Below are 121,896 nucleotides of genomic sequence, written 5' to 3' on the forward strand. Positions count from 1 at the left end.
TTAGAAGAGGTAAATGCAAAGGAGGTAACAGCACAGTATGATACACACCACCTTAGATGCACATTAGGAAGTCTGAGGAGAAATGCTTTACACCACTTGGAGAGATCTGAGGAAGCTTCCTGAAAGATGATGATATTTAAGCCAGTTCTTGAAAGATGAGCAACAATTTGCCAGAGGAAAAATGAGATGGAAGGACATTTCAGGCAAAGACTGTAGCATGTGCCAAGACAGGAAAGATGTCAAAAAATTGTGTAATTGGAGATTCTGTGGGGAGGAGGCATGAGTTATGGAGTCATGGCGAATGATAGATGATAGTAGTGGGCTACACGAGGGCAGACTATGCAGGGGAGTTTTTACTTCATAATAAGAAAAGGAAATTGAGACTTTGAGCGAAGGGGTGCTGTCAAGTGTAGAAGGTTTCAAATAAGAACTTCAATATGTCAACTAGCAGAATTATGGAGGACAAAGAGATTGTCTAGAGAAGATGAAAGGAGAAACTGCTGACGAAAGGACACAGGTGTCGGTAATAATGAAAGTTTGGATGCATCAAGTCATTAATTCCTTTCTCTATGAAAAGAATAAGATGTTTTGGATGTTGTTATAAGAGAATGATGTTCATCCTTTATTCTTTTGTAATAAAAATAGTATTCTAGAGAATACAAGACTTAAGCTTCGCTTCTTGAAGTTTTGTGGCAAATCTTAATGACGAAAAAGTAAGTACATTTGTGGTTTGAGTCAATTTCACAAATGACTAAAGATTTCTTTGTTTTAATCTCTTCTGTTATACAGCAGGAATTGTCTTTTAGAAACCTGTAACATCATAAAAAGAAATAGTAGCCATCCTTTCGATTATTTAAAGAATCCTTCAATCATTTATACCTTTGTGCTATAAAATCTTTGAGGACAAGAAGACTTTTTTCTTTTCTTTTGCTGAGGAAGATTGTCACTGAACTAACATCTGTGCCAATCTTCCTCTATTTTGTTTGTGGGACACTGCCACAGCATGACCTGATAAGTGGTGTGTAGGTCAGCACCCGAGATCTGAACAGGCAAACCCCAGTCTGCTGAAACAGAGTGCATGAACCTAACTACTACACCTCCGGGCCTGCCCCAGAATACATTTTTCTTATTGGGGCTACAGTCAAGGTCAAATGTGTTTCTGTCTATTTAAAGTTTTCTGAGTAATGTTTTAAAAGGTATTTTGATGATATACATTTTTCTCATTAACTACTACCCATATAGAAGAAATTACTCATTTTGAATAGGCAATTTGATTTTGAACATAAAATTTTAGAATTAACGTCATACTAGAGACAACATCCCCATTCAGTAGAGGAGGAATCTGAGGGCCAGAATTTGCTTTTCCTGAATTACGTTGCTAATTTGATATCAGGACTGAAACTAAAAGCCAAGTGTTAGAACTCTTGGTGCAATTCTTTTTGCTTTTTCCATTTCCACAAAAATGGTCAGCAGGAACTTTCTTTATGATTATTACTGCATCGTCTGAAATGCATAAGAATGATTTTCATGTTACTGTATCCTGGTTATTTGAAAATTAGCAAAACACATAAATGTATATGCCCATTATCTTTTTGCTACATTATTTGAAAACCAGAATGCCCATTTTTCTTTCCATAAAAATGATTTTTCTTTACTGAAAGGCAGCCATTTAATGTCACTTATTGGTGAATTTAAGTTTCTTTAATTTCTTGGTATTGTGATTTCTGTGTCCAAGTTGATTAATTCTACTGTTTTTTTGAGTAGAATTCTATTGTTAAGTTTAATAATAGGAGAATTTTTCGTCTGGAGTTAGTTGTTTCAAAAATTTATCAAATTACCTTAGCAGCTCTATATTCTGTACAGTATTTTCAGAATATCCTTTAGCTTGATGTATTTATAAAAGTGTTGTTTTTTGGCAACTGAAGCCTCTTCTGATTGTTTTAGAAGAGGATCATTTAGATGTAATGCATATCAATTAATAAATTGCTTGGCTAATGATTATATAATAAGATGCATAAAAAGGCTAAGGACTTTGCAAAGTAATACTTGACTTCACTGTGGTGTTGGTGAGATCTGAAAATTGACTTGAGCAGAAAGAAGCCAATGAATTCCAAGGAGGTCACCTTATATTGTTTATGTCAGGGAAATTCCAAAATGCATATGTAGACCCTATCCATCTTCAAAAAAATATGCATTATAACTAAAGTTTCCCACTGAGAATAAATGTTTGGTTTTGACCTGACATAACTCCAAGGGATCCTGAAAAAAAATGTTAATATAAATTCTCAATCTCTGCATTGTTAAAACTTCCTGTGCAAATAGGAGTTCATAAAATGCATTTAAGTAACAAAATATGTAACATTTATTAACTAGCAAGAAATTTGGTGGTGGCATTAATTACATTGAGAGGAGCTGAGATTAAAATGTTTACAGCCAAGGGAATTAACTGAAATTGACAACCACTGTAGATGCTACTGTTACTGTTATTGAACCTGCAAGTTGGAGCGTATGGACTTGATCCTTTGCACACACAAAAGTTCACAAAAACTGCTTTTAATAGCCTTTATTCTGTAGTACTGTTGGTGTATCATACACTAGGTTGTTATAAAATTCATGTGAACTTTTATGTATACAAATGTCAGATCAAGTACAGGTTTCATTAATTATGTGTATTTTAAACTTCCAACAATAAAGAAAAACAGAAGCCAAGAAATTAAATGCAATAAAAAATGAAATATTTATTCTTTTGGCTCAATAATGACGTAGCTCACCATTCTTTTTAGTAATAGCAATTTCCTGCATGCAGCTCATCAAGACACTACAAGTAGATAGTTTTGTAAAAGGAATTAATGTTAAACTTTCGGTTTGTGCAAAAAACAAGAATTTATATCATGTTAGGTAATTGCACAACTTTGCCACTTTGTTCATGGCTGAAAAGGACAAAGCCCGTGTTTTATCTCTGATAGCTTTAGTGCAGCAGGAATTAAAAAAATAAGACTAGTCTGCATAAGCAAATACTACAAAAGTTGAGTTTTAAAAAAAAACCTTCCATGAATAAAGGGTTATATAGAGGCAACCACAGTTGGTAGAAAATGGTCTAGGTTTGAATTTTTGACCAATGTATCTCCTATGGGAATGGTAGAAAATATATTATAGCAAAGAAATCCACAAAACCCATTGTCTAACTTTTATTTTAGGAAATTATCCATTGAAAAGTATTATGGATTCAAAAGTTTGGAGTTTTGATTGAAAATAAAAAGCAAAAGCATAAAGTAAAATAAATTGGCATGTCATCAACCTGAAAATAATTTTCTTATGTACAAAATGCAACAAATAAAATTGATCATATTTTTACATTATGTATAGTTAAGTTTTGGACATATTTTCAGGAGAATATGGAGTATAGGCTTTGACAATAGGCATTACGCAGTGTGTTTCCTTGAAATCTAGAGAGACACCATATGACACTCAAGTCAAATTAAAAATACAAAAGTAAAGGTGCTTTTAAATAACTGCAAGCTATTTTGCTTGACATACTAGACATAGAGCTGGTTGAATTCACTCTATCACCAACATGTGACTTCTTCTAACCAAGACCTGTGAAGAATAGATTGAGTAAAATAGAGCAGCATAGGCAATATTAACATGCATTAGTGATAGTCTTCAAACTATTTATGTTTAATGAATGGTACAGGATACATCCCTGTTGGAAGCTCGCAAAAGACACATATACTGTGGTACATATTTGATTTAATAGAACTTGTTTATCAGGCCATATATATATTTATATATATATAAACACACATATATATATATATAAATCTCTATATATATTTGCCCAAACATGCACCACAGGGTAAAATAACTATTTACATAACAGAGGGTGTTTAATTGACATTGAATGTCAGCTTTGCTGAGGGCAGAAGGTGGCAAAGCAATATTGCAGCAGAAAGGGAACAACGATTCTAAGGTGATCTTTTAGATATAATTTTCTAGAACAGATTTATTGGATTACCTTTTTTGGAAAGCATTTAACCAAAACTACATATAACGCTCTGGAACTTAGAATAAAATTTGCACTTGCTGAAACAGAATACATTGCATAAAAATAATCCTTTAAAAATTAGAGGAGACTTACAGGCACATAACTCTTCAGATATAAACAAACATAACAGACTAAAATACTCTGAAAATTAAAGTAGCCTAGAAAATGAAAGTATCCCAAATTGTTGACATTAGAATTTTTTCTGGTTTTGATCAAGAATTTCATCTCTTGGGCAAAACACATTTGTCTAATTATTTGTAGAGTAGGAACATGGGGCTCTTAAATACTTTTTTCTCAACTTAAACCTCATTTACAAAAATAGTGACATAGTATTATGAATAAACTACGAATTAGGGACCAGGGAAATCCACTAGAACAAATTTTGTAAAAATATGGCAGATGTGGAAGTTAAAAATAGAGTGGATGCAAGTACTGTACTAAAGGTGTTTGGTGTAGTTATAACGATCACTTTGCACAACTATCCTACAGTTTAGGTAACCATTGAGTTTCTCCTCAGCAGTGTCAGCTGGTAATGAAAACAGCAACCTCTTGTCCATATTGATACCCTGACTCACAGAGTTGTAGTGACGGAGAGGTCACTGTCTTGTTATAGGCACTGACCATGAGTATGTGTTGAAACAGTCAGTTTGGCATAGACCTCCCCTGGGAGTCCAGTTGACACATAGACTTTACCTTCATAGGCTGTAAACAATTGATCACAAAGATAATTCTTTGTTTCTTTTTACTTTTGATTCTCCCTGACTTCTTTCCCTTTGCTTTCTTTTTCTGCTTTGTCTTTCTCAAACTTCTCTTTGTCTGGCTTTGTTACACTGTCATAGGAAGGAGGAGAGGTGGTAGAGGAACTTCCATCTGTTTTTTCTGGAGTGGAGTTCCCATTCAATTTGTCAATAATCATGTCATCTTTTATAGGTAAGTCAATCCTCCCTTTGATTTCCTCTGTCTTGCATTTATTTAATACTTTTTTTAACCTTTGCCTTAAAAGATAACATCTGAAATTACGCTGAATGATAGCAGCAGACACCTCCTCTTGTTTGCGTTTCAAAGTGGTTGTGATGGGCTCATAGGAGACTTTGGAGGGGTTTGATGCCATGAACCGATCTTCCATCTGTATTCGAAGGGCATCCATCTCTCCACTCTCACCCAAAACACGCTTTGTAAAGGCAAATAAAATGTCAAGGCAATGGATCCGGTCCCCACTGACCATGGGCAGGTCCATGGCAATGAGCTGGACTTTGTTTGGTTTTGCTATGAGAAGAGGAGGATCCAGGGCAGCTGCAAAATCAGAGAGCTTGGAGAACTCTATAAACTGAGTGGCATCAGGATCAAACTTCTCCCAAACCTCGTAGAACATCTCAAAGTCATCCTCACTCAGGGGCTCTGCACTTTCCTCAGTAGCAACACTGAAGTTCTCCAGAATGACGGCGATGTACATGTTCACCACAACCAGAAATGATATGATGATGTAACTGACAAAAAAGAAAATCCCAACAGATGGGTTCCCACAGTCTCCCTTAACTGAGCTTCCAGGGTGAATTGCGTCAGGGTCACAATCGGGTGGTGCACTGTTGAGAATAGGTGCTAGCAATCCATCCCAGCCAGCAGAGGTGGTAATTTGGAACAGGCAGATCATGCTGTTGCCGAAAGTTTCGAAGTTGAACATGTCATCAATTCCAGCTTCCTTTTTAACATACGCAAAGTTGGACATTCCAAAGATGGCGTAGATGAACATGACCAGGAAGAGCAGGAGGCCGATGTTAAACAACGCAGGAAGGGACATCATCAGAGCAAAGAGCAGCGTGCGGATCCCCTTAGCTCCTTTGATGAGACGTAGGATTCGGCCAATCCTGGCAAGACGGATCACTCGGAACAGGGTCGGAGACACAAAATATTTCTCTATCATCTCAGCCAGAAACATACCTATGGAAAAATACAGAAAACAGCTAAACAGTGCTTTTCTTTGCAAGGTCTATGAAAACAACAAATTTGTTATGAATATAAACCTTTAATAAATATTTGGATCCACCCCTTAATATTAGCAATTAAAGATTACAAAGTTATTTAATAATTGTATAATGTCATAAATCAATATAGATTTTCACAAAATCCAACAAATTAAATAATCTCACATAATGGTGTAACAATTTGAGATTATGTATACTCAGTTACTATGAATAGTTATCTTAATTACAAGGATTATTTCTGAAATCTCCAAATACATTGTTTTCTATTTTTGAACACTGACCTTCTTCAGTTAGAGGAAAATGAACAAGAATGGTAAACTCTAGATCTACAAACCTTATGATTCTCAATCTAATTTCCATGTTACACAGCTGTCAGAACTTGGGGAGCTTTTTCTTACAACGGCACTTCTCTGTAATTAAACCATTCTTACCTACAATGGAGAGAATCACTACCACAAAATCAAAGATGTTCCAGCCTATGGTGAAGTAGTAACATCTGAGGGAGATAAACTTCAGCACAAATTCTCCAGTGAACAAGATAATGAACACAAGGTTGATCCAGTACAAAACTTGAGTCATATACTTGCTCTGGTCATCAGTTTCCACCATCATGGTGACCATGTTGAGGCAGATGAGGATCATGATGCCAATATCAAAGACTTGTCTGGTTACAAAATCAAAGACCATACCTTGGAATTTGTTCTAGAAAAACAGAGAGGAGAAAGGAGGTTAATATGCGTATTTCATAAATAATGTCCCAGGAAAACTTCAGACGAAGTCCTTTGACCTATGGCCGTGCACCCTTCTCACATTATCCTAGACAATTCGGTGTGTTCCATTTCTCTGCATGTTAAAAAAAGAGAAAGAAATGAAAAGTCATATGACAAGAATGAAACATAATTGGTTTATATAGGTCCCATAGGAAGGCAAAACTGAATAGGACATAAATTGATAAATTGGTGGCAACTGGCTGCTAATATGCATGGACTTTGCTTGATTTTAATATCTATGATAATTTTCACAAAAAATAATGGCAACTAATAATGAAGATTTACAAAGTAGGTTAATACAGACAGACTTTTAGATGGATGAATTCCCCTATTCATTTATCAATACTTAAGGAATTTTGATTTATATCTTCCATCTCTTTCTCTCTCAAAATATGTCAGCCATCTTCCATTTAATTCTACCTCTTCTAACTATTCTGTTTAAATCACCTTCAGTAAAACAGGTTTATGCCATTTTGTGTACCCTGTCTTTCCTCCTCCCTCCCATTCCCTACCCAACTTCAACTACTCTGAAAAATGTGGTAAAGTGAGGGCCGGCCCAATGGCCAAGTGGTTAAGTTCATGCACTCTGCTTCACCAGCCCAGGGTTTTGCCAGTTCAGATGCTGGCTACAATATGTAGCTCTGTACTGGGGGACTTTGAGGAGAAGGAACAAAAAAAAGATTGGCAACAGATATTAGTTCAGGTGCCAATCTTAAAAAAATATATATATATATATGTATGATAAAGTGAAGTCATTTATGATTCACGAGATTTTGTCAAGTCCCAGTTCTGGCAATCACAGGCTTTGTAACTTTGGGTATGATATTCACCTTCTTTGGGCCTCAGTTTCCTTATTCCTTACCCATCTAAGAGGATAGATGACTTAGAGTACATAATCTACCATTGTAATGTCTTTCCGTTATAATGAAGCTCTACAGAGTATGCATTCTGAATAAGTCTTTTTCTTTTTTGCGTATTTGGTGAAACAAATTACTTTGATGACAGCTTTTTCCTTTCTAAAAAGATTAAGAATATTTTCTAGTCATAAAAATAGAGAGAACAAACAGCATAGAGGGAGGCCATGGGAGTAAGATGGGAAGTCTGGAAAACTCCATCTATTTAAAAGGACAAGAGGGTGCCATTTAGCAAGACCAGAGGAGCAGGAACTGGGTTCACTGTTGGTGGCAGTAGGTGGCAGCAGGAGCATGAAGCATGCAGTTATTGGGAACCCTGAGTTGGAAATTTTCAACTGACAAACTGTAAAGAACATTGCCTCTTTTTAAAGAATTTAGTAATTCTTATTGCAAGTAGCAGTTGTGAACTGTGTCACACATATGAGCTTTACAATTATGGCATATTATATCTTGGTGACATCACCCAATATGTTCTGATCCAGGGCACTGCCCAATTTCAATATATGCAAATAGGACTTTGGAATGTTAAATAAAATAAGTAATTCTTACTCTTGGCCGAGGTATGGGTTTCTGAGGTTTCTTGGACCCGAGTTTCTTCATTGCGTTGTAATATTTTTTCTGTTCCTCTGTCATAAAGATGTCTTGACCTCCAAAGTAAAGACATAGTATAAAACTGGTTACAACCTAGACATGTGTTATGACAGCACTTGTACAAAAATATTCGAGTCTTTCCTTTAATGCTTTCTTAAGTTTTAAATGGATATTATCCTGCTTCATATAGATTTATTCTGCTTTTCCCATTTATGGGGAATTCTGAGTACTTTAATATCATGTAAAACCCATAATCACATAAAACTCTGATTAGTACAGGATCCTAATTTGATTATATTATGCTTAGAGGGAGGCTCAGGGGTCTCATATATTTTCATGAAAGAAAACAATGTTTTCTTAATCCACTTCACTGTTGACAGTTTTACTTCCTTATTCAACAATTTTTGAGCACTTCTGTGTGCTAGACAATGTACCTGATATCAGAGTTGCATAGATATACGACACAGTGTTTTATGCAAAAACAAAAAATGCACTGCAGAGATAACAATAGATTCCGAGACTCAGAAATGGGCTTGATATAGTAGCGTACCCTTAAACTAGACCTTAAAGGATGAGTCAGTGTTTGCTAGGTAAAGCATTCCAGGAAGAGAAAATATCCTACGTAAAGTCATGGAGGTAAGAGAGCATGACTTTTTCAGAAAAGGGCAGAAAATCCATGTAGCTGTGTGTGTGGCAAGTGATGGTGTTGATGGTGGGTGGGTGGTGACTGAGGAGTAAGGAAGTAGATTTAGAAAATGTGGTGTGAGACAAGAGGAAGCTGGAAAACTCAGTGGAGATTAGTTCCTGAAAGGCTCTGTAAGCAAGGAGAAAGCATTGGAGGGCCACTGGATGTTTTGAAGCAATGGTCACATTTTTGGGTCAGAAAGACACTGTAGCAGATCTGCAGAGGATGAACCTGGAGAAAAACCACTGACTAGAGGCCGGAATCCTCTGAGCTGAACTGACCACATAGCGAATGGAAGAAAATACAAAAATGATCTAAGTCTGTCATGACTCCGAGTATCCTGGTTATTTGGATGTATAACAGACAGAACCTCAGAATGGAGAAATGTGAGAGCTGAGGAATACTTATCTTCTTTTTCTGTTGGTTGAAGTTATCTATGATGACACCAATGAATAGATTCAGAGTGAAGAATGACCCAAAGATGATAAAGATGACAAAGTATAAATACATATACAGATTTTCTTCATATACAGGCTGAAGTTTAACCTAAATAACATTGAAAATATTAAATAATATTTTAAAACACAATAAATACTTAAACTAAATGAACATTTCGTGTGTTGTTAGTTAATATAGAGCTATTTTTGCCTTGCTCTGAGATATTGTTCTGAAAAACAATTCTGTTTTCAAATTACTATGATCTAGTAATGAAAGTTTCCATTTTTATGATTGTTCTTGAATCTGTTTTCCCATTGTGGCTTACCTGTGCATATTCTTTAGAGTAAATAACAGCAGTATAAGCAAGGCAAAGATTTTGAACTTATTATTAGTCTTATTATAAATTTTTTGCAAAATTTTCAATTTGGGTTTGGAAATTCTGGCTCTTGGAGATATGGCTTTAATAACAGAACATCAACTTCTAAGAGGAAAATTCAGAATGAACAGATATGTTCTGAAGAATTATTTTTATTCCTATTTTCAAAATTGAGTTTCCCTGAAACTTGCTTGCTTCTTTCATGATATTTCTGGAAGCTGCTTCACAGACTCTGGTTGATCATTCTTTCCAAGGACAAGTCATTTCCCCACTGAGCAGTTTTCCCAACCTTAAGAATCTCATTTACTGGACCAATCTGATATCTTCTGATCCATAAAGTTAGATATCCTTTCATATTAGATATATATTTTATAATAGGCATATGTTAACCAAATTATCATTTATATCAAAGTGTATTGGCTTAAAAAAGATCATTTCTATATGCAATTGTAAATGTTCTGATTGCATCTAATATAAAATTCTGAGCCTTTCAGTTGCATTATCACAATGTTCACTATGGAAAATCTAGTAGCTATAAATAATATCAGTGATACTTACATCTCGTGAGTCAACAGCTGCATACATAATATCCATCCAGCCTTTAAATGTGGCCTGTAACAACATATATTTGAATTCTGCATAAAAGCCTAATCCAAGAGTATGCATTTTACCACATGAAAATCTGATAGTGTTATTACAAATAACTTTTTGTACACTATTATGAAATTTTCTATAAAGACACTCAAATGAATTGAAAGAAGAAATGAAACCGAAATAAAGCTAAGTCTTACGTAGAGTCTGGAACTCGTTCTCTTTGTTTTTCTTGGAAGGTATTCTATTTTTTTCTCCACTAAGGTTTAACTAGATGCTTGATTCATGAAACTCCCATTTCAGTCTCAAATCCCTTTCATACCAAAAGGTAAGCTCTATGATTCAAACCTATGGTGTGTTTAAACACAACTCAATCATTTTCATTAACTAATTATCAATTAGTTAATATACTTTCCATTAAGTCAAAATTATTAAACATCACACATTTTGAAATCCACGGTGTAAGATTTGCCTATCCACACATAGTAGAACCGTACTCCTTAGATGTTGGTAAAATTAATTATCCGGCTAATAATCATACATTTAATTCATCACTACAATATATACATTGTTATTTTAATACATAAAATTGCTCCTTTGACAATGATTGCTACAAAAAACTAAAAATGGTAATAGCACAATAGCGCTCAATAATACGACAAGAAAAAACAGGAAGCAGAAATATAAAATCACTTAAAACATACTAAAAGCTGAACACTGGGGAAAACACATTATAAAATAACTGCAAAACATCTTCTTTACAGTCAAGTCAAGCTAATAGTATAGGTGTTAACATCAACTCCTTTTGTAGTGTCAGATATGAATCATTCAAGCAAAGAACATCAGATAAATGATCTTACTTGAAACATTATGAAAACATTTTCAAAACTCATACAGTAGCCACTTACCACTTGAAGCAATGCGAGATAGCCAGCACCAACATTATCAAAGTTTACTTTCACGTTTTTCCACCGAGCTTGCTTGCCAAGAGCCTGACAATCACTCAAATTGTTGACTTCTTTAACTTCAAACATGTTACCCGTTGTTGTGTTAACACAGTGGTAGAACTTGCCAGCAAACAAATTCACACCCATGATGCTAAAGATCAGCCAGAAGATGAGACAAACCAACAGCACATTCATAATAGAGGGAATGGCTCCCACAAGAGCATTCACAACCACCTGGAAGAGGAAAGGAGGACAAGGCAGCTTACAAATTGTTAAACTGGGAACCATTCCTTTCATTTAGTTAACAGTAAAATGGGTGTGAAAAGAGATAAATAAAAATTTAGGTGGACAGGTTGTTTCTTCTGATATTTTCTAGGACATATTTGATAAGGGAAAACAAACAGTGACACAACTAAAGAGCTAAAGGATTTAAGGAAAGCAAAATGTGCCAAAGCACGAAAAGAAATAAACAAAAACCTGATACAGTAAGATGGAGTCAGAAAATGTATGCTGGGGAAAAAAGAAAAAAAAAGATGCATTAAATATCAACAGAAGAAATTCATCATTCAGCAAAACATTTTAATTTTCAGTGGTGTTAATGAATGATAAATGATTTGAAAAACATCGTTAAACAAACCCTTCACAAAGTATTAATAATGCCTTAAATTTGTATCCTCAGATGAAGTTAACTTTTCATGAGTATGAAGAATAGGATTAGGAATTTACATGGTCCATTTTTTTCCCCCATTGGTAAAATCAAATTTAAAGAAAGTATATTAAATTAGGAAATGAGGTGGAATTTATCCCTGGACATGAAAATACAGAATACGTCTGCATCATTTTATTCCAAATCTCTTAAATGTTCACTTTGGGGCACATGTTACTTCACCAACCAAGGCTGACCTATTTCATGAAGGAGAAATTCAGTCACCTTCTCTCTAATTAAATGCAGAAGAGATTAAGATGTATTTTGAAATCTCTAGAGAAGCCAACAGTATCTTTTTAAATCTAATTTAATCTGGTTCATATTGGACTATTTTGTTAAGCACTTATATTAAATTAAACTATTGTTTTATTTGAAAATATTGTAAACATTATTTTAGAAATGAACACCAAAGAATTTTAAAATGACATCAAAACCTGAAATTCAAAATTATAAAAATTTCATACGCTGCTTGAATTTTTGTTTAGAAGTCATACATATTATACCTACCAGACTTTTTGGCTACTAAAATTTGTTTAAAATGACCTTCCCAGTTTTCTTATCATCAAATAAATGCATGATACATTTTACCATATTTTATAGCTGGAATGTTACTTCTGCCATATAACTGAATTAAAGCGTGAATCTTGAAGTCAAGTCTGAGTGTTTTTATTGCCCAATCTACCTCCTGACATAAAGGGTTTATGGCCTAGAAAAAATTCAATATCCATGTACATTTGCAAGCTGGATTAAACAAAGCTGGCCTTTGTGTTAAATAGTATTTTGAGGGGGTGTGGCCAGGGGGTGTGTATCCATATAGTTGCATACTTTTTATTTAGATGCATAAAATATACACTTAGGAAGAGAGTTGGAGGAGAAAATACAAGGACTATGGAAAAAGTGAACCTTATTCAGAATGCTCACTTCAAAGGGAGTCCATACAACAAACCCTACAGGTTACCCGTGATGCTTCATTAATTATCCTCACCCCCTACTTTGGTTGCTTAGGATATATAGATTTTGTCAGAGGCTACAATTCAGTGTTGTTTTCTTGTACAACTATTTTTATTACTGATATTAACTGAAGAAATAAAGCACACAAAAACTATTTTAACTTTCATTCATTGTCAGTATTTTTGGAGGAATCCGACTACCTGTGTAGAGGAAGGAAAACCCCTCCTAGGATAAATGTCAGTAGTAAATAGTCACTTTAAAGTGTATAAGCAATGAAAGGAAATAAATGGCAGCACACAATTTTTGGATGTTGTGGAAACATCCTTGAACTCTCATCACATCTGGATTCTAGTCCTAGCTCTGCCACAATTTCTGAGGGCCTGTTGAAATAAATCTCAGTTTCAAGAGACTGGGCTTAGTGATCTCCAGGATTCCTGCTCTGAAATTCTACAGTCTATGAAATAAATATAAGAAGAGTGTGGCACCCCTCTGTATCTAAATCATTACCTACATTTTGTCATAAATCATCAGAGAACTTTCATTCTTCTTACCCTCATGCCTTCAAAGCGGGATAAAGCTCTTAGAGGTCTTAGAGCTCTTAGTGTCCTTAGGGATTTGATGGCGCCAAGTTCTGAGTACCCAAGAGCATTGGCTGCCAAGCTGACCAAAGAAACCTACAAAAGGAAAAAATATTAATTGGCCCACCAAGAAATAAACTGTTGACTCAAGGCATAGCACAGGGTGTCTGTTCTTTAGTGCCAACCAAATAAAACTTCGGACATGTCTGGGCAGCCTCCATCTTCCACATGGTGGGGTCATCTCACATTTCCAGCCTCATCTCCTACTATTGCTTTTCTTATCAGTGAAACTGGAGTCCTTGTCAATTTTTAATAAACATTTGTAAACCCCTCCAGGTAGATATTTCACCCCATGAAGCCCTTTTCGACCTGTGTGTATACCACTGATGATTCAGGACATGGTTCAAAAGCCATCTTTCATTTCATTAGAAATCGTGTTTCTCTCTTGAATTTACGTAGTATCTTGGTTATGCATATTGGAGGCATTTACCATGTAATAGAATCAATTGGTTTAATATCTTCTCTCCCCTTCTGGGTCACATAAGCTTTTTACGGACTAGGATGAAACATGCTTCTCTTAGTGTGCCTAAAACTGTCTAGTTGAATATGCTTTAGTCAATATGTGTTGGATAAATAAATAAGGGGAAAATTTTACCTGGGGAAACATTTTATCAGACCACGTTGTAGTTTCATAGTAACAATGAAATTTTTATCTAAACTATTGAATTCATGATTTATAATACAGTACCTCTCATTCAGAGTGATAATACATCTTTCTGATATTTACACATATGCTAAATTTTACTTAAATGTATGAAAGATTAAAGAGGATATGCCCTTTTTTGGGAGGAAGTCACTTTTATTTGCTTTGATTTTCCTTCAATATATTAACATTTGTTGAAAATTTCCTCTATGTTAGGTTCTGCTCTAAGGGACTTACATGTATAAATCTTAAAAAGTGGGTATTATTAGTATTACCTTTTCTCTGGTGAGGAAGTTGAGTCCCCTCCCCTCCTTTCAAAAAACAAAAAAGATGCACAGGTAATAACAGGTGGAGTTGGGGCTTGAACACAAGTGTTCTGACTTCAAAACCATATCCTAACATTTTGGATCCACTATCAAAAATTCTTTCCTCATCGGAACCACAAAACACAGAAAATGATTTGAGTGACTATCTTCTCAATTCTTGCAAGGATTGTAGGGAACTTAGTGCTTTCCTTGATGCATAGGAGAGAAGTTAATTCATTACATCCACTGGATGGCTTAAGGGCTTTAGGGCTTAATTTTTTGTGAAAAGGGCTATTGAAAATGGATCAAACTGAACCCTCCCAACAATCTTGTAAGATGGGAGGAAAACAATGATCTGCCCCAAAACACGTGGTATAAAGGGTGATACCAAAACCAGAACCTAGGCTTTAAAGGCAAACAGAGCCACGGTCGCCTCAAAGTTTAATTTAGTATACATCTCACAGAATTGACCAGAAAAATAAATGACTTGAATTTAAGCATGACTCACGCAGGATAATTTATTGAGCTGTTCATTTCCGTCTAGTGTTCGCTGCTACAGAAAGCTGGTGAGATGGGTCAGGTTATTAGAGGATGTTCAGGCTTCTGTGCTCTGTGCTCCTTTGCCTCAGGAGGCCTTAACAGCTTCTTTATGTTTCTGAAGCTGCTTTCTGAAGATTTGCCTCATCTTCCCAACCAAGCCCTTTATTTGAGACCTGGGCATTTTAAAGGGAAGTGGATGCAAATTTCTCAAGACCCTGAAGTAAAGAAGCTTATGCTTTGAAAGTAAAAGAAAGGTAATGTCCAGACCTAGGGGGCGCTGGAAGGATAGGAAGTTGTGGGTTCAAGCATGAGAGGCACCACTCACACATAACCATCCCACACTCGGTGGCTCTGCATGTGCTAGAGAAGCGGGGCGTTGGTGAGCTGCCCTGCTTTTAATGGAGCTCATATAATTTTGTGTAGGGCAAAACTCACTTTCATGAGTTGACTAATGTGAAGAACAATCTGCTTTAAAGGTGAATTTGAAATAAATAATTTTAAAGATTTGCAATATAGTTAAAATGTGAAGATAACGTTCTACATTGGTAGGGTGCTGTACAATTCATATTGGTGTTTTTCACTCATTATCTCTGTCTCAGAGTGGTCAGATGACTAGTCCAAGAAAAGGGAGAAAGGAAAAACACATAACTGGAATTTAGGTTTTCTGTTTTCTAGTCCAGTGTGTTTTCCATCTCAGTAAACTTGTCCCCAACCTTTCAGTACACAACGTTTTAATCCTCATTTCTTTTGTGCTAAACACAAAAGGGACTCTTGCCAATATGTGCAAAGTGTAAGAGAAGCCCTTTGCCAAAAACTGAATTTTCAGTACAAATTTACATGACTCTAGGTACCTCACTCCACAGCAAATATATGGAACTGTCTGTGCCAGAGGTTTAGGAGGTGGTTCAGTTGTCATCCATGCCTTTCCACATCCCTATTGCAGCTGAGACTGAGAAAGAAAGGAATAATGCAGGGAGGGAACTGATGATTCTGAAGAAGACCCTGGGAGTGCTGTGATTGCTTAATGAACCAAGTGACATGAGTTACTTCCCTTAAAAATGGCTCAAAAGGGGCTGGTCCAGTGGCATAGTGGTTAAGTTCATGCGTTCCGCTTTCCCGGCCCAGGTTTCACGGGCATGTATCCCTGGCATGAACCTACACACCACTCATCAAGCCACATGGTGGAGGCATCCCAGAAACAAAATAGAGGAGGATTGACACAGATGTTAGCTCAGTGACAATCTTCCGCAAGCAAAAAGAGGAAGATTGGCAACAGATATTAGCTCAGGGCCAATCTTCCTCACCAAAGAAAAAGGGCTAAAGATAATTTCTTTGAATTTAATATAAACAGTTAAAAGATAAAAACCATACAATCACCTCTATACACTCGGATGATACGTTTCAATTCAAAAGCCTGCATAATTTTTGATGGCAAACTCTAGAGGCTTTCCCAGCAAAACCAGAAATAAAAGAATATGCTCACTACCAATGTTATCATTTAACACTTTCTGGAAAAAGAAATAAGAGCTATAAGAATTAGGGAAGTGGAAGAAGTCATTATTCGCTATTGTTGACCTCAAAAAACCCAAAGGGATAAAGTGAAAAACTGTTATAAATAATTATATAATTGTTTTAGGTGCTAACATATGTTTTCATATTAATTTTTTAAAAAGTTTGTGTAAGAGTCTTTTGGAACTACACCAACTCTAAAACACTAACATGGAAAAAATATAAGTATGAGTAGAATCTAAAATATGATTGTTTCAAGAAGAAGAGCAATCAGAGAGGACAAATCCCACCTGATACTAAACCATTTCTAAATCTGCAATTATTAAAACTGTCTTGTTAGCAGACAAAGAAATGAATGAGAAACAATAAAGTCCAAAATAGACCCAAGACTTATCGAGATTTAGCATGTAGATAGTAGTAGGATTTTAAATGAGAGGTGAGAAAAACAAGTGAGAAACCATTTTGAGGAAAATAATATCGGAGCCTCACCTCACAACTTACACGGAAATAAGCTCCAGATTGATCAAAAATTAAAACATAAAATGAAAATGAATGAAGATACAAATAAAATGCAACCTATAAAATTGGGAAAAAACATGAGAAAATGTTTTAATAATCTTGGAGTGTAATGGTCTTCAGAAGCATTAGAAGAACCACGAAGGAAAAAAGACTGCTAAAGTTGACTGAATCAACGTGAAAAGTTTCTACATGACGAAAGAACAAAATCAAGAGACTAAAGCCCAAAGAGGAAAAATAGTCATACCACATGTGACAAAATAACTTCCTTAATATGAAAAGACCTGCTACAAATCAGTAACAAAATTGTCATTAACCAAATAGAACATCATACAGATTCTCTCTAAACTTTCCCTTTAATCTGTCTGTTGGAACATCGTATTTATTAACACTCCCTAGTGAAACTAGAAGGAAAGCAAAGGAATACAAACAAAGAGAATACGAGAAGAGATAGCAAGGAGGAGAGTTAAAAAATGATCCTGGACTATGGAGAGCACAGGAATGATTACTTTCTCAGCGGAGCAGAAGCAGCAGAAATCCAAGTGCCTGCAGAAGCGAGCAAATTGTTGCAATGACCTCTCAAAAGGCACTGGACCTGGAGACACCAAGTGCCTCTAAAAGGGGGGGTGGGTTACAGATGGCACTAAAAACAGAATTGATTGAAAGTCTCTGTACAGGAAAGCTAGACACTTTTGAGTTTCTTCATCAACTCCTCTGCAGCCCTGCAGGAGAGCACAATGGAATAACACACCTTCACAGTTTATAGAGTAAAATCTATATCTGCTACAGAGGTCAGAAGGTAGAAACAATAATCCACATTGTGGCTGGTTTCCCTCTGAGACCACAAAGCCTCTACAACACATCATGCAATTGCGGGTTTTCCTTTAACAGAACCATAGAGTTTAAAAAGCATGTAGACTAACTCAATATTTCTTGGAGCATCCGCACCTGGAGCTTCAGATTTCTAGATGCACACATCCTCACTTCCATCCCATAACAGTCCTATTTCCTATCTGCTAGGCAACTTCTGAAAACGGGCTCAGGTAGTGGTGAGGGCCAGGCACAGAGCTGCCATGGAAGTGGTGGCAAAGGGCTCTTGGTGAAGATGGGAGGTCGGGGATACTGGAGACGGCAGGATTTGGTCCTCTGGGATGGGTAAGGTTTACGGTAGGAAAGGAGTGAAGGATATCCAGTGTCTGTGAGAAGTAAAGAGCAGTTCCTATGCAATGTCAGCCAGGAATGAGAGTCCATTTTTACATAAGGAGAGTTTGTAACTCAAGGGCTGCCTCTTTGCCTTTGACATTCCTTCTACTTCTATCTTAGGCTTTTACAGCTTATTTGTCTTTAATTTTGTGCATGATTGGAAAATTTAAAATGCTCCAAATTTCCATAAAAGCAAACATCTCAGTCATTATGGTATTGCCCATGGCAGTGGGAAGCTGGAGATAATAGAGGCCACAGGTTCCACAGGAATTTCATGTAAATATCCAAACACCATTGTCTTTTAAAAATGAGGACTTTGAATCAGATGATTTCCAAGTTTACTTCCTCGTCTGAAATTCTACAATTCAGTAATTTCAAGATGATTAAAGCAAAATAACACTATATGTTATTCATGCTGAAAAGACAAATCACAGTATTTTTCTTAATGGATGTGTCATCCTTAATCAAACACACCCCTGGGAAAATACTTGAAGTGCTGGTCTGATTGATAGTGAGCATGATTACTACTGTTTATAGGGTATATAATTATGAATCAATCCTCAGGTTTAATTTTTTTTTGGAAAGATAGGAATTATTTTTGACATTTTTGTATAACGAATGTGTGTTATATAGTCCTCTAACAGCTAAGTAACTACTCTGTGCCTTAATTTCCTCATCTACAAAATTGGGATCATAACAGTAGATGCCTCGGTGGTTTTGTGAAGGTTAAATGAATTAAGACAAAGGTTAGTTGTTGTTAATATTAAATATGAGCACCCTTATTATCTGTCTTGACTGTCACTATTTGGAATCCTGGCTGATGAGTTGGTATGGTCTCCCATGAGAAGGCATTTAAGAAGAGAAAGAGCCATGTGGATCTTTGTAAAGGAGATATTTGTCGAGGTCTCCTTGGAGGCAGGGAGACCATTTAGTAAGCCATTGCTTGATCCAGTTAGTCATAGTGGTGTTGGTGTGGTGCTGAATAGGAGGGTCCAGAACCCCGATTCACTTATTAGTTGATAAAAATGGAGGAGAATTTGTGACTGATTGGTTGTGAGGGGTGAAAGAGGAGAGGCCAAAGATGACATTTGGCTTAGCTTCATACATATACCACCACCAGACAAAACAGGGAATTCAGGAAGAAATGCATGATTGGAGGGGAAAGATAATGAATGTACTCAGACAGGAGGAGTATCAGTAAGTATTACCTAGGAAGCAATTAGAAATGTGGGTTGGGGTTTAAGGAAAGACCAGAATTAAAGACTAAAAGTCTCTTTGTGCTAAAAGTCATAACTTTTTCAAGAAGGGAACATAGAATTTTATGCTGTTAAATTAATAGGATTATCTTCTAAAATCTGGCCAGTGAGAAATTTTTCTTATTACTAAATTGATAACGCTACAAGAGAATTAAATCCTTCCAAGAAAAGAACAAAGTGAATCATTCCTATTAGGAGGCATTTACAGGAAAAACCAAAGCACATACGATACTTTTTAAGTGGAAGTATGTCTGAAGAGAGATCAGAAATTGAGATGAAATGACAAATAGTTTAAAGTTATTCTGTTCCTTTATCCCAAAGTTCTTTTTTTTTTCTAAAGATTTTATTTTTTCCTTTTTCTCCCCAAAGCCCCCCGGTACATAGTTGTATATTCTTCGCTGTGGGTTCTTCTAGTTGTGGCATGTGGGATGCTGCCTCTAAGTGGAAGTATGTCTGAAGAGAGATCAGAAATTGAGATGAAATGACAAACAGTTTAAAGTTATTCTGTTACTTTATCCCAAAGTTCTTTTTTTTTTTAAAAAAAAAAAAAGATTTTATTTTTTCCTTTTTCTCCCCAAAGCCCCCCGGTACATAGTTGTATACTCTTCGTTGTGGGTTCTTCTAGTTGTGGCATGTGGGATGCTGCCTCAGCGTGGTTTGGTGAGCAGTGCTATGTCTGCGCCCACGATTCAAACTAACAAAACACTGGGCTGCCTGCAGCGGAGCGCGCGAACTTAACCACTCGGCCACGGGGCCAGCCCCTATCCCAAAGTTCTTTTAATTTAATCTGATTCTCTCCACAAGAGCTCCAACTGAAATTCAAGGCAAGTGTGTACATATTAGCACAGCATCTCACTGTATTCATTCACCACCATCGAAGGCAACCACCTTTGGACTGTAATGTGGGAACTCTGACTGGGGCAACACAGTATTTCAAACAGGTCTGTGCACTGTTGCAAAATGTGGAGCAAAGAGCAGGTTAGGTAGAGCTAGCTCTGCCGCCTACTAGCTATAGGACGTCTCTAAACCTCATTTCCTCAGTAGCAAAATAGAGATAATAATAAGACTTAGATCACAGGATGCTTAAGAGGATGAGTAAATAATTTATAATTAAAAAGAGATATTGAGAATAAGGTTTATAAAGCAGGGATTAAGAGCATAGTTAACAGAGCCAGATTGCTTGGGTGCAAAATCCAGTTTATAGCCACTTAGCTGTTGTAACTTGGGCAAGTAACTTAACCTTTCTTTGCCTTAGTTTCCCCATCTGCATAATGAGAATAATTATAGTTTCTAACTCATAGAGTTTTGAAGATTAAATGAGTTAACATATATAAAGTGCTTTCAGTAGCAACTGTGCAGAGTAAACATTAAGTCAGGGTTATTAATTTTCATTATTATTATGTAAGGCTTTTAATTAGTGCCACTCCCACAGTAAGTGCTTAGGAAGTGCTAGGCATCTTATTGTGCTATTACCAATACTAATAACAGGCCTAGCTTCATTATTAAGGATGCCAATGTGTCAAGAATAAATGTCAAGAACTAAGGCAGGAACCACTAGATTCTAGAGGCTGCTGCCAATTGGAAATACATGTATGAATCACCTCATATTTTGTTCACCTCAACAGAGCGGCTGATGAGGATTCTAAGGGGCCCTTGAACAAACATAAAAAGTTTCTGATCAGCAAACATCAAGCATCTCACTTCAACCACATCAGCAACTTGTGCCGTCTATAAAGTGGGAATCACTTGTGGGCAATAAATATTTCACAATGGTTCAATCTTTTATTCAGTGTTTTGAACACATCAGCACCTTAGCATAATTTGGAATCAAATTTGAAGTTGTCATGATAATATGACATTTCCTGGGGATGACATATTTGCAAAAATTAATAAGGACAAGAAATTTGAATTATTTTTAATGAATTATGATCACGTATTTAGTTCATTGTGTGGCCAACAATGGCATTTATAATATAGCTGCTACAGTTATAGTGTAGGGTAATTTGGTTTTTATATGAAGACAGTATCTTTTTGACCTTTGGATGGAAAAACCAATAACCATACAGAATCAGAAAAATTAGTCCATGTAGTGTAATATTCTGGCAGACAAAGGCACAGATTAAGTTGTCCTACTTGATTCCAACCTGAATTATCACACTTTTCTCTATCTCTTCATCTTGATTCCTTCCTCAAATTTTCTAATATTTCCAGTACTTTATCCCCATCACTTCCCTGAGACATCTCTTATTCATGACACCAGTGACTTCCTTTTTCCAAATATAAGTGTCATTTCTCAGTACTCATGTCACTTGACCTCCTTGCAGCCTGTGATGAAATTGATTATGTCTGCTTTGGAAAAATTCAACTCCCTTCTCTGGGTTTCTGTGACACCATGCATATTCTGTTTTCCTTTTTCTTCTAACTGCTACTTCTCAATGTAATTTACTGGCTCCTTCTCTTTTGCCCAACTTCTAAATGTTGACATGTCCCCAGAGTTTGGCCTGGGCTCCTTTGTCAACTTGCATTGTCTGCCTAGGTAAGCTGATCTGCTCATGAGCCAGGAGGTTCATGGCTTCAAATGACATCTATATTCTGATGACTCCTAAATTCATAATCAGATCCTGGCATCTCTCCAGAGCTCAAGACTCCTGTAAAATTCAACATCTACTCTTGAATGTCCAATAGGCATCTCAAACTTAGTTCATCCCTCTCCCACTACCATCTGCTTGCCCTGTTAAACCTGCTCTTCTGATCTTCCCCATTCCAGTTAATGGCTTCATCCTCTATCCATTTGTTCACGTTGAAAGAAAATCTATTTGTTGAATCCTCTCTTTTCTTCACACCACACACATCCAGTCTGTCAGTAAGTCTCATTAAATTGATCTAAGACACAGTCATCTCTTTCCTAGAATATTAACACAGCTTTCTAATTTATCTTCCCGCTTCCACTCTTTGTCGTCCCTTCCCCAAGCCACGCATGATCATTTTAAAACAGTAGATCAGATCCCTGCTCAGCCACCCCCCGCAAGCTTCCCATTGTAACTATAACCAATATACAATAAATTACATAATATGTACAATATATAATAAATTACCGTAAAACATGAACTTCTTACCAGGCCTCTAGGAAGCTTTCTGAACTCAGTTTCTGTCCCCCTCACCCATGTTTTATCACACACATGCACAACAGTTTTCTTTCTGTCTCTTGAGTGTTCTCAGCGCATACTCACTTTAGGGCCTTCAGATTGTTCTTTTCTATTCCCTCAGGTCTTTGAATGACTGGCCCATTGTTATAGATTGAATGTTTATGTCCCCCCAAAATTCATTTGTTGAAACTTAATCGCGAATATGATAGTATTTGGAGGTGTGGGAGGTGATTAGGTCATGAGGGCAGAGCCTTCATGAATGAGATTAGTGCCCTTATAACAGAGAACCCTGAGAACTCTCTTGTCCGTTCCTCCATGTGAGGACGCAGTGAGAAGAAGGCCATCTATAAGCCAGGAAAGTGGCTATCAACAGACACCGAATCTGCTGGCATCTTGACGTCCCAGCTTCCAGAACTGTGAGAAATAAATTTCTGTTGTTTATAAGTCACTTAATCTACGGTATTCTGTTAGCGCAGCCCAAACGGACTGACACCCTTTCTCATCATTTACCACCCCAAAAACACATTCCCTAGACACTAGCTAATACTCTCTTCCTGCTCCCTACCCTGCAGTCATTCTCTAGCCCATTACCCTGTTTTATTTCATAGCAGTAATCACCATCTGCCTTTATTTTATTTTCAGATTTCATTTGTTTACCTCTTTACTGTCTGTTCCAATCTCCCATAGAGTGTAAACCATAACAGAGCCTGATCTGCCTTGTTCATATCTCCTTTGGCTACAATAGCATGTGACCCTTGTTAGGTGCTCAAAATATTTACTGAATAAATGATTGAATGTTAGGAGGTTGGACAGATAATCCACTACAATCTACTTTTACTTTCAGGTAGAGAATTGAAGAGATTACATTTTTTCCCTAGATAAATTTCTCGAGGTTTCAAAGCATACTTCTAGTTTGAAGTCTTCACCTCTACCTCTATTATTTTTTTAAGCTTTCTGTGGCTGTTTAGTTTGTTACATCAATATACCTGATGGACTGTGAAGCCCTTTGAAGTATGTTTTACTTGTACTTTCAAAAACTGTTTTAACTCTACGTTTACTTTAGCTTAGTGTACCCAGTGGTCTGAGAACAAGTTGTTTTCTGAAGTTACATTAATTTATGTATTTCAGCCCCTGCAGTGAGAAAAAGAAGAAAATAGACCCATTTAAAATAACATAACTTGCCCAAAGGTAGAAAGCTTTAAGTACCCAGTTCCAATCTACTAATTTAGGGAAGTAATTTTTGGGCACTATTCTTTGTCATTAATTTACTCATTTTGACATTATTCAATAGATACCTAAGCATGTATATTAGATGTCTAAAGATAGAAACATGAAACAAAACCCCAGCTCTTGAGAGATTTTTGCATCATATTTGTACCTCCTATATGGGGGAAATACACAGAAATACTTAAAGTACAATGCAGCAAGTACTTCAATGAATGTACATTTTTCAGTAAATGTACATATTTCAGTAAATTTCAGAGTTTTCTGGAGAAGTTCTATCGCATTTGTAAATGTTCTTCATCATGACAAAATCTTTTTGAACCCGAGAAGATTCTTAAATGTATTTAGTGTTCCATCCTTCCAAAGAGGAGCTGGAGATTATAAATGCTAGGCCCCAAGGACAGTCTGAAAATATCATATAATATTGGTAGCAGTTAGATAGGAAGTCTATGAGGTAAAGGAGAGTTGATTTGAGAATCGGGAAATGTGGATACTAATCTCAGCTTTGGTACTAGGTAGTTGTGCTATCTTAGGACAATTCTTTAAACTGAGGCTTCAGTTTAGAATAAACTGTTCAGAAAACTCTCTAGAATAAAGGCTAGATATTCTTTAAGGTGCATTCCAGTTGCAGAATGTCAGAATATTAAATTTCTCTTTATAGATAGCTTTTCAGGACAATATTGAGATTTATCTCTATTATTCATTAAAGACGAACCATAGAAATTGGAAGTCATTTCTGGTCCATTAAAAGCCACTTGGCAGCATATTTCTTCTCAACTCAAAGTGGGTAACACATTTTGGTTATAGAATAATGAGAACGTATGTGTGGGAGAAGGGGGAGTAGAATTTAGATAGGCCCACACTTGTCAAAAATGATTAAAAGAATGAATGCACACATAGGGCAATCATTGATTCATAGTGGCAACTATGAGAGCTAAAAATAAAGTGATTTATGATTGCTAGGAAACAGTAGAGAGGGTACTTAAAGTACCTGACTTTGTTGGGAGGCTGTGAAACCTTGTGCAATGGAATATCACAGAAGACAAAGAACCAGATGACTGTCATTTTGCCCCAGTGCCTCTCCATGGCTTGGAATAAAACAGCATGCTTCGAGTCAGACAGACCTCCTTATTGGCAGCGTTCCTATGACTGCTCACTCCAGGGTAATCACATTCAGAGCAGGCCTCCTACATCTAACTCTTTGCATGGTAAATATCTGATTAGCTGCTGGGATATCTAACTACTGATTTAAGAATGGAAATGCACTTTATTGTCTCTGTGGCTATATGGTTGAATCAGGTGGAAGGAAAACAGTAAATAGGTTGTTTTAACATTATTTAGTAATGCACTCTAGTAAGGGATTGAAGTACAATTCTCACAATTCCTGGCCCCAAATTTGTCTTGTTTTTACCTCCTGGAGATGTTTTCTTTAAATTGAACTGTTAATAAGCTAAGTGCTTAGATCTGTCAATTCACAGATTTTTAGCTATTCCTTACCTTGAAGTTCTTAACTTTCAGAAAAAGAAGAGCTGTCTGCTTGTGGCATAGAACAACTCTCTCTGTGTTTTCCCTTACCACTGTCCACATTTTTAGGGATCCTACTACTATTTTCCATGAGACTTTCCTCATTTTTGCATTTATTGTAGTTTTTAAAAAGATAGTTGCATAAGTATGTCAGCTTAGTGAAACTAAGTTCTCAAAAGTCAAGATTTTAATCATAGAAATGCATGAAAAGTCAAACTTGCCTTTTAAAAAAACAATTTCATAAAAATCACTCAGAATACTTACATCAACGATCAAGAAATCTAGCCAGCACCAGGCATTAGTGAAATATGTTTGAAATCCATAAGCTACCCATTTGAGAAGCATTTCCAGAATGAATATATAAGTGAAGACCTTGTCAGCATATTCTAGCATGGTTTTGATAGTCTTTCGCTGTTCAATGTATATATCTTCAAAAGCCTGTGAATCAAGAATACTTTTATTTTACTTGCATGGCTTGCCTCCCCTAAATAATTGATAAAATTTCTTAGTATAATACTGGGCACAAAACAATAATTGGATAAATATTGGCTAATATCAGACAAACAGCAAACATCAGACAAAATCTAAAAACTAAAACTAACAGAAAATGTTGGCAAGGAAATATCAATATCTTTACTGACTTGATGTATGCTTCCTTCTCTGCCCTTTCACCTCAAAATCTCTATCTCAATTACTGCTACAAACACATGCTTTTAAAAAGTAATATGAGCTCAGAAAATAATGAAATTTCTGTTAACGAGGGATAGACTTCGTCTATTCCAACATTACTCCCCTGAATGATCTGGTTTATTTTGGAAGAATAAATTGATTAGACATAAAGAAAATGAAATATACTTTTAGTCCATAAATGCTAATTTGATTATTAGGGAGAAGTGGATGGTGTTTGACATGGAAGGTAACGCAGTTACAGAATGTCTGTAAATGGCTGTATCAGTGAGGAAAACATCTGTTAGATAAACACCAGATGAGAAATGCCATCTGGCTGTTCATGGTTCTGATTTATTTTGTACTGAATTTTGCATAGTTCAGTCCTGGGTGCCAAGCTCTGCAAGGCACAGATATACTTCCACCTTTACTTCTTAAACTCAGTGTACATTTCTTTAGGAGAATAAGCTATTTCACTAGAACCTGATTCTTGCCAAGATGCATTTCACTTACCAAAGCACCGCTACTGAGAAGAATCATGAAGACAATGAAAGTCTCAAACCAGTTGTGTTCAACAATGCTGTAGCAGGTTTTCCGAAGATTCCACCAGACCTTTCCTTTGCCTTCTTCTATACTTACTTGACAGAAGGGAAACTTTTTAATACATCCTGAAAGATAACATTAAATATAATAAATTAGAAAACTATATTGAGGTCCTAAATAGGAAAAAATAAACTTTTTGCTCCCTCTCCATCCCAGTCTCAAATCACCCTTTTACAGGGTAAGTAGCTACTTCATTCCCTAGTTATCTTCAGCATCCCTCCTGCGTAATGAATCATTCTCAGACTTAGACATTCAGCCAGCTGCCTAGAATTCAAGGAATTACTTTACCAAGAGTTTCTTGAGTATAAATGGTTTCATTCTTTAACACTAGTCAGGATCTCTCTTTGCCTTAAGGCCATTGATGGAAGTAGGGTCCAAGAACACCTCGTAGGTTTGGGGAAGAATTACATGTTCAAATTATCTCTTCATTTTGTGATGTGATCTTGGATTTTTACTCCCTTCTTTTCATGCGCAGAAAATCCCCCTGTCTTCCTAGGTATCAGCCATTGTCAGTTTTCTCAAGCTCATTTATTTTCAGCCTCAGTGCTTTTCTTACTCACACCTATGACTCATCTTGTCAGTCAGTGTCTCTATTCCTTTGTCCTCCCCCTCTGAGCTTTCATGTTATTTCTAACTTCCATCCACTCTTCTGCTCTGACTCTCTGAGCTACTATTCATCGGATTAAACCCAATCACAATGAATCTGCAAATCTTTATTAATTTGTGTGCAAGACACTGTACCGGTCACTGAGAACAACTCCTGTTCTCCCTGCCAAGGATCTACAACACATCTGCATCCCCAAACAGCTCTGGCCGCAGCACAAATTAATCACATTTGAAACTGTAAGGGCTGGGGTGTAATTATTGCAGCATCTATAAATCAAATCACAACATTGCCAGTGAGGTCTGAGGCGATTGCTATATCAATGAGGTGACATTCCAGCATGCCATTTATCTCACAGGGTTAATGTCTCCACATGCTAGAGGATGAAAAAAAAAAAAGACACATCAAATCATCTTAATTGTCCAGGCACAGTCACTGCCATAGTATAATCCAGAAATAAAGATAAATAACTTCTTGGAAGAAACAGGAAAACAAAGATGAACATGCCTTCACCATTTCTTTGAAATATTTCCTCCAAAGGAGGTCTGTTCAGTCTCTGTAAGGAAAGAGGGGAGATTGAACTTAACCATATTAGAGCTTGTTTACCTTCAGTAAAACAAGCTTCTGGTTTAAGGTCTTCCTCAGGCTCAATTTCAGCTGGGTCACCTTCTCGGGGTGGAGCAACATCAACTGTGCTTCCTTCAGATGAGCTGGTTGCATTTAATTTCTGGAAACAAAATCCCATTGCAAAGATATGATTTTTCTCCCCTTTCATTCAGCTAATTTGAAAACGTTCTGTCATAGTGTGAAAAAATGGTAGTGATAGCATTTGACTCTAATAACATTACTGATAATTATTTACTAATAATTTAACATAATTAAAGTCCTCCTATTCAAAACAATGTAACTACTGACCTGATTTAGACAAAAAAAAGGTTAGACAGTCTTCAATATAGGTGATTTGGAAAGGATGAATTATACTGATTAACTTGTTTTATGATCTCCATTTGTATATAGACGCCATATGAAAATCATCAAACACAGTAATACTCAGGCCAAATCAAGAATAGTCTGATAAAAGTTTGGTTTGCTGACATCCACTACTGATTGTATTAATTAAAATGCGTCAAATCAAACTGTAATTTCCACCTCTTCCGATGGAAATTTTCAGAGGGCAAAGAACATTACCAGTTGTCTCTAACTACTGTCCATGTTTCTGTAATTTTAGAAAGGAAGAGCAGCACATTAACATTAGTCACAGTCATTATATTTCAAATTTGAGCTATATTTTTCTCTGGCTTACATAATTTTCTTCTTACTTTACTAGCAGAAAAATGATGGATCTCTCTCTTTTTTTGAACTGTTTAAATGAATTCAATACTTGGCAAAGAATTCTAAATGAAATAGAAATTTCTTCATAAATAGCATTGTCCAGAATCTGTATAGACTTTTATTAGGAGCACATTCTGAATTCAATATGTGATCCGGCTGTGAATTTTTCCTTTAAATAGTAAATCATTGTGACATGCTACAGCCACTTTATTGTTAGAAGAATAAATATCTAATAAGTACTCTGAAATCACTTGGGGAGGAATTATGGAGGTGCAATGTTTTATGAAAACGGATGCAAACACATGACATACAGCACAACCTAGGCGAAGTGAAGCTTTTAGAATGAAAGAACAATACATGGACATGTTAATGGTTTCAAAGCCCCCATTAACTTTAGTAGCTAAGTGGTAGTGTCACTCTGCCCCAGCTTTCTGAAAGAGTTAATGTGTTATTGAAAAATGCCTAAATGACTTTCTAAACATAAGTCATAACTGGAGGAAATTTGGCTCAAAACTCTTGATTTATTGAAATCATAATGTAAATGTAGTATAATATTTTATAATGTGAACTAACTGAAGAGTAATATCCAGATGATACTTTCTGTAGTGTTACTTTGAGGGTGAGGTTAAACATGTCCAACTAAATATATTGTGAAAATTACTTTAAGTCAAAATATAATTCTATAGTAAAGGATCTCATAGTCTGGAGTATGCTAAAGAGAGAAGTTAGGCCATCATTTGATGGTTCTTATGATCCTTTTAGTGCAAGAATTTTTACCATTAAATTCCTCTAGTTTTTGGAGAGGTGTAAGGCCAAGACATATTTTTTTCTCCCAAGATTTTTCGTCTTCTTACAGCCAGGATATCTTTATTCTTTTAAGAAAATTTCAGGAAGCTATTGTTGGATTGAATTGCAGCAGCTTCTGGTATAATGAAGAAAATATTGGATAATTCTTTGGACCCAGAAACTAACTCTTCTCTTCTGATTTCACTGGTGGTTTATGGGTTGGACACTGACATTTAATAAGTGGCAGCAATGATATCCACTGCATAAATAAAACCATTAAGAAATCTGATTATTTTAAGGTTAGTTGTAAAAAGTTCCATGTTTCTTCTTCTTCCTCTTGACCAATCCAACCTCAATAATTTCTTCTGAGCCTAGTCATGGTCCGCCTGCTTCATGAAGCCTTTCTTTCTTGCATGATTCCTCCACACTAAATAATTTTATAGAACATTTAGTCCATTATCCTTGTTTGCTTTGATCAAATATTCTCATAAATATATATAAATTATATAGTACATAAAATTATATCTATGTACAAACTATATATTTATGTACATATACATATATACCAAAAATGTACACACACACAGATATATGTGTGTTATATATATATATATATATATATATATATATACACCAAAAGGTCAGAGTACAGAATAGACACTAAACAGTTATGATTTTATGAAGAGTGAATAAATGTGTGACTGAATGCATTTTTGTATTACTCTTATAGAGAGAATTGTAGTGTTTAAGTAATTTCATCTCTCCATTTTGACATATAACTCAATCACGGCTTTGACAGAAGTCTATTTAATTGTATAAGAAAATGTATTTTCGTAATGAATAGGAATTATTTAATTAATAACATTTAAGTGATAAAAATGTGATGTTTCCAAAGTTTTTCTCTAAAATATTGGAAGGTGTTCAATAAAGAAATCTGAGAGAAGAAAGTAATAAGCATATTTGCATATACACACAAATACAGCTACAGTCGTGCACCACACAATGACATTTCCATCAAGGATGGACCGTATACATGATAGTGGTCCCATAAGATTAGTGCCATACAGCCTCAGTGCATAGTAGGCTGTACATCTAGGTTTGTGTAAGTATACTCAACGATGTTCACACGATGACGAAATCGCCTGATGCATTTCTCAGAACTTATCCTCATCATTAAGCCACACATGACTGTATACCTTTCCATTTGAAATTTTAGAAAATATACTTATCCTTCACTTATTTTACCACTGTTAACATAATTATAAGATGTTCAATTTTTCGCATAATTGTCTGCCATATGTTCTACAAGAGTCTTATATTTAAATACAAATACTTATTTAAAGCAAACCCTTCACAGCACAAGCAATAGTAGCTGCTAATCTGAATGACAGTCGAATCTACTGTTTACCAAGTATTGACCTCTGAGTGTGTTTTTGTTATTGGTGCTGTCTTTAGATTATAAACATTTACAAATTTGGTTAACATGTTGGGACATAAATAATTTCAATTTTCTAAATGGCTATGGAGGTTATACATTCCCACATCATGAAGTAGAGAAGGCCAGTAATGAGTCTGGCTCTATCTGCCCGACATTATGAGGCATAACGTGTCTTTTGAAAATGGACGAGAAAAAAATTCTGCACGCATCCTGCTCTTCTCAAATGAGCAGAATCTATTTCAATGGAGATTACTTCACTGTTATCCAGGAGTTCTTCTGATTACAAGGATAAGCTCTTTAAACTTACACTCTAGAAAGCTCCTTAAGGAATGTTCAGACAGAGACTTGTAGACCCTCATGCACCAAAGCTTAAAAGATAGTTGGTAGGCTAGCGTTCATTTCACTAAAAGCGTTTTGTGGGAGGCTCCTTTCCCTATGGAGGGTGACATAAAGTTAATTCATCCTCAGTCGGGGAATCAGGTTTATTCATGTTGTCATCTTCATAGGGCACATTTTTGTCATAGGAAAGTACATAATTTTATTCTATGAAGTTATGAAAATATTATAGCAACTACATAAAATTTCAAAAGTTGTGAATTTACCTATTGAGTTAAATTAAATTTAGACTGTGTTCTTATTAAGTTACAACAACTTACCAATTATGATATACTGCCTGACATGCTTTAGGCACTGGATACATAAAGAATTTTACTGCTGAAATTTTAAATCATTAATTTATATCCTAGAAAACTACTTAAGCATTTAAAAAATTCTATCCACTAATATAATAGTATCTACATAATCTTAACATTTTCTGATTAAGTTCAATACTTCAGCATTCATACTCTGGTAGAAGGTAGTTTGTGATATGTTCTATCAAAGCCATAACATAATGACTTCAAATATATTTAAAAGCATATAACTGATTTAAAAGCAAGTGACTGATGATAAATACAGAGAATAACTTACTTTATATTGCCATAGCTGTGGTACTACAGTGATATAAAAAAAGCAAAGAAATCTGAAATGAAATTTTCCATTATGAGGAACTTGATGGCTATACTAAATAACTAAAATTAAAACTTGTTCAGAAGTAGTTAGAAAAGTATAATTAGGTATATACGCATAACAATAGAAAGCTTCTATATAAAACTGTATAGTACAAGTTCAAACTTGTTTTCTTGTACTAGTTTCTCCCTAGTCCTCCAATATTTTACGGCAGTTAACATCAGATTCTTCCATCCCTTGTAGAAACTACTAAGTCTACAGAGGGATGATGGCTTATGCTCTACAGATGCACACTGGAAAGCAAGTTTTAAGATGCAACATTCTCCAGGCCTAATTCAGCCACAGAAAACATGCCTGGCTGCAGCAGAAGCCCGGCGCAGTGCTGTGGAAGCCGCACGCTGATCCAAGAACCATGTGCTCAGAGACATGGTACCTGAATATCAGATTTTCAAGAAGGTTAACTGCAAATACCACTCTTAAGAAATGACAGAATCAGCACCCAAAAAGGCCATGAGACCTTTTTTTTCCCTTAATAAGGTGAACTTCTATAGAAATTCCCCCTTATGATGAATATTGCTCTTGATTTTTATCCAATTAAATAATGAAATTTAACTTTCAGTGATAGAAGAGAATGTTAGCAACTGGCCTACTTCCACTGAAATGCGCTCACATTTCATTTATTTTCAATCAGCTATTGTGTTTGACTCTCACAAATTACTGTGTGATTCAAGAGGTAAAAATAAAAGATTCAGCCATTACAGATTACCTTTAAAATCTAGCCATTTCTCTCAAAACTTCTGAGTTTTGTCTTACAAGTACAAGAGGAAAATCTTTTGGTCACACAAACTATCAGGGCCTTAGTCTGATCTTTTGGATATGCATATCCATATCTTGACTTATGATATTTGACTTGAAGAACAGATAGCCACACCATAAGGCCATTGGGTTCCTTATCCAAGGCAGAAAGAATAAGACAAAAACCAATAGCTCTTTTTTTCTGGACCAATTATGGAATAGCTAAAAATACAAACCACTTCTATTCAGTTTTCCCTCGACATATTTTAAATATACACCACCCCTGGCGCTCCTTTTATTTTAAAATAGCCTTAATAAGAACATACATATGAAACTGAAAATAGTTATGTGGTAGTTGAAGAGTAAGGTAAAGGGGCATCAAGAAGGCAAAAGAAAAAGCTGGTTGATCTTGAGAAGATTACAAAAATTTCCATTTGAACTAGCTTTAATTAAGTTTTGTTTCAGCAGAAGTACATTAAAGCACCAAAACAGTTCTCTAAGGGTCAATATGGGTTTAAAGTGGCTATTCACACACCCGTCTGAGCCTCTGGAAGAGTTGCCTCACATTCAGTTTCACAAAGAGCATTTAGAAGGCTGAGAGCATAACGGAAATTGGGAGCTACAGGCATATTCTCCCACTGCTCTCCAGATTATGAAAACAGAGCACAGTGCCTTTTCCAGAAGAGCACGTGCTTGGGACCTTAGTCAAGCATCTGTTTTCAAAGTTTCCATAAGGGCTTTGAGAAGAAGGGAATCCTGTTATAAACAGGGTGTGAAAGATAATTTTCCAGTACCATTTAATTCTATTCTGTTTGTGAAGAAAAAATAAATCAGATTTTCTTCAATGACTAATAATGATTTACTCCTAAAGCTAAAACGTCATTGCTAAGTAAAAATTACATAAATCACTAGGGGCTGTATGTTTTTCTATTTTTCATTAATAATTTTATTTCTGAATTTGTTGCCTTCTACAACTAATTCTTAGTTATCAGAAAGAAGAAAAGAGACCTAGAGACAACCTCACACTCCAGATTTTTTTTCACCAAAACCTTTGAAAACTGCCAACACTCATGAACTTTTTGCTTCATAATTTCCCTTCCAGAACCCTCACTCCAGCTGAGATTCCAGTAAGCAATGATATCAACAGGAGAAAGCTGAGTCAAGAGAGTAAACTTAAGATTTTAGTTAGTCCACAAACCTACAATAATAATTTTGGGAGATGCCCTTTACTCCTCATAAAGCTATAATTTATAATTAATAATCAAAAGTAGGAAAATTTCCAAGTCTCCTTTTTGCCTGCTCAGTTTTGGGAACATTTAGGGAGAAATTAATGTAGCTCAAGGAAATAAAAAAAAAAATGGGTACACTGGGTCAATAACTTAATGATCATGATGCAGTGAACTTTTCCTATCCCATATCATGATGCTTTCCTTCTGTTAATTACCTTACAGTGATCACTTACGGTTTTGCAGACACATGACTTAACAACTTTCTTAAACTACATGAAAATCCAAGATATGTGGTGCCCAAATGCATACAGACTATGGCCCTTCATATCCAAAAACTCATGATCACCTACTCTTTTTTTTTAACAGAGCCTTTCCCAAAAAACATGAAAGCAGACTTTCCATGTGAAGAACATGAATTGGATGGGTTGAAAATTACATTCATAGATCTGAATATAATGATCTGAAAATGGCAGCACTATCAAAAAAAACCCTGTAAGGGTCCTTTTGGTAATACAATTTACTTATAAGGGCTGAATCAACAACAACAAAAGTTGTGGTTTTATTTTAATGAAATAAAAGCAGAGAAATAAAAGAAAATGCATGCTCTCAAATTCTTGGCTATATTGAATTTTAAACATTCCTATCATGTTTTAAAATAGATATAAATCCTACAGAGCATGCAATTGTTGCTTTTAAAAGTCTAAAAGACTAAACTGGAAACTCATTAACAGAATCAAATGTGATGTGGGACTGCCCGTCTCGCCTGACCATGCTGTGATGTGTCACACGATTCAGCAGAGAGCAGCTGGGCACGTCTAGCACTTCCTTGCATGGCAGGGGAAGGGACGTAGCTGAGTAGCATGCAGGCCAGTCAAAATTCACTTAGAAAGTGATTGTACGTGGACAACTTGCTTGGGTAACCTGGGTAAAAGTGGTGGCCCGAGCCTCTGGCTGGTTAAAAAACACCAGAGCTGCATTCTTGATGGCTCCAGCTTGATTTTACCCCTGTGAGAAGTAAGAATGGCAAGCAGTGAAGGTTACAGTACGATATTGCTAGACTGTGCTTTGGATTTCAACTTCACATATGATTCTCAAGAACATTTCTTCTATTTCTTTCACCTGGGAAGACATTGAAACCTTTTAAGAACTTAATTGTAAAAGTCCACAGTTGTATAAAAATTTAAAGAAGTCATGATGATGTGAACTTTAAAAATATATTTAAAAATATAAAAAGAAACAAAATTCTACATTACATCTTGTCACAAGATCTGTATCATTCCAAGTTTTTTCAAAATAAAAGATCACTATTGTGAAAGCTATGCCTTCAATTCTCTTACATTTTTTCATGCAAAGCTTGATATTTGTTTCCACACCAGACTGCTTATGTTAGTGGTCCGTATATATGGTTATAATAGATACATATAAAAATATATACAGTATATAATATATAACAACAATTCATATTTTTACCTCCAAAAACTTCTAAAGATCATTTCTCCCCAACCATAACATAGCCAGATATACTTTATTATGAAAATGCATGGAAGGAGTAGAGTAACTAAAGTTTTCAAATACTACCTAAATCAGTGATTAATTTACTGCTTCTTCTTAAAGCAGAAATGTACTGTAATTTTTTTCCTTTTTCTTTTTTTTTTAAATTGAGGAATGTATCACTCTTTTGGGTTCAGCTCATGTTATTTCTCACTTTGTCAGCAAAGAGAAAGATATTCTGTGCTCTCCGAAGCAACACTCAATGTTCTTTTCTATTTGTGGTCAAAAAACTAAGAAGCATGAACCAAAATGTCATTTTATGGATATGTTATTTTTACCTTGTGTATGTACATGTGTGTATGTGCAATAGCTATTAAAAAAGATTAACCCAGGCAACATGAACACACATCTGAAATGTGACCTGTATTCAAAACCAGTAGTTTCAACAAATTTCAGATCAAAACTGAACTTTGCTGGAATTTATCTAAATGTATTCTGTAATGTTAGAACACACTGACTTTTGTTGTTATTTTTAAAATTAGTGTACATTTTTTTTTTAATATTGGCACCTGAGCTAACAATTGTGGCCAATCTTTTTTTATGTGTGTGTGCTTTATCTCCCCAAATCCCCCCTGGTACGTAGCTGTATATCTTCGTTGTAGATCCTTCTAGCTGTGGCATGTGGGACGCTGCCTCAACGTGGCCTGACAAGCGGTTCCATGTCCGCACCCAGGATCCGAACCAGCGAAACCCTGGGCTGCCGCAGCAGAGCATGTGAACTTAACCACTTGGCCACGGGGCCAGCCCCCAAAACCAGTGTACTTTTAATCTTTGTGTGAGCGTACATGAGAATTGCCCTATTACTCTTTCAGGGATTTTTTGGTATTAATTTTGAAAATCATCCACATAAAATTTATTACTGAATTTGATTTTACTGTGCAAAATAATTTGAAATTTTATCCTAGCTTTATATAAAAAAGAATTTAATTTTATATTTACTTTGATGTATTTTCCCACCAATACATCTGTACGTTTTAAACAATTTCATTACATTCTGTCATTGGATTCCATGTATCCAAAATTAGCTTGGAAGAGGACAGAATGGTTATTTAAAATCATCCTATAAGGAATTTTCATTGAGATAATAAAATGTTTTCTAGGTCTTGATAATGAGGAAGACGTTGTATCTCATTACAAATTTATGATTATTTAGCCACTTAAAAGACATGACAAAAAGGTAGTATTCTTCTAAGCAGTCATTTGAAGTACCTGTGGACATTATAGAGTTTTTGAAGTATTCTGGAAACTAACTGTTTGGTAGAAAGTAAGATATTTAATGCCCATAGATCCAATGTGATGAAACCTGCGATGTGAATGTAACAAACGTTTCTCTGCCTCTTTGCTTTTCTACCTCTTCTCAACCACAAGTTAGTCTTGTCCCTAGTGTTCCCTTATTTTTTCTTTATAGTTACTTCTTTGGTGAGCTTCTCTATCTTCAAGGAATCAGATAATTATAAATCTGCATTATCAAAGCTATTTTTAAACCCTGACCTCTCACCCAGCCTCTGGTTCCCAACACTGTCCCTTCTAATTCAGCGTATCACAAATGAATCCTCTTCTTCCCACATACACCTGGTACCCTTCCTACGCAGGCCATTTCAGACAGTGGCATTGCCATCGTTCCAATTTCCCAGATTCTTTACCAGATTTGTCAAATTACCAGTTAGTCTCAGTTCCCATACTTATCACCCTAGCCGAGAATTTCCTCACCTCATTGCTATCAAATGATTGTTACCACATTCTCCAGGAGAACCCCCCTTATCCCTCAGTCTAAACTGTTTTGCTCACTGATATCAAATAAATTTTCCTAAAACCTCACTCTCCTATTTCCTCTCCCCTGTTTCAGCAAAGACAGATAGCTCCTTCTTCACTATGCAGCCAATTCCAAACTCTGACTTCCTTCAGAGACTTTATAATCTGAAACTACCTTACACACCCAAACACATTTCCCACTATCCTCTCAACCAATACCTTATTCATGCTGCTTGTGCCCCTGTAGTGCCTTAATAGCAAGCCCATTCTCAACTCTGGCTTTCCTTTCACAGTTTTCTGCTTTGGTTTCTGTTCATATATTTGACCCAAACTTGGAGGCCTATTTCAATGTTATCTCTTCCATTTAGCAACTTGTTATGTTCTTGCTGTTCTCAATACCTATATCCTTATATTCAGTCCTGCAGGATCAAACTTTTTAATAGGTCATTAATGATTTCGTGAGTTAGTGTTAGCTTCCTCAAAGATGTTGCGATTTCCCTGAAGGGGTTCTGTTATGGAGCTCCCCATTAACTCTTCCTACCCTTTGTACCCAGCAGGGCGCGGAGTTCACAAAAAGGGCTCAATAAATGCTCGTTCATTAATTGATGTTTTTTCTTAAATAAACCTACGTCAGATGATATGGGAAATAAAATTAGAATTGAATTCTTATTTTACCAGACTGAGCAATATACAAATTAGAATTGAATTTACTAAGCAGACTCTGAGTGGAATTCTGAGAAAGACTATTATACCTCATATTGTATGTATTTCTTTTTCAAAATATTTTCAAATTTGCTGTTACAATATATCTCAGCAGCTCTGAAATGCCTGGAAAAAGGGATCAGTAGGCTATGAGTTGTGACACTGTCAGCTACTTGTTACTTATACAAATTCCATTGATGTAGTTATTAAAAACATTTCCAAAATATGCTCACAAAATCAGACATTATTGGTCTGATTTCTATGGTGTCAATATTATACCCTCAAGCTAACACATGTCTTTTATAACTCCATGCTAGCCTTACTTCTTACTGGTATATTAGAAGTCCAAAAGTAAATAATAGTAAAAACTTTTACTGCTGTTCTCCACAATACAGAACTGCAGAATTAATACCATTAAGCTACTATTATGGGATCCTGTGAATTATTTTAATCATGCAGTAGGAACAATTTCCCTTGTTCTTTCTTTTCTTTTAAACAATAAGCAATATGACAGTAAGAGCAACTTTTCATTCTACAGTCTAGGTGTAATCCTAAAGTGGAGCTTTTCTAAGTAATTCTTAGTATTCTCAAGTTAATCTGTAAGACCGTGCAGATTTGCTCATCCTTGCCTGGGCAAATGTAACCAGTGCTGCTTGTACTTCCCTGATATGTCTAACACTTTCATGAATGAATAACACTCTATCATAGTCAATAAAACTTTCAGAGGTGAACAAAAACTACACAAAACTTGCACATTAAAAGAATCATAGCAAAATCTAATCTATTACAGACGGTAAGGAGAGGATACTTTCACAATGATCAATGAATACGGTTCATTGATTTGTCTAAAGAGCATAACGTAGTATAGAATAGAATGTATTAAATAACATCTCTTTTTTGGAAGGCCATATATTTTAACCAGATTTTAAAATTGTCAGGAAGATGAATATACTAATCATTTGAACGATGATTTCCTATAAAAGCTGGAATTTCTATAAATAGATTTCCCAATAAAGAATACCTCATAATTTTCCCACATTACCATATATATGATTTACAATATACTTTTTAATAATATAAACACAATAAAAATACTAAATAATCGTAGTGCATGGTTTTTATCGGAAATGCAACAAAAACCTTAAAAGCATTCTTACCTCTTTGCTTTCTTCCAGTTCTGACTCACTGCTGAACTCTTCAGTATTTAAGTTTTCAAAGTCAGACTCTCCAACAGCAATTGGCACTGTTACAGTGAGGCTGGGGTTGTTTATGAATGACATGTAATCATTTTCATCGATTACATATTTTTCAACACTGCTTCCGGTACCTACACCACTGGTGGTTCCATTCCCATCTTTAAGATAATTAAGCTCTTTGCTTATTTCAATTCCAGTATTATTGGACATGCAGCTGTCTATTTTGTTGCCTTCATGGACTTCTATAACTTTTGGCTTTCTTAAAAAGGTTTTTCGGAAACATTCCCGTATATTATTTTTCACATAATCGATTCCCTTTTGCATCCTTCCTACTGCAATCTGGAGATTGTTCATTTCATTATCATCGTCAGTAGCAGCAAGGTTGTCTGAGCTAAATGAACTCAACAATAAGGCCAGAAAGAGGTTCAGAACCTGGAAGAAGAAAAGAAAACGTGTACCCAAACATTAAAGTACACACAAAAATAACAGTTTAAACAGAGAACTTATAGATCTCTGCTAAAATTAATTCAACAAATACTTCTTGAATGCTTGCTATATTTCAGACACCATGTCTTAATCACACACTATTTAAAGGATCAAGTATCTTCTGCCTGCTGTGAGGGCAAAATGGTAAAACAAGCACCTTTTCTTTCCTCCCGAGAAGGACAACAGGAAACGAGAGCTTCTAAGATTTAAACTGTATCTACTCAGGGCTGCTAGTGAAAAGTTAAATCCCATTTTTATGGTTTTGGCGAAGGAGAAAAAAAAGATATTTTCATATTAGTCATTTTACCAATTTGTCTTGGGAATCTTTAGGTTCATGTGTGTAAATAATGAATTTACTTATTTAATAGCCTGGTGATATGTGTAAAACCAATATACTTGAAATATAAATTTCTTTGTCTAATGGCCACTTTTATAACAGCAGAAACTTGTAAGTGCAAATTATATAATGTTTAACACATTTTCCATCAATGTGCTTTGAAATTTTTGTGTCCAAATTGTTCAACAGATGGAGAAAACTCTAAAATTATTCCAGGGTTTAGGGTAGACCCATATAATGTAAAAGACTTTTCTCTTTCCTTTCTTTGTGCAGAAAATATGAGGAAATCTTAACTCTCAGAGTATCATTGGGATACAAGGGGAACAAATTACCCAATTAACTGATAAAATATGATTGATACAGGAATAATTCATTATAGCTGATGAAAAAGGAAATTTATTTATACGAATCTTTTTAGTCTGAAATGTAGTTACTGAGATTCAAAAATGTTACTTGGAAGGAAGACACTTGCAAAGCAAGAACCCCAGTTTGTTTCCTTATTTCTGTATCAGATTTTGTTCGGAATCTAGAACTTCCTAATTTACTATTCTGAAAAAAATTGCATGTCAATAGGTATCCCACAAACATTCTTTTAAGCATTCTCATTTGAATTTTACCTCTCAAAGGAAGGGTCTGGTATGATAGCATAAAGAAATGGTTTGTCCACACATGACTGAGAAATTTAAGCATTAAAACATATAAATATACAAGTTATGCTTTTACATTGATGCTTTTAACTCAGAGCTAAAAATAAGTCTTTTGAATTTGGTCAATGTCCATACATATGAATAACTTAAATTGCAATAATTTATTTCCTTTTAATAAAGCAAATTCAGGGAAGAACATATTTAGTCCCCTTACAAGTCATTTGGATAATTACAATACATAGCTACAATATGTTGCTCTATTACATTGAAATTTTTCTTTAAAATTTAGTAATATGCAACTTATGCCACAGAGTAAGCAAAAAATATGAACTATGAATATGTAAAGAGCAATTGCAATATAGAAGAGACAGTTGTGTTTTTAGATTTACTGGAGATGATTATCTTATCAAAATAATATTAGGATGAAAAATAATTCAGGCCATAAAAATAATATTAGGGTAAAGTTAGTCTTGATAAAAACATTTCTTCAACAAAGAAAAATAAAGAAAAAGAGGAGTATTTTTGCCCCCCAACTTTCACAAACACACCTCGTTTAATCCTCACATCAACCATAAGATTTCAGTTTTGTTATTGCAGTTTCATAGTTGGGGAACTTGAGCCTCAGAGAAGTTAAGTAACTTGCCCATGCTTAGAGTGCTCGTACTAGGTTTTGAGTCTAGCACACGGAGGATAAAGCCAGAGATATGTCTACTGCCCCAGGCTGCCTTCCGAGTACTGTCTGATCTTATTCTTAATTATGAGCATTTGTAATACATACATACCACAAGGTTTCCAATGACCATGACCAACATGAAAACAATAAGGCACATGGCTTGACCAGCGACCTCCATACAGTCCCACATGGTCTCTATCCACTCTCCGCACAGCACGCGGAACACAATCAGGAAGGAGTGAAAGAAGTCATTCATGTGCCAGCGCGGGAGCTCACAGTCTTCATTGATTTTGCAGACACATTCTTTGTAGCTCTTACCAAACAGCTGCATGCCAACCACGGCAAAGATGAAGACGATGATCGCCAGCACCAAGGTGAGGTTACCCAGAGCCCCCACTGAATTGCCAATGATCTTAATTAGCATATTCAGGGTGGGCCAGGATTTTGCCAACTTGAAAACTCGAAGCTGTAATCAAGTGAAAAGATACTTTTAGTAGTAACCACAATATAATTTGGAAATTGCTTAGACATGGTTTTATTAGTATGCCATATCCTAGAAGGATATAAAATCTCAACCTACACTGAACAAATTCAAGTCCAGAAGCAAAAGTGTTAATAATATTGGAAAGGCAAATCAAATCGTAATATCATTTAAATGAAAAAAGAAGAAAGATAAAATGTTCCAGATGTGAAAAGTAAGACATTTCTGATTCATCAACAGATATGTCCATGAAAACAAATTAATATTTTCATTAGAGACATTTGTGAATTTAGCAAACTAGTCACTCTCAGACTATATTTTATAGAGTAAAAAGAAATGTTAAAAGTATGTTACATATTTTTATAGACACATAAAAGTAAAATTAATTTTATAAAGAAACATAAAGAGGCTTCCTTTCAATTTGAAGAAATACATATTTTGCTTAATTTACACAAAATTTTAGATATTTTTCAATAAAATTTTTTGCTGTAATATCAAGAAAGTTTGCTATACCACTGTTTAAAGTGCTAATGATATCAAATATTTTCCCACCAGTTCCTTTAAAGCAATTCCCACTAATATAAGTAAGGTTGATAAAAAGCTAAGTTTAGGGGCCAGCCCAGTGGTGTAGTGGTTAAGTTTTCGTGCTCTGCTTCAGTGGCCTGAGCTTTGAAGGTTTGGATCCCAGGCATGGACCTGCACACTGCTCATCAAGCCATGCTGTGGAGGCATCCCACATACAAAATAGAGGAAGATTGGCGCAGATGTTAGCTTAGGGACAATCTTCCTCAAGCAAAAAGAGGAAGCTTGGCAATGGATGTTAGCTCAGGGCCAGGCTTCCTCACCAAAAACAATAAATAAATAAAGCTAAGATTAATTGGGGCCTAAAGATTTTATTTGCATTTCTTTACAGACATTAAAGCAAAAAAAATTTTTTAAGAATTTAAAACATAATTTTAGAAGCACATGTGTGTTTTTAAATGTGCCCTATATAGTTAATCATTATGAAATTATCCAACCACTTTTATCATTCTTAGAAAATACTCACACATAGCTTTAAATAGAACATTTACATATTTTCTTAGAATTACACACATATTGGTGTAAATTTCAAATATCATTAAAAGTAAATAGCTACAGAAATACATATTGATTCACTTTCAAAATAAATGTTACGCCAATGAAAGACAGCATATGAACATAGTTTATGCAGATACCAGTCTGAATGATCTCAGCACCGACAATCCCTCCACATTTGCCAGGCCAAGCTCCATCAAACTGAGGCTGACAATAATCCCATCAAAGATATTCCAGCCCTCTTGGAAATAATAATATGGATCCATGGCAATGATCTTGAGGACCATTTCTGCTGTGAAGATCCCAGTGAAGACCTAAAGTAAAATGGAGGTCAGTACTTCACAAGCATGGGAAAACTTCTGACACTGCAAAACTCTGGAAAGAAAATATCTAAAATTTCAAGTGAAGAAATATTCACTTGACAAATTTATACAAGTTTAGCATTATTTTTCCAAGGGAATATTTTAAGTGGATTTGCTTTATTTAATGAATCTGCTAGATTTCCAGGAAAAGGATGATTTTAAAACATTTCATCATCCACATTTTAAACCTGATACTAAATAATAGCTACTGAATTATTGCCCTTTTTAGTAGACTATGCTTTTACCATCATCACAGCCAATATTTTTTAGTATTATTTCATTGGGAACGAATCTATATATTATTGGAAGTTACTAAAAATTATTTTAAATTTGGTAAAAACTAGATTTTGTTCTTGATTTTTGTGTCTTTTTCAGTGGACACCATCTTATTTCTATAATTTTATAAACATTCCTGACCCAAGAGTGAGTTTACCACATGTTTTACAATAATGATCTCTGTATGCATGCCTCAGAATTAAGGCTCATGGATTAATAGAGCAAGAAACTGCAGATGGAATTGAAAGCAGTAGGAGAACATTCTCAGGATGCATACACCCATAGTTAAGATTAACAAATTATTGAGTAGTTGGATGAACGTCTATTTGACACTAGAAAGAAAACAATGAAAAAACTCAAAATTTGGATTTTTTCACTCAAAATCATAGGCTGAGAGACCCAAGGACATGAAGAATTGTGAAATTACTCTTGCAAAGAGTCTTTTAAAGCAATTCTCTTAATCAACTCTAGGTAAAAGCTGCATTTATGACTGTAATGTCAAGCTTACCATTTACCAAGGTAAATCAGCCTTTACCTTGAAGGAACTCTGTCCAAATAACAGTATCAAAATTATTTGGCTTCCTAAAACATCATGCTAATTAAAAGAAGTCTTGATTTTTCTCTTCAAATGTGTAAATGCAGTTAACATCTCATTTTCGCAATCACGGAAAGAGCGAAGGAAATAGTCTCCCTGAAAAAATAGCTTGACTGCAGTTCATTCACTCACTCAAATAGAAATAAAATGCATTTCAAGCAAGCCTTGTACACGAAAATCCAGATGTATATATACGGTGGAATGCACATTGAAAAATGATTTTTTCATTTATCTCTTAAAATATTTCAACTTAGGCCCTAAAAATCACTGGGATTGTTTTTGGTACAGTTTAGTCTAGGTTTAGCTGGTCACTGATTAAGAATTTTTAGAAAGTCTTTCTCATTCTGGCTAAGACCAATCAAGCATACTGATTATGATACCCACGTTTACGAAATTTTAAAACTTCACCAAAAAAGGCTAAGAACAGTGAGAACTAGCAACCTCTGGGTATGTACAGGATTATATATATAATTCCCATGTATAGTTTATAAACAATGCTGATGTATGGTTTATAAACATACATTCAGCTGCCTTTGAATTTTCTTTATCACAAAGAATTTTTAAGACCCAGACAATTAATTAAAAAAAATATTGAATGTTTATTGTTCGTACTTGGCTAATTGTATCTTGTCTTCTGCAGAAGCTTAATATCTCTTGAAATTTTGGATTATATGCTTCTGTAGCCATTCATTCATTCATTCTAAAATATTGCTGAGCATCTACTTCAACAGTAGACATTGTCTTAGGCTTTGAAAATACAATAGTAGTTAAGACATACAAACCTGACATTGCATAAACCTAGTTCATTTAGACTCATGCATTTCTTATGGACAATGAATTTATAGGCTTCCTAAGTCAGCCTCTTTAATGAGGAGATAAGTTTGGTGAAAAGTTCCTAACTGTTCTATATGATGACGCATGATAACTAGTAAAAGTGTGAGTGTTAAGGATGGGGATGAGAATCAGCTAAGGAGTCTGGACCAAGAGGAAAGAAACTTGGAGCACTTGGAGTTGTTTTGGGTGGCACAGGGATTGGGATGATCATATGTTGGGGTTAAGGTCTCAGTTCAGGAATGGGATGGTTTCCCTATTGAGTATTTACTTAGAGAGGAAAGTTCTGTTGATATAGATTAAAAAGATAGAAATGCTCAGTCTAACAGCTGAAGTTCATGCATTGGTCAGTTTGCTCTACAGAACTTCTTCTTGCCCAGACTAACATTCCATTCCTTTGTAGTGAATTTGATGTAACTGCAGCCTTCTCTTGCAACATTACTACCAGCCTCTTGTTTTAATTTTCTTATTCCCATGCCTTGTGGATATGCATCTTTAAATATTTGTTGTTGTTGTTGATTCTTTTTCGCAGGGGGATGAAATTGAAATATACTTAAAAGTGGTGGGAAATCATTTGACATTTGTGATTTTCATTTTCCTCGTCTGTCAGATGAGAATATTTATTGAGAGGATTTATCAAGTCGGTGTCTAAAATTTTTGGACTTTTACCAATATTGTATTGCTTAGCAAATTTTATTCAGAAATTGGTGTACACACAATTATTGTTACACAAGAGCCTCATTAGAAGTTGTTCATTTGGAGACGACAAGGCATCATTATATTATACTAGGAAAGGAGTTAGATGGCAAAACAGCACTCCTTCACTGATGCAAGAGGCCTCCCAGGTGAATTCTAGGATTTGGCTCCCAAGTGTTTTATCTTTCAATAAACGAGAGCCATTTTTTTTTTCCTTTAAAGAGTTATCATGTCCCTTTCTTGAGATTTTAAATTAATATCCTATGCCACACCATTTAATTCAAATTGTTTTGCTAATTATGTTTCTTCCAACTTTTATTTGTAAATAGCCTGTAAGATCCTTAGAACAGGTACCATGTTCTGCGTTTCCTTCTGGGTCTAGCAGAAGAAGGGGATATCGTGGACTCCCCTTCACTGGATCCAAGGAGAGTTACAGTAAGAAAAATAACCAACGTAGAAGCTACAAATCTCTGTGTATATGCCCTGACTAAAGGTTTACAGGTTAGTTGAAAATGTTTGTGTGGTAAAGAGGTTGTCTAACCTACTGTTACTGGTGGAAGATTTCTTGCTTATAGAATCCCTAAGGTCGGTGCATGGATTTTACAATGGTTAAACAAAATCAAAAACAAAAACCAAACAGCACCTTAGAGAAACTCAATAGAGATTTTAGGTCTCTTGATACTCAAATTTGATCAATCTGATCAACAGAAAAGTGATGTAATTTTTATATGCTTCAGAAACAGGATGAAAAAGGGCACATTGATCTAAGTAAAGACTGAAAATTCCACAACTCTTTTATGGGATATTATTTTGTTTTCAATTCAACCAAAACCTCTATGTCCTTATTTATAAGGCAGTATGCAATCATATGAGCAGTAGCAAACTAGCTCATAGAAATCCTAAATTTATTTAATGAACAAACTGTAAACTCCTCACAAAATATTCAATGCAACCAACCAAAGTGTGTAATGTAGTCCAAAGTCAGCTAAGTACTCAGGAAATAAGGAATATTCTCTTTCTTGCTCTCTCTCTCGCACGCTATACACACACAGACATATACAGTCATGCACCACATCATGACATTTTGGTCAATGACGGACCGCATATACACATAAAGCCTAGTTCTGTAGTAGGCTAGACCATCTAGGTTTGTGTGAGTACACTCTATGATGTTTGCACAATCACGAAATCACCTAATGAAACATATCTCAGAATGTATCCCCGTCATTAAGTGATGCATGACTGTATAATATATAATTTTTCATATATATAAATTTTATTATGAAGGTTGTTATGAGTATCAAATAAGACATGAGAAATTTAACTATGAAATGCTTTACAGATATATTATTATTAATAATAATTAGGAGCTTTCAGCCAATTGAAACAAAAGTCACTTTACACATTCTTCTATTTTTATGGTTAGAAATAGTTAACTCAAGTCTGTTCCCTGTTATCTACACTCTATCTTGATGAGCCTTGTTTCCCCAGCACTAACCTCAACTTACCAATGGTTCTACCACAAACAGTCTACTAGTCATCAGTCTTCCACCCCATTTCCATACCTCACTATCTGCGTCGCTACTCATAAAGTTATAGAATTTTAGAAGTGGGAGGGACATGAAAAGTCATCTAGTCCAACACATTGTGCTCATGAGAAAACAGACCCATATATCTACGTGACTTTCTCAAGACCACCCAGATATTTAGCATGGACTCTTAGGCTTGGGCCCAGGTTCGATGCTTTAGTCTAGTGCTTTTCCACTTGATCATTCTATAATCCAATCTCTCTTATCCTGTGATTCCATACTCAATTACTTCAACATTGAAATTCTATAAAACCTCAATTTTCTGCTTAACTGTGGCAAATTTCCAAAATTTCTTCCTTCATTTGTCCAACTTCCTTAACTTTCCAATATTCTGGAAAAAATAAAAGAGCTAGAGCAGAACTATTTTCCATCAATATTTCAAAGAAAGATTAATAGCATATATAAGAGGAAGGAAATTGTTTATTGAGCACATGCTAGATTCCAGGCACAGTGCTAAGTGTTTTCACATTACCTCATTCGACCGTCACAACAACTCTGGGAGATGGGTATTATTATATCCGTTTCAATATTAGAAAACAAAGACTCAGATTTTTATCAGACTTGTCCAGATGCTACATTATTAGTAAGCATTGGCAATGAGGTGAAACCCAGTCCCATCTGACTTCATAGCTTGTGTTCTTTCACAAAAACATGCTACCTGAAACAGCCCTTTTGGAAAGGAAACAACCAGTTGGTTATTTATTGAGTGACAGCGATGTAGACACTGTGGGAGATACAAAAGAAAATGGGACACGACCTCTGTCATCAAGTAATTTATATTGAATTTAAAAACCAAGAGTTATGATAAAAGAAAATGTTTAATATTAAATCATGCTTTATTCACAAATGCATTAGGAGTTAAGAAAAGAGTGTTCAGTATGGGCTGAGTGTCATGTTAGAGAAGATGGGGCTGGAATTGGGCCTTGAAGAATATAAAGAATTAAAATGAGGTGATTTGAGTCAGAACACTCAGTGAATGCAGAGAACAGTGAATTTTTTCCCACATATAAACATATAAACATTTGTGTGGTACAGTGACAAGGCTGTTCTGATGGGGCTGATGGTGACTGATTAGGAAATAATGGACAATAAGATGAATAGGAAGAGTACCAGCAGATGGCGAGTCTTGAAAAACAGCTAAGAATGGTGAATCACAAACAAAGATGATAGATACTTTAGCAAGGTGAAAGCACACTGAGTACAGAGTACTGGAAATATTATTTTAACGTAGCTATAGGATTAAAAAAGGGATACCTTGAAAGAAAAAATAATGGGTCTTCATATCCAATCGTATATAAGAAATAAAGGAAAAGCAAGTAAAAATGGCTTAAGACTTCTATCTTTGAAGCTGGAAGGCCACCACTTGAGGTAAGACAAGACTGAACTGAAATTGTTAGGACTTTCAATAAATTATGGGAAAGATGATCTTTCTAGCTGTCACATATTGTGTTTAGTTATCTTTCGAGCAATGATTTATAACAGTTGGAAATATAGGACTGGAGCACAGCTTATACCACAAATATAGGCAAGTCCTAGACTTGCTGAGTACACAAAAACATTAAGTGAAAAACATAGTCTTAAGAGGCTTAAGAAAAGAAGTCTAGAAAAGGAGGCAGAGATGGAGTAATTGGGAGGATCAAGGAATAATCAGAAAAAATAAATAAATATCACATGTACCAAAGATGAAGAAAATCTCAAGAATCTGGTGGGTGTTTCACTGAGTCATATAATGGACTGAAGTTGAGCCCATACATTGGGGTAGACATTCATGCAATTGTCTGCCCAGTATTCCCTTTCCTCCTTCAGTCGGGAATTGCTCCTCCACCTGTATGATTCCTCAGGACTGCCATGTTTTCACATGATTCCACCCTCTGCCAAGACTGATTAAACCAGAGGTGAGCACCTGACTCTAGCTATACCAAACACACTTTATCATGAGAGTCTTTGAACTGCAACTGAAAAAGAGATCCAGTCCTTCTGCAGTACAGAGGTTACAAGATGTAAAACCAGTGAGCATGTTTCCTGACCTAGAGACAAAAGATGCGGTGAACGTTTGGGCTACATCTAAATGCTTGGTTAAAGCGTTTCCTGAAACCCAACTGAAAAATTACCATTTACATGGTTTGGTAGTTCATCTTTCCATTCCACAAGTCAGCCTTTGTTTTTTTTTTTAGCTTTGAAGCTAGTTTGAGTTTGTTTCTGCCTTGTACCCAAAAGGACAGTCTTGATTAATAAACTATATAAATCCCTTTATTATTTGTTCATTCATTTCAATTTCTTCATGTAGATTTAGGAAGAAATGTACATGTCAGCACACACATACACAGATGCCTGCTCTAGTAATTTGAACCAAAAGTGTGGCTAAATTACAAATGTGTTTTTACCAACTATTTCTTCTCCTGTGTGAATACTACTTAAGCATTTTATTAGGTGATTCAGTTTGAAACAACCGTGGCCTCTTTTGTACAGAAATCAATCTTTGCCTATTTCCTTCAGTGGACATGGTTTCAGTGGCTGTGTGTCTTAAAAGCGCATGTTTGTGGAGCCAGAATTAGGTCTCACAGTTTCTCTGGACTTTATTTCCCACAAGAATGACAGTAAAGATTTTAACGCGTTTACAACTGGTAAGACGCCATGATCAATCAGCACAGACATTGGTCTAAACAGCCAACATCCATACCAGCTGAATTTTAGACCTTATTACTGAGATTCCCTGTAACATTCTTTTAGACGTTTCTTCCTATGAAGAAAGATGATGTAGTTTTGGGGTTCAACATAGCACAGACACAATTCTTCTTTGGTCTATCTTCCCCATCCCTGCCAAAGGAAATAAGCAAACTTCAAATGAACTTACCAGGTTTCCTACAGTCAACACACTACTAAATTGACCAGTCATTGGGTAGTGCTCCATGGCCATAAAGAGGGTATTTAAGACAATGCAAATAGTGATGGCGAGATCAACGAATGGATCCATAACAATTAAATTCACAAGATGCTTTACTTTCAACCATGCATCACAGCAGTCCCAGATCAAGAACATATTGGCAAATCTATACCAGCATGGTGGACATTTCTGTCTAGATTCTTCAAGTTCTGGGGGAACAATAAAGAGGAAGAATAGTAAATAACAATAAAAAGGAATTATTATTGCTATAGATTATTTAATAAAACTGATGCTCCTACTTGAGGATGGAAGTTCATATTAGCTTAACAAACTTGAGAGGACAATCTTGTTCAATATTGTCACAAAATGTTCATTAAAAAGGTCATGTAAATAGACTTTCTTTCTCCTTTAATTAAATACAGAAAATAAACACTTTGAATTTAATATCTTGCTTCAAACTAAGTTCATTATTTAATAACCAGATAATAATTGATCAAATTTCTATATTCATTTTATCAAAACAGAATTTTTAAATAAGCTTTACACAAATATTAAATATATCAATTATTGTTTCTTTTGAAAGTACCTTTTAAAGAACACTGTCTAAAACTGTGATCCTTATTAATATGTATGACCCATTCTCTCCTCTCATTGTCTCCTCATCAGCATTGATCTCTCATACAATGAAAATGTAATTATGTTCTTCTTTTTGGTATAGATTCAGGCCTGAATCTACTTCTGCTATTCATATTTACTCATATCTTTCAGAATTTTAGCCTAATATATAAAAAAGTTACTAGAAATTGTAATTTAATTTAATTTTAATGAATCCTGTTATAAAGTAATTATTATGTGACTGTTCAGATCTCAAATACACAAATAGGACATGATACAAATAGTAATTGATGTTTTCTAAAGAATATACATAAGATATGACTTATATAACAGACTTATAAAATTGCAGCACTGATGCAGTACCAAACTTCAAGAAGGGGAGTTTATTGAGTCAAGAAGGGAGTTATAGTTGCTGCCCATTCCTGTGTCAAAATCAACAAACATTTGTGTCAGCTGTCCTTTGGAGGAATGTATTGGTTTCTATATATGTGGAAGATGGAGGAGAGATCTTTTTTAGGGTCCCTGTTGAAGTGGAGCACAGGTTTGGATTTATCCAACTCATTCATAAGCCTCTCCCAACCCCATCACCCCTTCCATGCCTGGGAACAGACCAAAGCTTGAAAGCGATGTTTTCTTCTGCTTCTACATACTAAGACTTAAACAAGGGAAGTATTTACTTTAATTGCTTAAGGATAATGTAATATAAGGATAAATCCTCACTGATATCAAATATCAAGTGGTGACATATCACACTTGCAAACAAGATAAGGACCCAAGTCAAAAAGAAATAAAGACAATATTAGTTTTTATAATCAATGTGATAAGAATGTATTCCACATACCATCTACCTAGGTCTATTATACAGTTCTGATCTTGGGTAATTGACTTGGAAATTTTATCGGAAGAAAGAATAGTTCCACAAAGCACATAGCCATAGAAAGCTGGCTATCCCATGGTCTACTTCTTACCCTCCATTGTGTTAGTCAGAATGCTGGCTATGCTCACAGCTCTTTGCCTTCCAGAGGAATCTTCCAGCATCTCCATTGAAATCTGGTAAGAACTTAGCCTTCTCTTTCTGATTTCTGTTTCAGTGGTGGTGCCCTGCAAACCAAATACTGATGGCTCAAACCACCCTTTTCAATGAATAATACAACACCACATAGCATTTCTTTGGCAAATCATGCTACATGCAATTTTTTCAGGTAATAATTTTCAAGTAATAATAAAACACTGAATTTATTATTAAGCTATAAACACTTTTTAAAAAAATTATCAAAGGTGATACTCTTTAACAAGAATTCACCTGCAGGATGCAATCACATAGGGCAATTATGTTGCAGAAATATTTTAGTTAGCCTGTTGGAATTTTCAAGGAAAATTTTCATAAGCATGCTAAAGTCGTATATTTTTTTCATTTCAATCAAATGCAAATTATTTTTCAGCTTTTCTCAATGGTTAATAATCACATCAATCTTTCCCCCAAACAAATAATAGTATTTTATAGTCCCAAGGTTGAATTATTTTCTTTGAGGCTATATTGACAATATTGACATATATGGGCCAATTTTTTTCATGCACAAACACAGATGTACAATGAAATGTGTGTGCTTTCCTGAGATTTTTTAAATTACTTCTATATGCTATCCTATAAGAAATCCAAACAATTTAGAGTCATTTTAATAGACATCAAAACATTTTAGAGTTACTGTAATATTGACAGCTATATGAAAACTGCCCATTATCAACATATTGGTCATTTCAAGGTTTAATTTTAAGTATATGAGATTTCCAGAATCTGAACGGATAATTATACAATTCTGGGTGAATATATATCTATAATAACAATTTGGCCATCAAAGTGCCCATTATTTTGTGTTGGTAGGTCTACAGAATTTGTAGAATTTGTGTTTCATCCCAGATTCTAAAAACCGGGCTCTTTTAATCTAAAGCATCTGAAAGTTAATGATCCCATACAATTCAATTGGTTCTGAAGATTCCATTGTTTTCCATTTAATAAATCATATATTATTTTTAAGGACTTTCATCTTGGGGAAGCAGGATGGTCTAACAGGCTAAACTGCCCAGGCCTTGATTATTTCAAATTGGTGTAAAACGTCAGTAGCAGCTAACTTATTATCTACTACCACCTCTGGCAGAAGATGTCCAGAAGGTGAGGTTAGAGCTGAGGGTCCACCCACCAAGGAAACCACACCATTGCAATCCACAGTGCTGTGCATCTTCCCATTTGCTGGAAGCCCTGGCACCATCCTGGATGACATACTGGCCTGACTAACGTTACTGTTGCGTCGCTCTCCATGTCTGTGTGGCACAAACAGTGAGTCTCTCCTGCTCTCGCTGTCTTCAAATGTACTGTGCTCATCATCAGCAAAGTCATTTTCAGAACCAACATCCTTTGCCCGACCTCTGAAGCTGAAAATGCTTGTTTTGCTATTGCGTCGTGGGGAAAACAGGGAGCCACGGATACTTAACAGAGACTGAGGAAAGAGCAAGGAAGAAAGGGATTGGACAATTATTTCATAAAAGTCTTAATATGGCAGAATCTATTTTCTTTTGGGTTAGAATAGTTTTGCTTTTAAACACAGGTAATAAAGCTTAAAGAGAACACATATATTTTGGTATTTTTATTAAAGACCACAACGCAAATTAAAATAGTGTTTTTCTGATTAAGAAACCTGCTTTGCAATTTACTAAGTGCACAATGACTTCATTTAATCTTCATTCTAGTATTGTGAAGTGTATTTTGTTATCACAATTTTGTTAGAGGTGTGGAACCCGATGCTGGAGAGGATAAATTATTCTTTTTGGTGGAAGTGGTGGTTAAGCAACTGGTAGGCGGCTGTCACTACTAAATGCCATGATCTGAAGGGCACGCAACTTGGAAAATAAGTTCTGACTCAAGTGAGACTGTTGCCTCAAATTTGAAATATTTGGTACAAATATTTTAACAATTTTTTTGTTTGGTACAAATCCAGAAGTAAAATATTTCTGGATAATGATTTAAAAACAAAACCATTATCTCTCCATTCTCTTCTTTCAGATTCTAAAAGAAATTAGTTTACTCTTTTTCTGGACCTGTTTGTCTCTATCCATGTGGGAATAAAAGTCACGAAACTTACCTATGATGCTGCCTTTTCAAATTTGCTAACAATTTTCCAAATGTCTACGAATGACTCACCTTATTTGAGAGAATGTATATGTCATAACAAACACAATAGCGATAATTCTTAAACTGCTATATAAATTACTATTCTTATTTAAAATTTAGCACTAGCTTTAAAAAGCAAGACATATAGGGGCTGGCCCCGTGGCCGAGTGGTTAAGTTCGCGCGCTCCGCTGTAGGCGGCCCGGTGTTTCGTTAGTTCGAATCCTGGGCACGGACATGGCACTGCTCATCAGACCACGCTGAGGCAGCGTCCCACATGCCACAACTAGAAGAACCCACAACGAAGAATACACAACTATGTACCGGGGGGGCTTTGGGGAGAAAAAGGAAAAAAATAAAATCTTTAAAAAAAAAAAAAAAAGCAAGACATATATATGCATGACTTTACCACAGAGGGTCATGTAAAAGCCAGCTTAGCCTTCTGATCTCACTTTAATTTTATTAAAAGGAACTGGACGATTCAAAAACTTTTTTTATTATATATATTCACAAATATATCACATAAACAGTTTCTCGTGCTGGCAAATGAGGATTTAGCATGACGTCCCTTCTTTCACCTTTTAGATGGGTTTTAAACCAGCAGCACCAAATCATTCTGTTTATTCTAGCCTTGGTGATATTTTTCAAAAACATCTCTACTCAGTCTGCAGAATTTTTGTTTACTTCCCTCATCACTAACAATGACATTCCCGGTTTCTGCCCCTGCTTCATCTCCCATGACCTCTCCTCCATCTCTTCCTAGCCAGGGCAATACATGGACCTACATACACATACATACATGTCCATACGACCGCAGCAAACATGCCTGGGCCTTCTCTGTCTTCCTTCAAGCTTTGATGTAAAACCAAATAAAATCATTTTAGTGGAATAAAACCTAGGAAAGACAGTCTTTATCAAATTTACTTTTGGTCCCTCTGCCTAATTAGGACATGTTCTTAGGCCCCATTTTTAGCTTTATTTTTCTGTCTTTTCCCAGACTGCAAAGCACCAGAATAATCTTTGTTGCCCTCCGTCTCAGTGATGTCCTGGAAAGATGGTATTCACTAGAAAAGTGCCATTCCTTTGGATTTGATTAGCCTATTCACAGGAACTATTGGCTCTCCAGCTTGTCCAACCCGAGACTGTGTCTGTGATGCTCAGTTCATGCAGCAGGTCTGGCTACCCAATGTCCCAGAGTAAGTAGACTGATTTACCAGCCGTCAAAGTGATCAAGAAATTAGACTTTGTGAAGAGATTAATTCAGCCCCAAGTAATAATGTTAATGTTTTTAATCTCCTCAGACTTAATTGATCAATATAATATTGGTTATGTTCAGACTTGTAGTTTGAAACTTCAGTGTGTGTTTTTAGGTCCCAGCTTTTTTGGAATTGGGATTCAGTAAGCAGGGAGTTGGCCTCTGGAATCTGAACATGCAACAAACATTTGAGGTGATTCTAATGCTGATGGACTTCAGCCTACACTCAGAGGAATCCTAACTCTGTTTTACATTAATCCCTAGGATGGTTCAACGCAATCATCTTACTCTACCAATGTTCAGAGGCTCTTTGGAAACTGCAGTCTGTCTGCATGGTATTTGTTGGGAGTATGTGGTATGTGTGTACATCCATCATGTATCTGGTACATGCCTTTAATTTGCATGTTTTGATGTTGGGGTGTTTTCAAAGGCGTTCCAGATCTTTGAGTTTATTTGAAACTTCTATTCACTCTTTGGAAAGTATAATAATGGGTGTAAGCACAGCATTCAAGGCAACAGAGACTGAAAAGGAAGATAACAAAAATAGTATTCAGAGAAAATAAACCAAAAATAACACAGTCGAATATGCGGCAGAGTGGAGGGAATACCCACAGCTGTGGCAGCCTTTTCTCAGGGAAAACAAGCTGTGATGCTTTAAGGACCAAAAGGCCATTGTTCTTTGCCTGAGTCACGCCAAAACACAAACCCCAGGTATCTTTTTTGTTCGCCTTGTTCCAAGAAGGTAAATATGAACACTCTTTTCTTAATTTTCAATTAAAAAAAGGGCAAACAGACAAAATTAGGTCTGTAAAACACAATCCTGCAATAAGGGTTGAACTTGAAGTGGATTAGGAAAAGCCAAGATGGACAACGATACAAGGAATTTGATGTTCTACGAGAAATATGTGAAGTGAGTTACATGTATGTACCTTATCAATGTCTCCAATAAGTCAACAACTACACTTGGTTCTAGCTATGAATCTTCTAGTTTAAAATAAACTGTCTCAGTGTTTCCAAACAATATAGATAAAATCTCTGGGAGGATTCACTTTCCATTGTACACCTCTAAATACCTTTTCATTTTGTACTACGAATGTGTATGATTTATTTAAAAATAAAATAATGCAATAAATGTGAAATAACATCATTTAAAATTTATGTTAGTAGAGGGCAGGGTACCCATAATTTTGGCTTCTCTGCCTTGATATTTACAAAAGATCTATTTGTTTTGAACTGTATGTCCTGTTCATCATATGCTTCCTGTCCCCACTAACTTCACTGGCTCTCTATTCCTATCAGAGAGAGCTCTTCTTTCTTTACACAGCCAGAAATTGTAAACTGCTTCTGGTATATATATTTTTTTATGGTGAGGAAGATTGACCCTGAGCTAACATTTGTGCCAGTCTTCCTCTCTTGTATGTGGGACACTGCCACAGCACAGCTTGATGAGTGGTGTGTAGGTCTGCGCCTGGATTCCAACCCTGTGAACCCTGGGCCACTGAAGCCGAGTGCCCAAACTTAACCACTACCCCACCAGGCCAGCCCCTGACTTCTGGTATATTTTTGCTTGTGAGTTATGTTAAAGCTTTCTGCCTATTTTTACTGGGATGTGTAAATATCAATGTTAGGTTATTTCTTTTACTTTTGAATTATCTACCATCTATCTACCCACCCACTTATTTACCATCTTGCCAACTCACTATCTACAAATATAGAATGAACTGCATATAACATATGTATATATTGATTCTGTTTTTAGTATTTAAAGTCTGGCTGTCAGTTAACTTCCCTGTGTTACTGCCTCTCGGTGGTTCACTCTCCCTCCCAGCTCCTCCTGGAGCGTTCCAGGCACGCTGCCGCGTCAGCCCCTTACACTTGCTCTTCCATGAGTCTGTAGTGCTTTCCCGGGAGACAGCCTCTTCCCTCGCTGCCTCTAAATCTTTGCTGAAATGTCTCCTTTATGGTGAGGTCTTCCCAAACCACCCTCTTTAAAACTTTTACCTCCAGTCCGTGCTCCTGACCCCCTTTTCCTGCTTCATTTTTTTCTCATGGCACTTATCACCTTCTAACACTGTCCATAACTTATTAATCTTGTTTATTGTCTGTCTCCTCCTTTAGTATAAAGTTCCATGAGGTCAGTGAATTGTATCTTTTTTGTTCACTGAGGAATTTTCAGCATCTAGAACTATTTCTGCCCCACAGTAGGTAGCCAATAAATATTTGTTCATTGGGCAAATGAACTAATCTGTGAGTCTTTATTTGAGCACAGTGATGAAACAATGATGGAAATAATACTGTTTTCAAAAACACGTAAATATGTTCATGTAAATGTTGCTACTATGCATATGCATTTGTGAGTAATTGAAACTACTCAAGTTTTCAGTTTCTCTCATTTGGAGTTCAATCACCAATTTTAACTTAAGAAGAGCTTTACTATTTGTCACATAAGTTTTCTTTATATTGTTTACTTCCCCATGACTCTTTAAGGTAGACATTATTGCCCCATTTTACAGAAATCTTACAAAGTACAAGTGACTCGACCAAGGTCACAGAACTAATTTGGAGTTGAGATAAGAATAAAAGCTTTTGTGACATCAATCATTGTGCTATCGTGTCAAATACTCCTAATCCTGGTGATTCCTAATAGCCTGAATAATACTAAAATATCAAGGATGACAGTTTAAGCCAAAAAAATCTGGGCTAAGAGACTAATTTGCTCCACAGAGCTTCAGGTTAATCCCAAAAGTGTTATACTGATTTAATACTATACTTTATATTCGTATTATGCAAAATAGTAGTTGGATCTCTTGATACTGGCATTATCTGTAGGAAAATGGTTTTTATCTTACAACCTTTTGTGTGTACATATCTGTTTTGTTCTAACATTAGAATTCAACTTTTAAGTTATTAATATAGAATTTCTTTTAAAAATTTTTATTTGGATATTCAATATAAGTTATAAAATAAATACCCATTGATAACTTACACATGCCCTTTCCTTCCAGCCAAGAGCTAAATACTATACTGAATGTTGTGTTTATCACTCTAATTTTTTTTACAGTTTTTGTTCTTTATAAGAAAGATATCATACCCCTTGGTTGATGTACAGTTTTTTGCTTTAATTATATAGAATGTCTCAAAGCATTATCTTTAGAGTATAATTCTGCCTCAGATTAATATGATTAGCAGAGTTAATAATTCATAGCACATCAAATTCTAATGGAACCAAATAGTGTTCAAAGCCATGCTGTACTTATCATAGATTTCATAACTATTTGCTCTTTACATTGTGCAATCAATAAAATTTGGCAAAGAGTTGAAACTATTTTCCCTCTTTGACTTGTAAATATGCTGAAGAATTGGGTAGTTGGCATTAAGTCAGAGCAGAAATAGATTGTTTTGCGTTTAGTTCTCTTAAAGAGCATTTAGGTCATAATTTCATTCTAAAGTATCATAGTGTGACACCATATCAGCATATGGAGACTAAGACAGTAGAGTTCTCATATCAAAAGATAAAGGCAAAATCCAGAGATATTTCTTTTCAAAATCCATACATATGTTGCAGTCTCAAACTCAGACAATAAAAGCAGAAATCCATATGCAAAGAAAATAAGATCATTTGAGGTCTCAGAATGGAAAATGTAATCAAGAGATTGCAAAACCGTCTCACTGAAGAGAAAAGTTGCACAGCTTTCACCCCCTCCCCACCCCCATGAAAAAAAAGCAGGTTAAGAAATGTGCTCTCACAATAGTGCAATGTTTAAAGCTGATACCTTACATTAAAAGTTACTAATGGTTTGATAAAAGTTCCTTTTAAAGACAAAAATTTATGATACAAATTTAAATAATTATATTAAATATTAGTTCCCTGTCCCTCATTAAAATCAGGTCTTACAGAAATATACCAAAACAAAACACAGCGGTTACAAAGCAATAGCTGTGACAAAACAAACTGGAGCACGTCGTGGAAAACTGTACCTGATGAGGAGAGTAGAATTTCTTGTCACTAGTCAGTCGGTTTCCATCCATGGAGAAGAGGAAGCTTCTTCTTTTGACACTGTCTTCAGATTCAGATTTGGGAAACCTGTCTGCCTCTCCTCTGTTGCCTCCTTCAAGATGCTCCCTCTGCCTTCTTTTCTTCCTTCGGTTCCTCCACTCCTTAGCACTTTTGGAGCTTAACTTTGATGCTTCTGAAGAACTTTCCAAAAGCTCTCCTAACCCTCCGATTCCACTGAAATCTCTCGAAGCGGCTGAGGCTGCTGCAACTGCCTGTTGAAAACAAAGCCAGGCACTGTTTAGAACATGGAACTTTGAAAACCGTTGACTAGGGTGTAAAGGCTGTCATTTAAGATATTAACTATGTGTGAAAATTACATCTTCTGATCATTTCATTGTGTTTTACTACAAGACTGTTTACTTAATAATGACAATTTTAAATTGTATAACGCAGTATGCGAGCCTATGCACTAAGGCAAGAAGAGTGTGGTTTGGCACATCTCCTGGAGAGTGTTTTTTTTTTAACTCTGTTGAGATTAACTTCATTTCAGAAGACAACTGTTCTCTGATCTTCTATACTTTAAAAGCAGATGTTCTCTTGGTAGTGGCTGCTGTTCTGATTACTATTCCAGTTCCATCCATAGGCGTGTTCCTCTCATATGTGATTGCGAACAAGTGAGTGGCATATTTTTTCCCTCTAAATCTAGGACAAAAGACTTTTTCTTTCCTTTTTTTTGTGAACTCACAGCATTTCAAGTGTCTTCTATTTTACCTCTAGATGGAAGTAGTGGGAATGTACTGGCTCGTTTACCCTCTTCCTTCATTTGAATTAAATTTAGCACTATAGTTCACATCCCTGGGGTCACGTTAATCCCAGCTATTAACATGATTAATTTATTACATAGCACTTTTAGTTTTAAATTTTTAAATGCTTATAAATTATGTATTATTACTAAAAATAATAACAAATGATTAACATATCAATCAATAAATACCAAAATAATCATTCAAGGGATTGTGAGAACTTCAAATATTTTCTCTCCATATTTCAGCACTAAGTATACATAAGCATTTTGAATTTCTGTGCCTATTACAGAAACACAGCCACGTCTGAGGTGAAACATGGGGAATGTTTTGTATTTTCATTTACATGAATAGTATTTTTAGACTGGAAATGATCTAACCACGACTAGAGAGGATATGAAACAACAATATAGTGCATATCAAGGCTGAGTTCTCATTATGTATACTCCTGTTTTTAAACATCATTACAGAAATGGAAATGATTAAATTATGAAGAGAATGATTCAACTCTTTACATATGTCATTACTGAATGCAAACAACTCCAATTTATCTACCATTTTCTCTATTTTCTCCACTAGACCATCAGCTAGATAGGAATATGTTTTTGTGCACCTTCCCTAGGCTGCAACTGACATAAAAAGGTTTCAGTAAATGTTTGGTGAATAAAGATGGAAAAAGGCATCACGCTGTCCATTGTCTCAGACACCGGGTTTGGGGTGGGGGAAGAACAAGACAGGCTTAGGCTTGACTTTTCAAGATGTCATAAAAGACTGTGTGTCAGAGTGGTCTATATAATAGGAGCATATTTTAGGAAAGCATGAAGGTAAAACCCATTTATAATACTTTGACAGCACGTTGTGCTCTACTTTTCTTCCTTCCTGAAGAGAAGCAAACCCTCCTAAGTAGTTTTCATTTCTGAATCTCATCTCAACTAAAATTTTGAAAAAAAGGTTTAAAACTAAAGGTGCTGTGATGCAAATTCTCTAGGATAAACTTGACTCCAGGGACGGGAACCATAGCGCTACATATAGTACTAAATATATGTGTTTGGGTAAGCAATACATAAAATGTAACACTGATATTTGTTTATATTGAATGCTATATTCATAAAGGAAACCCAGACCTAAGACTCCATATAAGACAATGCCTAGCATTTAAATGAAACATTAATTCAGAATTTGGATATTTATAGATTGCATATAGTCAGATAGCCAGATTTTTTATTGAATTCTTGATCATTATTATCACTTCTCATATCACTGATGATGAAAGATGAGAAATATTAAGGGCCCTTTATAAATACGAATAAGTTTAATAATATAAATATGTATAAAATAGAGTGAATAAATGAAGTACTTATCTGTAGCAAGTTAAATATAGTTTCATAGTGCTTGATACATGGGAGATACTACTTGTTGAAAGAATGAGTAGACATACATTCTTTTTTATCCAAATAAAGTCCTCAATTCTCCTTTCCACTTTGTATAGACAAAAACACGCAACACACAGTGCCAATCATGTATTGACTTGTTTGTCATTAGAAACAAAGGAAGTGGTGGTAACATTCCCTTGCCATAATACTGAAACTCAGGTTCATTTAAATCACTTCCGGAATTTGTTTTGCATAAGCCATGATTTCCCTACCTATTCTGGGTAACAGTTCGAATAACTCAAAACCAAAACAGATTTCTAAGGCAACAATGGTAACCTCCGACACAACACATTTTCTGCGTCACTCATCAACTCAAATCTGTCACTTGTTCCACTTCCATTGATTTGCCCATTCCCTTAAAGGCAGATGTTTCCTGTCACCTCCCATGTCTGTGTACCTGTTTATACACGGTTCTGTGACATGGCCAACGTCCTGCTTACTTAGACTGTCTTACCTTCACAACCAGCTTGCTGAATTCCTCTTGTAACAAATAACAAATATGTGCTTAATACTTACACAAGGAATAACATTTTCTTCTTCTTATAACATTTCTGTGTGATTCAAAATACGTTCTATAACTCATTGTATCTGTGTATCCTTAAAAAATAGAACCACATGACTACTTGTGATTATACTTTATTTTAAACATAAAATCCAGTTTCAAAATCCTATTCAAACCACAAGACATTAACTATATCTGTTTAGATTCTACCCCTAATTTTATTGGATCTCTGAAACGCCACTATTCCTAATTTTGTCCCAAAGCTTACTCTTAAATTTTCTATCAGACCAATATATACTGCTATGGGATGTACTACACTGGGCACTATTAAACATTTAAAGATCACAAATTAAATGCCAAACACGGTTATGATGATCTAGGACAAAACATTTGTTTCTTTGTCAGGTTTGTCTTTCACCATCTTTTCAAGTTGCACTTGATTTGTGAGTCCACTGAACTGAATATGTCATTTTTTTCATGTCTAAACAATGACTAGCACTAGGAGGTCCCTCAATGCATATTAAATAAAAATGGAAGTGATGCCAGGCTTCATGAAGCCGTCCACTAGATGATAACTTGTGAAGAATCGCAGGTGGTTAGCACAACTCAAATTACACTGGAGCACCAGTGACCTTATGGGTGGGCTAAGGCCCCCGCTCTTTCTCTGCCTCCAACCCCCTCCTTTGCTTCAACATTGTCTGTTTGCTGGTCAATGTTACCTGTGTTGTCAATAAGGAACTAAATGTGGTTCGGTACTGTGTCCTCCCAGTCAGTAGTAAAACACTGGGATGGTTATCCTGAGATCAATTTACATTTTTGTGTGAATGAAGCTAAAGCTGAGTCAAATCATGATTTGATCACTGGAATCCAATAACTGACTTTAAGTGAAAAGAACTGACATTTTTTAGCTGACCTAATTAGGATGTAGATAATTAGGTTCTTTAAACTTCTATTAGACATAGCGCACTTTTATTTCTAAATTAAAAAGATTATACTCTTTTAATTGATGCCATATTTTACCCTAAAGAGGCTGAATTTCAGAATACATTCTTACTCCTGTTCTGTGTGTCTGTGTAGCATTTTCAATCCCATTGCTCTGTCTATTTTTATAAATGATAATAGAATAATCCAATACTTTAAATTACAATTATACAGAACCCATAAAACATTTCCTATATATATCCCCATATGTATTTCCTATAACATTTATTTAAAACTATGAAATAAAGAAATTCTTTTCTCTGTAAATAGCTACTTTATTTCATTTTCTTACAAATGTTTTATTTATAGCGACCTGAAATAAACTCTTAAATATTTGAAATATAGTAGAGCTTTCTGGCAAGCACGAGGTATATTTTATAAGATTTTCAAGTATCACCAAATTTATTAATAGCTTTCTTTATAAAAATCAATAAAATTCAACCATCTTATTACTCTGTACCCAATGGCAGGATGAAAATAGCAAAACCAGCATGTTTAATGCCAAGTATATGGTTGGGCTGGGTAACCAGCTCAGCAATTCATTGTCAGATCCATATCTCACCCAAAAATGCCTCAGAAAAGGACCTACTGCTATATGGTGTGTATCTTCAGAGTAACTCATCTTTCAGAATTGTTAAAAATTTAAATTTTGAACCTAAAAATTTTAAGGATACATTATCATCCAAATAATGCTTCAAATAAATGGAACCATTCATCAGAAAAAAAAAAATCACCGTGGATCAAAAGTCACAATGTATGAAAGTTATTTGGACTTCCACTTCTGGCCAAGGTATACTAACAGGGATAAGATTTGCTCTCCTGCCTGAAATAACCAACAAAGCAGACAAAATACATGTAACAATGGTTTTGAAGACAGTGCATGGATGGGGTATTGGATAGAATATTCGGAAGAATCTTCACTCAGTAGGAGGGAATAGTTAGCCTGAGACTAAACGTTGCTCTCGTTCTACCTAACGGATCTTCAAAGGTTTGAAGATGCAAAAGAATCAAACTGTTTCTATGTAATGCAACTATGTTCTCAAATAAGGATCAATAATAATAATAATAAAGTTTTGCTTATTTTTTTTTCTCAGTACCTGAGCTTCTTCCTGTTGCTTTTTGAGCTGTTCAAGCATCTGCTGAAATTCGGCCTCTTTCTGTTCTGCCTCTTCCAGGGTGGCCTGATTCTGTTCCTCATAAGCCATGGCCACCACAGCCAGGATCAAATTCACCAAATAAAAAGAGCCCAAGAAAATCACCAGGACAAAAAATATCATGTATGTTTTTCCAGCTGCACGTAATGTCTAGGGAAAAAAGGGGTAATTTCATCAGGATTTTATATATTGTTCCCAAATAAAGATCTGATTACCATAAGTAGATAGCTGGGAGATGAATGCTTTTTAGCATCCAATGTATTTTGACCAAGATTTTTTTGGTGTTAAAATGCACACACATAGACACACACACACACACGCACAAATAGTAAATTAAATTATCCGAGGCTTGACTGTAGTGTCATTTGATATAAACACACACATTTCAAATTAGTATATATTGGATATCCATATGAACCCTATTAAAGCACTTTTCTTAGAGTCCACAACACTGGGCAATGTTACAAATGAGAACACTAATTCCTCCAAAGCAGTTCCACTTCCACGGAAGCCGACTTTCCACACCATCTAGAGATAGGATCTTTCTTCCCTCCTCTTCTAGCCCCAATTAACTATAAGCTTAATTTGAAATTTTTATATAATTTATTTTTAAAATCTTTTCACGTTTTTTTTCTATTCACAACTAGATTGTAAACTCAAAATCATGAACATCCTTTCATTCTCCATAGTCCCTAACAAAGTGTCTTTCATAAAGCAGCTCTCAATATACATGTACTGGCTGAATGAACAATTGGGATCCTAGACACAAGCGTTTTATACTGGACCCTCCTGTGTATTCTAGACTGTTATAAGCAAGTATCCTTACTTGCTTCATTCCAGATGTGCTCATAGCATTAAATCCCATGCATGTTAATTTGACCCTTACTGCTGTGGTCTGAATGCTTGTGTCCTAAAATTCATATGTTGAAATTCTAATGCCCAATGTGATGGCTTTAGAAGGCGAGGCCTTTGGAAGGTATTTAGGTCATGAGGGTGGAGCCCTTAATAATGGGATTAGTGCCTTATAAAAATAGCCTCCAGAGAGATCTCTAACCCCCTCCACCAGGTGACAATACAGCAACAAGTTATTAGCTTATGAACCAGCGAGAGGGCTCTTGCCAGAACTCGACCAAGTTAGTGTCTTGATCTTGGACTTCCCAGCCTCCAGAACTGTAAGCAGTAAATCTCTGTTATTTATAAGCTACCCAGTCTGTGGTATTTTGTTGTAGCAGATCAAACGGACTCAGACACTCACCAACTGGTAAAGGTTCTCCCAGTAGTCTTGAGTCATGAGTCGAAATAGAGACAAGAAAGCCCAGCTAAAGGTGTCAAAGCTCGTGTAGCCATAGTTGGGGTTTCTACCAGCCTTCACACAGATGTATCCTTCTGGACACTGGCTATAAAACAGAGAAATGGAGCTGGGGTCAGCATAGCAATTATAGCTATTTCAATCAATCTTGATTTATGGGAATTGTCAAAACCCAGAGTTGCTGTCATGAATTTTCTTGCCTTCATTTCCAGAGCACTTTAGGTAATTGCTCACAGTGAGACTATTATCAGATGAAATTTATTAGGAAAACCAATAGAAAACTTAGGTGCAAAGGAATCAGATTTATAGACATTTAGAATGGCAGAGAGGCAGCAACCACACACTTCTGCCTCTGACACCATCAATATGCTGCTCTTTACAAAGTGGCAAGAATCAATGATTAAAAAAGAAAAACCAGGAAACAGCCAAAGGATAGGGAACCACGTAATGAGGTACTGCCATAGCTACTTCTGTAGAATTTTCTCAAATAAAATTTATATTTTAGAACAATTTTAGATTTACCGAAAAATTGCAGAGAGTACAGACATGCCCAGTTTCCCCTATTATTAACATCTTATATTGGTATGGTACATTTCAATCAATATTGATACATTGTTATTAAGCAAAGTCCATATTTTATTCGGATTTCCTCAGTTTTTACCCCCATATCCTTTTTCTGTTCCAGGATGCCATCCAGGACACCATGTTACGTTTAGTCATCACGTCTCTTTAGACTCCTCTTCACTGTGACAGTTTCTCAGACTTTCCTTTTTTTGATGACCTTGACAGTTTTGAGTAGTACTGGTCAGGTGTTTTGAAGAATGTCCTTCAAATGGGATTTGTCTGATGTTTTTCTCATGATTAGATTGGAGTAATGGATTTTGGGGAGGAAGACCACAGAGGTAAAGCACCATTGCCTTCACATCCTATCAAGGGTACAGTACGTACCTCAATGTGGCTTATCACTGTTGACGCTAACTTTTGTCACCTGATTTATAATGCTTGTCAGGTTTATCTGCTGTAAATTTGTCTTTTTTTCCTTCTTTTTCCATACTGAACCCTTTGGAATAAAGTTACTATGTCCAGCCCACACACAAGGAGTGGGGAGTTATAATCCACCTTCTTAAGAGCAGAGCATGTACATAAATTATTCGTAATTCTCCTGCATGAGAGATTTGTCTATTATCTCTCATTTATCTATCTACTTATCTATCTATCCATTTATTCAATCATTTATTTATATGAGTATGTACTCATGGATATTGATTTTCTAATTTGAATTATAATCCAATTATATTTTATTTATTTTGTTGCTCAAATTATTCCAGTTTTGGCCATTGGAAACTTTTTAAGTTGACTCTTGTATATCTTTGACACAACCCCATGGCTATATGTATGTTTTGCTTTGTTTTGCTTTTTAGCATTTTCTTACTTTCTGGCACTACACGATGCTCCAGGTTCATCTTTTATATCTCCTGCCCTAGTCCTAGAATCAGCCATTTCTCCAAGGCACGCTTGTTCTTTTCCTGGAGAATGGTATTAGAAACCAAGCTCTGGGTGCTCACTGTGTTTGTTGCTAAGGTGGTGTCATTGCTTCTAGGCTTTCAGGTGACAGAACTGATATATGAACAGATATATCAGATCTTGGTTTCTAATACAATACATGTGTTTCTATACATAAATATCTAAGCCTAGGTTAAGCTAAACCTGAGCTCATACTCATGTCTCCAACTCTAATTCATTACCACACGATCATTCTAGACTCTTCTCTTTGCTTATCTGCAACCTCTCACTCCCAAAGTGAGTTACTGGGTGTCTGTCATCTGCCACCCATATACTTAATTACTCAACACCAGTATACATGCAAGGTTGTTTCAGGATTGTTAATCCATCCTGCCATGGGAAACACCTTTATCAACTAGAACACAGTTCCTTTTGCCTTTAGTCTTACAGACTCCACTCGTTTCCAAAGTTACTTAGATTGGCAGCTATTCCCACACCTCCTTCAGTGAGATTATTTTATAAATTTTAAATACATTTAGATACTTTTGTCACATTCTATATTTTAACCTAGCATCCACCAATTTCACAAATGAGTTTTTAAAAATTTGCATACACTATTCTCTCTCTGTGCTGTAAAGATCTATGAGATTTGACAAATGTTTAATGTTCACCATTACAGAAACATGCAGAATAGTTTCTCCACCCTAAAAAATCCCCTGTGCTTCATCTAGTCAACCGCATGCCCTGAACCACTGGAAAACACTGATCTTTTTATCATCTCTGTTATTTATCTTTTCCAGAATGTCATGTAAGTGGATTGTACAGAATGTAGCTTTTTCTGATTGGCTTTTTTTTTCACATATGCAATTAAGGGTCATCAATTCTTTTTTTTTTTTTTATGTGAGGAAGATTGGCCCTGAGCTAACACCTGTGCCAATCTTCCTCTATTTTGTATGTGAGTCACTACCACAGCATGGCTTGATGAGTGGTGTAGGTCTGCACCTGGGATCTGAACTGGCGAACCCAGGCCACCAAAGCGGAGCATGCCAAACTTTAACCACTACCCTCCCAGGCGAGCCCTTATTCATCAATTCTTTTTGTGGCTTGACAGCTCATTTCTTTTTATCACTAAATAATATTTCATTGTATGAGTGTCCCACAGTTTATCCATTGACTTGTTGAAGGATATATTGATTGCTTCCAGTTTCTTCTGATTATGAATATGGCTGCTATAAATATTCATGTGTAGGTTTTTGTGTGGACATAAATTTTCAAATTAATTGGCTAAAGACCTAGTTGAGCAATGGCAAGATTGTTTATTTTGTAAGAAACTGCTAAATCGTCTTCCAAAGTGATTATACTATTTTGCATTCCCACCAGCAGCGAATGAGAGTTCCTGTTGTTTTGCATGCTCATCAGCAGTTGGCTTTTGTCAGTCTTTATGGACTTTAGACATTCTAATAGGTTTATAGTGAAAACTCCTTATTATTTAAATTTTCAATTCCATATGACAAATGATGTTTAGCATCTTTATATATCCATATTAGCCATCTGTATATATTCTTTTGTAAGATGTGTGTTCAGGTTGTTGTCCATTTTTAAATTGTTACTTGTTTTCTTATTGTTGAGTTTTAAGAGTGCTTTGTCTATTTTGGATACAAGTCCTTTATCAGAGATATGTTTTGCAAATATTTTCTCCCAATCTGTGGCTTGCCTTTTCATTCCTTTTACAGTGTCTTTGCAGAGAAGAAGTTTTTAATTTTGATAAAGTCCAACTTATCAATTTTTTCTTTCATGGATTGTGCTATTGGTGTTATATTTAAAAACTCATCACCAAATCTGAAGTCACGTAGATTTTATCCTACGTTTTCTTAAAGAAGTTTTATAGTTTTGCATTTTATATTTAGGTCTCTGATTTATTTTGAGTTAATTTTTTTGTAAGGTGTAAGATCTGTATGTAGGCTCATTTCTTTGCATGTGGATCTCCAATTGTTCCAGCACCATTTGTTGAAAAAACTTTCCTGTCTCCACTGAATTGCATTTTCTTCTTTGTCTAAAAGTAATTGACTATATTTGTATGGGTCTAATTTTTTGGCTCTCTCTTCTGTTTATTGATCTATAAATCTGTTCTTTCCCAAATACCATACTATCTTGATTACGATAGCCTTATAGGAAGTCTTGAAATTGGGTAGATTTCTTTAGAATTTCATTTGACATTGAATAATAGAGTGCCTATCAGTTTTACCATGTAAATTACCTAACCCCTGGTAGGTACTCAATAAAGGGAAGTGATTATTATGGTTTAATAGGATTAAAGCATACATTAACCAATCTTATCCAAAATTTTATCTAGGCTTTTACATTAACCACAATAATAAAAAATAATAGCTGACATGCAATAAATGCTTATGATGAACCAGGTGCTAGTACACCTGCTTTATGTATTAATTAATTGCCATAACAACCCTAAGAGAGAGACAATATTACTCTCTCCATTTTAGAAATAAACTGAGATACAGAGAGCTTAGGACACTTTTCCAAGGTCAAAGAGTCTGTAAACGGTGGAGTTAGGATTTGAACCCAGGTATACATGAAGCCTAGAACCTATGCTCTTATTCACTAGAGTCTTCTAAGAAAGGTTGGGAAAACTATCAGGAAATGAAATTTCTCCAAAGATGCATCTTTATAACTGGTATGTGTTTTCAATAATTCTCATAGATCTTTGTGGCCACACCAGGTTTCCCATTTTCTAGGATGACTCAAAATACATTCCGTGTAAGTTCTGTGGTCTAAGAGTCACTTACTATTGCTATCTCTTGGCTTCTAAAAATATTCACTCTCTATCTTCACTTAAAATTAATTTACAATACTCTTGGGAAAATATGTTGTGTGAGAGGCTAGCAGGATGACTAAGGTATTATAATATCTCTTATTGTAGAATGTGACCAAAAAGAACTGTTCAGTATGCAGACTCAGATTTGGACATGCGTTTACATATATCTACCCCTTGGATTCTTTGCACACAGGGTTTCACGCTATTTCAAGAACACTTAAGTCTCTCAAAGCACTTTCCCAGTAGGGCTTGCACCCTGAAAACTGTGTTAAATTCTGGATCTTTCCCAGCCATAGCAATGCTCATCCCATCAACACATACCTACACCAATCATAATGTGTCCATCTTGTAATTCCTTCTCTGTATTTTTTAAAAAGCTCTGATGGGTTTACAGAAAAGACAGACTTTACGCCTTCACATTTTGGAGCAATAATTCAGGTACATCTTAACTGAAATTCTGGAGAAAAGGTCTTCGCCCAAAGGGATGATCTTGATGGCTGTGAGTTTAGAACTGATAGCAATCCAGTACGACAGAGATGGTACTTCCTAGCTAGGCAGCACCACTCTTTATTATATAAATGTAAGGCTACCTTTGTATATTTTTTTCCTATTCTCTTTTTTTAAAAGTGTTCTACGTCTTTCAAAAAAATTTGCTCCTTACCCTGCATCTGAGCCATTTCCACAGAGTAATGGGTCTTTTTGTCCATCCAAAACGTAAAAATGACCTGTTAATATAAAGAATAAACTATTTCATTTCATATCAATCCTACTGATATTAAGAATAAATGAGAGTTAGACTACCTCAGTTACTTCCAAAGTGAACAATAATAAAGTATATTTACAAAGATGGCTTCACACCCACAGCCTCAACTATTGATACCTGAGAACTCATTCAGCAACACTACGGTTAACAATGTAGCAATATTTCTTACTGTCATCTTCAATGTACTCCTTCCAGTTAAATGTGCTCATTGTTACATTAACAAATGTCCCGTTTGAATGCATTGTGCCATTAAAGTAGGAAATGGTGTTGGTTTCAAAGGCAGAATTGCTTGGGGGCCATTGCAAGCATTTATTCCGCAGGTTGCCCATGAACAGCTGCAGACCGATTAGAGCAAACACGCTCAGACAGAACACAGTCAAGATCATGACGTCAGAAAGCTTCTTCACGGACTGGATCAGGGCGCCCACAATGGTCTTTAACCCTGAGGAAAGATAATGATAGGTCAGCTGAGGAAGAGTGCCATACGTCTTCTTAATAGTCACACACATTCTCTACCCACAAACAATTGCTTGGCTGTTTAGACACCAAAACTATATGGACAGCCAGATGGTTTTGGAAATAGATGAAGAGCAGATTTCATTTATGAACAGTGTGTTTTCTGGAGGTTCAAAATGAAATTGTAAATACCTAGGCAGGAAGGTTTTTCGTGCTGCCACCACATCTAAAGATGGACCTGAGCTATTTTTCATTTCAGATTTTGTGATTCATAAGGCTATTTCCCTTCAAACCATTCTTTATACTAGCCCCCAAGTAGCAAATGACTTAGAGGAGAAAAGAATTTTAAAATAATAAAAATCCCATGCCATGTGCATGCTGTTCAATAAGAATTTTTTCTCCTTTATAAAAGGAGATCCATTTTCAAAATAGATCTGTAGTGAATGGTAAAATCCAAATCAGTTAGTAAAGCCATGGTAGCGAAGCTTTTTCAGAATGTAAGAGAAAACTTTATGTCATAAATGCAAAAGAGAAAAAAAAGAGAGAGAGAGAAAAACTAGTATTTTTTTATAGACATCTCATGCAATTGTTTGTTAAACTCAAAGGCTGACTTTATAAATAAGTACGTATTTTCTAAAATGTTAGGAACTGAGCTGCACTGAAACATCATCTGGCATCTTGAATGTGATAAACAAGAATGACAAGCAACAAGGCTAATGTTATAAGTGTGATTTCAACCTCAATATTATTGTAGTATATTTAAAGTCAGCCTCGGTGTTTAACCTCGCTCTCACCTGGAATGACAGAAATTGTTTTCAATGCTCGGAGAACTCTGAATGTTCTCAACGCTGAGACATTGCCCAGGTCCACAAACTCTGTCACATATCTGTAATAGGGAGTTCACACACAAACACAATAACACACAAGAAAAGTTGGAGATATAAGGGGCCTACCATCTCAGACCAGTTTCTTCTTACCTGGAATTACAGAAATAGTTTTCAGAGCTCTCAAGACTCTGAAAGTTCGAAGAGCTGAAACATTGCCTAGGTTTACAAATTCTGTTACATACCTGTAGAATTAAATCAGAGTTACTGATAGTTTTGGCAACGTTCATACTAAAGAAAGAATTAATGCTGGATTTGGCATATAGAGCCCCTTGAGATTAACAAATGGAATTGCTGTAGACCTCAGGGTGCCATATGCTGAAAGCTGCTTTTAAGGAATGAAATTTTGTTGCTTTATTTCAATATAATTTTGACTAATATGAACAAATTTGTTTGCAAAACTATCAAAGTACAGTTGGTGGCATTAAATTATAGTCAATGAATAACTTCATTTTGGTGAAGTGGAAGACTATATGATATGAAAGTAATTCCATTTATTGCTCATTTATCAGATATATTTACCTTGCAATATCTATTCTAATATATATTCTCTAAATATATGAGGCATATAGTTTATTTGGCTAATAAGCAAACTCTACATTTAAAATATGTCACAACAACCTGGTTTATGCTACAATCATTTTCATTTCTTTGAGCTTAACAAGTTTTCAAAAATACTCACGCCATCACAATGACACTAAAATCCAACCAGTTCCATGGATCACGAAGGAATGTAAAATCTTCTAAGCAAAACCCTCTTGCCAAAATTTTTATAAGTGACTCAAAGGTATAGATTCCAGTGAATGTATACCTAGGAAAAACATCAAAACAAAAATTAACAATTTTGTTTGAACTATTAAAATAGATTTTTTAACATATTGCAAATCTTATCTTTCTGTGGTTTTTCAATTCACTAAAATCATATTCCTTATTTCCACCTACTGACAAATCTACTATTAATCTTACAAGCCTAAGTAAAGGGTTAAACTGAAGAGATAATACCTTCTAAACAAGAATCTGATCTTGTTTAGCTATTTTGGTTTTAGAATAATAGTTTTATGTGTTTTATGGATAATCATCAAGCTGCCCTCTAGAGCAATGTTGTTCCATAGAAATACAATGCAAGTGACATACGTAGTTTTCAAATTTCTAGTAGCCAAATAAAAAAGAAGGAACATGTGAACTTAATTTTCACATTATATTTTACTTAAAGCAATATATCTAAAATATCATTTCAACAATTAAGACTAGCCAAATTTCAAGTTTTGGTAGCCACATGTAGCTAGTGTCTCTCTCATTGGACAGTACATCTATAGAGGCAACACTTCTTGGATTCATCTATTTATAATAAAATATTTCATTCAGGAGGTGATGTCAGCATCATGCTGGAGTGAGCGCTTCCCTTAGACTCTCCCAAGATACAATGAAAAGAACATTCATATGCTAACAGAGGACATTCATGCAACACAAAGACGTTTGAGAGACCCAGGCAGCCATACATCTGAAGATTGAGGTGCTAGACCCTCCAGAGGAAGTGGAAAGAGGTAAGAGGGTCTCCTTTCTCTTCCCAAGTGGCAGCAACCCAGGGTGTGGCACCATGGGTGGCTCTGAGAGGAGAGGGGGGAGGGGGTGGCCCTCCACAGGAACACATTCACTCTCCAAGTTCCCTAACAGACCATGGGAAAGCCCCCCACAGGTGACTAAACTATTTCAGGGGTGTTTTCATCAAGCCAGAACCCCAGGAGAGCAGATAGTGAGAGCAGAGCAAGAATGCCCCCAGGATTGCGCAGGTGAAAGAAAGAGCCCTTCCCCCTTCTTGGCACTCCAGCTTAGCCAGTCAGCCAGAGTGCCCATGTATCTGATAGCAAAGCAGCAGCTGTGAGCAAGTGAGTTGGGGGGTCCCAGTGTGCTCAGAATACACAGCTCTTGACCCTCCCCCAGTGGCAGCAGGTGGAATCTGTGATAAGATACTATCACTATGCAGAGGCACAAATCAACACTGACAAACAGTATGAAAAAATATATTAATATACTCCTAACCAGAAGGAAAATGACAAGCACCTAGAAGTCAATCCTGAAGGCGCAGAAATCTATTTAAAAAAAACCAATGAGTTACAAGAAAATACAGATAGTTCAATGAAATCAGGAACCTCTTCACAAAAGAGATTGAAGCTATAAAGAAAAAACAATCAGAAACATTGGAGGTGAAAAGCACAATAGATTAAATAAAGAAAAATCTGGACACCTTGAATAAAAGAGCTGATGTTATGGAGGAGAGATGTAGCAGTCTGGAGGACAGAAATATAGAAATGCTTCAGAAGGAGGAGGAGAGACAACTAAGACTAAAAAGAAATGAGGAGATTCTCCAAGAAATATCCAACTCAATTAGGAAATGCAGCATAAGAATTATAGGTATTCCAGCAACAGAAGAGAAGGATAATGGAGCAGAAAGCTTGTTCAAGGAAATAATTGCTCAGAACTTCCCAATCGTAGGGGAGGAGCTGGAAATATAAGTGAAAGAAGCCAATAGAACTTCCAATTACATCAATGCAAAAAGACATTCTCCAAGGCATATACTAGTAAAGCTGGCAAAAATAAATGACAAAGAAAAATATTAAGAGGAGCAAGGCAGAAGAAAATAACTTACAAAGGAACCCTTATCAGGCTTTCAGCAGATTTCTCAACAGAAATCTTACAGACTGGGAGAGAGTGGAATGATATATTCAAAACTCTGAAAGACAAAAATTTTCAGCCAAGAATACCCTATCCAGTGAAAATATCCTTCAGATATGATGGAGAAATAAAAACTTTCCCAGATAAACAAAAGCTAAGGGAGATCATCACCACAAGATCCCCCCCCACCACCACAAGAAATACTCAAGAAGCCCCTTGTACCTGAAAAAAAAAGAGAAAGAGTTTACAAACCCTTGAGTAAGGAGATAAATAGGTGGTCAAAATCAGAAAATTGCAACTCTCTATCAGAACAGGTTAGCAAACACTTAATTATAACATTAAAGATAAAGGGAAGGAAAACATCAAAAATAAATATAATCTCATTTTAACCACAAACTCACCATACAAGATGGACTAAGTTGTAACAATAATAACTTAGAAGGGGGAAGAGGAAAGGGATGGAATCAGAATATTCTAAGCAAATAAGAGGCTATCAGAAAATGGACTATCTCATCTACGAGATTTTTAATACAAACTTCATGGTAACCACTAAACAAATAATCAGAACAGAGACACAAATGATAAAGAGAAAACTAAGAAAACCATCACAGAGAACTACCAAACTGAATTGGCAGGCCGAAATACACAGGACAAGAAACAAGGAGAATGCAGAAGAACCAGAAAATGAGCAATAAAAAGGCAGAATTAAGCCTTCACATATCAACAATCACTCTAAATGTAAATGGATTGAATTCTCCAATCAAAAGACACAAAGTGGCGGGATGGATTGAAAATCAAGACCCAACAATAAGCTGCCTCCAGGAAACACATCTCAGTTCTAAAGACAAACACAGGCTCAGAGTGAAGGGATGGAAGATGATACTCCAAGCTAATGGCAAACAAAATAAAGGATGTGTTGTCTTACTTATATCAGACAAAGTAGACTTCAAGACAAAACAGGTAATGAGACACAAAGAGGGGAAGTATATAATGATCAAAGGGACACTCCACCAAGAACACATAACACTTACAAATATATATGCACCCAACACAGGAGCACCAAAGTACATAAAGCAACTATTAACAAACCTAAAAGGAGATATTAACAACAGCACAATAATAGTAGGGGACCTTAACACCCCACTTACATCAATGGATAGAGCATCCAGACAGAAAGTCAACAAGGGAACAGAGGATTTAAATGAAAAACTAGACCAGATGGACTTAATAGATAGATAACAGAACACTCCATCCAAAAACAACAGAATACACATTCTTCTAAAGTGCACATGAAATATTCTCAAGAATAGACTGTATTTTGGGTAACAAAGGAAGCCACAATAAATTTAAGAAGATTGAAACCATATCAAGTACCTTTTCTGACCACAACACTATGAAACTAGAAATCAACTACAGGAAAAATTCTGGGAAAGTGACAAACATGTGGAGACTAAACAAACTACTGAACAACCAATGGATCATTGAAGAAATTAAAGGAGAAATCAAAAAATATCTGGAGACAAATGAGAATGAAAATACACCATACCAACTCATATGGGATGCATCAAAAATGGTCCTACACAGGAAATGCATAGCAATACAGGCTCACCTTAACAAACAACAAAAATCTCAAATAAGTAATCCTTTTGTTTTTTACACATTTTTCTTTAAGTATGCCCCCCCCTTTTTTTTGGTGAGGAAGATTGGCCCTGAGCTAACATCAGTTGCCAATCTTCCTTTTTTTATTTCCCTCCACAGCCCCAGTACATAGTTGTCTACCCTAGTTGTAAGTCATTCTAGTTCCTCTATCTGGGGTGCCACCACAGCATGGCTTGAGAACACTGCTAGGTCCGTGCCCAGGATCTGAACCAGTGAACCCCAAGCTGCCAAAGTGGAGCATGCAAACTTAACCACTTGGCCTTGGGGACAGCCCCTTAAATAAGCAATCTTAAACTACACCTAACAGAATTAGAAAAAGAAGAACAAACAAAGACCAAAGTCAGCAGAAGGAGGAAAATAATAAAAAATTGGAGCAGAAATAAATGAAATTGAAATTTAAAAATCTGTAGAAAGGATCAATGAGACAAAGGGCTGGTTCTTTGAGAAGATAAATAAAATTGCCAAGCCCTTAGCCAGACTCACTAATTGAAAAAGAGAGAAGCCTCACATAAATAAAATTATAAATGAAACAGGACAAATTACAATGGATACTACAGATATACAAAGGATTATAAGAGAATACTATGAAAAAATATATGCCAACAAATTGGACAACCTAGAAGAATGAATAAATTCTTAAACTTATACAGCCTCCCAAAACTGAACCAAGAAGAAATAGAGAATCTGAATAAACCAATCACAAGCAAAGAGACTGAAACAGTAATTAAAACACTCCCAAAAAACAAAAGTCCAGGACCAGACGGCTTCTCTGGAGAATTCTGCCAAAACAAACATTCAAAGAAGATTTAATACCTATCCTTCTCAAACTATTCCAAAAAATTGAGGAAGATGGAGCACTTCCTAACACATTCTACGAGGCCAATATCACCCTGATCCCAAAGCCAGACAAGGACAACATAAGAAAAACTACAGGCCAATATTGCTGATGAACTTAGACGCAGAAATCTTTAACAAAATATTACCAAACTGAATACAACAACAGATTAGAAAGATCATACACCTTGACCAAGTGGGATTTATATGAGGGACACAGGGATGGTTCAATATCTGCAAATAAATAAATGTGATATGCCATGTTAACAAAATGAGGAATAAAACCACATGATTGCCTCAGGCATAGAGAAAGCATTTGATAGGATCCAAGATCCATCTACGACAAAAACTCTCAATAAAATGCGTATAGAAGGAAATACCTCAACATAATAACGGCCCTATATGACAAACCCACAGTCAACATCATACTCAATGGGGAAACATGGAAAGCCATCCCTCTGAGAACAAGAACAAGACATGGGTGCCCACCCCTGCCCCTCTTATTCAACATAGCACTGGAGGTTTTGGCCAAAGCAATTAGGCAAGAAAAAGAAATAAAAAGAGTCCTACTAGGCAATGAAGAAGTAAAACCCTCGCTGTTTGCAGATGACATGATTTTACATATAGAAAACCCTAAAGAATCCATCAGAAAACTATTAGAAATAATCAACAACAACAGCAAAGCTGCAGGGTAGAAAAACAACTGACAAAAATCAGTTGCATTTCTACACTCTAATAATGAACTAACAGAAAGAGAACTCAAGAAAACAATCCCATTTACAATCACAACAAAAAGAAAAAAATATCTAGGAATAAATTTAACCAAGGAGGTGAAAGACCTATACAATAAAAACCATTAGACATTATTGAAGTAAATTAATGAGGACACAAAGAAATGTAAAGATAATGCATGCACATGGATTGGAAGAATAAATATAGTTTAAATGTCAATACTACCTAAAGTAATCTACAGATTCAATGCAATCTCTATAAGAATTCCAATGACAGTCTTCACAGAAATAGAACAAAGAATCCTAAAATTCATATGGGGCATCTAAAGATCCTGAATAGCTAAAGCAATCCTAAGAAAAAAGAACAAAGCTGGAAGCATCACAATCCCTGACCTCAAAGTATACTACAAAGATATAGTAATCAAAACAGCATGGTACTGGTGCAAAAACAGATACATAGATCAAAGGAACAGAATTGAAAGCCCGGAAATAAAACCACACATCTATAGACAGCTAATCTTCGACAAAGGAGCTGAGAAAAAACAATGGAGAGAGTAAGGTCTCTTCAATAAATGGTGTTGGGAAAACTGGACAGTCACATGCAAAAAAATGAAAATAGACCATTGTCTTTCACCATACACAAAAATTAGCTCAAAATGGATCAAAGACTTGAAGGTAGGACCTGAAACCGTAAAACTCCTAGAAAACAATTTAGGCAATCCACCCTTTGGCATCAGTCTTAGAAGGATGTTTTCGAATACCTTATCTACTCAAACAAGGGAAACAAAACAAAAAATAAACAAGTGGGACTTCATCAGACTAAAGAGCTTCTGCAAGGCAAAGGAAATCATGAACAAAATGAAAAGACCACCCACCAACTTGGAGGAAATATTTGCCAATCATATATCCGACAAGGGGTTAATCTCCAAGATATATAAAAAAACTCACACAACTGAACAACAAAAAAGCAAACAACTCAATCAATAATTGGGTAGAGGATATGAACAGACATTTCTCCAAAGAAGATATACAGATGGCCAGTAGGCACATGAAAAGATGTTCAACATCACTAATCATCAGGGAAATGCAAATCAATATTACCCTAAGATATCACCTTACACCCATTAGAATGGCTATAATCACCAAAAGAAAAAATAACACAAGTTGGAGAGGTTGTGGAGAAAAGGGAACCCTCATACACTGCTGGTGGGAATGTAAACTCGTGCAGCCACTATGGAAAACAGTATGGAGATTTCTCAAAAAATTAAAAATAGAAGTCCCATACAACTCAACTATCCCACTACTGGGTATTTATCCAAAGAACTTGAAATCAACAATTCAAAGAGAGTTATGCATCTCTATGTTCATTGCACAATTATTTACTATACCCAAGAAGTGGAAGCAACCCAAGTGCCCATAGACTGATGATTGGATAAAGAAAATGTGGTATATACATATATACAATGGAGTACTACTCAGCCATAAGAAAAGACAAAATCATTCTATTTGCAACAACACGGATGGACCTTGAGGGTATTATGTTAAGTGAAATAAGCCAGACAGAGAAAGACAAGCAATGTCTGATTTCACTCATATGTGGAAGATAAACACACACATGGACAAAGAGAATAGTTTAGTGGTTACCTGAGGGGAAAGGGGTTGGGAGTGGGCACAAGAGGTAAAAGGGCACACTTATATGGTGACTGACAAATAATAATGTACAACTGAAATTTCACAATGTTATAAACTATTATGACCTCAATAAAAAATATTTCATTCAAATTTCTTAATGGTTAGAATTAGTTTTAGGGATATTTTACATGTCTAATCTAGAAGATATACTTCCCTTTTTTTTAACCTTAAGCGTCAGGCATAGAGTTATAAAACTGCTTCTCTCTCTCCATTTCTCTCACTCTCTCCCCCATCTCCCTCTAACTCTCTCTCATAAATATATATATATAATCACAAGATTTTTAAATTCATTAGTATTTTGTCTGTGTGACTTACACAATTACCAAAATTCAAGGATAAATAAAATTTCTGAATCTAACCTTGCATGGCTACTATCTCTGTGCAATTGGGCCAAATCATTTAAACATGGTCAACTCCAAATTTCAGCATCCAAAATGGTGAAAGACTTTCCCATTTGCTGTCTGATATAGTGCATTTCTAGCCCTCTCTTCTCTGAGTGTTGACAATATGTTATTTCTGTGTCTTCTAAAAATAGTTGAGAGTGCTTGTTTTTCAACATTGTGTTCTTTAAAAAAGCACAATTTAGGTTTATTCTTCAGATCACTTCACCCAAGCCACAAAGATTTGATTTACTCTTATTAAAATTCATTATATTTTCCAGCCTAATAGTATTTTATATGTGAAAAAAGGAGAGTTATTTCTGCATCATTTTCTGTAGAAGGTTTCTCTCATATGAGGGAACAAAGAAATCAGCAGTAAATGTTTACAGAAATCGTCACCTCTAGTTTTCCTAAGAACATCCCCCCTCCTTTCTTTATTTTAACAATTCAAGTGATTTCATGAGGAATATGTCTAATGCTGTCTTTACTTATTGTGAAGTAGCTGACTTTATTAGGAAGAGATACGTTTTATAGGCCAAGCTTATGTTGACTTGCGTTTTAGTTTGGATCTTTGTGTATTACACAAAATCACCAGGACATTTCTGTTTGTAGTGATAGCTGGCCTTGCAAAAGGCCACGAGACAGCTCACGTGTATATTCTGTTTATCATCTTAACATAGGCACATGAAAAGATGCTCTATGGTCTACTCTTGAGCAATTCTATGTTATCTACAGAATTACTGGTGTAAGATAAAAGTCTCTATTCCCTATTCCTGTTTTTGGAAAATTTGTGGGGACATTTGGAGTATATAGTGAGTGTTGACAGCTGTCCAAGGAAGACAGTCCTAGAGCTGAACATCTGAGACATTCTGTTCTCTGCACAGAACAGGTGTTCAGAAGCGCCTATCAGCAAACTAGATTGAACAGGTAAGTGGGAATCAAGGGCACCTTGATCTTTCTTGGCTCTGCCCCGACTGGGCTCCTAATCACGCCATTGACTGTGTCCACGTCACAGGTTTTTCCCTGTAATTATCATGTCCAAGGAAGTGCCTTGCATTATATAATACCACCCTCACTACATAATATGGTCCTCAGGCCGTTCTGTGTATGGCACCTCTTTGGTTAGGGACTGTTTCTGCTATCAATGACCAATGACTTCTCTTTTCAGGTCAGAACTGAGTTATCTTCTCTTTTCATTGGACCCTAGATCTTTGACTGTAATACCTAATATTTTCTTTGTGTTCCTGCTGCCTTGCTATCAAGTGATTAGAGATAATTGATCAGGAAACCAATGCAAAGTTTTCCAACTGAAAGATATAAATCAAAAACTTTTGTAAGGCTGAGACTATTTTCATAATGGGTATAGTCATCTCTAAACATTATTTTAAAAAGAGAGATCTGCATATCCAGGTAATAATACTCAAGTGTGCCCTTTACCTATCTTTTAATAACGTTATACAAATAAATGAAATTTATACATGTTTAAATGCTTCCGTAATTTCTGCTGGGAAGAGCACATACAGAACAGTTTTATATAGCTATGTCCATTTGTTAATCCCAAAATCATAAATGGTTATTACAATCCTGTTAAACAGCTTGCCTCAACAGAAGAATTAGATTACCGAAAGGATTTCTAGGGAGAATTTTCAAGCTACTATCAAAAAAATCTGTAACTAATGTGTTAAATCACTGACAAATGATGGCTTAGAGTGGTGCTGTAAATCCTCATAGAAATCTATAACAACAGAAATAAAAATGGCAATATTCTTCATAATAATTTATCTCCTATTGGACATTGCTTTTAAAAATATAACAATAAAAAGAACATCCTATAAATTTTTCTTTCACTAAACCAATAAAATACCTGATCATTGTATTACACTATATATAAATAGCCTATATAAACTAAACACCTGGTTAGCTAAAAAGCATATTTCTTCGTCATAAATAACTTCACATATAACTAACAAATTAGGGAATAATATTATAATGCAGAAATTGTGTTAGTTAATATACAATTTTTCCCAGCATATTGATATTTTGAAATAATTAGGGGCATCTTTTCCCTCAACATCCTTAGCAATAAAAGACCTTAACGCTAATGCATAAAATTGACAAACGTGCCTTCTGTAGTGCCAACAGGGGCTAGTTTAGCATGCCCAAGAACTATCGTGCTTAGATCTTTCTCTCTGGGTTAAAATATTGAATCAAATGTTTTGTGTCAATAACATCATACAAATGCCCCCAGGGCCTCCAACTCGAGGGAGAAGGGACAAGGCCTAGTGTCTGAGACTACAAAAGAAACTGGCTGTGATTTTAGGTATTCACATCTGTAGAGATTTAACTGGGCCAATACCTTTTTATTGGGATTATTATTGTTTTTATTAGTGTTGTAATTACAAAGTTTCATAAGTTTTGAGTGATCTGCCCTAATTGTGTTTTCCCCTTAAGAAAACATTTGATTTTTTTTTTGCAGGGAAAGATTCACCTGAGCTAAAAACTGTTGCCAATCTTCCCTCCCCCCTTTTCTTTTTCTCCCCAAAGCCCCAGTGCATGGTTGCATATCCTAGTTGTAAGTCCTTCTAGTTCTTCTATGTGAGCCGCTAACACAGCATGGCAGCTGACAGATGGTGGTGTGGTTCCACAACCAGGAAACGAACTCGAGCCACTGAAGCTGTGAGAGCGCCAAACTTTCACCAGTAGACCATCAGGGCTGGCTCAAACCATTCAATTTTTTGAGCATAGTTTTGAAGAAGGTGTTTTCTTTCTTTTACGGAGCTTATCTAGAGTGTTTTAGTACAGATGCTATGTCTAAATAAACTATCTCTCTAAATATAACCTAAACATCTGAACTTCAATACTTAAATGTATTTTTCCTAAATATAACAATTTAACATAAAACTGAAATGTCTAATGTAATAAAATTGAGCTAAATATCTAAATCTATTTTATGGGAATATAACATTTACAATAATATACTAGAATCAGTAATTTTATTTATCAAATTACTCAAATGGTCATTGGATTTTATCTAAAATTCATAACAATGATTGAGTGTTCACTTTTAGGCTAAATGATAGGTTTAGTTTACCAGCTAGTATATACTATTTATAACCTTTCTTAAACAGATATTATCATGAATTTGTTGGAAAAAATACTTACCTCATGGAAGAAAAACTCCCCCAAAGAATTTCCCTTATCTTCTTTAATTTTATGGAAATAACTTTTTCTTAGAAGTGTTTAACCTGACTTCAAAAAGTGGAAACCGTAAGTCAGACCGTACCCATAAAGAGAATGCTAGAGAATTTGAGTGTGCGTTTCTCATTCCAAGAAATCGTTTCTACTTACTCGACATTCTTTGTCCAGTCCGGAGGATTACTCAAGGTCATAAACACACAGTTGGTCAAAATAGTGCACATGATAAGCATGCTGAATAAAGTAGATTATAGTTAAGGAATAAATGCTAGTAAATCATCATGGCCATTAACCAAAGATCTAATACAAAAAAATCATCAACACGAGTTACCTGTGAAATTAATCTTACTTATTTGTTTTAAAACAGTGGCAAACATAAAAAGAAACTTCAAAGCCTGTCATATATTCTCGGTCTATTCTTTTTTCATGTTACATCATATCCTCACAAAACTGAATATAATAGAAAGAGATCTCTACCAAAAGTAAGAGAGAATTTTACATTTCAGTCAGCTGTGTGAAATTGCCATGCAAGGGGAAATGACCATTCTTTAGTGAGTTTACAGCATAAGTGTAAAAGTTGCACTTCAGATAAAATTGAAAATCTCCACTGACTGACAAAAAGTTAATGAATGCAATATAAAAAGCTGAAGAATGTATAGCTCAATATATTCAAAGGTTACACTGACTGAGATTTCTACCGTAATTAGGTACTCTAGGAGTCTTATGGTAACGTTACTCATTCCTTTAGAGTTTATAACACAGGAATAAAAGGAGAGATGATTTTTTGCTGATAAGTTAATATTATTTTCTAACTTTTTATTTTCACTTTAGATTGTGGGAAAACTTAACAGGCCATTTGGTTATCTTCCTGTACCTAGCCCACCCCATACCTAAACAGATAAACACTATTTCGAAAACTTCCTGAGAATTAGCTGTAATAATTTCTCTTGGGATCTCAATCCAGACTTTACCTTAAGGAAGCTTATGACTATTTTGAGGTAAAACTTTTATTTTAAAATGTAAATACCTTCCAACATCAAACCATAGAATGAGAGAATTCAAATGCACTTCAAAAAGTTATCAGTCCTATTTGCCCCATCTCTAGGTTACCCAGTATTTCGTCTTCCTTTTAGTTTTTACACAAGCCTGTTTTGAATCTGCCTATATAAGATGCCCATTCTTGAACACTGCTTCAAAAGATCACCTTACTATTTTATCACTACTTATTTGAGAATTTTCTTGAAATCCACACCTATTCTGTTCTTTTACATATACTTTTTGACTATCATTATAAATAGTTTTAAGTTCAAAGATTTTTAAATATAAATTACCAATCAGATACATAGGCATATAGTAGTTTAATAAATGTTTACTGAAGGAAGGCTGGATCCAGGTGCTGAAAATACAGAACCAATTAAGGAACAAAAGTTTGAACATTTGGTGATATAGATAATAATACTAACCACAAGAGACTGTTTGTTGAGCAATGGTTATATATGGTGTAATTGAAGTTAATAAAAATATAGAGTAGATTTACTATTGTTCTTATACACAACGTGTTTCATTTACACATTCACTATCACAGTTGTATTTTTACATCTAGAATCATAATAGTCATTCTATAATAATCTTGTTGTAAATAGAAAAAATCAATGAAAACAGAGTAAACAATGATGTTACTAATAATCTCAAAGAAATTTTATACATATATAAAAAATATATGACATTTTCTATAAAATCAACCACTAGAAACAGCATTTAGACAATTCACACAAAAAGGATATGAATGTACTAAAATCTTAATAGCAATTTTCCTAACAGGGTTTAGTGGAGTTAAAATATACAAGGCAGAGGTGGCACTGAATCGGAAAATTGCCTTCCCTTTATTCAACACTATAAAAGTCTGAAAAAGAAAATATGAGAAAAAAATTATTAGATTAGATGTGTGGCTAATTTGAAGAGTTTATACACATGGAGAACTTTTTACCTGATTTGTTTGTTCAAACTTGTCTTTTTAAACTAGTTCGTATGTCATAACTCTCAACAAGTTAGCTGTTTCCCCCCTGAATTAGCATATAACTACAAATAAAGATGTGACTTACTATTATCTAATCAGTCTCTAAGCTTCCAACTTCCCAATACAAACCAATGAACCGACACAAAATTTTTACCAAGTTGTAAGGCAACCTACAGACTCCACTTCTACTTAAAGCTTAAACCACCTGTCTCCAGCTTTGGTAACTTTTCAGATTATTCTGTACACGCTGATATCAAAATAATCTTTTATAACTATTTTAATTTCATCAAGTCTTTTTAACTCCAAAGTATATGATGCCTCTCTACTTTTCCTTATGGAAGTTGTCCTACTTTAAAATGTTCAAACAGACTGAATAACCTGGTTTTGCTGATTCTGTAGATCTGCTGGTAATACTGAGAAGGGGCAGCTGCATTGAGAATGAGGCTGAAATATATCATTTCAAAGGGCATTCCATAGCTAAAATCCTGTGATCTGAAACCTATAATCATCAACTTAGCATTTAAGCTATGCTGCCCAGTGATTACCTACCACCTCTCTCTCAGATCATCTTTTATTTTTCCCACCACGGCGTCTCTGCTCCAGCCAATTCAACTTACTTGTCAGTCCCCCTCACAACCTGTCAAACTCTCCCTCTGACTCTGAAAATGGGTGCCATAGAATCCTAGAGGAAGGAGGCACCTGAGAGGTCATCTAACACAAACTCCCTCTCATCTCAGGTCCATAACAGACCTGACAACAAGTTTCCACCTACAATGACCCACTACTTTATGAGAGGCTCTTAGTCCTGTCTGCGTATCGGAATCTCCTGGGGTGATTTTAAAATTGCCAGTATTTGGATTCCACTTCAGACCAATTGAATCAGAATTTCTGGAGGAAGGGCACAGACAGGGGTATTTTAAATTCCCTCATGTGATTTTAATACACAGTCAAGGTTGAAAATCCCTACTCTCTGGGAATGTCCTCTGCTCTCAAAATCATCTCCTCCATTAAGTCTTTCCAGATAAATCACACTGCCTTCTGATCACTCCCTAATTGTTTCCCCTTACCAGCAAGTCTTAGTATATTAATTTGCACACGTTGGCGTGTTGCTTATAATTATAGTCAAGTAGCAATTTACATGTAGGGTTCATTCCACTGAAGGACTAGGTTAGAAGTTGTTATAACCCATTGAGCATAAAGAGCCTGTAATCTACTTTTTCTCCTTTTTTTTCACAGTATTTAATAATGTGGTTTGCAAATAAAACTTGTTTTAATTAAATGTGGGTTTACCTTTAAGATACCATTTCCTTTAAGACATCTATTCTATATATCCATTTACTTAATAATATGTTTTTACCCTTTAACTAAGGGCTATATCCTGTACATTCATGTTCAATGACAACATGCACTGTTTGAATAGGTAGACAGAAATATATTACATTGTGAGCATAAAGGACAGAAAAAACAATTTCTCTGTACTTTGCCCTTTTGTATTCAAAACCATGGAGCCAAACATTACCTAACCAGCCATTTTCCATGAACTACAGTCTCTAAATTTGAACAATTCTATGAAGAGGGCAAGTAAACTGTTCTTTACTAGCAGTTGGATTATCCACAAGGGACAGTGGACGTTGGGAAGACTGCCCTTGAAGCACAAATGCATTAAAGGATCTTTTTGGATTCACAGGATTAGATCATTTAATATTACGAACGCTCCATATCCATATCCAATGTATATTCAGCAGTAACCCGTAATAGTTCACCATAATTTACGGTGCATTTACTCATGCTTTCTTTTGAAACAACTTTCCTGTAAAAGCAATTGCCACTTGTTTAGGAGAGGGTTTTATTTTGAAAGATCTCTAAAAACAAAGTGAACAAGAATGAACTGTGCTTTTAAACACGGAATCCTCTGCTCCTCCAGCAAGATTAGCTTTTGTGGTACTAATAGGATTAAAGATGACGCACCAAGGGCATCTTCATCGAATTTACAGATTCTGGAACAGATCAGGCCTTAAGAATACAACCCCAGTTTATTTCTGGAGAACAACACCCAACACAAAGAAAACCCTGAGTTTTGAGAAATCAGGAATAAAATATTAATGTCCTGTACAGTGAAAGAATTACAAGAAAGACTTTTGAAATTTGGGGCTCTTATGTTATTGAGAGACCTACCTAAACTGATAATTACTTGAGAGAATGACAGATGACTGGGGGAGGAATAAATAGTGTCAATTCCAATGCCTGGTTTTCAAGTAATGATAAGTAATGATACGACTTAACAAAACAGTATTACATTGCTACTAAGGTGATGAATGCTATAGCTGGAAGTATATGAAATTGGAATAGCTGGAATGCTGCTTGCTTCTTTTTCCCAGGTAAATCACATCTTATAAGTTCACTAAAATTTTTACTACTTGAGGCAGGAATAAACTTTACTTCTCTGAGTAGCACCATATCAATCAGAGAGTTCAAAAAGTTATACAACCAATTTTTAACACCATCTTTTATTATGTTAATAAACACCATGTATAGCTTTGCTTAGTGGTTAAGAGCTCTGTTTCTGGAGCCTGACTGCCTGGGTTCAAATCCTGAATCCACACCTTATGGAGTGTGACCTTGGGCAGGTTACTTAACCTCTCTGGGCTTCACTTCCTTATCTGTAAAATGAAACTGACACAGTACCTGCCTCACTGCTCCTTTGAATATTAAGTTGATTGAATATTGAGTTATGCCAGTTAAAGCACTCAAACAGTGCCTGAAAAAGTATGAGTACAACAAATGTTAGCTATTATTATTATTATCACTGTCACTATTTTTAAGTTATTACCTGGTCAACTTAAATACCATTAAAATACATTGTGATGCTGCTCATCTGATTAAATTAGGTATGTAAAATCTATCATTAATGGTAGCAAACAGCTACATAATGCTTTACAGTTTTTAAATGCCTTTCATCTGCCTCATTTTGTGTAATTAGCATAAGCTTCATACCACATTTTAAAATTTCAGAACTTCTTCCATCAGCTTCTTCTATTAGCTCCTATCCTAAGAGTCGCAAACTACCTTCTTCTACAATATCATCTCTATCTTCATCTGTACATAGCCACTTCATAAAGGAAAGTAGAGCAGCCAACAGGAAAGAAGCTGCCTAGATGCCTCCCAAGGTGAGTCACAGCCACGATGACTAAACCAGGGTCCAAGTCTGGTTCTCAGACCGGGAGGCAATGAAAACTGACTTTGTTAGCACACAGAAGTGGCAGACTCACAATAACCAAGCTTGAAAGTCTGACACGTAAAATCAGAATGCCAATCTATTTATTTACAATGAGATACATTACTGTCACATGGACTGAAATAATTGCAATGGCATAACTAGCACATTCTTTCCTTTTAAGCAGATCTGTGGGAAGACAAATTATAATAAGAAGGTTCTTTGCTAAGGGTACAGTCCAAACAAGCTGACTTAATCAAATGATGCCTGATGGCTAAGGACATCTCTGTTAGGTAGCCCAGTGTAGTCCCTCTACAATGAAGTGGCTTGATTTGGGGAGGAAAATGCTTTCAGGGCTATTACTAAAGGTTTGTCTCCCTTGGAAGATGCTGATGTCTGTCTCTATTTCATTTTTTTCAGCCTTAATCTTACCAATTCCCTTTCTTAAGGACATTTTATTTCCCTAAATAGCAAATATTTCTAATCATATCAGAGTAAGTCACACCCCTATCTCTTAAAGGTGTCTTTGCAAATATATACCTTGAATTAATAGTTTTCAAAAAAGAATTTTCTTCCAGTTTGGGGGGGGGGATATCTCACTGTCATCATCATGTGTAATAATACAATAAATAAATTTCAAAGTTTTCTTTATCAATTCTATAGTAAAGTACTAGAATAAATTCCTTTTAGAAATGTATGAATATATATTAAATGCCGCCTTTCATGAAACTAGTTTAAAAAGGAAAGGAAAGGACCCGTTTTAACTATTTAAAATTTGTTTTGTGACTTTAAATAAAGCATTTTAAAACTTGCTACTCAAATTGTGGCCCGAGTGCTAGCAGCATGAATCTCACTCGAGGGCTTGTTAGAAATGCAGGAGCTCTGGCTCCACGCAGATCGATGAAATCAGAGTCTGTATTTTAACAAGATCTTCAGGTGATGTGTATGGACATGCAAGTTTGAGAAGCTCCTTTAGAGCAATAGGGCTAGTTCCACGTCTGAATGGTTACATGTCATTCCCTTTAGCCATCACTGATCTTTTTAAGTTAAATTGCATGCTGCTTAAAGAATCAATTTCTTCAGCCATTCCTTTTAAAAAGGGCTGGCTTAGATTAATAAAGGTGTTCAATATCTTCTTTAATCCATAAACCATCAACTCATGGTGATATTAATTTATCTTTAGTTTCTACATAAACCTGTTTTTTTGCTCATGAATGTGAAATATAAATTGTGGTTATAAGATGCCAAAACACCCAATTAAAAGTTATAAAATTTATCATCCATTTTTTAAAACATTTCCTATAAAATACTTCACAGCTGGTTTAACTTCAAAAACCAGCTAATTCTGACAGAATTATGTGGTTATTCTAGCATTAGGAAGGCAGAGTCATAACTGTTGATTTAAATTGTATATAGACGGAGAAAACTTGAGGTTTTTTTCCTTCTGTTTTTGACATTATTTTTCTAAGAGTGATGTTTTAACAATACATTAAGTGTTCCAGAATCTAGCCTGTCACAAATTAAGTAAGGTTAAGAGAAGACCCCAATTATATTCCAGGTTAGTGGACCACAACTAAAAATGTATTTCTGGGTGAACATGCTTCTCAATGTATTATCTTCCTATAGGAGGATGCTACGTAAAAGATTATTTCTTACCCTTTAAAATACAAATCTATTGTGAAGAAACCTCAAGCCAAATAAGAACTAAAAACTAAGCAGTACATATACCCTTAACTCTTCTTTTGCACAGCTATTATTCTGTTCTCTACAAAGTGCTTAAATATGTCAGCAATAACAGATATTTTGCTTTGCTATGTCAATTTTAATTTTGACTATCTCAAGTACTGTGAAATTGCAGAAGTTGTTCATCTCTTCATATCTCTTCTCTGTAGCCAGATCTTGACTTCATTGCTTATAAATATTTCTGCTTATTATACTGTGCTTAAAAGTAAGTGGAAATAAAAAGTGTAGAATCTTTAATCATAGAAAAACTATGATGCAGTATGTATACAAGCCAGAGAAAAGAATATTAAAGTTAAGTGTTTAATTAAAGACTCAACTTTGGAAGTATAGCTTTACTTTGGGAAGTATAATATCCCCAACTCACTTTCTTACTGATATAGTATGGGTCCAGGTCCTCCAGGGGCTCTGACACCATCTCAGGAGGGATGTCTCCATAAATAAATGGAAGGTTCTTTCCAGCTTCCAAGTCGCTATTTGGCTTTGGTTTGTTCTCGTCATCATTGTCTTGTTCTCTCTTGGGCTTCTTGGCTTTCTCTTCTGCAGCACGTTTTTCGATAGCAGCAAGAGATTCTCTAGTAAAAAGGCGGAAGCTTTCAGGTCCTGGGGGTACCAGCAGTGCCTGTGCCATCTTTTCATCCTGCACATTTAATTACGTTTAGCTTCTTGCATAAGAATTGCCTACAATAAAAAAAAAATGCATGAAAGTTAGGAAAGCAAATGAATGAGAGGGTTCAAGAAATCAACCAAGATGTCATTTAATGTTTCTTCTGGTAATTTTCTTAAAGTATGAACAATAAGTAGGGCTTTTAGTGCTGCACTACAGATTTTTAACTTGAAGCATCATCATTCAATCGAATTTCCAATACGCCAACTTTATGTCAATCAGAAGTCTGTTCTTGAGACCTTTGAGCCAAAATATATTGTAGTATACTTTCGGTTAAAAGAGCAATGCCAGTAATGCTTGTCAATAAAATTACCTAAGGACTCATGATTTCTCTCCCCCATCTTTATATTACATCTTACTAACTCTCCAAATAAAGAAATACTGGTGCCAATGCAATGGTATATCCCTGACTCATAATATGTCAGGATAGGAAAAGAAGTTTTGCCTAACTCAACCACTGTTTTGGTTATCAGCATCATCAACCTCTGGTTCTCGAGACAAGGTCTGACCATCAGCAGTGACTGGGAAATAAAAACTCTGTTTCCTTTAGCTTTTCACCTTGGAGGCTTCTGAGGCATCTTCTGAAGCAAGGCAATATTTACTTCCTTTTCCAGTCTGCTACTCTTCAACTATTACAAGACAATTTGCATATTCTTTCTGAATCTTCCATTTGGTGTAGTGGTTAAAAGCGTGGACTATGGAGCAAGACTCCCTCTGTTCTAAACCCTGGCTCTGCCCATTATGAACTGCATGACTTTGCAAAATGTAACCCCTCAGTGCTTCAGTCTTCATCTATAAGACAGAGATAATAGGAGAACTGACCTCCCAGCTTACTGTAAGGAATAAATGAATTAATTCACATTAAGTATCTATAATAGTTTCTGGAATTAGTAAGCACTATAGTGGCCTCACCGATCATAATCTAATTATCTCCTGTTCTTCCAGCCATTTCCTCTTCTGTGGTTTAAAGCTTCTTCACAATTCAAGCCACTCTCTTTTAAATAAGGAAGGAAACAGGCAGAGCCATTACAGTTTTGATTTTTTTTTTAGGGTACCAACTATCATTAACTTGCATGAATCAGTGGGATCCACTGTTTACATTTGATTGCTTGTACTCATGACTCTTTAGTACTCTCTAAACTGCTAATATTTTAATTAACCTTTACAAATTTTATTTACCTCTCAGAACAGTTGGAGCCAAATATTGAATTAAGCAGGTAGGAGGGAAAGGGAGATAAGCTAACAGTATGTCAGGCATATTTAATACACTGTCTGTTGATTCTCACCACAAACCTGCATAAGTACTTGCCCCACATTCTTACCAATGGGAAGCAGAGGTTCAGAGAGGTTAAAGTTAGTTGTCCAGAGATTACACAGATCAAACAGCTGGTCAAGGCCAGATTTGGGATTCAACCAAAGGTTAGTCTGATGCTAAAAATCAATACTCGTTGCCAGATAGCAAAAACACTGAATCAAGAAAAAACACAAAATGAAGAGTTCCGGATCAACCAAAAGAGCAACACAGATTGGAGACAATGAGAAAGATGGCCTGTTGACAAGGTACATTTGAGCACAAAAGTGGGTAGCAATAAGAAATAAGAGGAGATCACTAACAGTAGAAAATCAGTTGGGCCTCAATCCTAGAAAGAATAGGGTTGTAGAGAGCTAGAGTTGTAGAAGTACTCTGACAAGATTACTGAAGCCCTTTTATATGTTTCTGGCAGTTGTATTTAAGATGTATTGTAAGATATTAAGGAAAAGGAGTTACTTAGAGTCAATACAAGATTCCCAGGGAACGAAAATCAGTTCATGGAATAGAAAGGCAAACGTAAAAGAGGAAAAAACTGTACTGCCAACAGTAATATGATGTGGTGGTGTGGGTTCAAACACACAGCAGATGTTTGTCCGAAAATTTCTAAAAAATATATTAAGGTCTTGACTTACTGGAACCACAACTGACCACAGAGCTTCAGGAATGGGTTGAGAAGTGCAGAGTACAAGGCACATTCACACATGCCTGCCACCTGGCTGGGGGAGGAAAGGAGAGAAGGCAGACATATGGAGTCGCCCTGCTCAATTTCCCAGGGAAGGGAAAAAAATTCTATCTGCTGGAAATGTGACAGAGCTGTCAAAAATACAGCAAATTAGCTACATAAATTTTGAAACATAAGTTAACAGTTATTTTATTTTGCATTGTGCCAAAAATCACATTTGAAAAAGCAAGATAGAGAATAGAAATAATGACAACAAAATACAATGAGTACATCAGTCATCTTGTAGAACCATCTACAACCACGGCATCAAAGTAATCCTCAAAATCATCCGTGACATTTTCCCTGTCCCCACCCACTCCCTGCACCTCTGTCCCCACATTTATTCTGGTCTCCATAGTACTTTATCCCTAAATGGCCTTCTAATTCTTAGCAATTCATTGTGTGGATATACTGAGCTTATAGACAATAAGAAACTCTAGATCTCATAGAAGCGTAAGAAAAATGACACAAGTTATTACATGTTTTTTGAGTTTATATCTGAGTTGCTGGTTCCCTGGTCTGTTCCAATGACAGAAAAAGTATTTTAATAGCTGTGTCTTTTCATTGAATTCATATTTATGACTTTGCTATTATATTTCCTGCTATTATGAAGGCATATTCTAAATAAGTTATAAAGTATTTGACTTGTCAAAAAAATTGTGCCACTTTCCCTGCTGGTTCTGAAAAAGAACTTCTGATTTGTAGTGGTAGGGCTCTTCTTCTGTGTGCTCTATCAAGTGGTATATGAATTAGAAGACGAGAACAGTTATTCTACTTTACTCAAAAATCAATTAACTGTTTATTTTGTGCCTTCTAAATTCACGGCAGATGGCACAAAGTAGAATGAATGTTTTTAGCCATTTTATGTTGATTTTGATGGCCACATTGTCGGTGTAACGGCTGTGTGGAATATTCACAGCTTTTATACTTTTGAGTGTGAAAAGAGTTTGCTATTAACTGCAAGCCTTAAATACTCAGAGATGTGTAATCCACTTGTCTCTCATCACCTGTTATGAATTGAAGGGATTAGGTTCTTCCCCAGTGCTAAATGAAAATGAAACAGCATGGCAAACATGTCTTAAGAAATTTCTAGAGGCCTGCCCCATAGCGTAGTAGTTAAGTCCGCGCTCTCCACTTTGGCAGCCTAGGGTTCACAGGTTTGGATCCTGGACATGGACCTACACACCAGTCATCCAGCCATACTGTTGTGGAATCCCATATACAAAGTAGGGGAAGATTGGCATGGATGTTAGCTCAGGGCCAATCTTCCTCACAAAGAAAAGAAAAAAATATCTACGAAATGATTGCTTTCTTAGGGGAGAAGAAAGGTTACTTTCATATTTGAGCATTTAGTTGAACTGGTTTGGGTTTCTTTATTGACAATGGAATGAAAACCATGCAGCGATTGGAATCAGAGGTCTGGGTTAGTACTGAGTCTGTCAATAACAGTTTGCCCATGTCATTTAACCTTCCTCAACCTCAATGTCATCAGAGTATCTTATCATATAGGCGTAACACTTTGCCATAAAGAAATAATTATACTACTTTAATTGGAGTGTCCTGGTTCTTAAGTTTTAAAATGCAATTAGGTTAAATGTAGCTAATGTGAAAATCTTTCAACAGTCTTCACAGATGACTCATTTCTCCGAGATGGCATGGAACGAGGTACCATCACAAAATCATGAAAATTTACTTAAAAATACACAATCTTTTACCTTCCCATTCAATTATCAAGAGCTAGAATAAAGAAGTTGAGTCTTGGTCAAAAGGAAGTAAAAGAGTCTCTTTGAAGTTCCCATAGTGTTGCCTCTAAATCCTAAGAACGCAGGCCAGTTCCAGACTCTCAGCTTCTCCTCTGCAAGGGCAACCCGGGTTTGCCCAATTCTGAGATAGGCTGAAACGTGAAAGATCATAGTGAGCGGAGTTTCTGTGGCTTCACCTGCAGCTTTGCTGTTTAGAAACCTCTCATAGATCTTTAGCAGTTCTATTTTAGGTTTTTCCTCTTCTTTTTTGTTCTGTGTGAGCTTATTTTACAGAGCTCTTACATAATTTCATATTCCTATTAGAGCAGAATTTTAAAAATTAATTCCTACCAATGCCTTGGTGTGGAATATATATTATTAATGAATATACGTGCAATATAATTTATTCAAATACAGCAAATTTAATATTCCAAATTTTCTTCAGAACTGTCCTTGCAAGGACAAAAAAGATAAGAAAAAGCTCTGAGGAGATGATCTCTTTAATTAAAAATCAAAGGGTCTGTGTGTGTGAATGTGTGCGAGTAAAGCAAATGCATCCCTCTGCTAGTCAATAAAAAGACTGTGGTTCAAAATATCCTATTGTGGGGATGGATCACAGAATTTCAAACCTGGAAGGGCCCTTAGGATCATTTATCCAGGAAGTATCTATTGAAGGACTACTGTGTGTCAACACTGTGCTTGAACTAGGCAACCATGGTCCCTGTCCTTATGGAGCTGACAGTCCAGGGGAGAGACAGATGTTTATACAAATAATTATAACACAGTTATATACAGCTAGTTATTGTCTGAGGTCCATAGAAGGTAGAAATTTATTCTGCCCAGGGAAGGTGGGGAGGGGTATGGTTTAGGGAAGTTTTTCTGAGGAAGTGATGTTGGGGTAAGTTTTGTAGACTAGTTGGGATTTGACCAACTAGTAGTTGGGGGGTAGCTGGAGGAGGCTTAGTAGGAAGACATACCAGTAGAGACATGCTAGGCAGGGAGACAAAATGTGCACGGGCCCAGAAATAAGAAAGAGCATGGAGAGTTTGGGAAGAACTATAAGGAGTTCATTATGGGTCGAGACCAATCTGCCCAAAAGGAAGTGGTAAGAGAAAGGACTGGAAAGTTAGGCAAGATACGGATCACCAAAGGTCTTGTACAGCACACTAAGATAAGCCATGGATGGGGAATGACAAGATCAATCTGAAGGTTAGAGAGATGACGGCAATATGAAGTGTGATAGGTAAGAGTGATCCTAGAGCAGTGATTTTCAAAAGTTTTGCTTTCAGGATCCCTTTTTACTCTTCAAATTATTGGTGATCTTGAAGAGCTTTTGTTTATGGGAGGACTTATCTATCCATATTTACCATATTAAAAATTAAAATGGAAAATTTTAAAATTTTTATTAACTTAATAAGCTGTTGTATGTTTATGAATAAAACACAGTTTTTAATGAAAATAACTATATTATCCCAAATGAAAACAATTGACTAAGAAGAATGAATTTGTTTTATATTTAGGCAAATCTCTGGCTTATTGGAATACAGCTAGATTCTTGTATCTGCTTTTGAGTTCAATCTGTTGAGATATGTTGTTTTGAGTGAAGTACATGAAGAAAACACATATATGCAGCCAGAAAAGTAAGGAGTATTTTAACCGCCTTTTCAGGCAATTGTGAATATTCTTTGATACACACCAAAACTCTACAAGTGGTAGTTTCTTAAATTAGTTTCAATGTGGAATCTGAAACCGTATCGATGAACTTTTGGATGCTCTTGCCATTTGGATGAATTTTGTACCATCAAGCATGGGTCATTTGGAAAATATTGGCATATTGTTAACGCATATTTTCCAAATTTTGACAAATTTCATTATATAACATTCAAAAATCCCATTTGTTGATAGCACCATTGATGTCATGAGAAAAGTCATAATGTATTGGGAGGCTGTCAAGCTCCCAGAGGCAGGTAAAAGTTTTCCAAACTTCCAATTTCCACATGAAAGCTCCAGTTTTAACGCTGACAACAAATCCTGTCATTTGCTTTTCTTGAAGCGACAGGTTATTCTTTTGTTCATTTTTGAGAAAATATCTGCCAGATACCAGAGTCTGAATAACCATAGCTTGTCAGTTCTTTCAAGTGAAAATGGTGTTCCATGAAAAAAAAAAAAGTGGCTTATTCACTTCCTGACTCACAATCACACAAGGGCTTTCCCTTGAGATAACCACGGTGCTTCATTATGCAGCAGAAATGCTTTATGGATTCTCCCCATTTCATCACACAGAATATTAAAAATGCTTATTCTTTAGGGTCAAGATTTAATAAAATTAATAATATTTACTTCTTCATCAAAGATGTTCTTACATGAAGTGGCGTTTTTTTCTTACCGAAAGTGTGTGGTGGTGAAGAAAACAAGGACTACTCCTCCAGTTTGATGCCACTGCCCTGATTCTTGCTAAGGCATTAGCAGTTTTACCCCATGACTTTTGCACTATCAAGGCAAATGCCAAAACAGTGAAAAAAGGCAAGTGACATCTTGGTATTATTAGGAAAATAGTTTAGACCACAGAGCCTCTCCAGAAAGGATTCAGGAACCCCCAGTTGTCTGCAAACCATCCCTTGAGAGCAGCTGCCCTAGAAGGAAGCTGATGGACACCAGCAGTCTAAGGGAGAGAAGTGGACTGCAGCTCCTCTAATTAAGGGCCTTGGCAATCAGAATTGTATGCAAGACCTAGCTCTGCTAGGTTCAAACAGTGTCACCTTGGACATTTTTTTTTTCATCCTTATAATCTTCAGTTTCCCTATCTGCATAATGAAGATATTGATAGCAATGATAGCACACACTTCATAGAGTTAATGTGACATTTAAATGAGAAAATGCATCTAGAGGGCAAGCCCCATGCCTGGAAGATAGTAGGCCCTCAACAAATTAGTGAGAAAACAAAGCATGGCCAGAGGACTGTATTCAAGGCACAGTTAAGAGAAAGAAAATCAATGTGATTTCGTGATGACTTGATATGAGAGGTGAAGAAGAGTTATGGAGTTACCCTCATTTCCAGGTTTCTGAGTAAAGCTACAAGTTGTCATTGACCCAACAGAGAAGTGGAGAAGGTTTGTAGGGCACCATAATAAGTTCTGTTTGGGATTTAGTTTGAGATGCCTGCGAGACAACTGGGTGTGTAATTAAAATATAGGTCTGAGACTCAGGAAAGCCATTTGGGTTGGGAAAATGTTGATAAAGGAGTCACTGGTTGAAACTGAAGCTAAGGATATGCACTGTATTGTCTAGGAAAAAATTGGAAAGATGAAGAGGCAGAATGCTAGTGACTACCATTTTTTAAGGAGAGGAAACAGAGGATATTAGACAATTAAAAGGCATACATTGGGTTTGACAATTAGTCCAACTCCTTGTCTCAAAATAAATGAGGAACAGGCACAAAGAAGCTAAGCAATCTTCACTGAAATGTCTACTAACAAACACCAATTGTTGCTCTGAGGCAAAATATTTTTCACACATTCTATTCTTGGCTGACTTTTTCTATTGTAGTTGACGTTTTTATCTTGAAACTTACTATTGCGTAATTTGATTTTAAAGATCTAAGCTGTATATAAATAAAAATAGAAAAATAAATTCGTATAGTTCAATTCAGTTTTTCCAGGCTCAAAAATGTGTATGCTATGATACTAACACAAGTTTCTGAAACTTTATGCAGCCAATAAATGCAATGAGTACAAAACTAATACGTGTTAATGAATCAGGATCTGAGAAAAATGGTGTAGCAAACATTTGGGATATGCTGTGGCATCACCGAGGCAAAGACAAACATTGTTTTTCATTAGTCATATAGCTCGTGAGGTCTCATCTTGCCTAATTTTTCAGAACAGCAGACAGTTGGCGAATTGTATTGGTCTATAACATGTTAGTATCAACAGTCTTTCTTTCTGTAGGGATTTTTATGATTGTGTTACAGACAAAATTGATTAATTCTGATTTGTTCCTATGGAAACAGAATTATGTCAGAGGCTGTAAATTTGCCATCTTCAAGGATGGAAAGTTGCTTTGTGTCATACAACTTGAGAGATTAAAAAAAAAAATCCATGATGTATTTTTATGTCCTTGATGACGGGAGAGCGAGTTGTTGGGGAAAGACTGGGTCCGTTACTGAGGAAAGGATGTTGTGTTTCCTTGTATCAACCAGAGACTATTATAGAAAAGATATAATTTAAAAGACAAGACGGATCAATTACCTACCCTCCTATTGAAGAAAGATATTAATTTTTCCCAAAGGAATTTTGACTTTAGATTGATTGTCTAATATTTACTATATTCTCAGGTAGCGTATCTGACCAAGAGCATAATATTTTATCAAAGGCATACACAGAGCATTCAGTACATTATTATGATAACCTCTGGACACTCTCCAAGGCAGAATTAAATGCTATTTTCCATATTTCAAAAGAGTTTTGAATAATACCTGGTTGGCATGCCTACTTAACCAGGTGTCTTTGAGGATTAAATGATAAAAATAGATAAAACTCTGTTGATGATTACTGTGTCTCAGATACTCTGTCATGTAATTTATGCATATTAACTCATTTAATTGCCATTATAATCTTATGAGGTTGGTATTGTTATTATTCTCATTTTACAATAAAAATACCTAGGTGCAGGTGGGTTGGATAACTTGCCCAAGTTCCAAAAGTAATAAGTGAAGGAGCCAGGATTTGAACCCAGATAGTGTGGGAAATAGCCTGGGTCCCAAGCCTGCAAAATGAGAAGATTTTTAGTCTGTGTTTTCTGAAACAGACTTAGGATAAGTCAGCGACCTTATTGGAAGCTTACCTTGACTAGAGGCCTGTGTTAGGAAGGGGGAGGTGCAACCTAAGAAATACAGCAGTATAGTCCTCACTTTTGTTCTAATGTAGAAGATAAAACAAGCAGGAATGAATTAATAGCAAACACCAAACCCACATCTAATAGATACATGTTCACACGTATGTTAAGCCCTTTGGAGCTATTTAAAGGTAAACTTAAAGCTGAGGCTAGTTTCTTCTATATCGTGTACCTCCCGTTCTCTTGTGGTATCAAGGAATTCAGCATTACTGTTGGCCTGAATAACCCTGGTGAGAAAGTAACTCTATAGCAAGGGTATCAGTATGCCATGGCTAAATACAAATGAAATCTAGACTTTCTTTACCATTGTTGCCTTTCTATTAGCTAAACATATGATTTTCCACACAAAAATAGTATTTATTGATTTACTAACTATTTAATAAGAGAATCTATTTCTGCCCTTCTCTACCTGGACTCAATGTCATGCCTCTGAAAAAAATAGCTGAGTATGAAAGCACAAGCTCATTTCTGGCTTCAGAATAATTTTTATCTTGGAAATAATAACTAGCTTCCAAGTGATGTTCCTCATGACTTTGTCCTTATCAGACAGCTATAAGCCCAGAGAGACAATTGCTAACTATTAAAAACAATTAAGCCAACATTGTAATAGGCAAGTCAGCAACATTGGTTTTATTAGTTCCTGAATTTTTCTAATATATGTTTACAAACTGAAATAAATTGTGTTTAACTCCCCGATATTCATTCCACTCCGGACACCTCCTCCAAGCCCCTTGCCAATCATTCGTTAAGAAATAGGCATGTGGTCCAATTCTGGCCAACAAAAGGCAAGAGGTAGTCTGCCAACAGGATGCCTGTAAAATGTTTCTTCACTCCTAAGAAAGAGACGAAGGAGGAGACAGAATCCTCTGTCCTCTGGATCTTATTGCATCTAGTATGATACATGGCACTACTTCAGTCAACTCACAACCAGAAGAGATGCCATTCTGAGGGTAAAGCTGACACATTGAGGGTGGCAGATCACAGAGATGGATCTACCCCTGGGCTCTAGATGGATCGCTCAGCTCTTGGACCCAGACAACCTCTGCACTGCTTGTTATGTTCAATAAACATCAGTCTTGACTAAGACAATTTTAGACAGCTTTTCTAGTTAGTTGCAGCTGATACACCAAATAAATAAATACTCCTTGGTCAGTTCAAAGACTGGGCCAGTCCAGAAGCCAGCTTACAACAAGATTCTAACCACATATTTGGATGTCCTTTACCCCACACAAACAGGTGAGCTATGGATTCAATTACCAAATAAATATAATAAAATTCAAGTAAATACAATCCTGGGTAATTTACTAAGTACACAAGGTAAATGTCTCCCTTAAAAGAAAAAGAAATAAAAGCTGGGTTAGTCTCTTTTCCTTACACCAACAGTCTTTGCCATCATTCTACTCCCCGAGACCAACTCTGCCACGTCTCTGTCTAAGTGTTTGCCTCTTTGGAGGAACAAACTTGCAAGGAGGGAGGAAATCACTCTTCTGCCGTCTTTTTGTCCTGTTATAGCTGCCTTTATTAGCTAATAGAGATTTTAGTCTATTTTCCACAAACACAAATTTATACCCACTAGTAGTTTAGGTACCTTAGATAGTCACAGCACCTTTTTCCAGAAAAGCTCCAGGCCACTTCTGGGAATTATCTCATTTGTTCTTACACTATCCCTAGAAGAGACTCCGTGTTCTTATTCCAGTGAGCCACTCGACCACAAATCCTTGGCAGATATCTCATCCCTGATGAACTCTGATGTGGCTTGGCGTCAGCTTTCTTGTTCCATGATCTGTGTAGAAAGGGAACACAGGTGAAGTTAGTCCAGCATCTTTGGCATGTGGATTGAAGTGGGTGCTCTGACTCTGGGTTTTCGTACTTTGTTTACATATAGCCCTAGATCAAGAAAGCAGGATTGATGCGAAGCAGGTTATTTGACCCTTGTAAGCAGCGTGCCCTGGTGTGCTCAAGGAAGGATGGGGCCAGGAAGCACTGCCAGGATCCTGGGGTGCAGACGGGGGCCCTCCTTCCTTCTTTGGCAGCCTCGATTCAATTACTCTTTCTGAAGGCATGCTGGAGCTCCAGAGCATCTTCCTCTTCTTCACCTCCTACATCCTTCGCTTCTCTCCCCTCTTTAGCTCTCCCTTGTTTCTTTTCTTCAAATACCAGAAAGACCAAAGAGGTGGACCAGTGGAGACGTGGCCTGCATTGGTGTTGTGGGTCACTATTCTAGTTCCTTTTCAGCTCCTTCTCCTCTCCACCTAAAACCTCACTTGGTTGGCTGACTAAGATAAGATGTATTCAATGGCTTCCAGAGTAAATTTTAGACAAGCAGAGGTGAAAAACAAGCATGCTAACCCATGGCATAATATTAACCTAAATATAACAATTTGATGTTATACTCCTTTCACCTACAGCCATTAGCAATGGCTTAGCCCAGTTAAACCAATAATTATTTCAAATGACAATATATAGAATTTTAAAATCAGCAATTGATATTTAAAACAGTATTTACTTCAATTCACTTGTACAATGCTCATGAGCCAACTGGTCATGGATTCTCACCAATAAATCTCCTTTTACAATGTACTGTGACCAAAAAAAAAAAAAACCACCATTAAACCTCACCTTTCAATTCTATATATATAGTCTTTTAAAATCTTTGTCTCCAGACAAGAATGTACTCCTAAACCCCAATCTTTAATCTGTCATCAGCGTGATCTTTCCAAAACACATCTCCTCCCCTTATTAAAATTTGTCAGTGGCTCTCAGTGACTTATAGTTCCTTTAGCCAAGTGTGCAGGTGTCTTTATGATCTGGTCTCTGACTCTCCTCTCTTACTTTTCACTTGGTAGTAGTAGAAACCGGGCTCTGCTATTCGCTAGCTATGTGACATTGAACATGTTACCCAACCAATCTAATTTTTAGTTTCTCATCTGTTAATGGGGATTATAATACCCAGCAAAACAGGTTGGTGTTAGAATTAAATGAGATTTTATATATACATATATATTTGTATATATATTTGTACACACGTATGCATTTAAAGTCATTCATACAATAGCTGGTATAAAGTAGATTTTCCATAAAAGCTGGAGGTTTTAGTAAGATTAGAAGTAGCAATAATAGTATTATAGTTATCATTTTTCTGTAAAAAGACAACAACATTAATAATATTCATCAGACAGACCCATGCAACAGAGCTTGAAGCATTAAATTGTTAAATAAATTTATAGCCCTTCAATAAATGTTAGTTCCCTCTACTTTACAGCCACAAGCTTAATAAATGCTACTTCCCTTCTCTTCACAGCACACAAATAACTGGGTTTTAAACACCTTGGTCTTCAGCCCAACATATAATGAGCATGATCTTAAATAAATGTCAATTTAGATATAGTTCCAAAATACTTGTGGCCTTTGCTCGGGAACATGAGGTGAGCAGGGCTGAATATCAAAGAGGAACTAAGAAGTTAAGGAGGAGCAGGACAGTGGAGTTTGAGAAAGCATCCTGGAAGTTTCTGATTTGCTTGAGTCCTCTCTCTTCTCCCTATCCCTGTGAAAATCACTGATTCATGGATCAAAGAAAATGTGTCTCATGGCCTGGGCTCCAAACGGGAGAGATTTTTTCCAATCCCAAGTACCCAAGGGAAATAGCAGTGGTTTCTGCATATGGCCTCATGCTCCAGTTTAGGCCTCATACTTCAAGTTGCATTCTTTCTTAATAGGATCTCTATCTCACTCATTTTTAACAGCAGATCATGGCTTACAGAATAACCATAATATAAAACTGGACTATTTAAGTTAAGAAGACAATGAGGATTCTTTAAAGTAGTTCTGAACTTCAGTGAGCATAAGAACCACTTGGGCTCCTTGCTGAAGATGCAATTTCTGGGTTCAATCTCTGGAGATTCTGAAAAAGTTGGTCTGGGACAAGGTATTTTAAACAAGCTCCCTAAATGAATTTGGTGCTGGTGGCACATGGGTTACAATTTGAGAAGGCTGCTCTGGAGAAGAGTAGACCTTACCAGGAACATGAGATAGGTTCTATAATCAGTCAAGGCTGGAATTTAGCTCTAATGTTCCCAGTAGGTAAGAAAAAGTGGAAGCACACTGGATAACATGAATTTTCTTTTATTTTAGGAAAAAACAAAACAAAAACAATTTCTAAAAGCTGTGTATAAAAAGACAAACTTTCTCCAAGAACTAAACTGAGGGAAGACATTTTGCTTAGGACATGGTATGAGAGACACTAAGTAACATGCTTAACAGATGTCTTGAATTTAATTTCACAAAAGACCCATACAAGGTTTAATCAAATAAGTCTACTAATGACGAAAATTAGTTAAATTCAGTGAATTTAATTTTAAAGCTGATGAGATAAGATGGTTCAGAAACTTTACTTTCAGGGTATCTAATATGAGTATTGGACACACAGATCACCCAAAAATGGATAGCCTGCCTTTGAAATCATCTTAACAGAATTTCAGCATTTTGGACAGTAAGGAGAAGTTCTTTATGCCGCAAATGAAGACCTGGTAGCTCAAAGAGTATGCAGAGGCTTTACCCCGAAAAGTGTAGGTGTCACCAGCTGAGGAACCTTGGACGAAGTTGCTTTAATTTTATTTTTCTTAACACATTTCTATTTTACTATTAAAATTATTAGTTGTAATACTAATATCAACAATTGAATTTTCTAGAGACAATTGTTTATATTCGCTTTTGTGTTATTTTAGTTTATCCTGACAATTTATTTAACCTTTAAGATCTTCTAGTCCCCACAGCTGTTAAAATTTTTGTCTTACTCCATTGTTTTTAACCATCATTTTGCCTCTTTATTATCCTTTAATTACTTTTGGTCATTTATGCTATTTTATTTCCTTTCAATCCATTTTATCTTCCTTTATACCAACAACAGGATGTACCTGCTTCAGAATTTTCCAGATCAAAACCATTTCAGTCATGCATTAGGCTATAAAACTCTCGGGATTCAGTTAGCTCTTTGTGCAAGAGCTGAAGCAGGTCCAAAGCTGCTCAGAGGAACTCACAGACTTTGCCAGTAGGTCCCTGGGAGCATTTCCCCACGGAGAAAGGGCAACCTTCCATCCGGATGGGAACGCTGGTTGGCCCTTCAACGTCAGTAATAGTCCTAACCTACCAGCTGCTCATTTGGTTTTAAGACTTGAGGACCTTATCAAGGGGATAACTTCAAATGGCCAAATTACTAAGATATTACGAAGTGAAATACTGGAAGTCTGTCTAGGAAGCAAACCATACATCAGAAGCCTTTTTGGTGGTCCATGTTAACCTAAAATCTGGGATTTTTTCCTTGAAGTTATGTAATATTCATTCCTGCTCTTACTCTAAAACCGTTGAGCCTAGAAGGCTCAGCACTACATGTACATTCTCAAAGAGTAACTTCATTAATCCATAGTCTTTAACAGGTTTATCATACATTGTCTCCATTTTCCTTGTCTTCAAGTTCCTACTGCGCATGGATTAAAAAAAATAGTAAAATACTACTTTCCATCACTTTCTTATAAAGAGGTAGTATAAAATAAAAGTCAAATTCCTCTAAATACTTGATCTGAAAGATTTATTTGTTCTTAAGCATGAGTCTATGCTTCTTATAAACCATTTTTCTTAAGGACTATACTTAATTTTGTAACGAAAATAAATGTTAAAATTGAACTTGAAAGCCCAGTATCCTAAAATTAAAATGGATCGTTCGGGCCAGCTAGTTTCACCATTTGAGTTTATAAGCAGCAGTCCTTAAAATTTAGCATCAGACTCACCTGGAGGGCTTTTTGTTAAAACACAGAGTGCCAGGCCCCACCCCAGAGTTGCTAGTTCTATAGATATGGGTGAGGTCCCAAATTTGGCGTTTCTGTCAAGAACACATGGATGATGCTGATGCTGCTGGCCCAGGAATGGCCACTTTGGGTGACAATGACTGGCTTATAGAATCCAGAATTTCATGGTTTTTTGAAGTTAGAAACGTACATGCCAGTCATATCGCTCTCATTTTTATGATTTCTCAAAGATGACAATCATAGCTTCTTCAGTCTCATTTGTTCATTCATTTAGTGTCCTGTGGTATAAATCCTCTCAACCTGGAAACTTGAAATGATTTACGGCAGTTTCACAGAAGCCTGCAATAGCTTCCTATCTCCCTGCTTCCAGCCTGACTCCCATATAGCCTATTGTCCCCAGCAGTCAGTGATTTGGGGAAAATAGAAAGCAAATCATGTCATTCCTCTGCTCAGAAGCATCCAGGAGCTACCGAGAAACAAAGCCAAACTCCTTACAATTGCCTATAAGGCCTTATGATCCTAGCTGACCTCATCTCCTCGTGCTCACCTCCTCCCTCACTCCTTTCTAGCCAACTGGCTTCTGGCTGTCCTTTGCACCTGCCAAGCACACATATAGTGTTCCCCCTCTCAGCAATGCTCTTCCTCTAGATAGCAGAACGCCTAACTCCCTCATCTCCTTCAAGTCTCGACCAAAAGTTTACCTTCTCAAAGAGACCTACTGTGCTTCCTCTCCAGCTCCTTCCCCCACTGTAGTGTTTCCAAAGCACTTATCACCTTATTGTGTATGACATAATTTATTTATTTATAACATTTACTATTCATTTTCTGTCTTTCCTGGGTAGGACATAAGCCTCACAGGGGCTGGAATATTTGCCTTTTTGGTCACCAATGAATTGTGAGTGCTTAGAACGGTGCATGGCACATGGGAGGTGCTCAACATACGTTTTTTGAATAAATGAATAACTTTGGTTTCTCAAGAAGATTTGATAATTTTTATTTAGATTTACTATTTAGAAATTCAACCTCCAAGTACTCTTACAATAGAAAGTCCTCTACGGTATTTATGGCAGTACACTTTATAATAGCAAAATCTAGAAAAAACTGAAATGTCCACCAATAGGGGATTAGCTAAGTAAATAAAGTAACTTAGTTTTGCATTATACAGCCATTAGGATGATAAAACATAAAAGAATAATAAAAGCCAAATTCTCTGTATGTATATCTATAGGCATCATATTTCCTAATTATGTAGTACTATTTAATCTAGATCAAAATACGTACATTAAAATCCTGTTTACCTCAAAGATAATCGTACACATGTGTTAAGTTTACTAGACTCTTTTTTAAACAAAGCAAATTGAGGACTGAGTGCTTTACTCAAAGAATTCCCCGCTCCAAAATATCTTAGAGAAGTAGTAATAACAGTACTTGGGAACACTGATTAAGTACTTGCTGTGTGCCAGGCACTGATTATTAGCTCATTTCATCTTCCCAATAATCCGGTGAGAGAAATGTGACTATTGTCCTTATTTTGCAGATAAACAAACTATAAAATTCAGGGAGAATAAGTAACTTGTCCAAGGTCACATGGCTAGTAAATGGTGCCGCCAAATCCAGTGTGTTTTTTCTTTAGAAAAAGTAATCAAAGCCTCTCTCTCTAAAAATATTTTACCAATCTGCTTCTCCAGCTTCGTCTTACATTTTCTCCTACATGTATGCTCTTCTCTACTCGAACTGCTCTATTCACCACTCCCTGAAAGTCCTGAGTCTCTGGCCTCTGGCTTTCCAAAACATTCCCTCTGACTGAAACACCATTCACTACCAACCATCGCCTGTTAGAGTCCTATCTACACTCCAAGGCTCATTATGCCCAAATTCTGAGTCAGAAGCGATTTCGCCTTCCTCTGAACAACCAGAGCACACACATATTGTCTTTAAAATTCATAAAATAATTATAATATTCTGTTTTCTGTTGTTATTAAGGATGTGACGTATTGCTTCTACATTTACTATTACATTTTTTTGAGGCTGAGGATTTTCCTGACTACCTAACACAGTAAGCAGGACATTATTTGATATCTGTTGAATACAATTACCTGAAACAAATTATACAAATGCCCTGGCCATGTGGGAGCCACTGGCCACATATGAGTCGAGCACTTGAAAGGTGGCTGGTGCCAGATTTTGAAGTGATAATATTTTGGATAAATTGGCTTAAATAAACTATAATATTAATAACAATTTCACTTTTTTTTTGATGTTAGCTTCTAGAAAATTTCAAAGTACACACGTAGGTCTCATTGTATTTCTGTTGGATGGTCCTGGTCTCGTATGTACTCTTCCCTACTCCTTCACCCCCTCCAAATGATTAAGCCCATAAACAAATGCATGAATTAAAAAAGGGAAAAATCCCATATTCTGAGAAGCTCTAAAAGGGAGGAGGCTTTCTCTGGATCAATAACATTTCTATTTTACTTGGTCAGATTGTTGTTTTTGTGCTTAAGTCATAGGATTTGGGACCAAGAAATACTACAGTGAAAAAGCTCCTTTGTCCATAAGCAAACATTCTGTGTGTGCTCAGGCACATGTGTTTCTGGAGCAGAAGCCGCATTTAAATCTGAATACAACAGAATTATAGGAGGCTTTCTATTTTGAAGTAAATAGAGAGCAAACAGCATTCTCAGACCAATAGCCGATCCTTGATCCACACTTCTACCCTAATATCAGTTTGGCATCAGCCATAAGAGAGAGCCCTCTGCGTTGCCCTCAGCCCCGTTTTTTCCTACTGCTTGCTGGTGCCGTGTGCTTTAGGCAGCTTCTTTCCAGGCAACCACAGACTGTTTACTGACTGTAATCAAAATGACAGCGCACTGTTTTCACAACTGAGTGTTAAGAGTCGATTGCCTTTTTCACTTGGCAACCTCAGGGAACTTGAGAACTGGGATCTTGAGGTACAACTTGGCGTTGTTACTTCAAGATGGAGGTGCTTACTTCCTTCTCCACGTGTTACCTGCGCTCCTTTGAGATTTAAAATACTAAGGATTGAAATGTGTCTAACCTGGAGCAGAGAGGTTGTAATCACTACCTTCCGATCAGCGGGAGCACAGGCTGATTTAGGTGGGGCTGAAGATCAGCTGTCACGTGATTCTTCACTAGCCCGAACCCAGCCACGTGAGAGGCCTTCTCCACTAAGCATGCCCCACAAATAAATGGATGCTCTGGAATCTGAGCATCCTGAGGCAGTGCCGCGGAAGGCAGTGTAACATAATGGAAAAGTATTCCCTGCCTCATCTTTTTAGAAACAAGATTTAATGAAAAGATAAGGAAGAGAGGAAGGAAACCAGGAGGGAAATGAAACCTGCAATTCAGGTAACCTGTCTTCCAGACTTGTCTTTGCCATCACTTGCTGTGACATACTGAACACTCAACATCTTAGGTTTCAGTGTCCACATCTGGAAAAAAGAGGGAGAGGAGGGAAAGTGGCTAGTTCATTTGTAGTGCCTCTGTCACCTCTAAAACTCTAGTTCCAGGGTACAGACTCTGGGACTCTATACTGTGCTGTGTACTCCAACATTCATCCCTTCTGAGAGAATGATCTGAGGGGACGGCAATAGCCTTACTCTCTAAACAACAAGGATCATTGAATGCTGGACTAATCATGTATCTGAGGTAGGTTGTGCTATGCTTATTAGAGGCCATCTTCATATTCAGGATACTTTAATGAACTAGGTGCTTGCTAAATTTAAACTGTGTTTTTTGTTGAATCAATGCTATAAATGCCTTGAACAGAGCATGGCTGGAAGGTTGGTTGCTGAAATGAACTACCCCTCAAATCCTTTGTAACTCTAGATATTCAATTTTGTATACATGATTTCTTCATGATGTGGTAATATCGAAAATCTTCTCATCTGAGAAATTCTATGCAAATAGCAGTTTTAAAAAATGGCAAAACTTTGTCTAGTTTTCAGTGAAATATGACAAGTCACTTGGTTAAATCCCCCCAAAATAGGGCCTTTTGAAGTAAAGAAAAGATAAAAATATCATTCCTAGGATCTGAATTCAGGACCCAGAGTCGGTGCTTTTCCTTCAGCCACTGAGCACATCATTGGCACCAAAATAGAGCAAGGGCCTGTGGGCACTGCCCTGATTTAGGTGTCGATGATGCCACTTACTGCAGTGAGGACACACAGTGAAAGGTCTCTGGATGTAAAGGCAGGAGGAATGCTGTTCAGTGCTCAGTTCTTTTGAGGCTAAAGGAGAGCCAGAATGCCACAGGTAAGAGAAAATTACATGTGACGCAAAATTTTATTTCAGACAGGGATTGCAGCAACCAAACTGCTAAGGAGAGCCAAGACGGGCACGGCCTGTCTGTTTGGCCCTTGCTAGGATGGAGGATCCAGCAAGTGAGACACTGGCTAACGAGAGCAGCAATCAGGCGGAGAAGCGTAAGAAGAGCTGACAGGAGAAGTTGCTAGGAAGGATGGAACTGGAATTTTTGGCGTTCCTACAGCGTTCCAGATGTGCCACCTGACCTGTCTCCTCAAGGACATGGATAATTCAGGATTCTGATTAAATTGCCTGTGCTAAAGTGGGCATCCAATTCACTCATTCTTCAAGTATCCTCCCTTTTAAAATATTAATAGACTTTATTTTTTTAGAGCAGTTTGGTTACAAAAAAAAAAATGATTGGAAAGTACAAAGAGTTCCCACATCGTGTGTCATTTTCTCTTAATTATTTAGTTTCCAAATTTTTCATTCGGGAAGAAATTAAGAGAATGAATAGAAAATACTTCATCATGCATCAAATTCTCCAAATTTAGCCTTCGTGGGGAATATGGATTGTTGAAAAACAGTGTATTATTTTATGATTAAACTGGTCTCATGAAGTGTTGTCTGAAATGCGGCACGACTATAGTGCATTTAACGGATATTTAAAAGAAATGTGTTTTACAATGACTCAGGATAATCTGAAGACACAGAGAAAACATGTCTGACAAATACATAAAAGAGAGGTCACTATTATGGCTTTGGTGGTGTATCAACTCTTTTATGTTAATTTGCATAGATCTGCGTCATGATCTGGATGTGCTCTGCCACTTTTTATTAACTCCTAAGCATTACACTTTCCCTTTGCAAAATGTACTAAATGCTTTTGAATAACAAGTTGGAATGCTTTTTCCCAAAAATTCACGTCAGTTCTCACAGTCGTCACCGTGTTGGAGGTGGGAATGGTTATATCAACAATAATTATTTTACTCTCTGAATAATTTAAGGTGACTCTTCTTCAGAAAACATTTCTTTTCTGATTCAGGCTTTCATTCTTATTGGTATTTTACTGGTTTGTTATTTATCTTTTCATTGTAAGCTACCCAAGTACTTTGTGTATAAAAGTAGGGTGTAATTTTTTTTAAGAAAATGATCCAATCCCAGTTTGAAAACCCAAGCACTGTTTCACTGACATCCATCATAAATTCAGCCTCAAACATAGTATTGTGTTTTTTTCTGTTTATCATAGAAGCACCAGCCTCCTGCTTCAAAACATGGATATTCTCATCCTGAGATTTAACAGGTCTTTTCTATATGGTGATAACTTCACTGACCAGATTGACAGAATGGTAGAGGTCGTGAAGAAAGCATAGTTAAGCAGTGATATGAACGGATGTTTCTCTAGAGGAAAGGCTTTAGGATATAATCTGCTCTGAAAGCCTCAGAGGATTGTTTTATTAAAGGCTACCACAGTCTTCTCCCCAGCTGCAGGAAACCAACATGGAAAAGCCACTGTAGTGTTAACCAGCAAATGTCTCCTTAAAGAGTTGAAAAAGCTGACTCACTTTAGTAATAGAATTCCTTTTAAGACATGCAATTCATTATTAATTCCACTTAGCTATTAGATTAATTCGTTTCTTTCTCAGAAACACAACTTTCTGAAAATACATTTTTAAATGCACTTTGGGTTTAAAACATTTGTCGGTTTGCAGATCTACCTTTCTTCTAAATCTGCCACAGTGGTAGTTACAAAATTAGAAATCAATGTTTGATTTCCAGTTGAATGACCTGGACATTTAAAGAGTATCTTTCAATAGACACTCTTATTTGATTATTTAAGACTTAATTTTCAAAGGAGCAATTTCTAAGGTACAGAATAAAAAGGAGGCGAATCTCTGGTTGTACAAACTGAAGTTCGCGGATGCTTATTTCCCAGTGTGCACAGTTGTTTGTATTGTTAGTTTGCAAACTATACCATAACCAGCAGCTGGACCAACTTTCAAATAGAAGTAAGGGTAGGAAATTAACAATTTGAAATATAAAACTGCTTAAACATATAGACTAAATACCAGCTTGTTCAACCAAGAGGGAAATGGACACAAATGTATTTTTTGTCATTTTCTTAAGTATTTGCATAGTCTCTTTACTTAACACACGCCCACTCATTAGCATTTTCAACATTTTGAAATTATTTTGAAAGTGATGTCTCAGCTATCTTTCCCTTGTCTAGTTAAGCTTTCATTAGCTTCTCATTTTTCTCTGCCTTCGTCTAGTTAATTGGTTCTCAAACCTGGCTGCTATTTGAACTATACTTGCAGGGCGTTTGAACAAACACTGATACCCAGGTCAGCCCCAGAAAATCTAATTGGATTGGTCTAAGGTGGAGCCAAGCATTGCTCTTTTTTAAGCTTCCCCTGATTCCAATGTGCAGCCAGAGCTGTGGGCCACTCTCTGAATAAGCTCATCATGTTTATCCTTTTCCTATTTTCTCTCAGAATGTTTGCATATTTATATCCCTTCAACCATTTTTTTTTTCCCTAAGAGTGAGGTTTTAAAAATCTTTTTTTCTTTTTCATTTCTCATTTTGCCTTTTCTTTCTGATTTTCCATTTACTGGCCAAGAAGTTCTTATTCCAGGCACATGTATTTGATTTCTATTCTTATCTAATTCTACCAAGTTTTTATGTCCATGAAAGAGAATGCAATATGATTGGGAATTACACTTTGTTCTTCCAATGCTAATATAATAAGATACTTTAAATTTTGATATGAATATATACAGATTGATAGTAGAGCCTAATACAGTTGTTAAAAACTAATATTAAGAATGGATTCACTTGAACTGTAATCATTATTGGCTATGATTAAAGATAACTTATTAAGGTATTTTAGAACTTTGAGACTATATGGGACTTAAGGACATGCCGATATCTTATTAATAATATTTTTACCTTTTCACAACTGAAGGACATATGTTTACCCTATGTTTTAAGCTTGAAAAGCAAATGTTAATAGTTTCAGAACAGGAAGTGGAAATGTTACACACCACACCAACTAGCATATCATTAAAAAGATATCCACAGCAAGAGAAGCGTTAATAGCAACAAAAAAGGGGAAAAAAAGGATCTATGATGATAATTAGTTTGGTGATGTAAATATCAGCTGGAAAAACAAACATGTGGGACGTAATTCATAGACTCTTCAAGGATTTGAAAGGTTGAGCCTGCGGTAGTAGACAAGAAATCTGAGTGTCAGTGTGGCTGTGGCCCTAAATATACTCAAGCCATTTCCTCTCCATGAGATTTGTTTTCTCTCACTGGTAAAAATCCTGGTTGGATTGGCAAAAGGAAAAAACCTGGCCAAAAATCTCATGGCCATATCCTGCCTATAGGTATGTTTTGTTGGATCTATTCAGTACTGCAAATAATTTAAAATAGGTGACAACATTGAACAAGAGGGAGATTTCTAACAACAATCTGAATTTTCAGCTTCTTTGGAGAAATTGTTTGTTTAACAATCTCCTAGCCCCAAGGAGGAGCCTCCCCTCTTTAGAAATGGCATGGCAGGTTGAGTTCCTTAGTCCCAAACTGACTGGCTTCACTCATTCTTCTTATTCGCTTTGCCCATTGTAGAAATTTGGGTTTGTTTCCTGGAGAATTAATTTTTAAGGTCTTTTCCAACCCTGATAGAAGTTCCATGAAAAGAAAATGCTCTAAATACTTTGTGTAGGCAGAACAAAATAACTTATAAAGAGAAAAATAATGTCACAAACAAAAACACCAAGGACACAGGGAAACTAATAAACAGGCGACTCGTTCTCAAATAGAGGCTTAAGCCCATAAAACATGTCCTATTAAGCCTTATGCAAGAATATTTTGGGTTCTAGGTCAGAAGCACAATGTCACTTAGCAATAAGAACTGGAATTTAGTGAATTTTTCCAGTTCAAGCTTTTAGGAAAGGAAAAGGACAAAATGTTCCTTCCGTCCAACCTAAGTAAGAATAAAGTATATTCTGATTTTAGGAGATTAAAATTCCCAAAAGTGAACTTCTTGGCAGAAAATGGCCAAGGTTATTTAAAGAGTGACTTCCCATCATTGAATTCACCCATTGAATAAAACAATATTAAACCACCGTTTAATTATTTAAGGACCATCATTTCTTTCACTTTGATCCAGGACAGAGCTTAATCACATGAAGGGCTTCCTATATGCAGTCTCCAAAAGGATGAAGACCTAATTCAATTATTACAGAAATAACTCCAGACTTTTAAAAGGTTTCTCTGAACTAAAATAACCCCTGAGAATTCCCTTGTACAACCTCATACAACCTAGCATATATTTATATGCGGTGTATTTGTGCACAATTCTTATATTTAATATTGTAAACCTACTTATAAGTTACTTCGCAGTTGTTCTCTATTCATACATCTTGGGCAAAAACTTTTTTTAAACTTTTTTCTGTAAGGTCTTTTATCACTTGAAATCCTGGAGAAAAGAGGTGGAGTATTAAAAAAAATCAATAAATTAACACTGGGCACATTAAAACTTGTGGTATCCAGTTGAGTAGGTATTTATATAAATTTTAAAGAATTCTTCTACTGTGGCTAATTATATGTCTGGGTATAGATTCCAATTTCAAATACTCAGAGCTGGTGCCTGTCAGGCAGTTCATAGGACAAAGCACGTCTTTGCTTAGCAAGGGAGCAAGATTTTCTTTATTGCTGTATTATTGAGTAAACTAAAATTAACACCATTCTGCTCTGAAATAGGTGTCTACACTTGTTATATCTCATTAAAATATGTCCAAAGAATGCATTAACTTTAGAGTGAAAAATATCATCAGATAAAGCTGAACTAAAAAAATAGCTTCCCAATTGAAGATAAAGATGTGAACTTACAATCCAAAGCAACAATACAGTTGGCTTTTAGTCTTCCCAAATTTTATAACTACCTCAAAGAACAATCTACCTTAAGAAGTAGTAGTTCAGATATCAGGTTCTATATAGAAATCCTGTTCAAATTGCTTACTGGGTAAAACTCAAATGGAAGCAAAGATCATTTAAAAACTGAAATTAATCAAAATTTAAAAATAGATCCTGAAAGTATAGAAGTATACTGTTAATATCTTGAATTATATTTCAAGGTTAGGTGGGTGACTAATTCTCATAGTTTTGGAAAACTGATAAAATAATCATCAATATTACTGTGGAATGAATAATGTATTTTTAGATGAGAGGTGAAACATTAATTCCCAACCTTCAGTGAGTTCACAGTGTTCCTATATATGAATGATAATGAGAAAAAAGTAATCTGCACAGCCACCCATGCAAAGAAATTTCACTATCTAGTCATATGCTCATTCTTTGGTGAAAAAGAAAAGCATTTGTCTTTATACGCTCATACTTATTGATGCTTTCAGTTAACTTCAAGCATAAAAATAAGGAATCACAAGAGCTGGGAGTGACCTAGAGTCAAGGGAGGTAGACCAGCCACAAATCCAAGCAAAGCATTGTCTAGTTGAGAAACCTTACCCTAGTATCTTTAAGCCTCCCAAACTCTCAGCCATCTCAGATCTGTCTAATCATGAGCCCATTAAGTCATCTTGGCTGTCATGAAGATGAAACTGACAGTGCAGTTACTTGAGTCAGTTTAAAGCGGCCCAGGGTGGTTGAAGGGAAGGATTAGGAGGCCTGCGGTGCTCAAAGGACATCCCTGCTCTAGCTCCCGACGATCCCAGTAGCACACAGCTGTCAAGAGCGCGAAGCCACATGTAGAGAAAATCTTTGGAGGGAAGCAAGAATTTTGCAGGATATCAACAGTTTCATCAGGCACACTTGGCCTTTCCACCTTTTATTGTGCCATTAACAGGATTTAAGTAGTAGAGAGTTTGTGAGTTGATCACATAATCAACACATGCAAGTCATTTCTGGGATTTAGGCTCTGTAATTTGATGATCATAGTAGAAGTCATTTGATATTTAAATGTGGTTCTTGGTGAAACCTAGATTTTCTTTGTGAATCTTCATAGAGGCCTTTTGCCTAATAGACATATCTTATTAAGGCACAAGTGAAATAAAATCCCTTACCCCTATTTTGCTAAAAAGAAGAAAGCCTTTGAAGTGGAGTCCATGATAATATATCACTGGGTAAAAGAATGGTCTTCTAGAAGGTGTTATGAGAGTTCTAAAAAGTCTCCAGGAGATGCCCAGGATGCTAGCACTAATTCATATTATTATAAGGAACACATTTTGTTGTTCTTTCTGCAAGGGCATTCTTTCCAAGATGAGAATTATTCACTTTTCAACTACAGAATTCCTGGTACTTTTTTCTACTCTTCCTGGTATGGTGAAAGATATTATATCATTATCACCAATAATAAAAGTAATACCTGTCCTTTTGGTGGGGGTTAGGGGGCAGAGGAGGAGAGAAGGGGGCCACTTAATCACGTTCCAGGATATATAATAAGCACGGAACAAAGATTATTTTATTTACACAATCCCGCAACTTAAGCATTATCATTCCTGTGATTATGATTCCTAGACTATGTAATAAAGGCTCAGAAAGTTTAAATACTTTGTCAAGTAATAGTGGAGGTAGGATTCAATCTTCCAGCCCTTGCTCTTAACCACTTTTCCATATTGTTTCTTAGTCATTACCACCATAGAAGGAACTGACCAACGACCTTTGAAACAACTCTATTCCTCTGTTTCTCTATCCCCATGTTTAGCGCACCATTAATGGTAATACACAACTCAGTAAGAGTCAAAGATGTATCAGATTACAGTCAAACTGAGAAATCAATTGGTGAAAATCCAGATAAATTAGAATCATAGAATTTTGAAAATGAAAGTGTCGTTATGCATCTTTGATTCCAATTCTCATCTGTTACAGGCAAGGAAAACGCACTCCAGTGATAAACTTGGTGTCTTTTCTGAGGTGACAAAGCTCATTAGTAGCAGAACTTAAACCAGAAACCAAGACTTCCAGCTCAGTATTCAACCTCGTTATCTCTACCACACTGATAAATTAGTGTTATTCTTGACCTTACAAATGAAGTCACTGTTACAGTCTTCTTAAGAATAAGATACTCACTTACTTGATATATCATTTAATCAAAGCAGGTTTGATTTCTGAAAATTTTCAAAGAGCACTCTTGTGAAGAATACTGTGTACGTTTGTTCTTCACATTGTGACTACATGTGTAGAGAAGTAACTAAGAGATTACTACAACTATATCCAAATAAAATAGCTGACATTCAGGACCAAAATACAAGCATCCATTCATAAATGTAAAACAGCTCAATCACACCAGCTCTCGTGTTTACACAGAAGAAAGTTACTCACATTCAGTCACCTGTAGAGAAGCATGGAGTGTACAATACACTCAGTAGTCAATTAACAGCCATTTCTGGGAACGCTTTTCAAAGAAACAGTTTTCTTTATATCCTATGGTAGGAGGTCTTCTGAAATATACATGACCCAGGGCTTTTCTCTGAGGCAACCACTATTTTGTATGTTTTTAGGGGGAGTATTATTGCTACTCAATGTAAAATATTAAGTGAGAAATCAGTATTTTTACTCTATCATTAGAAATTACAATTGCTTTGAGAGCAAAGGCCTCAAGTTCTATTTTTACGCCCTTTTGACCAGTACTGACTGGGAACCCAGGTTAAAATCAGAGGTCTTTATTTCACATAGGACACACACATATTGCAATGATTGTGATGAAATTCTTCCATGGAAATTCCTACAAGCACTTATGCCTTTATCTTTGTCCTCATATGCTACATTACACCACCTGTTGTATTAAAAAAAAACCTTTATGATATTTAAAACCCTCCTTTCAGTTAATGCCTATAGATTTTCTGTCAATAATTTCTTATTCCATATGTGATTGCTGATTGAATGAAGCATTTATGGTTTTGCTATAAAATATTTTAAAGAAAACTACAGAAAATATAGATTATAGATAAAATAAATAATTGGGTTTTGGGTCAAGTGGTTCTCCTTGCTTATTAACAACAGTACTAATAACAACCAGTTTTTACATCTACACAGAAAAATATAAACAGAAATGTATCAAGCTTATGAGACAATTCATTAAGAAGATATAATACTCTTTAAGTCAATAAATTAAGAGGTAAATATTTAATTTTAAAATGACCATATTAAAATATAAAAGAAATAATACATTTTGGAGCTTATAAGGATCATTTTAGTATTAGAGGGTTAAGCCTCTTTTTAATGGTTAGTATTGGTGATCTTCTTTCCTCTATGAGAATAGATTATTTTAGAGGAAAATGATAATGTGTTTCAAACAGCCAAACACCTCTGTATTGTTATCACTCCCTATACTCATGGCTTCTCCAGAGCTGTGAAATAAAAGACTACAGCACAAGAATGATAGCTCCAATTTCAATATACATTTACATTTTAAAAATACTACACACACTGGACATTTAAATAGATGACGTACAGCCACGAAATCCATTAAGTTAGCTTTGTGTAATAAAAAATATTTTCTCTGAATACAATGAATCACAACCATCTGCATGTTTCAAAAACACGAGATCAGTAATGCCTAGTCTGTACCATAAGTCACCATTTCTAGACAGAAGCTCTATTTCCTTTGAGAGATAAAGGAATAGTAAGCAGTTTACATGTCAAAGGATGCCTTTGGTTCTTGTAATTTACATGAAAAGAACATGAGGTTCACAATAGCAGCATGAAGAAGATTTTAAAATAAGAAAAATGATCTCGGGCTAGATTCTATGGTGCAGATAATTAAACATTTTGCCAGCTTACCTGCTAAAACAGAGCCTTATGGATCACAGCATAACAAAGACCCGCATCAAAGATGGTCAGAGTGTAACGTGCCTTCGTCTGCAGTTGTTCAGATTTTTGGCCACAAGGGTTTACAAATTAATTACAATGTTTTTTCCTTTGCTTTCTCTGTGGACAAGAAAACAAAGAGACCTTTCCAGAATCCTCTCTGCTTATGCCTCCGCTTCCTGTTCTGAGATTCACTCTATGGTACCCAACATATATCAGAAAACAGCTTTGAGAAAGAAAAAAAAAAAAAGGCTGACAGCGCTCAACGTGGTACCGCCATCTACTGGCAGACACACAAAATTGAACAAAGGGAAAAACATCCTCATTATTCTTTATCCTAAAGTAAAATGTAACTCAGCCGCTGCATATGAGTATCTACGAAGAGACTCTTGCATACTCAAGTATTTGCATCTCACTAACATTTTTTTCTAAATTTTATAAATTTACAAAGTTGATTTACTCATAAACTACTACAATTTAAAAAACCGATGAATTTCTGTTTGAAAATTGTTTTTAGGTTACCTTACACCCTACATGTAGAGTTTTGCAAAATCTCTCTGTAGCCTGCTCTAGTCTTCTGAAAACTTTTTTTTTCTCACAGAATGAATTGTTTTCCACGTGAGTAATCTGATTCCTTAAAAAATAGTATTTACGAGAAATAATATCTGAATGTGGAAGAGTATTCTAAGCTCCAGTGAAGTCTATCTAATTTAGATCTGTGGATTGTTTTGGTGTGTGTATATGACACAAGAAACAGTTGAAATTCATCTTATGTGAGATAATTCAAATCAATGATTATATATTACTATATCTATGTCTGTAAAATACTTTTAAAAATATTGTTTATAAGGACGTTGAAGCACACAATACGTAAGCAAAATGAAAATGGCTGTTATCAGTTTATTAAGAGAGATTTCTTAGCTAATCAAAGTGCTATTCATTTCATTTGACTTTTCATATTTACTTTGGAGCAAACAACTATAATTATTTTAGTTTATCATTAATTAATTAAGTACATTCATATTGATGGAACACAATATATGTCAGGCACAATATTAGCTTTGAAAAAACAAAGATAAAAATACACAGCGCCTGTCACCAAGGAGCTTACATGTAATGAAGAGAGACAAATCTAGCAGATAACCGTATTTTCAAACCATGTACTAAAGCAGTGTTATTTATTTAGCTTTTCATTCCAGCTTCCATTTTGCATAATGGCAGAAAAATAAATCTAATCAGCTCCAGATAGGCTGAATCACTTGAGGTTCTTCCCAGTGATTTCAGGTTTACACTAAACCAGTGCAGTTTTTCTCTTCCCTCCCCCCTTCTCCTGGGGGCTAAGTCCAGGGATGCATACACATAAGGAGAAAGCAGACTATGACCCCCAACCTCCCACTTTTCTATGTGATCATCCAACGAGGCGGAGAATCCTGTAGAATCCTTAGGCGTCATCATTCCTCCACACGAACATCTACAATTGTGTTCACATTCCTGTCTGGCCCCAGAAGCCTCATCCGTCCAGTTTTGTGTGGCAGCATTCCCTCTTCATGACCATTAGTACCCTCAGGTTTTGTCAGCTCTTCCTCTCAGGTGACTTTGGTTCCTGTCCTTAGGGGAAGAGGGAAGAGAAACGTGTAGCAGCTTTCCAGGGTCACTGAGGGCTGGTATTGGCTGACATAAGTCCCACGGCCCCGATATCCCACATCACCATCTCTTTTCTACTATTTCTATCCCATGGAGTGTAAGGTGCTTGCGGGCCTCAGTCAAGTAAGGCACAATCTCTGCTACACTGGAATATTCCAACTTCTCATCTTTCTACTTTTTCAGCTAATTCTAGGCAGGCAAGCTATGTAGGGGGCCCTTATCAGAGACTCCTGTTGGCTTGGGCTCCCTTGCTTTCTCACAAACCTTCTTTCCAGTCCCCAAAGTATTTTGCTTGGACAGCTTCCTTCTGTGCTGCTAGTCAACTGGCTCTACAAGTTTTCCTCTCAAATCTTTCTGTCTTATACCTGAAGTCTTAGTTTGCTAGGGCCGCTGTAACAAAGTCCCACACTGAGTGGCTCTGATCAACAGAAATGTACTATTTCCCAGTTCTGGAGGTTAGGAGTCCTAAATCAAGGTGTCAGCAGGGCCACGCTCCTTCGGAAACCCGTAGGGGAGGGATCCTTCCTTCTCTCAGCTTCTGGAAGCTCAGACAGTCCTTGGGCTTGTGATGGTATAGCTCCAATCTCTGTCTCCATCTTTCCGTGGCGTTCTCCCTGCATCTCTTCACATCATCTTCCCTCTTATATGCCCGTCTCTGTGCCCAAAGTTCCCTTTTTTTTTTTTTAAGATTTTATTTTTTTTCTTTTTTCTCCCCAAAGCCCCCCGGTACATAGTTGTATATTCTTCGTTGTGAGTCCTTCTAGTTGTGGCATGTGGGACACTGCCTCAGCGTGGTTTGATGAGCAGTGCCATGTCCGCGCCCAGGATTCGAACCAACGAAACACTGGGTCGCCTGCAGTGGAGTGCATTAACTTAACCACTCGGCCACGGGGCCAGCCCCGCCAAAGTTCCCTTTTTTATAAGGACACCAGTCATTTTGGATTAGGGTTCACCCTAATGACTTCACTTTAACTTCATTCCCTCTGTAAGGACTACTTCCAAATAAGGACATATTCTGAGGTACTGGGGATTAGGACTTTGACATATCTTTTTTGTAAGGAGCAAACACAATTCAACTCATAACACTTAGACTGAAACCTTTTAAATTTAAAACACAAGAATCTGATGATTGTTTTATCTGTTTCCTATGGCAATTCCACTTAGGAAATAATAGCCTTGGTATCTAGCCAGAATTTGAGGGGAGTGGCTGGAAGAGCCTAAGGTAATAGCAAAGAAATTCGATAACAACAACAATAACAAAAACCAACATTTATTCAGTACAATGTGCCAGACATCGTTCTAAGCACTTTGTGTATATTCATTTAACCCTCGCCTATAAAAGGTGTTATTATACACATTTTACAGATGAAGCATGAAATATGGAGGGAAGTAAAAACACATCAGTTAATACTTCACGTATCATCGACCACACAAGCAGTTATAATTGAGTAAGATAACTGTTATGATACAAATATGTACCGAGTACTGGAGGAGCATAAAAGACATAAGCATCCACTGATTTAGACCACTGCTACTCACACATTTAATGAAAACTCGTGACTTTTTATGTTTCATTGAATATGTTTTCTGTCATGAAACATTTCTATTTTCCAGTTACTTTTACTTTATTTGTCTAGTCACGGCTAAATTATTCATGCTCACCACTATTTGATTAAATGTTCATTAACTGTGCCAGTCCCTAGCATTCCATACTAATTTCTCCACTAGAAATAACGCTTAAAAGTATATTCATTCTAATGTCCACTTCTGGGTATCCATATACTCAAAAAATTTCCTGGTAGTGTTTTCTGAGGAACTGATTTTTTAGGTGATTCTAGGCTATGTGTATGTGTGTATGTGTATATATGTGTGTGTGTGGGGGGGGGGGGTGTGTGTGTGTGTTTTAAAGTATAAACTCTATGCTGAGGACCATGAGGGAGAATTATTATGGGATGAAATTTTGGGGAAGAAAAATAATGCAGCTCTATAACAAAATCAACGGACATTTAAAACAAATTTAACAGAACTACATAATTATAATAAATATTAATACAAATTAAAATATAAATTATACCAAATTTAATGGACAGAATTCATGTTGTTGTGGAAATATTAGTCTCCTCTGATTCATGTATTC

The 121,896-nt window shown here is 36.0% G+C and overlaps 1 protein-coding gene across 12 annotated transcripts; it reads right to left on the minus strand.

The window, feature by feature from the left end:
• Positions 1–2,713: 2,713 nt before the first annotated feature.
• On the minus strand, positions 2,714–118,400 carry LOC103559669 (sodium channel protein type 3 subunit alpha). Of its 12 annotated transcripts, none has more exons than XM_070581497.1 (28): positions 118,089–118,400; positions 100,807–101,001; positions 90,251–90,564; positions 84,697–84,815; positions 83,066–83,155; positions 72,431–72,559; positions 71,659–71,750; positions 70,578–70,850; positions 70,307–70,370; positions 65,256–65,397; positions 63,944–64,150; positions 59,109–59,399; positions 53,006–53,206; positions 51,680–51,812; positions 50,067–50,305; positions 43,004–43,177; positions 41,415–41,771; positions 39,124–39,594; positions 27,980–28,100; positions 26,680–26,834; positions 25,765–25,938; positions 13,548–13,670; positions 11,301–11,573; positions 10,360–10,413; positions 9,396–9,533; positions 8,261–8,365; positions 6,459–6,729; positions 2,714–5,983 (listed from the first exon to the last, which is right to left on the minus strand). In XM_070581497.1, exons 3-28 carry the CDS (start codon positions 90,512–90,514, stop codon positions 4,788–4,790), a joined length of 5,856 nt encoding a protein of 1,951 aa, XP_070437598.1. In that variant the 5' UTR covers positions 90,515–90,564; positions 100,807–101,001; positions 118,089–118,400; the 3' UTR covers positions 2,714–4,787. The 12 variants fall into 12 exon arrangements, with proteins under 12 accessions (XP_070437598.1, XP_070437594.1, XP_070437590.1 ...); XM_070581493.1 differs by having other exon boundaries at positions 52,997–53,206; XM_070581489.1 differs by having other exon boundaries at positions 52,910–53,206.
• Between the last annotated feature and the right edge of the window lie 3,496 nt (positions 118,401–121,896).

The sequence above is a fragment of the Equus przewalskii genome, chromosome 17 (genome assembly GCF_037783145.1).
Source record: "Equus przewalskii isolate Varuska chromosome 17, EquPr2, whole genome shotgun sequence".
NCBI classification, from domain to species: Eukaryota; Metazoa; Chordata; class Mammalia; order Perissodactyla; family Equidae; genus Equus; species Equus przewalskii.

What these genes read in the sequence shown, in the direction of transcription:
- LOC103559669 (XM_070581489.1), bottom strand. Translation starts at nt 90,514, where the DNA reads ATGGCACAGGCACTGCTGGTACCCCCAGGACCTGAAAGCTTCCGCCTT. An exon ending in TTTAGTGTCATTGTGATGGC is followed by an intron (nt 71,751 to 72,430) that starts GTGAGTATTTTT and finishes TCCCTATTACAG; the next exon opens with ATATGTGACAGAGTTTGTGG. An exon ending in AACCCATACCTCGGCCAAGA is followed by an intron (nt 6,730 to 8,260) that starts GTAAGAATTACT and finishes CTGTTTTTCTAG; the next exon opens with AACAAATTCCAAGGTATGGT.